Consider the following 144179-nt stretch of genomic DNA (forward strand, 5'->3'; position numbering starts at 1 on the left):
CCAGCACCTTGCTGAATCTATGCCACAAGTAATTAATGCACCTCTAAAGGCAAAAGGACCCAACCCTGTATGAGTAAGGTGTCCCTAATATAGTGTCCAGTGTGTGAACATTTGAAAGTATAGTTTCATCTTTAAAATGAATTAAACCTTTGCACATCCAGGAGTACTTGTTTATAAAAGACCCAAGTTCCACCTTTAACTAGACGTGGAGCTTATTTACACAGACACTACATTATTAAATGTTGGTATGTTGTTTTCAAGGGGTACAGCAATTCAAACAGGTTGAAATAAAAAGTAGTCATCTGCTTTGAAATTACACATATACATTATATTAGTAAAACCGCTTTGTTGAGAGTTGATAAAATTAATACCAAAGATAAGCAGTTCATCTCAATTCAGACTTTAATCCAGCCACAATCTCTAAAACAGGGGTGCTCAATCCCAGTCCTCGAGAGCTACTGTCCTGCAGCTTTTAGATGCATCCTTGTTCCGACACAGCTGAATCAAATGAATGGCTTGTTATCAGGCCTTTTCCAAACTTGATGGCATGCTGAAGAGGTAATCAAACATTTGATTCAGCTGTGTTGGAGTAGGGATGCATCTAAAAGCTGCAGGACAGTAGCTCTCGAGGACTGGGATTGAGCACCCCTGCTCTAAAACAATCCTTTTAAAAACTCCATCAAAAGGACAGAAAAAGGTGAAAAGTTTCCTTAGAATTGTAATTCATTTCATATTTTATTGAACATGGTTTAGGAAAAGTTTCCAGAACAAGCTCACACAAATATCTCAATAGCCAACATCAAAATCTGACCAACTGAGCTTTGGACAGTTGTAGACGAGGACAGTCAGAAAAAAAGGAGAAAAAAAAAAAAAAAAACCACACTAGCTGGAACAAAGTGATGAAACTGGTGGAAACCGACAGAAAAAAAAAACTAGAAACATAAAGATGAAATGACAGAACCACACAATTCAAACGAACACAGAAACAGAAATGTTACATGTAATAAAAACAACAGAGGACACAAATCTGTACACCTATTCTATAAAGAAGTGTTTTTAAATAGCTCGCAGAGCCTCGGTGAAGATGACGGTGGCAGAACACAAATAAAGACGAATATTTCAAACTGAAAGCTAACTTGGTTGCTAAAGAGCTACATGTTGTAACACGGTGCCCTCGATTCAGAAAATGAAACTATGTTCATATGGAGTAAACAATGATAATGAAACACAAAAAACCCCAAAACAAAACTTTAAAAGTGCATCACTCTTTTTATATTCTTCATCAACACAACTACTTATGATCACAGTTATTTCACTATTTGGTGTATTCACACGGAAATCATTTTCTAGCGCTGTTTTTGTCATCTTTGTTGGTAGAGCTTATTTTAAGTACACTTTAATATGACATTGATTAAAACTTTCTATCACCTGTACAGTCCACCACCTCGAGACAAACAACAGCAAAGACCGAGACAAAAGTCGGTTTGTGCAGCTTTAGTGTTCTTGCTCAACGCTACCCCCGCATTTCAATTTGTGCCTCTTGTAGGAGCAGAGGCACTGTTATTGCTATTTAAAAAAAACAAAAAAGAAAATCTAAACTCACAGCACACACATATTTGTAATCAAGATTAAAGCTATGCTCGCTAAGTCTGAAGTTAACCACAAAGGCCAAACCACTCGCTTCAAATGCCCTCAGTTTGCAAATCCTCGAGTTAGCAGTAAACTCCACGCAGCTCCGTGACAACTCAGCGCACAGATCTGCTGATTTAAATTTAGTCACAAACTCACGTGGATGGCCTCGACATCTACTGTGAAACCAGGAGTGAAACTTTTAAAGCTAAATTAGAAAAATACATCTGAAATTTATCAGCTTTGAGAAGTGGGGCAGTTTTCCCCAATGCAAATGTCACAAACGCAAATGTCATAGCTGTTGTTTCAATTCTTGAGCAAAGACGCCCCCCCCCCCCCAAAAAAAGAGTGTTTTCTGAGGTTAAGTGACTGTGACCACAGACAACCTAAAAATGCATCTGCAACAGTAACTGCCATTTCAGTAGTACTCTACTACTCCTGTAGTATGAAATGAACGATGTATGAAGCCATATTCAGGTTTTATATGAGTAACTCCACCAATAAGCGGGACAGCACAGTTATAATAAATACTTCTGGATCTTTGCGGTGTACTTACAGGGCATAGGAGAAGTATTAGAATGGGGGAAAATAAGACAGTTCAAACCATTTTTTAAAAAGTCTTAGTATATAGCTATATTATACCTCCATAGTTGTTGTTTCAGGGGTTGAAGCAGCACCACAAATCACTATAAATTCAAAGGCAAATTCTGCATTAGAGGCCGACTGATATATCAGCTATTTGCCGATTTGTCAGTATTGGCATTTAGAATGACCTATAAATGAGAATGAAATGCAGAACACAGAAACACAAGGAATATTCTGATTGTTGATGTTACGCTTTGTCCACTTCCCTGTTGGCTACACTGTGTTTGAAACACAACAGAAACACAACCAGATGCTCTGAGCATAGTCAGGCAGAGCGTAAACGAGTAGATAAATAAATACATGTAACAAATGTTAAGGAAATGTGTTTATGTGCCCAAAAAGAAAATTAAAAGGTCACTGTGTCAAATTTAGGCCAGTATATCAGTCTTAGAAATCCTATATCAGTCTGGCTCTGTATCTCTGTATCGAATGTATGTTCATTTATCTCCAAAATGCCAAAAGCTAAGCTTGTGGCCTGAAAATGGTAACGTGGATATTACTGTGGGAATTATAAAAGGATGCGATTTAACTTTGACTTGCTGTGGTTTTGTGCTGAGGAGGCTTTGGAGTATTTGGAAAACAAACAGGAATGTGGCAGAAAAACATACATTAATCATGTTAGGTAGTACCTCAACCTATCAGAGCAAGCCTTTCATATCGAAAGGTACCATCTGGGTCAATAACCCTTCCAACAATAGCACATCCAAAGAAACTGCAGAATGACATTTTCAGAAAGAGCTGCTGCAAACTGCAACCTGAAGGCTGGATCAGAAAACCCTGGACTGGGAAGAAGCTGTGGACCAAAACCAAGCTAAACTTCAGGGTTTGAGAGGCAGTGGGAGGAACACCAACCAGCTGCAGGGTGACTACAATGCCACACAGGCAATCGTGTGTACTTAAACGCGAAGTCCAGCCGACCTTGATCCTGCTGAACGGAGGGGCTGAAGGAGGTTGGTCAGATGACGGGCTAGGCTGATGTCAAACTGGATTTCCTAATTAATGTGATAGGAAAAAGGGGTCCCTCTAACGATCGTGTCATTTGTACACCTCAGTGGGGAAATTGTTCAGCTGTGCTCAGAAGACGTCAGGGCACATATCCCAGTTCCCTTGCTCCTTAGCTTCCCAGTAACCCCCCTTGTAGATGTGCAACGTTTCTCCGGACACAGGATCATCCATCTTCTCAAACCACAGTGCTTGGTAGGTGTCTGGATGGCCACCTATTGAAAAAGAAAAGAACGTTTCAATTTAGAAGCTACAGTAAAGGTTAACCCGCCCCCACTCAGCCAGGATTACATATCATGCTTAAATTAAGCCGATATGCATTCAGAGTTCTGCCCATGAGAAACAAATAAATGTTAGCATTACCTTGATCTTCAGATGCATCCTATACAAACAAAATGCAGGGGGCTCTTTCTGTATAACCACTTGGAGAGGACCAGGCTCACAAATAACACACTAGCTGCTTCAGAGTCAGAGGATGCTGGTCAATCACAGACAAACTGCCACTCTACAATGTTGTGAGGCCTCTACAGCTGTATACAGCTACTCTAAGAGGATCTAAGAGATGGGACAACAGTCGAAATGAATGTTACTTGCTTTTGGCTGGAGCTCCATAAGGGCCTTCCCTGCCTTCCACTAAGAGAGCAAATTGTAAAGAGGAAAATGGTGGAAGTTGGATGTTTTTCTGGTCATTAGGATTCAACTACATTACTAGAAAATGTGATATACTGGTGCTATGCATTAAATCATGATCAGAATACTTGCTTATATAAGGGAAGAGTGACGGTCCATAAGGGGCTATTAAAAGAAAAAGAAAAACAAAAAAAGGATGATTCTTCTTTGGAAGTTGAGACATAACAGAACTGCTGTGATTTGAAAATGACAGTGAGTGAAAACAAAATGGACTACTTGCATGCAACAGGTGTATGAGGGGGGGAATCCTCAGTGTCAGCTGAGCAAAACCCAGCACAAACATAAAGACACATCCAAAATCCACATAAAAAAGATTTCTTCAAATTTTAAAAGTGCCATGTGTCGCATCTAAGGCATTATTTTCTGCTCAAAAATTTAACAAAAGCCCAACAGACTAATCGTAACAAAGAAATAAGTTGATTTGTGTAATAAACTGATTGTGCTTTAAGAACTGATAGGTCATTTAGATTTGACCTGATTAGGTGGTTCTATAGAGGGTTAGATTATAGATCTTCTCTTTGCTGGTCTAAAATGTGAACATGAGTTAACAATGAGTGAAAATCTCTTTACACTTATAGTTTTGTTCATTATAACCAGGAAGTGAAAATCACTGGAACATCCAAAATGACACATATGAGCTGTGAAGTCACTGATAGCAGCAAACGCACCCAGCAACCACCCCGTGGACATAAACGGTACTTGCTCAGTAAAAAAGCCACACAAAGCACCTTTAAAAGTACACTTTGTATAAAACTGTAAAATGATACTTGCTTTCATCAGAAATCTCACTTGAAGCAGGAGCAGGCTCTTTTGCATCAGCTAAATGAAACAGAAAGGAACGGGGGAGGGGGGGGGACGACGACATATTAATATAAATAAGCTGTTATTAAGAGAGGAGGATGCTGAGCACCTTAATACTGAACGCACAAACATTTCGTGTGTGCACTTTTGATTGTGCGGTCTGAAGTTCACACCAAAGGTGAGAAGAGACTAAGCTGAGTACTTGCTTTTCAAAGGCGAGTCATTGATCGAAGCCTCAGTGACAGCTTAGCATTAAGAGAGGAGGGGGGGTAAAAAAAAAGGAAAGACAAGAAACACCAAGACAGACAAAAATGGATAAAAGATGAATGGACACAACATCAGACAGAAATATAAGACAAATACAAACAAAACAAAAAAAAAAAATCAAACCCATGCTAAACACAAACTCGCTCTCCGTCGTCCTACCTTCCTCAGGTGAGCTGGCTGCTTTCACAGCTTCTCTCTCTCTTTCTCGACGGGTGCTGCGTTGTTTTTCTTCTAGACGCTGTTTCTCTGCGTTGGCCTCGTCCCAGTGGCCTTCCTCCATTAACCGCTGGTCAGGTCGCCGCCGACTGTCTGTTGGCGCAACTCCCTCTTCGGGTTCATTGAGAGTCAGAGCCAAAGAGGAGAAGTAGTACATGTTCTCTGCTCCCTCCCTGCAAATTCAACAATATAAAAACATTAAAAGTAAAGAGCAGCAGTATTTACAACAGCTCCGCTCCAAATGTTTGAGAACACGTTCACACTTCTGAACGTCGCCAGGCTTTAAGACTAAAACACTTACGGTAACGGGTTCTTTCTCCAGATTTCTTTGGCTTTGAGTGTCTGATAGACAGTCCTCTGTTTGCCTTCAGTGCCATTTTCACCTTTACTGCTCTGCATAATTTTGGAAAACTCCATTTTCTCATCCCACGTTCCTGACAGGACATAATGCGCTTTTCCATCCTTATCTGTTACTACTCCTGTTACCTAGAAGGAGACATTAATTAATTAAGATATGTTAATTGCAGGCTGTAGAGGAGAGAAAATAATAAAACCATTGCCATTAAAGGCTTCCTATAAGTTTCCTGGGAAAATGACGGCTCATATGCAGAAGGAAAGAGGATGAGGATGACTCAACAGAATCAACTTATGTACTAGTGGATGTAATAACATCATCTTGAAAGGAAAATACTGCCTGAGGAAACCTCACTCAAATTATCTTATTTAAACAAACACAAAAAAAGAAAAAGGAAAAAAAGGAGCCAACCTTTCTCGGTACATCTCTGGAGAAATAACTGTAGGGAGCGAACTTGAGGTGGCAGCGATCTCCTGTCTTGTGGTTCACCACATCTATCTCTCCCGACTGGCACAGGACAAAAGAAAGAAAGAAAATGTTCTGCGTGTTTTGTTCTCTAGCAGATTAAAATCAAAACATCATATGAAAACATCTAATGTTTTCATAATGTTTAAGCTAAAACATTTTGGCATTACCTGATCGATCCACAATTTCCCAACAATAATGTTGTGAACTGTTGTGGTCACTTTTTTCCAAGAATAGTGATTGTTGCTCTTTTCAAATATACACTGAATAGAACCTGGAGAGAGAAAAGGGAATGATGTTGCAAGTGATGGAAACGTATCCCATATATCCCATGAACTAAAGTGAAAAAATGAAATTCTACACTGAAATAGTGAATTACAGTAGTGTAAGACAGACGGTGTTCACTGGATAAAAACATCAGGCTTAGCAGGTGTATTGTTCTCGCATGCTGTGTCTTTGTTTGCAGCTATACAAACACACACACGCACTCACCCAAAGGCATGATAGAGAGATATTTCCCTCTAAACTTGCTGGCTAGTGTTATCTCCTGTCTGAGGGTCCAGCCCTTTTCAGAGAAGGCGTGGTGGGCTGCGGCAGGTGGGTGGTGACTGACCTAAGAAGAGGTAACAAAGAGAGAGAAGAGTCAGGAAGCTTAACATATGGTCACTGTAGTTATACAATGGCTTTGAGTGCATTAAGAAAACAAACATGACTAGGACAAAATACTACATGAGTAAATAAAGCATGTTTGCAATGGAAACAGGTAAAACCTGAATCAAAACGATTATAATTTGTGAAAAAACAATGCAATGTAGACCATTTCTGTGTTTTACAATGTGTGTTTGTTTTTTTTTAACTACCTGTTCACAAAGAGAGCGATAACCGCACTCTCTGTGCCGATCGAGCTCAAAGGTTTCTCCGAGCAGAGGGTTGAAGGGCTTTCCTGTGCGGTGGACTGTGGTGGAGTAGGAAGACACTGTGAAGGCTGCCACATAACACATCTGCTCTAGAGAGCTATGACTCTTTGCAGCCTTATCAAGGAGTTCGTAGTACTCCAGGTCTTCAGACAGACGTTGCAACATTGACAGGGGCTCATTAAAATTCACCTAAAAATTCACAGAGACACATCTCATCACTTCTGATTATTTTTAAATGGAAAAGTCACATTGACGCTGTTGTGTGCACAGATTTCTTACAGGCATCGGTATTTTTGAGAGCTCCTTTCCAATACAATTCTTCATGATGCTCCACAGATTGAGGTAATAGTTTGGTTTGTCCGGGATACGAGTTCGCCTTTGCCTAACTGGCTCCAGCTCCAGCGGCTGTGGAGACTCTGGGTTTGATGCCAAAGAAAGTTCATCAAACTGATGGAAGATAAAGAAAATATCAGCAGGAGTTAGGTGGCTTTGATATGGTAATGCAGTTAATACAAAAATAATTAGATATAAAAATTTAACGCACATTTACCGACTGATCATCCGTCCCAGTCTCACTGCTGATCCCACTGATGTTGCTGCCAGATCTCCTGTAGAAGAGGATAAGAGTCAAGGATAAAACAAAACACATGTGGAGGAAAAGAAACGTCTGACAATAGAAAATATCAGTTTGTACCTGTGATATTTGGGGTCAGCGGGGACAGTAATAAACTCTGCTGGCTCCTCCATAGCATCAAAGAACTCATTGTCATCATCCTCGTCACTGGCATCGGCTTTCCCTGAAACACCCCCTGAAATGAAGAAAGAGTTGGAAGACTGAATAACTTAACGGTTCGACAGACCTCAGCAGATCGGTAACGAAGGTGGCAGAGTAAGAATTTCCGATGATGAAAAGACTCTCACCTTTGTTTCCTAAGGCAGGATTACTGAATGAAGGGGGGAGAACTGTTGCTCCTCTGAAAGCTCTTTCTAGGTGGTTGTGCTGTTTGGCTAGCTGCTCCAGAGTCTCCTCCAGACGTATCCTCTGTTCTCTTTCAGTCTGTAAGGCCTTCTGCCAGCGCTTACTGTGGCTCTGAGCCATGGAAAGGAAGTCTCTACATGCCTAGAGGATCACGCAAAAAAATAGACATCATCAGTAACACACTCAGGGGGAGAGCTGTTTGCTCAACTTTTGTTAACGCTTGATTGACTTACGTTGATCATGGCATTGGATGTGATTCGGAACAGCGTGGCTCTCTCTGTGACTTGTTTGACCTTTTCTCCCATGTCCACTGCGACACGAAGTCCTTCAAGTTCTGATAAAGACCTAAAATTGTGAAATAAAGATTTTAATGGGTAAGTGTAATTAAAAAAAAAAAAAAAAGATTAGTTAATGGATAATAGTCTGTTAGTAAGTACTACCTTTGGAGAGCAGACCCATGCTTGACAATGAGATCATTGCAGGTGGCAAGATCCTCCACTTTGCTGTTAAGTGTGCGTAATGTAGACTGGATTTCTGTGTTACGGCAGTCTCCACCCTGTCCTGAGTTTGGCGAGACTGCAGGGAAATCGTCACCTGAGTCATCTAAGGAAGAAAACAGAGAGTGTCATTAGTCAACACAAACACAATTCAGTGAAAGAGTTTGCTTCTGGGTGCTTTGTAAGCTTTCTCTATGGAGTCCCCTGCATTGTCCTCTGGTAAGAGTCCCTCTTACCAGATTCCGCCTGCATTTGGACAGCCTTCGCCTTTGCAAGTTCCAAAGCAGTGATCCATCGCTGGCGCTCTACTTCGGAGCTGGCCTTCAGGTGATAGGTCTGTGCCCCTCCATTAGAAATCACAAAATTGCACGAATCTTCCACAGCAATGTTGGCTGTGGCCAAGTTAATGGTGCCTCTGCATGTGTGACCCATCTCAGCCTGAGTCCTGAAGACAGAGACGACAACAGCAGTCAAATCTGCAGTTTGCAAATCACTTACATTTATAGATGTGTACTGCTCAGATGGCTTTGTGGTGTTATTGTGGTTCTGTTGCTGTCCTGTAAAAAGGCCTTTATTACAAGGCATACTTATAATAAAATTTTAATGCATGGATCCTCTTTAAGCTATACTTTTGCAATTTCTTTTTGAGCTTGGAATAGAGTAAATTCATTGCAAATTATTATAGCTTCAGTATTCTTCATATAACTTACCTGTAGTAAGAGAGCAAGCCATTGCTGAGAACAAACCAGCGTCTTTGGTAACCTTTTATGTAGTTTGTCCATTTGAAGAGCCAACCCTTGTATGTGTCTCCAGGGGTCGGAGTAGGGGACTTTGGCTCTGACATCACAACAGCCTGTGCTTTCACTGAGTGATGTTACAGGCTGTGGAGAGAAAAACATTTACAGGTGCATTACTGTAAAGTTTGTGTCATGCACATCACATTTGATACATGATGTGCATGATACAAGCTCACTATAAAGACATCACACTTACAGTAAATCAAGACACATTGTAACTACATCCTAAAGTTTATACCATCTTATAACCATATAATTCATCAATCTTTGGCTATATAAGACACAATGCGTTACGGGTAACGGAAGCAGATTCAACCTGCGCCACTAAGATCGGCTGCAATCACTTATGTTTATGTTTACCGAGTCATCAGAATTAAACCTACATAGCCACGCTTGTCAAAGGTAAAAAAAAATATGACTCAACACTGGCACTAGCTCTGGCTCCGTGAAACTTTTAGGCTTGTCGTGGCACCTTCCAGTGAAAACAAAACGAGCTGAGGGACGCTGACACGACTCCAATAACCTGCTTCGCTACAGTTTTATCGCGTTTGAAGGAAACTAATAAACATCCAGAAAACACAGCTCAGCGCCGATAACAGTGAGCTCAACCGTTCCCTTGGTCTCATAGGATTACATGGAAGTGTCAAATTAACAGCATGGATACTGATAGTCAACTTACCCCGAATACCACATCAAAGCTACTTAAAACTCTGCCCGCTGTCACTAAGCTTGCGGTTAGCTAAACAACAGGAAGCTTTGGAAAAGCTGACACGCCGCAGACGTTGACAATTATCGTTTTAAACCGTGCAGCCCTCTCACTATGCATCCATCCGATGCATAACTTAATGTAATATAGCTGCAAGACTCACCGATGGGCGGGCATATCGAGCTTGATGATGCGACGTTAGCTCGCTAGTTTTTGCTTCGCTAACCACTTTGCTACAGGTTGTGCAACAAAATAGGGTTCGACCAGCATCTAAACCGTGCGCTTTAGTTCCGCCAGTCAATCTAAACACCTCTCGGCAGTTGATGTAAATGGTTGTACGCCCTGTGAAGATCCAGATATTGTTTTCTTATTTTCAATGTAATACAATCCATCAAGCCTTTATTTGTCACATGCAATGTTACACATACATGTTACCTGCAGTGAAAATGAAAAAAAAAAAAAAAAAACGACTCAAAGTTATTTGGTAAGACTCTATAGTTGAAAATTAACCATCCCATAAATTATCTTCACTACTTAATAACTTAAAAAACAACAACAAAACGGTTTGCTGACGTTTTTGATCATGAGAAAAACCTTTATTTATCCCTTGTTTGAAAAATAATTTTATCACATAATGCAAAAAATTATTACTATTATACTATAATGTCTGTATCTATGTATACTATCTTTGCTATTGTAGAATTCTCCCATACGTTTCAGTTCAGGGGTCTTTGTCTCTCTAATAATGTCTGTGGTTCTCCACAGACAAAAAAGAAGCAGGCTATATCAGTGTAAAGAAAACATGCTTAATGCCCATACTCATTCTCATACTAATTCAAAGAAGGTATGCATATTTATAAATACCTTTACATCTGAATCAACTGGCTATGCCCCATTAGTATTGTTCTGGTTTACAGTGTAAAGCAATATGAATGGTATTATGCATGTAAAATAAGTTCATTTATCTACTTTTCCTTTAAAAAAAAATCCAAACTACATTGTTGTATGTATAGCATGACTTTCAGCCCAGTTTATATGAGAACTTACAGATTATGTATTAACGTATAACTAAGAGTTTGGTCCTCCAGGTTGGAGCCTTTTTTGCTTTCAGAACTACTTTAATTCTTTGTAGCATAGATTGAGCAAAGTGCTTAAAACATTCCTCAGAGTTTGGTCCATATTGACATGACCGCATCTTCATTGCTGCAGATCCACTTTGTGAATCTCCTACTACACCACTATTCCAAAGATGTGATCTTGCATCTAGATCACAGTAGATTAGCATTTTCTGAAGTACTCATGCCAGCCCGTCTTGTACCAACACCAGTGCCACTGAAATCACCCTTCATCCTTATTCTGGTGCTCATTTTCAAATTCAGGAAGTTATCTTAAGTATGTCTACACCATCTGATTGGTTTATTAGACATTTTTATTAACAAGTATTTGAAAAGAAGTGGCCAGTGAGTTTATATTGTTATATTTTGGGTAATTAGTCAATGTGTGCACCCATAATGCACTTATGTTTGCATTAATTCCTGTCATGTAGTTTCCATTAAAAATATTGAAATTAAATGCACCTGCTATATTTGCCAGGGCACAATTACAGACCCTACTCAAACAGCTTTCATGAAACTAAAAGGCATTTTAAACACACAGTGCTCAATTCAATATATCCAGGTTTTTATATAGCACTAGTTGACAGGTACAGTAATCTTTTTTGTGGTAAAGTAAATAACCTACAATATTAGAGAAATAATTTTGTTTTTATGACTTAATATAGCTGTGATCTGAATTAATCATGTAAATTCCAAACACAAGGAAAAACCAAACACTTCCTCTGAATTGTACTGATTTTATTGAACAATTCTTCAACACAACAATGCAGCTTCTATAAACTAGGACATTAAATCGTAGACATTAATTAAAAGATGTGTATGTGTGTGGTGTATTTTATCTATGTACTTGAATGTTTCTACGTTAATTATACACAATTATAATACACTTATTTCATGCTTATTTAGTAATGGTGTTTGCATTCATACTCTTTCCACTCCCACTAAGCACAATATATGGCGTTTTCTGGGATTTTTGCTTCTCCTGCAGTAAAGCCACAGTTCCCAGAGGAGTATCGCTGCTGCTCATCTTCTTCAGCAACGCCTCTTCCTCCAGCTTTTTCATCCTCCTCTCGGTCTTCATTTTTCCAGACCCCTTTCCATGGAATCGATGGGAGAGCTGCCTAAAAGCTTCTTTTGGAGTGAGTTTCCGCCCAGACTCGTCCACGTACTCAATCTTGACGTCAGGCTTGTAGCCATCCTTCTCCTTGAAGTCTTGCGTGAAGCCTCTGTATTCTTCCCTGCGGCTGTACTTGTCATCAAAGCCCATCTTGTCCTCGATGCAGTAGTCGCCATTGGGCAGGGCACCCTTTGGCGCTTTGACACGTGCTACTTTCTGCATTTGAGTCTCCAACAGACCCTTATTTTTGCACAGCAACAGGGCAGCAGCGAGGCCGGAGTTGACGATGGGCTCCTCGTCCAAAATGGTGGCAGAGGCTGTGGCGAAATCTGGTTGTTTTTGTTCCTCATCCAGGTTAACTGTGCTCCATCCAACATTCTCATCCATGTCAGAGTCTGAACCTCCAGCATCATCTTTTTCCTCCTCCTGTTCAAAGTCCATAATGTCTTCCTGGTCCTCTCTGTTGCCTGACAGTCCGTATGTTGGGATATCACCCAGGGTTCTGCAAAACTCTGAGGTAGCATTGAAAACAATGTTGTTCTTCTTTTCAGGATCGTCTTCATTGTCATCTTTAACAAGCTTCTTAACCTGCTCTGCCACCTTCGCCCCAGAGTCTTTCAGGAGCTGCATTTGCTTCAGCTTCCTCTGCTTCTCCAACTGCTTCTGCAGCTCCTGCTCTGCCTCATCCTCCTCAATTACAGCTGGCTCAGGAGGGGTAAATTCCTCATCGTCGCTTATGTCCATTTCTGCCATCCTGATGTCGTCAGACAGTAGGGGGATTTCATGCGTCACCACCTTCTCCTCTTTCTTTACTTCTTGGTCTTCATCATCCTCCTGTTTGCGGCCTCGGCCACGTGTCCTGGAGCCAAAGTCAGAGCTGCGGGTGTCATCGAGGTGAAGGTCATCTGCAGTGGATGTCTTCTCCTTCTTCCTGATCTTCTTCACTCTACGTTTTGTCTTTTTAAAGCCCACCATTTCCTGTGGTGTGTAGTACTCCGAGGCGATAGAGAGCGCAGGCATTTCCAAGGACTGGGCCTGATTTCGCAGCATTTCTTTCATGGCCTGGAGCTCGCGCTCTCGCTCTCCATCTGCAAAACCACCTGTATTCAACCGGAAGCTCTTTTTCTTCTCACCTTCAATTTCCTCATCATACTTTGACAGAACAGAGCGAGATTTAAATGAAACCATGTCGTCAACGCTCTCCTCTTCTTCGTAAGGTTTGTAATCTGGCTTTTTCTTTTTTAATTCCACATTCTTTTCTGCCTTTTCCTTGTCCACCAGTCCCACATTTACCAGCACATCTTCCTCCTCTTCCAAAACACCTTTGTCTTCAAGGGTCAGGATGACAGTCTGGCCCTCAGAGAAAGACTCTACTTTGTGCTGCACTATGAGTCCCTTTAAATCTCGAGATGTGTACGCATCCTGTTTAATCTGAGCAAATTCCTCCTCTACCAGATTGCTGACACCAAACTCTTCATCCATCTCTTCCAGAAGTTTGGCTCTTTTTTCTGCCATTTCTTTTTCTTTTGCCAGCTTTCTGCTTCTCTCGACCCAGGAGGATGTGTCATCCAGCCAGTCATCCTCAGCTAGGGTTTTGACTTTCCCCAGTTTCAGATTGAGTTTGCGTTTTTCCTTCAAAGCTGCAAGCTTCTCTCTCATCTCTTTCTGCTGCTGGATGACCACGGGGTTGATGGTCTCTGCAACCATGGGTTCCTCTTTGGTCCCAAGCTCTTTCTTGTTCTCATTCAGTTCCAGAGGCTTCAGACCCAACTTTGCCCTGAGTTTGTTTGTTTCCTCGATGCTGAGAGATGCATCTCCGCTCGCAGATTGAGGCTGCACTTCAGTATTGCTTTCCTCATATCCCGCATCTACTTTCTCCTTCTTCACTCGTGGTTCCCCGCTGCTCCTTTCACCCTTCCCACGGCTCTCCCGTCTGCCTCTTTCCCTGGACCTGGAGCGCTTTCTTTTCTCCTTGTCTCGGTCCGAAGTGTCTCTGTCGCGCTCCTTGTGGCGATGTTTCTTATGTTCACGACGGCGCTCCTCTGTGTCCTTATCGCGGCTCTTTTCCTTATGTTTCTTAGACGAACCCATCGTTTATCTGAAAATTACAACAACAACAATTAAAAATGCAAGCAGTGAAAAATAAAACCGCTAGCTTTGACAATTTTAAGATTTGATTGATGACGGGAAAGCGGTTAGCTTTCCCTTGCTAACTAGCTTACATAAGCTATGAAAACTAAGTCATTAACCGAAGCCACAACTTACGTAGTTCGAAGGCAAAGATTGAAATTTGCGTTCAAAATCCAATCTCGGTAAGGGACTAGAATGGTCGGCTGTATGTTTTCTTCAGGCCAGTGTAAATAACCTCACACCACGTTCGTGTAAGTTTAAGAACAAAAAACAGCGTACGACAGTGTTGCTGTTTCCTGAAAACGCACTTCCTGCGATCGTCAGCCAGAGGCTGACGCCGCCTGCCGTGCGGGAGTGTATATGTTATGTCACGCTAGGGATGCGTCCATTAGTTGGTGCGTCTCGGAAACGTTGCTAATAATTAAATGGATTTCACCGGACGAAGAGAGAATCTGTGAAGCTCTTTCTGGCGTATATGAAGAACAACGACGGGCAACAACATCTCTGTCCGTTTCTGGCTCTGAACGGTGACACCACCGTTTCTTATCTTGGAACGTAAGCTAGCTACCTTAGCAAGTGCAGTCCTAACAAAATGACCAAAAGCCATCACTTAACATGATACGTTTTGGTACAGCTACGTTGATGCTAATGTGCGGTGGCACAGAAGTTATTCAGACCTTAAGTTATCCACATAAATGACCGAATTTGCAGCTTTTAAGTGTATTTCAGCTGTCGTTACGCGAGATATTTGTGAGACCGAACTTTTACCTATACATTTAAAGTTAGCTGCACTGCGAGCAGCTGCTACGGCGAGCCTGGGAGCTGGTTAGTACTAGCCAGCTCCATCGGCAAGCTTGACAACTTTAGCCACTCGCTAGCAACACTAGTTTTCTCATTCTTTTGTAGACCAGCGTAAACGTTAAACACCGGGTTAGCTGGTACGGGTTAGTCGGGGTTGCCATGGCGATTGCGGGACGGAACTAGGTCACAAGTGTTGTGCTAGTGAAGTTTAGCAAATATGATGTGTACGCTGATACTAGGGTTTGTGTTTATAGCCAACACCAGCTGCTGCAATACTCGTCGCTGGACTTCTTGTTGGTAATATTATAAATTCTCCTGCGGAGTACAGGAATGAAGCTCGCGCTAGAAGCCGCCGCGCGCTGGGGGGAGTATGTCATAGCTTAGCTTTCCCCGGGAATCCGAGCGGGCCACATACAATAACCAAACGGTAGCTAGCGCTCAGAGACAGGGTACCGAAACAGACGGCACGTTTATGTGATCAGCGCAGAGGTACTGATGCTTTCGAGCTTTAAAATAAAGCCGCTAATTAAACTCTGTTGGTAAGAACTGATGCATATTTAGCTTTACCGTTAACTGTGACTGTCCATCATGTGAAGCGTTGATGAAGTTTTATTCAGAGCCTGTTTAATCAACCGTACGTTGTTATTAATAGCTAAATACGATTAGCCAAGTGACCTTAGTCATAAAGTTAAATTATGAACAAGGTCAAGTTCGTTTTAATGAGATGCGTAATGCCCTGTCTGTCATTGAAGAAATTGATTTAATTCAGTCCGTGGTTCAGTGTGGTGTCTTTCTGTTGTGGATTCCAGCAAGCTTTTAAGAAGCGTTTGCTTAACCACACGGGGTGTCATTTTGATATAGTTGTGTGTTACTTTTTTTGCTTACTTATTTTGAGTGCTTTTTCTGTGCTGACCAGTATGACAATTTTTGTGAATTTCAGCAAGCTGTAGGAGGGTAGCATGGCAACTGGAGGTACACCTTTTGATGACAGTGCAGAAGAGCTGCACAACTGGACTGTAAGCAATTGCAGTCTTGAAGATAGGCTGAACAACATGGTAAGGGCTGGCCCAATGCTGAATGTCAGAATGGTCGAAGCCCCATAATTTCATTGTACATGTACAATGACAATAAAGGACTTTTCTCTTTTTGAAGTACAGCTCATTATCTTTTTTTTCTACCAAGTGATATAAACGCTATGGTAACTCCCATTTATAGCCGTCTATCCTACTTTCTTTTGTATGCTATTTACACTGTGTATTTTAGTTTAGTTTTGATAGTATTATGTAATTAATTGTCAATCAATTTCCCTACGGGATTAATAAAGCTTCTCTCATTCTGATTCTGATCAGTTTCATGTCCATTTTGGAACTATGTTAAACTGCACTCTCCTTTAAAATAAATACATTTCATTGATTTTACCTTGAATAATAATTAACCTCAAATGTTGTTTTTTGTGTGTGCTTTCCTAAGGATTGGGGTGTACAGCAGAAGAAAGCCAACCGATCATCAGAGAAAAACAAGAAAAAGCTGTCAGCTGCGGTGGTGGAAAGCCGCCTCACTAATGATATTTCGCCAGAGTCCACTCCTGGGGCAGGTCGCAGGAGAGCACGCACTCCTCATTCCTTCCCCCATATGAAGTACACGACCCAAATGTCTGTACCGGACCAGGCTGAACTAGACAAACTCCGGCAGAGGATCAATTTTACAGACCTGGATGAGGTAAAATGCTTTGCTTTTTGTTAATGGGTATTACTGTGAGACAGTGAGAACAGGATAAGAAAATACAAAACAAATAAAATAAACAACTCCATATGTGGCGCTAGTCTCGTCAGCAGAGAGCTGGGAGAAGGCTGTGAGAGATAAAACAATCTAAAACAATATGTCCCAAAACAGTATGTCTTTGCTGAGAAAGTCTAAAAAGATAATTCTAAACTAATCTAACCATAGACAAAAGGGCATGCTTGCACATTTAAAAGAAGGTAAAGAAACATAGAAACATTTTTCCTGTAACAGATAGATTACTAAAAAGTGGCTTGCATGACTTACTGTTAGTGATATGACACCTATGTCCCGTCTCAGGTGGTGGTGTTGTATAAAAATGTTGACTGGCTTCATTTGTTGCTTTTGATTTCTGTTCAAAGAGCTGTTGTGCAGTAACACAATACAGAATTTATAATCTGACAGTGTTTCCTGTGACTGGATGAATATGGCTGCTGTCTTTTAGGAAAAACAATTACAGGAATGCACATGCATGCCACAGGAATCGAGTAAGGCTTACAAGTCATACTGGCTCATGAGAGCAGGTTGCAGACATATCATTGGTATAAATTTCAACTGGGAAATGACACAAAAAAATGTTATAGCTTGGCTACCAGAGTCAGGGACAGTTTATTTTTCAGCTTCGGGTGTCCCAGCCTTCGCATTTCTTTGTTTCACTTAAAAAATTTGGTTGCTTTTGTTGCCGGTTGGGAACAAAAATATTCAGTAGTCAGATTCATTAAAACATCAGGTTTATTAACTAATTTATATGGTAATGATCTCAGAAGTCCCAGTATCTGTCAGGCTACACTTATCATACCGTCAAACTAAAAAGTTAGTGATTAAATCTGCTGTGGCACTTCAGCAGTCGCTGCGGGAAGTGATAGCAGAATATTTTTCATAGTTTGATACAGAGTTGTTTGACTGACCTTGTTCTGTTGCACCAGTGTGGGTGGCAGAATGACAGAGCGGCACACAAGCGTGGGAGATGAATTTGGGGATTATAAATGGAGAAAGCAAAAGAGAAGATTGTTAATATATAACTATTTGTTTGGCTCTTCATTAGTGGAGAAAGCTAGAAGTTGAGGAGAGTGTTTAAAAAAAAAAAAAAAAAAAAAAAAAAAAGGCAGTTAGATAAATATATAAATAAAATTACATACCTTTACAATATTCATTTATCCTTTGTCAGATGTTTGCTTTAAAGAAACAAAATTCTGAACATTTACTTCACTTGCAGTTTGTGAAATAAAAAAATAAAAAATACCCAAAACTTTGAGTGGTGATTTGTCTGATTTGTGATGACTTTTCTTACTCAGAGGAGCATCGGCAGTGACTCCCAGGGGCGCGTCACAGCTGCCAACAACCAGCGCCAGTTAGCTGTCGAGAACAAGAAGCCCTATAACTTCCTACCTCTGCATGTAAACACTAACAAAAGCAAGGAGCTGCTCCCCCCCTCCTCCTCTGCCCCGGCTACTCCAGTGATCACCAAGGAAACTAAGAAGCAGAGCCAAGGACTCAGAGACACATTAACTCCTGTCGTTCCTACGAAGGAACCTCCGAGGCTCGGTCATGGCAGCACAGACAGATTGCCCTCGTCGCACAGGGAACATGGCAGAGGAGAGCCGAGAATAGACAGCAGCCAGGTAATGTTTTGTTGTTACTAATTTGATCTGTTGTTTGATGTCCGCTTGATGTCTTGGAGTTTTGATGATTGAGTGGAGAGCAGTTTGCAGACATATCAATCCATTAAGTAGATAGGAATTTTAATGATTGAAAACTCTGACCAGCCTATGGTGCTATGAGGAAAATAAGACTTTTTAAAGCAGTTAGAGGAGATCTATTTGGGAACTTGAATCTTTAACAGTGTGTTAAACATGTTTGCACATCATTGAAACCTTGTATTGATCAAAACAGGACAAAAATGACATGTGAAGTATTGAAACTGCTAACTTGCTTGTTATTTTTAAATGCAACACTATGTTTGAAGTGGATGCAACCAATATCATTTGAATAATTCATAAGTTGGAAAAACTTCAGCAAAAAAAACTTTGGAACATCTAAAAATAAGTTAATATCAGTTTGCAGTGGCTGAGTGGATGCTTAGTTGCTATGAATGCCTACTTTAAAAGTTTAAGAATGTTACTCAATGTAAAATTGCAAAAAAGGGGTTATATTGTTATCTGTGGTATATAATATTAACATTCAGATGCTGCAAAGAAATGTTTGCAAGCAAGGAACAAGGTCTAAAACCAGCTACACGTGGTGAATAGCAATTATAGTTAGTTTATGGGGCAGGTACAAGACCTCCAGCAAAGACAGAGTGTGGACTGTTGAAGTGTTGCAGGTAAATGGCACTTACCAAAAACACACACATTTATGTTTATAGTTAATTTGACTGAGATGCAATGAAAATCTTTGATCTTTTCTTGATATTTATATTTTATGCAAGTGAAATAACCTATCCATACATATATGTGTCGTCGTCCGTGTGTTACTGCACTCAACTCTGAGAAACGAGAACTAGGATGAAAGTGAGGGAGAGCCAGTGCAGCTGAAACGAGGCTGTATTTAGGGCACTTTATAAATATGCCACCCTCTGTGCCCAGTGTTTCCGCCCAACCCCCTTTCTTGCCCTTGTTTAGCCCAGTCTGAGCCTTCCTTACAGATGCTTGCTCACCTATCCTACGGTCTTTCTCAGTCTACTCTTTATTTTCAATCTGAAACCCACACCCTTACACCACCCTCCTCTTTTTCTTTGGTCTCAGGTGGTGAGCAAATTGGTACAGATCCGCGAGTATATCAGTAAGGCCAGCTCCATGCGGGATGACCTGGTGGAAAAAAATGACGTGCCGGCCAACGTGGAGCGTCTTTCTCATCTCATCGACCACCTCAAGGAGCAGGAGAAGTCCTATTTACGGTTCCTGCAGAAAATGCTGGTAAATTTGATATTTGTTTCTCCAGCTCCACCCGAATATCTTTTAGAATCTGCTTCATGCTTTTAACATCATTTGGAAATTATTATTTTTATTTATTTATTTATTTATTTTCTTTTACAAATTTGGCTTCTTCATAACTACAGTAGTTTGTTGTCTTTGGGCTATTCCACACGCTATTTAATAAATAGTTTAATCATATTTTAAGCTATAATATGCTATAAAAACTGTAACTACCATTTTTTATTGTTCTGTGATTTTTTTTTTTTATTATTAATTTTTTGTGTAGTTTTATTTAATATTTTCTCTGAGAAATTAAAATTTCTAGAAAGATACATTTTAGTCTTAAGCCTTGTAGTCTACCAATTAATTATCATCACCATCTATTGCAGTCGAGAGGGAGTATATAGGCATGCCAGTTCTTGATTTTATCCTTTTTTACAATCACTGATTGTTCTCTCTGCTGCTTTTATAGGCACAGGAGAATGAGGAAGATGATGTGGGGACGCTGGACTCTGCAGTTGGCTCAGGTTCAGTGGCAGAGAGCACTTCTCTTAACACAGAAGTTCGATCTTCAGATGCTTCAAATGCAACAGTATGTACAGCTGTTATATACATATGTGCAGTACGTACACACTCTGTTTTGTCTTTGAGTTCTGTGATGAGAAAATGGAAACTAAACATTTTGTCCCTCCTCTGGCTTTTATCTTGTCTTATTTATTTCTTCTAACCTTCTTGTTCAGTAGCAGTACAGTATTGTTAACATGGCTTTTGGTAAAATAATGCTGACTGTCTGTGGGTTTGCATTGTTAGGGAGGAAGGCCAGAAGCCATGCGTGCTGACCAGAAAGAAGAATTGGAGAATCTGCGTAAGCAGCACGAGTTGCTGAAGAAGATGCTGGAGCAGCAGGAGCAGCTCAGGGCCCTGCAGGGCCGACAGGAAGCTCTAATGGCCATGCAGTACAGTGCAGAGCAGGCACTCGCTGTGATTGAAGACACTGGTGAGATATACAGTAAAAAGTGACAGGCATAATCACTGTGTACAGACTATTAGTGTGTAGGGTTAGAATGATCATTCACATCACATCGTTGTGTAAATTGGTCTTAGAGGAAAAATTTAAAACGATTTGTCTCACAAACGGTCGGTTATGCATTCCTGACATCTTAGATGGAATATTCTCAGGAAATATTTATTCAGCAGAGCTAATGTATTTACAAACATTAATCAGTATTCTCTGGTAAAGGTGTTAAGAGTTGAAATTTATATTCAGTGACTGACACAAATAAATCTGTTTTTTTTTTTTTTTCTTTTTTTTTTTTTTCTTAATTTCTTTGTTGTTATTAGTTGTCACAGAAACCACAGGCAGCGTTTCTGGTCTGAGCATCACCTCAGAACTCAATGATGAGTTAAACGATTTGATCCAGCGGTTCCACAACCAGCTTCATGACTCTCAGGTATGGTAGAAACTGTAAATTTACTCTCTCATGTCCATAAATCATATAATTTTATCCCCTCTGTTTGAGCCATCAGTCTACAGACTTTAGATTTACATTAGATTCATATCAGTTCCATCAGAGCCAGTCATGTCAGACTATTTGTTTAGTACGGTCTGGGAGTAAATCTGTAATGCTGGTGTGAATGGCGTTAGTCTGCCACTCATTTGACAACCCATGTCAAATCTTGAAAAATCCTCCCTGTAGACTAAAGCGGTGCCAGATAACCGGCGTCAGGCAGAGAGTCTTTCCCTCTCCAGAGAGGTGTGCTGGTCTAGGACTCCGCAGCCTGTTGGTCCCCCTCAACACAGGCCGCTCCTCCACTCTGCCTCTGGCCCACACACTGGTCTAGACACTGGAGCAACAGCTGCCAGCGCCAAACTCACCAAACTCCAGGAACTTCAAGACAAAAAGCAGACCATGGACAAGATCCTGCAGGAGCTGCATTCACTCAGAGACCAGACACTCAATAATAACTCACGTATGAGTATTTTTAAGGCATTCTTTTCAACCATTACATGGCTTTTATTCTTCTAAAGTTGTTGATGAATTGCGTGTGGATTCACTTAGGTCGCGGCTTGTCAGCACAGTACAGTCTGAGTATGGGGGGATCTTCAGAGTTTCCATCCACTCTGACCTCTGGGGCCTCAGCCTCAACTTCCTTTCATCCTTCAATTACACAACAGCAGGACAGCTCCAACTCAGCAGATAAGCTCAGGTGCGTACGCAAACAAAGACACAGCTTGAATAGGCAGGTCAAATATCAACAGCAGGTTGCTGTACAGGGAGTGGGGATATAGTATAACATTGACGTCACAAAACCTTCCACACGGCCTCCTGTTGACAAGTTTCATCCTTTTCTAAAGTGCTCTTGAACAAGACACTAGACCTCCTCGTTTATGGCAGTCTTTATTTTCTTTTTTCTATACTTTAGCCTTTGAAAAGGAAGAGAAATGTGAAAATATTTTCCTGGCCTGTCACTTAATTTTTAATGATTAAACCTAGCATATACTCACATTTCATTCACTTCCTGCAGGAAGCTGAAGGAGGTCCACAAGCGCTTGAATGAACTGCGAGAGTTGGTCCAGTACTACGAGCAGACTTCTGATATGATGGTAGACGCAGTAAATGAAAACGTGAAAGATGACGATGATGAGGAGGAGGACGAGGAAGATGAGACGGAGGATGGCTCGATGTTTGAGGCCATGTTTGACTCGGAGCAGGAGAACCGCCAGCCTGTAACTAACATCAGGTGGGTAACTTAATGAATAAAATGTTTTTTGAATTTCTTAATCTTTGTTAACAAGTTCAGTATCTTTTGTTAAAATGGTTATTATTGTCACTGGTTCCAAGTTGCAATATGATAGCATTAGTAATTAGGTGATTGTGTGTAAGTAATTCTACACCGCAACGGTCACTGCACCTTATCTGTTTAGGAACCCACAGCGCGGTGGGAACTGGGCAGACCTGAACAGCCTGACCAACGGGCGCAGCCCCAGGAGTGGCGCCACAAACAACCGGGACGGCAGGCTCAACACTGAATGTGAGATCAACAACCGGTCAGCAGCAAACCTTCGAAGCCTCAACATCCCCTCAGCTATAGGTACACACTGCACAGACTGACACACACTTGATGGTGTTAGTGTTATTTTATAAATAAGAATATGTGAGTTGAATAACAGAGTTAGTCATAATAGGCTTATATAAGCTTATACTGCACTTAATTTTTTAATTTTAGTTTCAGTCCAAGACGGTGTAGTTGGAGTACGGCACCTGAATTACATAACAAATTGAGCTAGCCAGTAGGGAAAATATGACATGGGAAGGACTTGCGGGGCTATCTACCATTTGGGGTTTAAACTTTCAAAATAAAAGCAACAAGGTTGACTGCTGCTAAACTGCTGTAGAAAAAATTGTAAAAATTGCTCACCAACCATTCTCTCAGACTGTAGTACAGTCTGAGAGTAAGTTTGTAATGCTGGTGTGAAAGTCTGCCGCTTGTTTGACAACCCATGTCAAATCTTGTCAAATCCTTCCTGTAGACTAAAGCGGTGCCAGATAACCGGCGTCAGGCTGCAGAAAAATTTGTAAAAATTAGGCACCAAGCATTCGTGAGAGTCTTTAACCCTCTCAGGCTCAAATTAAACTTTTTGTTGCTAATGCACAACCAAGTCCTGCAGTGGTACTTCTGAGTAAAAAAAAAAACAACTCATAAAATATGTATGTGGGGTAATCAGGTTGTTAGTTTTTAACTGTTGCAAATCAGCAACGCCTGCCTCGAGAGGGTTAAAATACCTGGTGGCATGTCCAAATAAAATCCTATGTATGAGAAACTCATTATATGTGTTGTCTTCTGCTGTGTTTTGACCATTGTATAAAATAATGTTAACCTTCATTTTTTTATTTCTTTGACTTGAACAGCCACTTAAAGTCAAAGTCAGACCAATGTTTTGTCTTGTTTTTCTGTGATCTGTAAGTGATACTCCTGTAACTTTGCTTTGATTTAGACTGCCAGTACAACAGAGACATCCCCTATAATTTGTTGAAGGATGAAGATGGTCTTGATAATGAGCGAGGGGCGCAGGCTGTGGCTCCAGACAGCGAGGCATCGGAGTCTAGTCGGAGGAGCAGCCTTGGGAATGAAGCTGGTTTTGGTCAGAAGGTCCATCGACAGACTGCGAAGCAAAAACTGTGGCAGCTGCAGGAGCTGGTGGCCATGGTTCAAGTGAGAAAGATGAGAGAACAATGCTCAAAGTTCTGTGGTCATGAGTTGGGTGTAGCTTAACAAAGTAAAAAGATTTTTTTAAAATCCAAACTACCTGTAAACAGCAAAGACACTCCAGATTAAACTGTCATTAAATAAACCCAGCAACAACCACTGTAAACCATCATGAGGCTCTGATTCTGTAAATGTGTGTAAAATTAATCATTTTATCCCACTACTGAGGAATCTGTTGCTTACATGCACTTTATTGGTACTTATGGGACTTATGTTTAGGTTCACTATTGAAATACGAAGCGACTTAACAGATTACAGAGTGTTCCAAGCTTTAAATGCTAACCCTACCAGCTGTAGCTGAACCACTGATACTGTGCCAAAGCTTTTAGGTGGAATTCAGTAAGAGTACTTAGACATGAGTAGACATGTAGAAATGTTTTGGATTTTTGGAGACAAATTCAACAACCATTACTTTTACTTATGTTTTAAATAAACATAAGACATTAGTTTGTTGGAATATGAGAAAACAAAAATGAAAAAACAAACACACCTGCAACTGCAAGAAAAATAGGAAAAGACTCTTAAAGACGCTTAAAGCAGTCAGTTGAACTGTTCCCTTAGATCATAAACGACTGACTATTTTAGTGAAGAAGCACTGACCCAATCTGTGTGTATCCAGAGTGATGACACAGATGGAACAACAGCTAATGAGGATGAAGCTTTACGCCAGCAGCCAAATAACACCAGGGCTTCTGTGCCGGGGACATTAGGAGCAGGATCAAAACAGAGTCCCAGAGAAATGACCCTCTCCAGCAAAGCCAGGTACAGAACTGTAAAAATATTCTTTTTGAAAACCCTTTATTTGACTTTGAAGTTGCATCACATCAGTCCCACCCTATTCTTCTGACAGAGAAAAGCTGTATGAGGAGAAGCTACGTCAGCAGAAGCAGGAGCTGAAGATGCTTCACGAAGAGCGTCAGAAGCTCATTGAAATCCAAGGCAAGATCCAGGACTTGCAGTGGGCTTGCCCTGACCTTCAGGTACTTGACTCATATTAATACACATACATGCAGCTATATGTAGGACTGGTGGCAAAGGGAACAGTCTCAGTGTATAAAAACTGACATGTTAATGCTTTAAGAATGTAGTAAGTAATGCTTTTTATTTCTGATTCTTAGTACTTGAAATTGAATTTTGTGGATTCAGTTCATGTCCACCTGTGTTGTTGTTTACACACAAGTGACTGGAGGCAGCTCAGTTATGGCAAAGCCAACCAATGGCACAAACAAACTTGAAATTTCTAAAAATAACTCACTAAGAAAAATGTACATAACATAAGGTTAGTAGATAAAGTTTGTAACATTAAAACATTGATCTCTTGTTTATACTCATACTTCAGAAGTCTTTTTTTTTTTTTTTGCTTTGTTATATGACAAATTGAATTTTAATCCAGTGTAACTGTAACCACAGATTTTATTCCAACACAGTTGGCCATGTCATGTTGCCATTGTGCTTAGAAGTCAGGTGTTACGAGCTGTTTTCAGATGTAAACAGTATTTCTGCTGGTTTTCCTTCCAGTCATCTGTGTCCAGCACGGTGAGTCAGCAGGGTTTGCTGAGGAAGGTTCCACTTGCAGTTTCCACTCCTGCAACCGCCCCGGCTCCTCCATCGTCTGGAGCCAAAACAAACTCAGCCGTACTCAAAGCCACAGCCCCAGAAGCAGCTACTTCTTCAGTCACTGACAATGAGGTGACAGACTCCACCATAGACGACAAAACACCTGCTAGCTAACTATTTAAACCAACTCTTGTGATATATCAAACACACTTTACACTTTGAGAATAATCCACATCCACTGATCGTTTCTGTTCTTGCTTTGAAATGGCAGCTTTGGTCAGAAATGCGTCGCCATCAAATTTTGCGCGAAGAACTGAGACAGCGAAGAAAGCACTTAGAGTCATTGATGGCTGAACACCAGAGGCGTAGTGGTCTTGGAGACTCTGCCTGCCAGATTGAAGATCAAGAGGGCATCGCTACACCCTCACAGCCTGTCAGCAGGGATGAAAGGTAGGAGAGATTCTGTTCTAGGGGTCTGTCTCATGAGATAATAATTTTTTTGAAGATGAATAGCAGCGAAAGTGTGTAACGCATGCTCTCTTTTTCGGATGCAGAGCATTTCCTCTGCTAGGTTGTCATTTGTCATTGTTTCACAAACGTTTTGAACCATTGTTCATGATTTGTTATTAGAACAATGGCCACCTGGGGTTCCTCTCCATGCCACCTGGATGATGACGATGATGACGACGATGATGATGAGGAGGAGGAATATCGCTCTGAGATGGGCGCAGAGGAAGAAGAAGAGCAGGAAGAATGTACAGATAGCACCTCTGATGATGACATTCATCTCTACTCACCAAGCAGGAACCTGTGCTCCTACAGTAACAGGAAGAATCAAGGAAGGTCAGACAAAGTGGCAAAGGAAGGATTTATGTCACTGTGTAGTGATCAATAATTTACATGCTTTTTTTTTTGTGTCTGCAGCAATCTGAAGCCTCCGGCAGCCTTTTCCAGTGACAGTGGTGGGCTTCTTCATAACAAGACTAAGGCCAAGCAGCAGTCAAGAAGTTTGAACCAGTCTGGAAGCCAGCAGGGGGGCACACGGCGACAAGAAAACCTGCGCTGGGCCTCGGAGCTCTCCTTCACAGAGGGCTCGTATCACTGGCAGGAACAGGTCAGCCAGCTACAGAGACAGTTGGACTACAGCACCAGCATGTGTCAGACACTCCTGCAGGACCAGCAGGTTAGTGCACTCGGCACATACATGCACAGATGCTGAAATGCTCTTTGGTTGAAGTTTGTGTCCAGTGTTTGGATTAAAACCGCTGTCAACAAGTGAAAAGCATTCTTTTTGTGTCTCACCTGTTTCCACAGACACTATCATACATGCTACAAACTCTGCTGACAGGTCAGTACAGCATGTTGCCCAACAACCTGTCATCACCACAGGTTCAGCTCATCATGCACCAGTTACACCAGTGCTACACCCAGCTGGCCTGGCAACAGAACAATATCCAGAGGTGATAACAGCAACTTCAATATGTATTTTTCACTTTATGTCTATGAAGTACAGAAACTACATGATGTCACTTTTCTTTCAGACTAAAGCAGGTCCTCAATGACCTTCTTCATCAGCAGCAGCCTATGCCTTCCTCTTCATCAGCAGGTTGGCAAACCCAGAAGCAGGGATCATCCCAGGAATCCAGCTCCGGCCCTCCAGCCTCTCCTGGTTTCTTCCTCCCCTTCTCCTCTACCCTGCATCCTTCAGCCAACAACATGACATCCCCATTTCCTCCCAGTATGATATGAAAATTTATCAGCTTTTGAGTTTAATTCTCTAAATAATTTTTGAATTTTTGTGTAATAGAAACGACAGAGAGGGCAAATATTTTTGAGTCTGAAAAGAGAGGAAGTTTGCAAGCAAGCAAGGAAGCAATTTATTTATATAGCACTTTCAGAACAACTCCCAGCTGAACACAAAGTGCTGTACACTTGACATGCCAGAAATGATACACTTAACAAGTAAAAAATAAATAAATAAAAATAAGATGATAATTAAAATGACATTTAAAATAATAAAATTAGCACAAATAGCAAAAAAATAAAATAGTATAAAATGATAATTAGAATTACATTTAAAACAATAAAATCAGGGTCATACTGTGTCATATGCCAAGGAGGAAAAATGTGTTTCAAGACTTGTTTTTAAAGTGGACAGTGAAGGGGCCAAGTTTGCATAAGGATTTTCACTTTTTAACCAGAATTATTGATTATGATGTACTATAAAAGCCAAATTTTACACTTGGCCAGAAATCCTATTTTCCACTCTAAAATTAAAAGTATAACCTCCAGTGACTGCTCTGGCATAAACACTATTGAAAAAATGTTATTATTGGTGTGAATTACACATTTTCAATCGGTGCATTTGATTTAGAAATGGTTAATATATTCAAAGGGGACCTTCAGTAGGTGTGAAATGTAAAAAAATCTCACTGTCTGACTTAATTGCCATCTTAATCTAAGTTGTTTTTTTTTTTTTTTTCTGTCTGAAGGCTTTAATTTATATCCCCTGTTCCCTGGTTCCATGAGTGACTTTCCTCAAGGTGCAGTAGGTCAGGCTACTCCTGAACATCAGAAGCAGCAGTCAGATCCCAACACTTCAATCAAAACAGAATACTTGAGTTTCCCTCCACCGCTGCAGCGTTCTCCTCTTAACACTTCTACAGAGAGAGGGTATGTCAATCAATGTTGCCTGAAAACTCATTTGTGTTTCTTTATGGAACATTATTATCAATACCTTCTTTTTTTCCCTGCCTTAGGGCGGCAGGTTGGCTTAACACCTCCTACTCAAACAATATCACTCGCCATCAACTGTCTAACGCTGAGGCCCGAGAGTCTCCCTCCTCCTCTCCCATTTTTGCCAACCACCAATCAAGACATCGTGACTTTGACAAGGGGTCGCAGGAAAGCTTAAGCAGCATGCCCGAGCCGGTCGATCCCACCACCATAACAAAGACTTTTAAAACCGGGCGCAAGGCCTCCGCACAAGCCAACCTGGCCTCCCGAAGCAAGACTCCCAAAAGCCGCCGCAGGAGGAGCAAAGGGCAGGGCAAGAACAGTGAAGGTATTAAAAGTGGAATGCTGCACCCTGCTGAGAGGCCAATTGAATATTTTATGCAGGAAGCTCCTTTTAAAAGCTGTTGAATTCAGTTCCATTGTATTGTGAGTTTATCTTCAGGGGCATTTTTCTGCATTTCCTTACCTAAGTGTCAAATTATTGATATGAGAAACATTATCAGTATGTGTCTTTTCATTTGTTGGTGGCTCCCTCAGGTCATGAGAGCGACAGTGTTGGCAGCACTGCAGACTCTGTCCAGGAGAGGGCAGACACGTGCCACCAGAAGGAGCACAATCAGAGTCTTTTAGACAAACTTACTCAAGAAAAGCTGGACAGCAAGGCTAAGCTTGGGAGCAAACGGAACGACCTCTCCTCTGGTATGGCTGAAGCTGCTTGTAGTAAAATCAATGCACCCTCCTTTTCCTCTGTTATTTCTGTGTGTGTGTGTGTGTGTGTGTGTGTTTTCTTTTATTTATGATCCACATTATTTTATTGTAGAATGTTTATTCTTTCTCTTTCATAATAACACCCTGTCTTTTTATTTTAATATATATGTAATTGACTTGGCACATTCTTCATGACCACAGATTTCATTTTAATTTTGGGTTAATTTCCTTTTTTTTTTTTTTTTTTTTTTTGTCAATTTTAATTTATCTTACTCACAGCCTATGCTTGGAGAACACCCTTCCTCTCTAACAGAATTGCATGCACTGAAGCACCAGGTAAAGTCACCATGCAGATCTTAGCATTACTTAACTATCCCATGCATGGGCTTTTTTGTTTTCTTCTCCTTTTTGGCTTAACTAAACATGTGTGCAGGATAAATCTTTAGCTGTGAAAATAGTCAGTAGTTTTTTGTATGGTATTTTCTGTTGTTTGTGGCAGTTTGCAAATATCTGTCTGTAATGGTGTCACATCTTTAAATTTCAGATGCAAGCAGTGACTTCTCACTGTTTGAAACGCTGAGGGAGACCATTTACTCTGAAGTAGCTACTTTGATATCCCAGAATGAGTCCCGGCCACACTTTCTCATTGAGCTCTTCCACGAACTGCAGCTGCTCAACACGGACTACTTGCGCCAGAGGGCACTGTATTCCCTACAGGTAGGCTCAAAATTTTCACAACATGTTCAACTGCTGTTTAAATCCAATGTCCTGGGTTCACATAATAAGACTTTTGGGTGATTTTTATTTTTTTTATTTTTTATTTTTTTCCCATCTGGCTGGAAAGAGGATTCGGTGTGAGAATGTGGCACTGAACATCTGTAAATACAGTCTGTCAAGTATTAAAGATAACTTTGATCACTGACTTGATTTTTACAATCGTCTGAAAATATCTGGGAACACCTCTTTGAAAGAGGTTTGAAAGTATCTCTGCTTTTTGTTGAGACTAGAGCTACAGCTGACGATGGCTACAGATCATCCATCCATCCATCCGCTTCCGCTTCTCCTTTTCAGGGTCGCGGGGGGCACTGGAGCCTATCCCAGCTGTCATAGGGCGAGAGGCAGGGTACACCCTGGACAGGTCGCCAGTCTGTCGCAGGGCTAACACACAAGGACAGACAACCATTCGCACTCACATTCACTCGCACATTCACACCTAGTGACAATTTGGATTATCCAATTAACCTATCCCCACAACCTGCATGTCTTTGGACGGTGGGAGGAAGCCGGAGTACCCGGAGGGAACCCACGCAGACACGGGGAGAACATGCAAACTCCACACAGAAAGACCCCGGCCTGATGTTGGAATTGAACTCAGGACCTTCTTGCTGTGCGGCAACAGTGCTAACCACAGTGCCAGCGTGCTGCCTGGCTACAGATCATTTAAAAAACAAAAAACAAAAAAACTAATTTTGAAAAAACATGGCTACAGATCATATTTTTCAAAATTAGTTTTTTTTTTTTTTTTAAATTTTAATCATGTGATTTTGGCTTCTGATGATTATGAAACTGAAATAATGGAAATAAAACTTTTTTTTCACTGTAATAATTCATGTATAGTGAGTCTAGGCTGTCAGTCTGTGGTTGACCTTAGCTGTCAGCATGTGTCCAAGTCTATTTACTCTAGAGGAGGCTGTAAAACTTGTTGTGAAAGGAGTCTGATATGAGTTGATGAGCCAGTGAAGCTCACTTCTGTCAGATAAGTGATGCTGAGGCGATTTGTTGAGGAGATCCTGAACTTTTCTGTAAGTAAGCATTGCTGTTTTGATGCAGTAAGCCTGTGTTAGCTGCTGGTAGCCAGGGTTAGTGAAATTTTCTTTGAAGAGGAACTAACATTGTTTGACTTTGTGGCCAGTCTCTAGCCACATGCATAAAAGGAAGTTAAGTTCAAGAGTTGCATGAAGTTGGTTAAATGTATCCTGTCAATTGAGCAAGATTACAGTATTAACTCAAATAAAGGTGAGGGGTGAATATTTTTTATTTTTACTGGAATTTGGGCTGTCTTCCTCTCTTTTTCCTGACTGCTGTCTAGTTCAGCGCTGTAGCTCTTTGCCATGGCAGGTACAGTGACATATGCACACAAAACAGTAGCAATGGTGGACAAGATAAAGAAATCATGCCGGGTGGGATGTTAACTTAGGGTTGTGTGTGTGTGTGTGTGTTTGTTAGTGCTTCAGTTTTTGTTTTTGCTGATGGGCTTCCTTTTTCATGGACTCTCTCTAGCTTGTGTCTTTGGATGCACTGTAATGTTTATATGTCTGTGACATGACATGGGCAGATAGAGACACTGAAACACTTGATCTAACAGTTATGATACCCTCTCTGTGTGTTTCTTACAGGACATAGTAAGCAGGCATCTAGCCGAGAGGAGTGCAACCGAAGACCAGATGCCCCGTCTTGGTCCTGCAGTTTGGGCTGCCGGCTCTCAGTCTGAGCTCACACCCAGCGAGAGCCTGACTACCAGTGATGCAGTAAGAGAAACATTATTGCTTCCCAGCATGGCATTCTCACACTTTTTTTTTCTTCCATTTTCTCTTGCTTCCATGTCGCTTTGGTCCTTCTGAAGCCTTTCATCCCTCATTGTCATCCTTCCCCTTCGCTTTCTTTCTTACATTTCATTATACCTTTCTTTAATTTCTCTCTCGGCCTCATCTCCTTTCATCCCACCTCGTCTTGTCTCCTTTCATCATTCCATGTCCCTCTTTATTTTCTGACTTTAATTTTCCCTCCCCGATCTTCATTGTCTTTGAGTTTAACTTGACGGCACGCGTCAGAAGTATTTTTTCAAAAAAGGAAAAAGAGAAAGGAAAAAAATGACCCTGTTCTGCCTGTGCGTCTGTTGCCAGATCAGACATGTGGTCTTTGTTCTTCTCCAGGGTCCCCAGAGTTGTACTAATTGGGAGCCAAGGCTTTTGTCTGTCTAAATAATGGCTTCGTTCAGGAGTGATGGATGAAATGTCTAATTTTCCATGCTAAAAAAATGGCGACCACAGTGTATGTGCCTCAAATCTGAATTATTTTTTCAGGAGGTGGTGGAGAAAAATCTGAGGATCACGCAAGACACAATGAAGAAGAGGGATGATGCAGAATCTGTGGACAACGACAGCACCATGTCAACCTCCTCCAACCTGGAACCTTTTGCTAATGATGACCTGGGTATATATAAATGTATTTGGGGAAAATTTCTTTTTTTAAAGTTCCACTTGGAAGTATTCATCTGAAACGTTTTTCCTTCTGCCTTGAACTACAAATCTGGTACCTCCTCTTGCTTTTTTTCCCCGCTGGGCTTGTTAGTGCTGGTTTTGGTAAACCAATCAGTTTACACGTCAGGATCAATAAGTAAACAACAGGACTTTTTGGCAATGTAAAACTTTGACTTGTTGGCCTGCTATCATAACTTGAGAGCAAGGCTGCCATACATTGTTTGATCCCATGGTGTAAACCTGTTTACAGATACAAAACAATCTATTATTCAGTTCTTTTTCTCTTGCTTCACTGATTGTAAAATGTTTGGTGTGTCCCCCCCCCTTTTTTTTCCTCCTTTCCCTCTCCTTTCTGTGCGGCTCTGACAGGCAACACGGTGATTCATTTAGATAAAGCTCTGGCAAGGATTAGGGAATATGAGCGCATGAAGCTTAAAGCTGAGTTTAACCCCTGCAGCGCCAGCACTGCAGGTGCAAGCACTGCAGGTGCAGGCACTTCTGACGTCTCAAATGCTGAACGTCCTTCTGCTAACCCTGCTGAGCACCTCGAAGGTACCTAATCACAAGACCCTGCATGTTGTCAACGAAGGCCTGTGGCTGGCTGATTGTGGTCTTTCTTATGGCTGTTTATTATAAATAGATGGCGTTTTGAATTAATATATATATTTCTCTGTGATCAGGAGCTGCAGGAGGCGAAGTGCACTGCCCTCAGATCGACACCCAGCAGTTGGATCGTCAGATCAAAGCCATCATGACAGAAGTCATTCCCTTCCTTAAGGTAGGATAAACCACAGACAGTGAATAGAGTTTGCTAATATTCAAGTGACGTGAATTTTCTGTGCTTAACAGAAGCAAAACACATTGTGGTTTATTAGTAATTGCTTATTAAACTTTCAACTAAATGTGTATTGAACAAATTAGCCTTTAAGTGGCACCTATTAACCTTTTCAATATTTTCTGTCCTATATACTTTTGAAATGTCAGATGATTATGTTAAACTCTTCCCAGTTTTCAAAAATGTACATGGTTGCAAGAAAGAAGCTCTAAACCCTCAGTTTCAGATTTTCTTGTTTTTCCAGTCTTTAATAAGGTGTGTCTTTCAGGTGTATAGCATTGAGCACAGAGGTTGAACTGAGGGTTTGCACCAAATATAAGAGAAACAGGGATTAATTTCAAATGACTCATGCGAAGTCCAAGAATAAAATGTGGAGTTGGAAATGAGAATGATAGCTGTCCACACACTGCTCTAATGTGCGTTCGGTTGTCAGTAAAGTTCGCGCTTCTGAGCAGTTACTGAAGACTAAAATGACTCGTCACTGTCCGTCTTTCTTCTCACAGGAGAACATGGACGAGGTGTGCTCCGTCCAGCTCTTGACTTCTGTCCGGCGCATGGTCCTCACTCTCACCCAGCAAAACGACGAGAGCAAAGAGTTTGTCCGTTTTTTCCACAGACAGCTGGGAGGCATACTGCAGGTAGGACCGATGCCAGCCTTGCTCTAAATTTGCCTCAACAAGCGCAGTTGGATCACATGAAAAGTTGCCTGTCTGACGGTTCACTCTTTGTTTTTCTTCCAGGACTCTCTCAGTAAATTTGTCGGCCGTACTCTGAAGGATTGCGGGGAGGACCTGCTCGTGGAGATTTCAGAGATCCTCTTCAATGAACTGGCCTTCTTCAGGCTCATGCAGGATTTGGACAACAGCAGCGGCACCGCTTTGGCAGCCAAACACAAACATAAGAACAGGGCTGAGCAGCATAGTAAAGCCAAACACAGTCAGAAGGTTACATCTTTTGTTTTCTTTCTCCAAGCATTTGTAATGCAATGTTAGCTTGAATGATCCTAATTTTAATGCTGTGTTTATTTATTCCTCCGTATTAGAATAATACAGCCGGTGGCGGCAATAAATCTCTTTCTCCAGCATACACAGATGAAGACAAGGTAGGTAATCTTCACACCGATGACTGTTTTATTGGGTGAAACTGTCAGTAATTAATCTTTGTAACAACAATGTCTCTCACTGTCTTCCAGGACCAAGATGAGGCTGAGCAGGGAGGTGCCTCTGCTTCCCAGGAGCTTTACCTGCAGACGCAGATGAAGAACAGTAGGAGCAGTGAGGCTTCGGAGGCTGAAGAGGATAATGAGGATGAAGAAGGTGGACGGGAAGTGCCTCTGTCAATCAGTGAGTGAAAAGTGGAGTAAGAAAAGGCGGTTCTTGTGAATAACTTTAGGTCCTCAGGCTAAAAATGTTCAGTGAACAGAATTCAGCCCTTTGCTTTAATTTGCAAACAGCAAATTATGTTACTTGTCAGGCAGGTTGTTTCTGAGGTGATAAGAGTCTAAATATTTAAAAATGCAAACAAAAAAAACATTCAAATTATGATCCTGTGATTTGAAATCGTTGATAACCACTCTGATAGGAACTTTACATTAAAGGTTTCTTTCAGCCTCACTTTCTTGCTCTTTACTCGGTTTTGTAGTATTTATGACACAAAATTGGCAACTTTTTCTCGTGATGTCTGATCACGCCTCAGTTTTGACTTAATAACTGCAGCCCTCGAACTGTGACGGCCTGAGTTATCCCCGCATGACCCAACGATGCTCCGAAAATCTTCTTGTCGTGTTAAATGGTAAATGGCCTGTATTTATATAGCGCTTTACTAGTCCCTAAGGACCCCAAAGCGCTTTACATATCCAGTCATCCACCCATTCACGCACACATTCACACACACTGGTGATGGCAAGCTACATTGTAGCCACAGCCACCCTGGGGCGCACTGACAGAGGCGAGGCTGCCGGACACTGGCGCCACCGGGCCCTCTGACCACCACCAGTAGGCAACGGGTGAAGTGTCTTGCCCAAGGACACAACGACCGAGACTGTCCAAGCCGGGGCTCGAACCGGCAACCTTCCGATTACAAGGCGAACTCCCAACTCTTGAGCCACGATCGCCCGTTAAGAAAGTTCCGCTTTCTTCTCCTTCTTTTCTTCCACCCCACAGGTGGAGTTTGAGGTCAGGTAACTGACCACAAGAGTCAGCACTTCTTGGTCTTCTTTGATCTTCAAGTAGTAGTTTACCTTTTAGGTGTATGTGTACTCATTATCATGCAGTGTGGTACAAACCAGAGGGGGAGCACATCTCTGGAAAATTGAGTGTCTCTGCTCGCTGGCTGAAGTGGAGTCGTTTCAGTGCAGCTGTCTAATTCTGATGCCGTGTTTTCTGCAATTACAAAGCTGCTCAATAAACACCATTATTCTAAAAAACTTTAATCGCAGCCACGTCTCTAACAGGTAAACAGAGGCTGCATGTTAAATGAGCTGCTGTTTAGTAGATCTGAAAGGCTGCTTCAGTAAAAGGTATACAAGTTGAAAGATATCTGACCCTGAGTACAGAATAATAAAAGGTATCTGCAGTGTGATTGGTGCCCTTGAAATGGTGCAAATATTTCAATTACTCTTTATCTGTAATCATAATTTATTGCGTTTAAATGTTTTTGAATCTTCAAATGTTCTTACAGTTTTAAACCCAAAGGTCATTATCTTTTTTCTTTTTAAAGGTTTTTTAAGCACATACTTTTGGGATTTTACGCCTTTATTCAAGAACAAACAGTAAAAACGACCTGGAAAATGGCCAACCAGCTGGGAATCAAAACAGAGAATCGCTGCTCACTTAAACCTGCACCCCGACCACTTTGCCGTTTCATTTTCACTTTTTTTTTTGCTTTTCAGGTCTCTCCAAAGCAGAGACGCAGGCGCTGACTAACTATGGCAGTGGGGAGGATGAGAACGAAGAGGAGGAAATCGAGGAGTTTGAAGCAGGACCTGTAGACGTCCAAACATCCTTACAGGCTTCTGCAGACGGACAGGCGGAGCAGGAGAGCACAGCCACGGTCAGCCATGGAGATGTGTGCAACAGCTGTAGCTTACATTATTAAGCAGCTTCTTCTTAGTCTGACTGTGTAATTGTGTTGTACTCCAGGGTACAGCAGCCAGCGAAGCCGAAGAGATAAGAACTGAACAGAGGAGCTCGGAGAATGACGACGGTGAGGCCTTTTCTACGTATTCAGCAGCGGAATTCGATCCCGGCCAGTGCGCGATAGTAAACTTGTCAGGAATATTTTGGGGCTCTCTTTGCACACTCACAAACTTTGTCTTGCAGAAATCGTGAGGTCAGTTGAGACTGTGGATTCTGGAGTGGAGGAGCATGAGAGGGTGGAGTGCCAGAGCCCCGAGGAGGAGAGCAAAGCTGGGGCTTCTGCTGTTGCCTCAGAGAGGGAGTCCACCATGTACCAAGGTCAGGATGTCACCAAGGAGGCAACGACCACAAGCAGCCCAGACACAGACTCGCCCGTCATGATCAGCGTGGATGCAAGTCCAAATATGACCTATATGTGACTTTTTTCCCCTTCCTGTTGTAGAAATAATGTCAAACCTTAATTTGCTGCTTTTTTTTTTTTTCTGGGTCTATGCTCAGGAGGTGGGATCTGGTAACGCGAGCCAAAAGTCTGATGAGGACGACTTTGTTAAGGTGGACGACTTACCGCTACAGCTCACAGTCATGTGTGAGGTGCGTAAAGACTAACAGTAAAAAAACAAAAACGCTCAGTTAAAATGCAAACTGCAAGCATTTTAAAAGCCGAGGCATGACCCCCACCCCCGTGGCAAAAGGTGTCTGATTGTACAATGTGTCTGTGTGCTGTAAACATCAGGAGGAGCTGCAGAAGAGGATCGTGGAGGAGCAGCAGAATAACAACCTGTCGGTAGAGATCCTCAACGGGAACACTGAATTGCTGACTGGGCTGGTGGGAAACGCGCAGGCACTGAAGGAACCAGGTATGGATTACAGTCTCTGTCAGTCAAGATCGCAGTTTTGTTTGTGCGGATGTCACACATTTCGCCAAAAGCAAAGCCGCCGTCTCTCGGCAGACATCCACAGACCCGAGCAGCTTTTAAGTCGATACATAAACAAACTGTGAAGCTTTTTTTTGTGACAGCAAATTGTACCCTTTTTTTTTTTTGCTCTTTTATTTTTCAGAAACCGCTGCTGCCCAGGATGCTTAAAGAATTATACAGATGTTTTGTTTGTTTGTTTTTTAGCAACACTATACTTTAAAACCCTAAAACCTGTTCTGGTTGTAGGATTGTTAACTCTTAATCTGATAGTTTAAAGTTGCAAATCATTTGCGACTCTCTAACAAACACATGTGCAACAGATAATACTAAGACTTGTACTCCTATACAACAACACTTTTGGGTTAATTTTATCCCTGAATATTTAATGTGATTTATGGATAATCTGGAGCGGAGAATTTTCTTCTATGCTCTGGATCACAACAGTTAATCCTCTGCTTGAATCGCTATAGTGCTGATGCTCCTGTTCAGATCCGCCTTAGATTTTTATTTTTTCTCCCATGGTTCTGGGATCAGTTCGATATCAGTTGTGATGTTTTGGTTTTTTTTGTTTGTTTTGGTTTTTTTAATGTTTTATTTGTCTTGCTCTGGCCTTACTGTTACTGTACATCTCACCTTTTCTGAAGTTGGTTCCTATTTACAAAGAGATGACAGCTGACTTCAGCTAAATGTTTCTTTAGCTTGAACACACCTTTAAGCTCCAACTCAGCTTCTGTCCCTTCACACTCCTCTTTATATACTGTTTCAGTTAATGGTTAGTCTTTCCATGTATTTAAAATGTTGGCTACAGTAATGAGTTTTAATTAATAAAATGCTGGAACTTTCAAACATGGTTTTGTCATGTGGTTACTACATATATCATAACGATAAATCTCCATTACTGCTCATTGATTGTTTGCTCTTCTTCTTGATACCACTAAATTTGAATGAACTGTCACCTACATAGTTTACTGAACAAATATAATTATATCTAAAAATATGTATGTATATATCGCTTTATAAAGTGGTCGGTGAATGTAGGTAAATATAAGGTATGCCACTTCAACTGGTTAGTAACATATCTACTTAGCCGACTAAAAAACATGAAGTGGATTTATTGGAGGAAAAAAAAAAAATAGATCAAAGGCACAGTTCACCCAGTCATACAGAAATATTGTTTCTCTGGCCTGTTTTAGTTTATTCGTGCAGATTGTTTGAGCATGAATTGTCCAGTTCAGGATGTCTGCCTTCTCTGAAATACTGAGCTGTATTATTCTGCAGGAGGTGGTCTGCATCTATGGATGGAAGGCTTGTGCTCATGAAAGTGTGACAGGATGTAATAATATAATGAGCTGAGCTGTTGCCCATCTAGTCTTTTATTTTTCCTGGTTGGTGGATTTAGACAAGACAAAACAGTCCTGCCTGAAATGGCTTTTTTTTTAATTTTTAAATTTGGTTTGTTGCATTAAGAACTAAGGGCCCTCTAATTCAGTTATAGTCAGAAGCAACGTTTATAGCCAGTATCTCCAAGAGTGGGAAGTTAACATCAAAACCATTTCGATGGATAAGTAGCACTAGAGGTTGGACTGTCCTTTAAATTAAAAGCAGAGCATTCATTATTAGAATTCTTTTAATAGTCATAATTTAAAACAGTGAAAAAGGAAGTAGTTCAGTACCGATGCACATTTGTCATTGTCAGTGTGTAACATGTCAGTCATGTGGTGGCAGATCATTAAGTTCCTCTAACTTAACTGTTATTGACATATTTGACAAGAGTGAGCTGGAATTGACACATTTAACAAATAAACTGACATTTTGGTTGTGTCACACACACACACACACACACACACACACACACACACACAGATCAACTTATAGACTTGTCCTAAAATACAAATAATTACAGTGGAAAAACAAAATGAGGCACGTTTCTCTTTTATATTAGAAGAGGAAAAAAAGGATTTGGGATTCTCAGAGTTGAAAGTATTACTAAACTGCTTGCAAAACAAATGCTGGAGTGACATGAAACTGGATCAGGTGACTGGTTGCTGTACAAAAGCTTAGTTTTATCCAAAGGATCAGTTGAGTGTCTCTGTGCCAGGAAGCACTTCCAAACTGATCAGGATTCAGTGTCTAGAGGATCACCACGGCATGCATGGGTTTGGGCAGTCCCTGATGTAGGACTCCAGCTTGCCTTCAGAGACCTGCATCAGTGTCGTGTATGTGGTCAACTGGAAAGAAAGTAAATCGAGGAGGAGAAAGTAGTTACAGCCGATCAAAGTACAGTAGTCTTTAATTTTATAAGTCCTGGCAATCATAAAATGCTCACCTTATTCAGCACTGGTTTGGTTGACAGCACATCATACATTGTCTTCACTGAGATGTTCTATTTAAATAAAACAAAAGAAATGATCAAAAGGTGATAAGAGACTCAGACCTAAAGCCAGGTTTCTGACAGAATTCTGTCAGTTCTGGACAGGAAGTGGGCGTCTTCAGTACTCACAGCCTGTGTGGTCTGATTCATGCACTTCATGCCTGGAGTCCTGCGGTCATCCAGGAAGAAAGGGTCCTTCCAGTGGTCGTAGTTTGTCTCCAGGACGTACCACCGGCCCAGCTTCAGATCAATCCTGAGGAACAAGTTGGTCAAACTTCAGTGTGTGACGTGCAATAACAGCAAGTAACTGGACTGTTTACCATCTGACCTCAGCTGCTAGTTAAGCAACAAATCATGAGAGCATGAGGAAAGCAGCATCACTGACTCATGATCCAGTACTTTTGCTGTGTGTTGGATTTTAGCGCCTTAAGCCGTGTACAAACAGGAAGCGATACGCTTGTCACGCATTGCTTTAAAGCTGCCAGCCCATTGCTTGCAGATCAGGATCTGGGTACCTCAGTGACCCTCTAATGTATTTATCAGTTATATCGATCAATGGTATTATCAATTCTTACTGGTAGTCTCTTTAGTCGCTTGCCTGAAGGTTTACAAGTAACCAAAATAATCACTTTCTATGGTCTCTAGCTACCAAATCGCCACAGATCTACACTGAGATTTTTGCAGGACCTCATGAGGGTGATCTATCATCCCTTTATCCAAGAATACAAGGTTCTGTGTTGTTCAACACACATTTAATATTAAGTGGCCTTGATCTAGGCAGCAGTACTTACTCCAAGATATCAATGCTGAGCAGCCTAGACCTGGTGATGATGCAGCCCTGTCCTGTGCTGTTTCCTCCAAGGATGAAATAGGCTGGAGCGAGCAGCTTGGTCTGAGCCAGACGACTTTTAGCTTCCTCGTAGCTGGAGAGGGAAAAAATAAAAATAAAAATATTGTTCGCAGAAACCGATTCACCAAAGAAACTACAATGCGCTTTAACTCAGTTCTTATGTTGTAGTGAAACTTTCTTTCCAATGAAAGAATTTTATTTTCTAATCATTTTAATATGATTTCTTTCAATGATTTATAATCTGATATTCTTATGCTTTATTTTTCAAAAACTCAAAAGGAGAGATCATCGCTAAAAAACAAAAAACAAACAAACTAATTTATTACTAACAATGCCATCGAAATCCCTAAGATGTATCAAACAGTGGATGCACTGCGTACCAAATAACAGCAAAACTTAATCTTCTACTTAAATCTACTTTTGTCTTGTTATAGTCGGGCACTGCAGCGTTTCACTGCCTCCCACTTCTACACATTAACACGAAAAGGCACACTGTCACACTGTCTTGGTGCTCATTAGTGGCCAAAAAACTGCTTTAAGTATCAAAGAATACCTGGTTGCATTTTCTAGGACTGATCGAGTGAGAAAGCTCATCCACATCCCATCTCTTTGTCCCAAGATCCACTCCAGGATTCCTGCATGAGAGCAGATCAACACGTTGACAAACAATGACAAAACATCTGATCTTGAGCACGTGTAGAACCCCAAAAGCTCACCAATGTATCCTCCGTCGAGGCTGAAGCGCTCGTTCATAGTCAGGGTGAAGATGTTCTGCAAGAGAAACTTTCCTTTTAATCTTCTGTACTTCCACAACTACAAAGAGCATAGGCAACTCTGCTGCCTTAAATAATGTTTTATGCCGATTGAGTCCTCAGATGTGCTACTAAATGACTCACAGGCTTGATGCCGGTGAGCATGCCAACATAACCGGCAAAGTTTGTCGACTTGAAGACTGTCTGGTTGTTTCTCTTGAAGTCGAGGTTGACCACGAGAGGCTTCAGCTTCTCGCTAATGATCCACGACTTGTTCTTCACGTCCCAGCTTTGAAGAAGAACACACTTTTAACCTGTCTGAGGCAAGACTTGGCTTAAAATTTGAAACCTGTGAAACTGATAAACTTACCCCATAAATAGACCAAAGTCTAAGTTTCTGCCATGAATGAGGTTACCTGAAAAAAGCCAAAGCCCAACAGTGTATCAGTTAATTATTAAAAAAAATAAAAATCACTTCACTGACTCCAAAAATCAGCCCACTTACCCTTTTCGTCTTCTGCAACAATCGACGTGCACACGGTGAACACCTCGTAGAAGATGTTAAACAAGACGACTTCACCTAAGAATGACGAAAACAGAGATTATTTGGATTTCCTTTTTCGCTTACTAGAGAGTTGACTACTTTACTTCAATTCATTTATTTACCAAGAGGAGCCCCTGAAGCAGCTGCGATTCCTCTGATTTCTTCATTGAACGGGCTTGGAAGTGTGTCCACCATTAAAGGCTGTGAAACATTGCAAAGGATTCAATCAGAAACACTTGAGATGAAGTTTAAAAAAAAAAAAAAAAGTATATATCAAGGAAGTGGGAGAAGAGAAGACAGCACTCACCAGTGCAATGTCGACCATCTCTATCAGCTTTCCGCTCGGCACTAAAGCGTCAGCCAGCTCTTTGATGGCTTCTATCATGTTGACCAGCTGAAGAGAATAAGATCACGATTTTAATGCGCTTTTTTTTCTGGGACTTGGAGCATTATTGCGAAGTGTTTTCCAATGACTCTTACATCTGTTTTTTTGTCAGTAATCACAGCCGACCATCTCTTGCTGGGCGGTAAGTCGAGGTCCACTGTGTACCAGCTCACGGCTCCTTTGAACCTGATTAGAAAGCAAAAGATTTAAAAACGACACTACTCCCCTGCTTTTAGTGGTAAGCCTCCATTCACAGCATTATTGTTCATTGCAGCTAAGTGAGTTCTAATACATTACTGACTTGGTTAAGAAATAATAAAGTGAGTGCAAAACTAGTCGAAGATATGATGACATAAATGATAAATGGCTGGATAAAACTACTTCTTTCGGTTAGAAAGAAGTAGTTTTTTTGCCCCGTCTCCCTCCCCTCACTCCCTCCCTCACTAATGGAAGATGGCCTCCCCTCCCTGAGCCTGGTTCTGCCAAAGGTTTCTTCCTGTTAAAATGGAGTTTTTCCTTCCCACTTTCATTAAGTGCTTGCCTAAAGGTTGATTGTTAGAATTAAAGCACCTTTAGGTGACTGCAGTTGTGACTTGGCGCTGCATAAATATTAGTGAATTGAATTGTCTTTTTAAATTCCTGGGTGGGGGAGTGCAGACATCTAAGGGGGTCCTCATCAAAACTTGTTAAGCCTGATTGCTGAAGAATGGTGGCAAAGAATAAATCTTACACTTCCCTTATAGCCGAGAGATCTTTAAAACTCTGTGGATAAAGTTTAAAAGGTGAAGTATCCGATGCATATGTGTTGTCCTGATCCCTGCTATCTATATTCATTATTGGCAGTTTTAGCTTTAGTGTACAGTTAAGACACACACACAAAAAGGGAAGAAAGCTCGCCCAGAGCTCACTTAGGGCCAATGGCAGTAATAAAATTGCATAAAGAAATAATACAAAGTATTGTCAACGGATACATGTGCGGCTAACAAATTTACGAGGAGTAAGTGAAAGCAGCAGAGCTCATTACGAAGCAGGGCTGTTATCAAACACAGCAGTGACTCAGCTACCAGGCGAATCACGGAGTTTCTGTAACAACTCTAAAACATTAACATGACAGCTACACAATAATGTGACATACGTGGGGCCTTTCGGTGGATACATGTCCGTCCGACAGTCTTCTGTGTACTGCAAACACACGAAAGTAACAGCAGTAAATAAGCGGGAGAGAAGGTCACTGTCTCTTATGGTTCAAACATCACTGAAAACAATGCAGTCAGACAACAGTCGAGCTTTGATAACACGGCGTGTTAGTGTGGTTAGAGAAATCTTGCTTACCGGAGGCACAAACTGTGTCCATACGACACAGAACGAAGCCGCTAAAACGAGAAGCACACCGGGACCCATTTCAGAAGATCTCCCTCAAACCGCTTTCTAATGTCCAGCTCGGTTTGTTGTTTCGTTAAGTTTACTGCGGAAGTTCCTGCTGTTTATCCCATGACGGCGAACTGACTTTTGCACAGCCGAGGGGAAACAGGAAGAGCTCGAGAATGTATTAAACGCCCTTTCCATTAATAAATGCAGGGAAACACGCATCCCACACGTCTTCTGAGTGGATAAAACAGCACAATTAAAATGGCTTTTGGTTGCCAAGCGAGAGACGTGAACAAAGCAATTACAGAATAATTAAAGTGTTATAAAACACCCCCCAGATGACAGGACAATGGTTGTTTCCATACGGAAGCGAAAAAGGACACCCGTGATGATTTGCATTTATCTTTCTCATGTGACAGCCAGTTATACACTAATATATATGTATATATTAAAAAAATCCCATTACTTTCCTGATTACTTATTTTCAAAAGTATTTAGTTACTTTATTACTTTGTTACTTTCTAAAAACATGATGCACAACCTGAAAACGTTATATAGCAATAGACCTTTCAGCCCAATTCTATTTTTTCCTGCATAATCCATTATATACAATTAAATCAAATGAAAAAGTTTTTTTAAAACTTGTTTTATTAGTTTGAATCTTTTAACTTTTTTGCATCAAGTAAAAATGAAATTATATGAAACATTCTCTGACTTGAAGAAATGTTTTTAACATTTAAACCTATTTTCTCCATATTCCAGCATACAAAATAAAATATTTTTACATAGCAAAACATAAAGTCAAAGATTCAGGACCACTAAGTACTGTTGCTCTTAAGTCTATTTTCACCTGCAATAGTAATCCCTTACTTTTACAAATTACTTGGAAAAAGTAATCAGATTACAGTAACTGGTCATAAGTGGCTGTCACATGAGAAAAATAAATGCAAATCATCACGTGTCCTTTTTCACTTCCGTATAAAAACAACCCTTGACCACGTATATGTATGTATACATATGTGTATATATATATATATCTAGCTATACATATATATATGGTCATGTCCTATTTATAAGAAAATTACCTTATGTGGCTTCTTCAACATTTAGTTACTTCATTGCCAGTGTAAACAGGAATCAAAGACGTTTGACAAGCCTGTATTTTTCCTTTGAGGCAGAGCTCTTGTGGTCAGTGTGCATTTTCTGTAAAGGTTGTGCAACAGTGGAGCTCTATACAAACTAATATTAGACAGCAGACCATCTACAGCTTTTAAACACAGTTTAAAAGATGTTTGATTGATAATCACTTTTGTCTCCATTGATTTTATCCTTCTATGGTTTGTTTTTTTATGTCTGTTATTTCACTTTCTTTTCATTTTTGTAATGCTGACAGTTTTTTTTCTAAAGGTTCTTTATAATTCTGACTGTGAAATGAATACACATCCTAAAACAGTGAGATCACCAGCACTGCCCTGATACAAAAGAAGTATTTTGTAACTGATTGTATTCATTTTATAACTCATTCTAGACTAGGTTTCATTCACACAGATATTTTGCAGGTGAAAACGTGTAATATCTATGCCCCCATAATCCTGTGCCCAGTGTGCCCATTTAGTAATGCATCAATAGGCCAAAAGGATAAATGCCTGCAGTGGAGGGTAAAACACATGCTGAGTTGTGTAAGTGAATTCACTACCTCTTTTGAGTTGCATTCATGTACCCTTATTGCATAAAATCATTGCAAATACTGAAGCACACAGAGTACTGTCAAACTAAGTTATAGATTAACGAATTAGGTATTGCTGCCTTTCATTAAAGCTTAGTTAAACATCAGCCTGTAGTTAATTTCCCACTAAATAATCTTCATAGTTCACATATCAAATACCACTATACAGGCCATTTGATTCCTATCAAAGGTTGCAAAAGCATTCCACAAACATTAGACACAATTTTTCTCCAGAGCAAAGCAAAGCAAAGAATCTCACAAAGATGAACATGGCTGTAAAAAAGGACACAAAACAAAATAAAGTTTAAAAGTTTATTCAAAATACATAAAACACTCACAGTCATAATCCGATGTCATATGATCAAATCTATAAAATGCATTCATTTACAAAGGCATGACAGCAATCCACATTCTTCACTTGCAGTACCTGTCTGCTTTCATTTTGCTTCGCCTGCAATAAAATAAAAAAAAAGGACATCTTATATTCAGGGTTAATCAGTGCAAATAATACGTGTATTAATTCCATGATTAGAATAACTTGAATTTAAAAACTGCTCTAAATGGTAACTACAGAGAACTGATTTGTGTAAGACTTTATATACTATAAGAGTAGATAAAGATTATGCCAACACAACAGGATAAAACCTCCGAAAATTTCACTGTGTAAAAAAACTAAATCAGAAAAGAAACAAAAATATATATACCCTTCAGTTTTTTTCTAAACCCTTGAATCCCACTTGAATTTTTCAACTGAGATTTTTTCCAAAGCAAATCTTCATTTAGAGATGTAAAACTGCTATCAGCTTTATCTTTGAAAGGGAATCACAAACAGAAGTGAAGTGCAGGAATAAAGTGGATTTTGAATGCACACATGCTGATCTTGAATGCCACCTTTTCATTGCTTTGTATTACATAGTGTGTGAACACACAGGCCTCTGCAGTACCTGAGTGCTTTCTTTTTACACAAAACACTCCTCTGGCACTTTGAATTTAATAACTTCAGGTAGAAACACTCATTTGGGAAAGAAGATCCCTTAACAGAGAGCGCTCATTAAAAGAAGCGTAAGTGGCTGACAGTAAGGATATAATACACTTATTTTCACACCTGTCGAGCAAAGCTTCGTGAAATTTTCCATCCGTCCTGGCTTTCTTTAGGACAGTGGCGTCGCCCTCATTAACCCTGAGCCTTCGATCTTGAAAACTCTGAAACTTCTTCCTGTAAGACACACACACACACACACACACACACACACACACACACACACACACACACACACACACACACACACAGAAATGTTCAATGACATCAAGGCTTCATAAGCAGCTAAAACCTTAAAAAATAATTCCAAATAATGCTCTCAAGTATTATCTAAATGTTGACAGTGGCACCTAAACAGCAAAAGGCTGAGTGGTTAAGCCTACCAGCTGCCACCAGCGACCACACATACAGTGCTCTTATTTAAATACTCAGCTGCCGGAAGCGTTGAAGTGGGTAGTTGGATTTCGCCTTTAATTAATACATGTTGCTGTGCATCTGAATAAGCTTCACCTGAATATCATAAAGTCCCTGGAAAAAAGCTTAAAATAATCCCTCATTTTAATATAAGCCACCTTAACAACATACTTAAATATCTCAGACAAAACCTTCATAAACAAGCGCGGCAGTGTGTCGGAAAACTCTCCGATATTTACTTTCTCTCCCATTCTGCCTGCATTTTGCCGTTCCCAAGGCACACTCCATCCTGAGAAGCATTTCAGATGCTAAACACTACATCAAGACACAGGCTCAAGGGCAGCCATTATCAACATGTCAGCAAGATGAGTCCATTTCCCCCGCATTCATCTAAAACAAATAATAGTGGCCAACGAAAGCCAAAGCATGCCAAGTAAAAAAACTAACAAAAACACAGCTTCAGACATATTGCCCGGAACTTAATAGGCCACAGACAGGCTGTATATAAAACACTTGAAGCATTGGAAGCGAAAATGCGCCGCTGCCTGCCTTCTCATCACGCTTTTACAGCAGACCATCAATTGTGCCTTTAAAGGCATTGGATTGATGAGGCAGATCCTTTAGGCGTGATCTTCTTCACACCCAGGCAAGTGTTTTTGCTGTTCAAATCTTGTCAGTAGAGACTGACACTTTAAGATAATTGTGAGGATAAAGAAATTACTGTTTGTTTTCTTTTATTTTCCTCCCTGGTTTTGGGGAGGCAGATGGTGCTCGGTTGAAACTGTAAAATGTCAAATTATTGCAAAATATTAAATTTAATTACTGATAGGAAGCATCAAGTGCTTGTAAGACAAATTCTATTAGCAGTATGAATTTTTTACAAAGAAAGTGTATCAAAGCAGAGTTTATGATTTACAGAAAATGGGACGGAAAAAGGTGATGATCATTTTGAAGCTGATGGTTGGTCCAGGATCGGGTTGTCTAGGCAACCCTCTGAATGTATTTACTACTCTGCCATATGGCAATCACCAGTATCCTGTGCTAAAGTTTATCTTGAGAGCTCCTAACGTCTGGTTGCTAGTGTGTTTCCACAGTAGTGACATCATCACCAAGCCGAAGGCAGTGGTTTTCTATGATCTCTGATCGTGACCTCGACACGAATCGTTTCCTGTGTGGATGCAGAGATTAACCCAACGGGCATTAAGCTTTGGCCTTTTCTAACATAACGATTTTAAATTGGGCATTTTTCAGTCTTCTAACCTCTGAAACCGAAGCATCATGTGTAGATGCAGCTCACTGTTTGGAACATCGAGAAGTTGTGACCAGCAGTGTGGTCGGGGTTCAGATGATTTACTTACGCTGAAATATTACAAATGATATGTCATATAAAAGAAGTGTTATCCCTCTTTTCCACTAGTACCTACTCGGCTCAATCTGGTTTTGGTTGTTTTCCATTACAACTGAGAGCCACCTCAATGTGTGTCAGGTCGCCGTAGCAACATGGCCAAAAGTCTTTTGATGTCATTTGTATGCGACACAAACACAACAAAACAATGAAGAACGTTGAGGCGATGGTACATCTGCTGCTCCGTCTACAGCTTTTAGTCAGACTCAAAGACACGGTGTTGGTTTTCATGCTGCTGTTTCCCTTGTTGTTGGGTTTCAAAAAGTTGCTTTCACAACAGTGATGCCACTGGCTGGCCAATCAGTGGCATGCGACTCCACTCACTTGGAAACCCAGTAAAGTAGGTACTAAAAAAGTACCTGGTACCTCTTAATGAATGCCTTTAAATGTAATGTTTTTATGATGTTGTAAACACTGGAGGTTAAACGTTGTTTTTTGAGCAGCTTATCGATGAGACCTCATACTGACTGATACCTATAGCTTTGCTATAGACACAGTATTTCCCTGTCAGATATCCCTCTTTTCCTATCATTTTAACCATCTTGCAACGCCTCACATAAGCACATCAGCTTATCTGTGTTTCACTGCTTGCTACAAGCCTTTTTTTTTTTTTTTTAAGTAGTGGGCCGTGGTACATGCAGCCGCTTTTTCTGGTTATGGACGTCAATAAATTACAACGTCCTCTTTTTCACAGGCCTATTTTGAAAGAGAACAGAAACGTCTAGTTAAACTTCACATTAAAGGAGAACAAAAGCATCTACTGAACTTAGCAAAGAATAACAGGTAATTATAACATTTACTTATTCTAACTTACGATAACCTTTCTAACGGAGAAGATTCCAAAGAAAATATAAGAGAACTTAACATTTTTCCTTCATTAGTCTTTGTTTGGGCTGCTTACACATTTCATAAGCACCGCTTATAAACAGCAGAGGTTACGTACACATAATTGATCTCGCAGGACTTCACGTTGCCCCTGTCCTCATCTGCAATGTCATCTTTACGCTTGACCTCTCGTTCTGCACAAGTTCGGATCTGTTCTTTGTCCAGTGGGAAAAAAACAAAAAACAAAGAGAAAGAAGAAAGAAAGAGGGAGAGAGAAAGAGAGGAGCAGGAGGGAAGTGGTGCGTTACATATCAATACCTTGAACTCCATGAAGTGAGGTCACAACATTTCCCCCTTCCCACTTAACAGTCAGACCCCTACAGAGATTGCATGCTTAAAATCAAAGGATTAACGTGCAACCTTGTGGAAGAACACTATTTACACATCACCTTCACCATCTCGCCATCCCCTGCTGTCTTGCTCTTGGCCACAATGTCCCCGTTGTCACTGTAGGAAATGAAACAGCTATTTGCTGCCAGGAAAGCGATTTTACCCTGAAGCAGAACAAAAAGAAAACACAGGAGATGGGGAGAGGGGTGGGGTCGGGTAGATTAGATAGAATTGCAGTGGGATTGGTTGTTGTGACAGGCATGAAAGGTTGCCCAATATTTGATGTAAAAGAGTTTCAAGGTTGTGCTGGGCAGCTTGTTTATAGTTTCAACAAAGCATGAAGGCAAGCAGCACGCTGCAGTGATAAGGTAGATGCTTTCTGCATAATGAGCTAGTTGCTCATAACTTCAGGTAAATGCCATCTCCCATGGGCTTAATGTCAGTCGAGAGGCGTGTTGTATGAATCAGGGCTCTTTGGGGCTGGTTAAACCAAAACAAAACAAAGAAACTAAAACATAAGCGATCCTTTTACACGATGTGACACAACCACAAAATATGCATGTTGTGTTTCAAATACAAATATTTACAAATTTCAAGAATATAAAGTTCTTATTAAAACATTTATCATTCTTCTGCAAGTTTGAAGGTATCCAAAACATATGAAAAAAAGAGAAAACCCAAGTAAATATATTCAAATGTCTTATCAGACCACTAATTGTTTAGTCAATTATCTTACTTGTGTCGGTGCGATCAGTAGAGCAACTTAGTGTTCACAGCATTATCTGATGCTTTAATTTTTATCTTTATTTAGCCTGTTATCTTTGTTTAGATTTCTATCTTCACATGCACATGTTCTCTGCACTTCACTGCACAGTGGTGCTGCTGCTAGCGGGCTAGTAAATGCACTGATTAAATTTGTGCGACTGCCAAATCATCTCTTCAGAGTATAAAGTCAGACAGTAAAGGGACTAAAAGGCTGCACACCAATTAAAAGTAAGACGCCAGGGTCCCTCCAGTGTTTGTTGGCAGCCACTTTGATAATGAAGGCAATTAGAAACTATGACATAATCATTATTTTTCTTATTTTAATCCAGTGCCTTTAGCAGTTAAATCTGGCTGGTGTACTCTATCGAGAAGGGTTCGATAAACCCAGTGCAACCATTTACTAGATTTAGTGGAGTGATAGCTTCATTAGCAGAGAATAAAGTATCTAAGGTTTTCTATTCTATGTTTCGGCAGCCTGGCCATCCATATCTATGTGAACCTCGTTCCTCTGAAAACACTGTCCCTTTTATTAAAAAGAGTCTCTTCTAACACGGCAATGAAAAAATAGGAAGTCGGAGAGCATTCAGCCACAAAAGGCAAACAATTGTACAAGTGAAATTGCTTGACGACAACTTGCTAGGGACATTTATTGTATTATATAGCGACGGGTTGGTTTTCGGTTGGATCATCACAAGCTTCCAGGTGGATGTAAATGATACACAAAGGAAGAGGAGGGGTAGTGTGGGTGCTGCACCTGCTTGTTTTGGCCTATTATGCTGATGCTGTAGTGTGAGATCAAGCAACTCTAATTTTCAAAATAAATGTCAGATGTTCAGTCGCGACTTGCAATAATACAAACTGGGTAACTGTGCCAACAGCAAAAACAAAAAGAAAACTAAACAAAAACAAACAAAGGCCGTATCAACTTACTGCTAATGCAATGTGAACGTTCCTGGCAGCTGCAGCATTTAATTGGTGGGTTGAGTTATATTTTGACATAATCACAGAAAATTCAGTAGGTTTCAGGATTTATCACTGTATGGCTGTAGTATTCAGCATGTTTTATATAAGTACAAGATAAAAAAACAATGAGCAGAAGCCACAGCGAGCTGCATTCAGCACGCTGCACACCTCTTCATGAGGTAACAAACTTCTTTCACAGCCCTGCTGCTGGCAGACTCAAATATGCGCAGCATGAGTCTGCCAGAATAACTGAAATTGACATTAATAATAAAATCAATAGTTTTGTGACCTGTGGGATTAAGCCACATTTTCTGTCACCACCAGAAACTACTCAAGCTACCAATCTGGAATCTTGAAAAGATGCGTTTGTTTTCTGCAAAAAAACTCACTGGACTAGAAAGAAACTCAAACAGCAGCTCTGCATGTCATTATTGAACTGGTGGCATACATCGATTAGAAGATTTACTCACATCCTGGAAGACTGGTTCCCATTGTTCCCTGGAGCCAATGGCATCAGAGCGCCCCATCACCACACCCTCAGAGCTGATGCCGAGGTACTTTCCATATCCAGACTTCAAGGCTATCCTGCGACAGCAAAAAAGAAAAAAACCCTAAACAGATTTGTAAAAAAGGCTAATCTAATATTCAAAACACGTTCGCCACAGAATATGTGTTTCTCTGTGAAAAGAATAGTTCAATAACATTAGTGTATGAATCTGAGATCTATCACTGAAACTAATGCATAAGAAATAGCTCTGTAACAGGCAGCGTATCTTCAAGGATTGATCGCCCATGGGCTGGTAAATTACTTGTGTACATCTTGACAATAGAAACAGATCCTTAATATAAAATGCAGAAATGGGGTAATAAATCTGCTGGTGAGAAGATGAAAAAACAATGTGCAGTTTATCTTTGTATACTCACCGTGTGTCTGAGAGCTTGATGGCAGTAAACTGTTCGGGAGGATCTGGTCCTTCATCATCTGAAACACAAAGCAACATTTGCCTTTTAAAGATTTTACAGGTGTCAGTGGCCCTCTTCAGATTGTTTAAGTGTTATATTATTGCTCTCATTATAATCTTGGCTTTTTTCCATTTTTTGAACCCTATACATAGTTTGTCCTAATTCAATATTTAGAGTTTGAACCTTTGAATCTTTGAACCCGCTTCGTATTTTACTTATGTATGTTTTTCATAAATGATGCAGACCCTCTGGTTATGTAGTGCTGTGCTGATCTGGGTGCCTGAGATGAGGCTACTTTCTGACATTTACAATCAGTCAGAGCTTTGAGGAATTCACAGTCCATCATTCAGGTCAACGCCGAGCAGACTCTGAGATGTTAAAGAATGCATTAATGAATAACAGACACTGATTATGTTTGGAATATGTCTGACTGTGACCCAGTGGGGTGGCTAAAAGAACATCCGCATGTTTCCGCTGACCTGTAGGTGACTGAACATTTCTAAAAGGCTGTAACATCCACAGTGTGGCATCAGTGTAGAAATCTCAGTAAAGACGATGAAATCTTTCATCTCCCTCTCGGTGCTCTAGCTTGTGCCCTCTTTTATCTACTGGAAATTGGTGTTTGCGCATGCAGAGGATGAGGACCCACTAAGGGAATTGGGATGTTTCAATCTTCCAGCCATTTTCACAGGTTCTCAATAAATGTGGTCTGAATTAATTGTTAGTAGGGTCTCTGTTCTGGGAGGACTGTGTCAATGAAAAGCGCTTCCTCAGAAGTGCCTGAAGGCAGAAATGGGTGAAAACTCAGAGTTGGCTCTACCCTCCTCCTCAAGTCAACCCCTGTTCAGCCTTTTCAGTCTGGTGTCTGGATTTACTGCGTAAGTAATTACTGCTTTGTGGACTGAAGGCGAATCCAGGAGCCTACGGTAAACCTCACCCCAGATTAGGTTTTTGCTTCTCAAGTTTGCACGAGCATGGAATAAGTAAAAAGCTGCAGACTTTACATCTTCATTTAAAACGACAAAATGAAAAGCAGAACCACTTATATCCTACTGTACACAGTGACCCCCCCTCCGTATAATCCTGCTCTTCAATTATCCTTGCCCATAATCAACATCATGTAGATAAGTATACACATAAAATAGTCTGAAAGTGTTGCAAACAAGAAAATGTTCTGTTTATAAAATTACAGACAATTGAGAAAAAAAAAATCCTCGAGTTAATTATTGTGATTACTATTATGACTGTCAAAGAAAAGCATCCTGAGCTGATACGGAGCTCTTTTGGACTACTGCAGCACTACTGATATATTATGAAACAACAAGCCTAAAAATAACTACAGGGAGTGCAGAATTATTAGGCAAGTTGTATTTTTGAGGAATAATTGTATTATTGAACAACATCCATGTTCTCAATGAACCCAAAAAACTCATTAATATCAAAGCTGAATGTTTTTGGAAGTAGTTTGTTTTTAGTTTTAGCTATTTTAGGGGGATATCTGTGTGTGCAGGTGACTATTACTGTGCATAATTATTAGGCAACTTAACAAAAAACAAATAAATACCCATTTCAATTATTTATTTTCACCAGTGAAACCAATATAACATCTCTACATTCACAAATATACATTTCTGACATTCAAAAACAAAACAAAAACAAATCAGCGACCAATATAGCCACCTTTCTTTGCAAGGACACTCAAAAGCCTGCCATCCATGGATTCTGTCAGTGTTTTGATCTGTTCACCATCAACATTGCGTGCAGCAGCAACCACAGCCTCCCAGACACTGTTCAGAGAGGTGTACTGTTTTCCCTCCTTGTAAATCTCACATTTGATGATGGACCACAGGTTCTCAATGGGGTTCAGATCAGGTGAACAAGGAGGCCATGTCATTAGTTTTTCTTCTTTTATACCCTTTCTTGCCAGCCACGCCGTGGAGTACTTGGACGCGTGTGATGGAGCATTGTCCTGCATGAAAATCATGTTTTTCTTGAAGGATGCAGACTTCTTCCTGTACCACTGCTTGAAGAAGGTGTCTTCCAGAAACTGGCAGTAGGACTGGGAGTTGAGCTTGACTCCATCCTCAACCCGAAAAGGCCCCACAAGCTCATCTTTGATGATACCAGCCCAAACCAGTACTCCACCTCCACCTTGCTGGCGTCTGAGTCGGACTGGAGCTCTCTGCCCTTTACCAATCCAGCCACGGGCCCATCCATCTGGCCCATCAAGACTCACTCTCATTTCATCAGTCCATAAAACCTTAGAAAAACCAGTCTTGAGATATTTCTTGGCCCAGTCTTGACGTTTCAGCTTGTGTGTCTTGTTCAGTGGCGGTCGTCTTTCAGCCTTTCTTACCTTGGCCATGTCTCTGAGTATTGCACACCTTGTGCTTTTGGGCACTCCAGTGATGTTGCAGCTCTGAAATATGGCCAAACTGGTGGAAAGTGGCATCTTGGCAGCTGCACGCTTGACTTTTCTCAGTTCATGGGCAGTTATTTGGCGCCTTGGTTTTTCCACACGCTTCTTGCGACCCTGTTGACTATTTTGAATGAAACGCTTGATTGTTCGATGATCACGCTTCAAAGCTTTGCAATTTTGAGACTGCTGCATCCCTCTGCAAGATATCTCACTATTTTTGACTTTTCTGAGCCTGTAAAGTCCTTCTTTTGACCCATTTTGCCAAAGGAAAGGACGTTGCCTAATAATTATGCACACCTGATATAGGGTGTTGATGTCATTAGACCACACCCCTTCTCATTACAGCGATGCACATCACCTAATATGCTTAATTGGTAGTAGGCTTTCGAGCCTATACAGCTTGGAGTAAGACAACATGCATGAAGAGGATGAAGTGGACAAAATACTCATTTACCTAATAATTCTGCACTCCCTGTATGCGCTTTCTTTCTGACACAGAACAATATGATCACTGTTTAATCTGTTAGTACAGAAGTTCCCAAAGTGTGGGGCCCGCCCCCTAGGGGGGCCGCAGAGCCATTGCAGGGGGGGTGCAGTATGAAGAAAAAAAAAAAAAAAAAAAAGAACGCTTGGACACTGCTAGCATAATGGACAGTTTTTTTGACGGGGCTTCCTTCCACACAAACGCAAAGCAGGAGATGAAGCATCGCCAAATATGTTTCCAAACCAACTTCCTTCCAAACCAAAGACCAGAAAATATGGTGAAGCATATCTTCCCTTTGGCTTCACCTGCACAAGTGCCGAGGTAGATCTCCGCGACAGAAGTGGTTTTCCCTGCATCGAAAGCAGCGCTGGGCTGTTCAAATCACAGACAAACAGTATCATTCTTGATTTTTAGTTCACAAGCACTTGTTGTAATGACTAACTACTCCTGACATTTTGGGGATGTTAGCTCTTTATACAGTAAAGTTACAGTGGGATACAAATAATATCAGGCTGATCCTGCCACGATTTGTTCCCTCGGTTCAAATCACGGACAAACAGTATCCCACAGTTATTTTTTTAAACCCATTTTGCACAGAGAGGCATTTTTTGAAAAAATTTATTGATAGCAATGTTGAATATTATTACACAGGAAAAAAACAACTACACGTAAAATAATTACACCGTGATGCCTCTGCCTTTGTAAATAGAGGGACAGTAACTGCGAGTATTTTGTCTCTATCTGCCATTCTGCAATTCATGTCATGTAAACAATAATGTGGAGCACAGCGTGATGTGAAAAAAGGAACATACCTTTGACGTTGCGAGAGGAACTCCGTATTCCTCGTCCACACGTAAACGCAAAACAGGAGTTTTAAAAAAATCTCAGTTTTCGGTGATTCAAAACGCCGTTTCCGTGTGGACGAAAGGTCAGAACGCACAGAAACAGCTGCGTTTTCAAAAATACCCGTGTAGGTGTGCACGTAGCGTAAAAGAGTTAGTAGTTTATTTTATTACTACCTGTAGTTTATTGCAGTTTACTTGTATTTGCTTAATTGTTTACTAAATGTTTGAGAATTGAGACATTTTTCTTGTAAAACAAAGGGGGCCTAGCAAAAAAAAGGTTGGGAACCACTGTGTTAGTAGATGTACAATTATCATCCGATCATATAAGACCTCAGAGAGAGGGCGATGCAAATTTTTGTGTTAGGAGTAGGGCTGGACGATATGAGGAAAATCTAATATCACGACATTTTTTGGCTATATCACAATGGTTGATCTGATATCCTCGTGTTGGTGTTGTTCCCAGATCATCATACTAAATGTTGTTCCAGGATCAACGTTGCAAGTGACCAATCAGAATATTGTGACGTCATACTTTTGCAACTTCGGGAAAAAGCGGCGTAAAACAAAAAACTGTTCTAAAGCTGCGTGAAACCGCCTCTGTCCGCCGATCAACGGACCATGACCCTAACCCTAACCCTAACCCTTTAATAAACAGTAAGCAGAATTGATATTGTCCTTGCAACATTGGAATTTCATAAATGCACGAATGGCTTGGCGCGCAAAAGAATAACGTCACAACAATGTGATTGGTCACTTGCAATGTTGAACCTGGAACAACACCAACATGAGGATATCAGATCATCCATATCACAATACACGGTATACAAATGTTATTTTCAACCATATAGTGCCATAGAATTTAGAAGACAAAATAAACTGAGACTGAATGACTACAGACCTGTCGCCTTGACGTCTGTGGTCATGAACTCCTTCGAACGACTGGTGTTAGCCCATCTGAAAAACATTACAGGCCACCAGCTGGACCCTCTGCAGTTTGCCTACCGGGCAAACGGGTCGGTGGATGATGCAGTAAACATGGGGCTGCATTACATCCTGGAACACCTCAACCGCCCGGGAACTTATGCCAGGGTCCTGTTTGTGGACTTTAGTTCGGCTTTTAACACCATTGTGCCTGAACTTCTCCCCTCCAAACTCTCCCAGCTCAGCGTGTCACCAGCTACCTGTCAGTGGATCACCAGCTTCCTGACAGATAGAAAGCAACAAGTGAGGCTGGGGGAGATCACCTCTGAAACTCAGTCCCTCAGTATTGGTGCCCATCAAGGATGTGTCCTCTCACCACTGCTGTTCTCCCTCTACACTAACGACTGCACCTCCAAGAACTCGGCTGTTAAACTCCTAAAGTTTGCAGATGACACCACTGTCATTGGCCTCATTCAGGATGGTGATGAGTCTGCATACTGGCAGGAAGTTGAGCAGCTGGCACTCTGGTGCAGTCAGCACAATCTGGAGCTGAACACTCTTAAAACTGTAGAGATGACAGTGGACTTCAGGAGACATCCCTCAACTCTGCTCCCCCTCACCATATCAGACAGCCCTGTGTCGACTGTGAAGACCTTCAAGTTCCTGGGTACCACCATCTCCCAGGACCTGAAGTGGGAGACCAACATCAACTCCATCCTCAAAAAGACCCAGCAGAGGATGTACTTCCTGAGACAACTGGGGAAGTACAGTCTTCCACAGGAGCTGCTGATCCAGTTCTACACTGAGGTCATTGAGTCTGTCCTGTGCTCCTCCATCACAGTCTGGTATGGTGCAGCCACTAAACAGGACAGGAACAGACTGCAGCAGACTGTACGGGCAGCAGAAAGGATCATCGGCGCCCCCTTGTCCTCCATCCAGGATCTGTACCTCTCAAGAACCAGGAAACGGGCAGGGAAAATCATCGCAGACCCCTCACACCCTGGTCACAGACTTTTTGATCTGCTGCCCTCTGGCAGACGGTACAGAAGCCTGCAGACCAGGACCACCCGACACAGGAACAGTTTCTTTCCCCTTGCCATCTCCCTCCTAAACAGTTGACCTGTCACACTGCTCCCACTGCCAGACTGCAACTGCACCTTATGTACATTCTGTAGTATTCATTCCATTTCTGATTCTGAAAACAAATGAAATTAAGAATGTGCTCCTTCATGCTTCTAACATATAAAATTTTACAATAAACCTCAAATTACAGAAACAAAAGCGTAAACAGTGACTATAAAAACAACTGACGAGGAATAGTCACAGGTATCACAGCTGATTTATTTAACATTTTCTTTGATGTGTGGGGAGACGTGGACATGCCAAGATTAAACAGTCTCATTTTGCAGTGGAAGACTTTTCAGCTGGTGGAATAAATTCATGGTACTGCTACCTTTTGCAGCAATAGTTTTATGGCATGCTTTGTTAATGACTGCATTCTGTCTGTGGTGGGGATGGATTTGTGGCATAATTTGCATAGTTCTGTTTTCTGGTCCATGTGAGACACTTCATAACCAAACCATGTCCATGAACAGAGGTAGCCCCTTGTTTAGAAATAAGGTCCTCGATTTGTTTTGACTGGTCCTTCTGTTTGGAGCTACCTGGTTCTGCTTCATCCCCAGTAGCCATGCTGGTATTCTCTGTGCCTGCATCCATGTAGTGACCATCCAAACGATGAAAAAAATATCGCTGTATACAGTGTATTTTGCCACACCACGAAACAAATGATAGATATAATATGAAACGTGTTTCATATTATGTTTTAATTACGTCATCAGTTATATTTCGTCATATCGCACAGCCCTAGTTAGGGGTGATGACAGCTCAACTCCACCACGAACATGCAAAGTCAGGAGGTCATATACCATAAATTCAGCGACAGGCTCAGGCTCCCAGTGCAAAGTTCTACTTTAATGACCACATCTGAGGTGCAAATGACCTGAGCTGAGGGGCCTGCCATCACATGTAATCACCTCAAACTCAACTCACCACATTCCGCTTTGTTTGTCCCTTTCCCCAAAGTAAGGAAGGCAAAGGGAATGGACAAAACTTGAATAGGGTGAAACTTCTGGTTCGGACTTCGTACAGTCCCATAAAAAACAAAACAAGACCCAAAACAAAATAAAAAAATAGACACCAGTGAAACCTAAATCACAGTTCCTAGGAGCTGATCTTACAGTTAAATCTACAATAGATCACTTTTTTTCCTTTAGTGACTCAACAGGAACTGTTGTGCCACATCACATAACTTTCCTGTTTTACTCCTAATATAAAAACAACACTGAACACAGCAGGCAGAGTGATGAACACAAAATAAATAACTATGAGCACAAACTAGAAGAATCATGTCATTAAAAATTAAATCCTAGATTCACACACTCCTTTTTATAAAAAGAGGAGAATGGAAAGGAGTATCCATGTACATATTCTTTTGTTTATATTAGCATTACCTTAGTGGATCATACTTGATCTACTTGCTAACCTTTCGGTTGTATTAGTTGGCATGCGTTTGGACTGCCAATCATTAGCAACATGGCTAACTGTAATAATAAGCTGCTGTACAGGATTACAAAAGCCTAAGAATATGCTTTTAAACAATGATAATAACATTTCAATAGCATGCTATGGTCATATGAAAACACAAAGCTGGATAACAGTAGGTAGATGTTGTTGCTTACTGACTGAGAAGAAATAATTCCAGCTTGCTGCTTATTTTAAACCACATTAAATTCCAAACCCTCATCCATAATTGCTTAGTACAGGCAGCCTACTGCTAGCCTAGCGCTATCCACTAAGGACTTCCAAGTTTCTTTGCACAATCTGAGTTCAGATTTCATGATAATGTCTGATGTCGCTTAAAACAAACAAATAATAAAAAAAAAAATCTTGAATGAAATTTAGCTCTATGCTGTATAGATACAGCACAGGACACAGACTTCAAATAGTTTTACACTATTTATCAGCTAATAACTTCGACTGTCTCTAGAATAAGCCATGAGCTGCAGAAATAGCTGAACCTTTGAAAAAAACAGAGTTAAATTTTGATGTAACCCCAGTCTCTCCTCTTACCTCTGTGTGGTGAACCAAGTGTGAAGAGACCGGTATCCAGGGCATGGATGTATGACTTGTTCTGCATCTCTATGGCAACTGTTCCTGTAATTTCTCCAAAGCTGCTTACAGACCACCAGCCACCTAGTGAGAAAAAAAGGTCCATGTCAGAGCTTAAATAATGCACGGCACTACTGTGAATTTAAGAGACATTAACAGTAGGGAAGAATATATTCCTTCAGTCATGAATGTATCAAGAATGTTGATGTTTGAATGAGTTTGAACAGACCCCTCTAATTTATTCGTTTTTATATCTGAAAGATCTTAGCTGTTTGTATGCTCAAAGAACACTTACTGCTTAATGGACAAAATACTAATGTAAAATACAGAAGATATACATACCAACAATATCAAGCCTTTCCTCTTCATCTGTGGCTTTTCTTTTCTTATCTTTGTTTTTCTTCTTTTTCCTGTGACATTAATATCAAGATGGAAAAGATCAGCTTCTTAATGAGCACTAGTTAATAGACAAATTAATGTGGGTATATTTTACCCTGCTTGCTAGCTACAAAGTTATATATATATATATATATATATATATATATATATTCCTATGTAAAGAAAATGTTTGTGTCAAGTAAATAGGCAGACTGCTTTAATTTAGTATTTTATTACTTTTTTCACACAAAAAAAATCAAAAATGTCTTAAATTGTACAGTAGCTAAATTTAATTATAAAATAGACCTTGCAATATCCAAGCATTTTCCTTGAAATGCAACTTCCACTCTCTTGGAATAATACCAAATAATATATACTAAATACTAAGCAACACCAAATGAATATTATCATTTATTACTTAATATGGATAAAGGGTTTCAGGACTTCTGTTTCTCCATAAAAGTATTCAGCTCCAGTGAATTTTAACCCAAACTATAGCTTGGAGCTTTCATTTTATGAAGTTATTTATGTTCCTTATAATAAATATGATTTTTTTGCAAACCACATGCTGCATAATGTGGGTTTTTTTTTTCTTTGTAGTTCTTTCTCTCTCACTTACACTTTCTTTAACATTGCTAACAGATTAGTTTATGTTACTCCAGTTAACTTATGCTTTAGGTAAAGCCTTCAGGTTGGTGGTTTAACATCACGCTTTATCTTTAAATCTTTCTGTTTATTTTGACTGGTAATTATTTCACTTGCAAAGCCCTTTTTTCAAAAACGTTCCTGTCCAACCTTAAAGACTGTAGATATGTTGGTTAACTACGGGCTAAGAGGTAAGTTTCTTCTTTGTAGCATTACTGTTAGCCTAGCCTAGCGTATTAATTAAAGCTAGCAGAGAAAAGAGCACATAATAAGCCCCGAAAAGTAGTTGAGGTGGCATCGGGTAATGCCACAAAGCAAAAATAGCCCTTACCCTTTATTATGACCTTTTAAAACCAGTTTGGTAGATTTTACGTGTGCGTATTCCGCCATGTCTTTAGCTAATGTTAACAGGTAACACAACAAACAAACGCCGTTTCCCGTTCAGAAAAGTACGGTGGCTGCGAAGTAACATTCTGAACCTGACCGTTCAGCTCACATTTCATTCATTTGTAAATCCAAATGAATGAAACATTGCTACCTGCTACTGTAGTAAATAAATACAACTAATCAAAAGTACACGAATACTAATCATAGAAAAACAAATAAAGTTAAGTACTCTATAGAACAAGGTAGAGTGTCGTCAGAATATAATGTGCAATTAGTACAGCAAATAGCATACTGTTGTAATGGTATGACATTCAAAATTTTTGAATGTTAGTATATAAAATTACATTATTTCACATGAAATATTTTTTTTATTCTGTGCTACATTTGCAAATATACAAATTAGTACAGAAGCATTTTGACAGATAATCACAGTTCAGTAATCAGTCAGAGTAAACTACTTTAGAAACATCATAAAATAACATAATCAAATCTCTCCCAGACTCAAACCACACTAAATAAACTTTGCTCTTTGTCCTTTATTAGGTCATAAATATTTTTTATATGCCATATAATTTTATATACAGTCAGGATCTGAAAAAGTGGCATTTATCTCTTTTTTTTAAAACAAACAAACAAACAAACAAACAAACAAACAAACAAACAAACACACACACACACACACACACACACACACACACACACACACACACACACACACACACAAAATGTAAAATGGTCTCTGAGTCAAACCCATAAGACCCTTCTCACAAATTCCTAAAAAGACACCAATCAGGGTAGGTGAAGGAGGCGTGGTTGACTGGGTTAGTGCTGCTGACCTCTGGCAGATGTCCTTATGTAACCGTGTATGCTAATGATGCCTCATTAGCAGGAATGACCATGACAGGAAGTAATAAATCATTTGTGGATACTGTCAAGAATTAATGCAATAAAACTCTGCTAGTAAGAACTCGGTAAAAAAAAAAAAAAAAGAGGAAATAACTACACGCAACTTCTGCAACCATCTTAACTCGCACAAAACTTGTTGACTGATGCAATAGTGAGATGGCTGTAATGCCTCAGTGAAACTCCTTGTGTTGCTGTGCTTGAGGAAAAGTTGATTTTGAGTGTGGAAGATTAATCTGTTTAGCAAAGTCCTGTAAGCTTGAGGGAAGTTGGAAAGTAGGGTTTTCAGAAATCATGAATCAACATTTTACCAAGAACTGAATCCCAGTTGTACTGCTTCTGTCATTTGTCAAATTCAGTAATACTCTGACATCAATCCCTGCTGCTGATGGGATTAAACAGTCATAAGTTGTACTGAGAGAGCTGAGTGATTAAGCTTAGAGTCCTTAAAATGAAGTAAATAAGGACGATGTCAAATGAAATGGTAACACACTAACTGATACTTTAGGACCCGAGCATGAAAGTAACAATAACATCCAGTTGCAGCATGTTGCTGCAACACAAATGTCCCACATATTAATACATAAGAAGATATGTGGGTGGGTTTTTTGTTTTTTTTTTGTTTTTTGGATAAAAAAAGAAATCACTGTAAAGCTTGATAAGAGTTTAATATTAAGAAAATCATTTTGGTTACCAGATTGAAGAACATTCTGGTGGTCATTTTTTAAAGATACATGAATTATCATGTTTTCCATATCAACAGACCATCAAGCTTTTAGTTAGGATTGTTTTTTAATATTTAGGGCAGAGATTTTACTGAGATCTTATTTTTTGGTGAGTATTTGGATTGTCTTGGAGGGCAAGAACAAAAATGTGGTTATGAAAGAAGAGTCCCCCGTTTCCTGACCCGGAAGCAGCGAGAGAGCCACTTCTGTAAGACTTTGAGTCATGGAGGGTAAGGTTTAGACTCTTGCCTGTGCATAAACGCCAAACAGCTTTTCAGACCTTTTCTGGCCTTCTTGGAGTGTTTTGGTGAATTTCCTAGAAGGGGCTCTGCCTGAGGACTCCATAGCTCCTTGGAGACTTCAGCACTCACATGAACATGTGAAAATCGTCGTTATAATATAGGATCAAACGAATCAGTCACAGTCATACAATCTAAGACTGGTCCGCAACCATCTGGAAACCTCCGATCATGAGCATTCCCCAACTAGTTGTGGGTGGCCACTGGAGGTTGATGGCAGTTGCTGGGAAAATGACTGCTCGTTTCCAAATCATGCAGGTTGCAGGCCAGTGGTCATATAAAAAAGATTATTTTGCTTCTTAGTTGGCAAGACTTCATCTAGTGCGCAGTGTCCACCCTTGCCCAGCCATAGACACTTCCCTGCTTTAAAGGTTGTTTAAAGCAAAATCCATGTTCCAATTCTGTAATTGCCTCTCAAGTATGGCTTTTAGCTGTTAGTAGAGAAGACTGGCATTTTAACTCTGAACAAGTGGAAGTCTAAGTGCACTTGGTTTTCATTCAAAACATTTAATTGACTAAACATAAATTGGCTTATACCACAAAACAGTCACAGAAAATGTAGGATTGCGGTCACAGAGTAGCTGATTAAAGATTTTTTGCTGCAGACCACACTTGTTTGCAACCAAACTTTGTCCCCCCAAAAAATCTTAATCAATATTATCAAAAGGCTCATTGGTCACCCATCTGTTGTCTGTATATTTATTGCTTCAGACATACATGACAATATCATGGCTTGGAAGTTGATGGCATGCTTTGCTATCAACAAGACAAGATTGAAAATCCTCAAACTCCTGAATATGTACAGTAAGATGATGCAACTAATTTAAAGATAAACTTTACAACAAACATCAGTCTAAATCTTTGATGTTCATCTGGTGAAGGATGACTTAATTCAGACACATTTCTGTGTCCTTATGTGTCTTTCGTGTCCTTGTTAAAGGGCCTTTTGTCTAACAAGTCTGCTTGCTCCATTAGCTGCCTTTCAACTGTGAAAAGACACATTCATCATCCTTTATGCACTGTACAAAACTAACACTGCTGACATGGACATTTACTTTTTATTTAAGGCTACCTATTTTATTCTGTTTAGTTAATTAGTTAATGGTTTAGCACTTTGATCTAAACAGAAAGTGGAAGTAGTCTTGTGAAAATTTGCACGAATATGTTCACTATGAGAACCTGATTGCATGAATAGATTTTCACCCCAGTGATGCAGTTAATGTGAATACCTAATCAGTCAATCACATGGCAGCAAATCGGTGTATTTAGGCATGTAGACATGGTCAGGATGACCTGCTGAAGTTCAAACCGAGCAGCACAATGGGGGAAGAAAGGCGATTTAAATAAACGTGCCATAGTTGTTGGTGTCAGATGGTTCGAGTACTTCAGAAACTGCTGATCTGCTGATAATTTCTCACACTACCATCTCTAGACTTTATACAGAGTCATCTAAAAAAAGAAAGGAAAAAATATCCTGTGAGCAGCAGTTCTCTGAGTTACTGTTCCCTACCCTGCTGGTAGGAAGGCAAAAGTAACTTAAGTAACTACTTGCTAACACCAAAGTATGCAGAAGCATCTCTGATCATGCAACAGAGCAGCAGAAGACCACACCCTGTGCCACTCCTGTCAGCTAAGAACAGGCAATTAGGCTATAGTTCACATGGGCTAAACAACACTGGACAATAGAAGACAGGAAAAATGTTGCCTGGTCTGATGAGTCTTCATGTCTCCTGTGACATTTAGATGGTATGGTCATAATTTGGCATAACCAGCATGCAAACATGGATCCATCCTGCCTTGTATGAATGGTCCAGGCTGCTTGTGGTGTAATGGTGTAAGGGATATTTTCTGGGCATGCTTTGGGCCCAACTGAGCATCATTTAAAACACCACTGGCTACCTGAGTAATGTTCATCCTTTAATAACGACAGTGAACCCATCCTCCGAGGACAACACACCAAGTTGCAAGGCTCAGAGGATCTCAAACTGGTGTCTTGAACACTGTACTCAGGGCTGGATTAATCATTCTGGACACATCTGCAGGGGCTTACCACAGTTGGGGTCCCATCCATTAGTCTATTTAATTTAATTTAAACATTTTTGACAAATGAAAAAAGGCAAATCTATTTACTCTCACATCAATTATTTTTTAAGCACTCATTCAGTTGTGGGACTGTGAAAAAGCACAACAGATGGAGTGGAGTGGTACTGGCAAGCACCACTGAAAGGAAGGAAAGGAGGACGTAGAGACAGGGATGAGACAAGAACGTGTGTGTGTGTGTGTGTGTGAACTTAAATGAGATATATTATTATTCCTTTACAAAGACTTTTTCCATTTCATATTTGACAATTTAAAGATTTTAGTGGAACAGTGCACTGCCTTGACCACTTTTTTTCAGTAAGTTAAAGTGCGCCATAAAAAGTCTCTATAAAACCATTCTGTTTACACATACTTGTATGAGATGTATGACTACTGAGAAAAGAAAAGCCTGACCATAAAAACAACCAAACCAAACATTTGTGCCCAGAGGTCTGTAAACCGATAATCCAGGCATGGCCTCCACAGTCACACATGTGCAGACATTTGCATCGTGTACGTGTAGCAGACAAATCTGCAGCAACTATGTGATGCTATCATGTCAATATGGACTAAAATCTCTGAGGAATGTTTTCAGCACCTTGTTGGAGGCCACGAAGAATGAATGCAGTTCTGAAGGCAAGGGGCTCCAACCTATGGAACTCCAAAGTGTTCAAAATTAAATAAATAAATAGGTCAAGATGAAATAAATAACTATGTGAATAAATAAGACACAGATATGTAATGTGAGAATGATATTGTGAAATAATGGAACACATTTTGAAAACAATGCTCATTATTGTGAAACATATTACATTCTGCTATATATATTTTCTTATTATTGTGAAATATTATTTCATGGTCATTATTTTTCACAATAACAGAGATTATTCCTGAGGCATTTTATTTATTTCCAGCCGTTTATATTCCAAAATGACCTTTTTTCAAAGTCAGTCTTTATTTCAAAATCCCGTTTTTCCCGATGGTCTATTTATTTCATAATGCGACTTTTCAGCAGAATGACTTTGTCTGTCAATCAAGAAAGACAGGGCGGAGCCAGTTGTGTGATTGGTTGCTCCTTTACTCAGACATAAGTAATAGCACATGAATTGTCGATTTAGGTTTAATGGTGCAATGCATCTCCTATGCAGCTGGCGGCAGTATGCAGCTCAAAATAAACTTAAGGCACCGACAAACGCAAAACACTGGGCGCGAATAACGTTACAGGTGTATCAATTCTTGTGAAGGGCATGGCTGCAGGAAACAAGTCCGTTTCTGAGTTACTCAGAGCACTTGCTAACCGCTTAGATTGAACGTCTTCACCTCAGTCTGCGTATTGCAGCAGTGTACTGGAGATGAAGTGGTCCCTGGTCCAAGTTCTCATCACAACCGCACAGTGTTAACGTTAGCAAATGCTAACGCTATCACAGCTAGCTCCACTCCACGAAACGCTGTTCAGGGTAAGTAACGATATGTTATTATTGCTTGGTTAGTCTGTCTGTCTGGCAAAAATGAGCTTTTTAATCAGTTTAGTCACAGATTTTTTTTTAATACTGTTTTTTATCATAGCAAAGAATTCTATAAATTAGGTAAGAGAAAATAATTGTCTTCTGGGTTAATGTCTGTATTACTATTTACATTGTTGTAGGTAATAGTTATTCATGACTGTTTTAAAGTGGCTTATCTTCTGTGCTAATATGGAAGACAAGTAATCTATGTGAAAGAAAAGAAAGCAATTTTAGTTCAACGTAGTGATTTTGTAAGTGGGTATAATTTGAAAATGCTTTTACTAGTACAGTGGATGTTCTTTAAATATTTAACATTTAAAGTGTGTGTCACTTTACAGACTCCAACTTCAGTTTTGGTTTGGTCTCACCGTTATAGGTCATAACACAAACAAGTCGTCAAGTCAAGCAGCTGAGGAAAGGGCTTAAGGAAACCATGGTATGGCCGCTTCTGACAGAAAGATCAGACATCATTCCTCCTTTCTTACCAAGGGAATCAGAGACTGCTCCCTGTTGTGAGGTAAGGTCAGGTCACATCTTTTAACATCTGAATAGTAAAGCTATTTGGTTAATTTATGAAGGATGAACATTAATTGTTGACACAAAACACCAATATACTGTTTTGTATGCGTGGGTTAGTTGAACAGCTGGGTTACATTTAATAAAAATACACCTAATGTTGGTGATGCTCTTAAGACTACAAGATAAGTAAAGCTATAAAATGACTGTGGCCTGCCACAGAAGATGAAGATGAGGAAGAAGAGGAATGCTCTCGAGGATAAATGCAGAGTGGCAGGTTACCTTCGGTCCTTCATTGAAAATGGTAAGTCTGCTGCGATAGGTATTTTGCCATTGGTTTTCTCTGATTATACTTTGGTAAATTACATACAGTCCAGTGATCTTGGGTCATTAACAAAGTACACTATAGTAGAGCTGGGCGATATGAGATTTTTTCATATCACGATATTTATTTTTATTTATTTTTTTATAAAAAGGACAAGAGCGGTGAGGTCTATCGCAATAGTTTAATTTTTCTATTGAGAAAAAGTTATTTCGCAATACATATCGTTATCGTTCTATCGCCCAGCTCTACGCTATAGTATAATTTTGTTTTGTTATTTGCTCCATGCAATACATAAGAGTGGTGGCATTATCAGTTGCACTAGAATTGTATGTAGACTACTTTTAGCTTTGTTAACATAAAAATATCTATAAAAGCTACAACAGCAATTTGAGTGGGGCAAAAATGTCTGGTGCCCTGTATGTAAGTGGTCATCTTTTATGGTATTTCTCCATAAAAGATTCAAAATAATGAATATAGGATGTCATTATAGTTTAAAACAATCTTCTGTTGCAGCATCTTGTGCACAACAAAAAGCCCTCATCAAGTTTTGGACAGGATGGGAAGTCTTGCCGAGAAATGACTGTGGAAGTGGTCAACAGCAATCTTCCAAAGTCTTCCACCGGTTTTGAAGTACTACGTCTTCCTGCACACTACTGTACCTATGAGTCATTTCTAATGGACATTCAGGTGTGTCTCAACTCTACTGACTCAGGTTTTGGTCTGGTTTACGATTGATTCCATAACCACATGGTAAAATTAGACCATTTCTTCTTTCTTGCATCACATTACTGTACTCGGTGTTCAAAGAAACGGACAATCTAGTGAGTTCTAGTTCTTTTTAATACACTTGACAGTGAAAAATACAGAGTACAGGTGTGCATTTATGGCTTTTTTAATATAAACTGATGAAGAGTTCAGATATCAAAATCAGTTGTTCACTGTACATTATAAATTACACAATATGTTTTGTTTATACTCGCTACTGATACAAAAAAAATTTCTAGAAAAAATTATTTGAATTAAGATGTTACACTACTCTACTGTGTTCATTGTATTAAATCTGCTCAGAGTTGACATGTACTGTATATCCAACCAAGAAATGAATATCATTAAAGTGACAGCTGTATAAAACAAATCCTGTTTTATTGAAAATGAAATTGGTTATGCTGTTTTGAGTCAGTATTAGCTACAAAGCTGTAGAAATTTAAAAAAAAAAAAATCCTCCTGACATAAACTGATTAAATGTAATAATGTCTTTCTACAAGTGATTTTGAAGTATTGGTAGCACAGCAGGGTCTTGTTCATTCAGTGCATCTGGGAGCTGAATCTCAGGAATGGTGATCTCATTTGATGGGCAGCGATTATGTTGTCCTGTCCAGTCCACACCATAATCCTCATCAACCTGAAAGAGCATGCACATGTTTTAAATCTAAACTGAAGAGGTGTTTCCTGCAGCTGTTCCTAGATGGACTTATTGAGTCTGCCAGGGCCTATGTGAGTTGCTTAGGCATTGGCTACCAACTAATTATTCATTCACCCATTCTAGGTCAGGATTGGTTCTCTTCAGGTATAACAAATTTAACTTTGTTTAAAGTATTGCCATCTATACCTGACAGGTGGGATAAAAGAGAATGGCTTGGGAGGCGCACAGCAAATCTCAAAGTTTTCCAATTAATGCTGAAAGAACCAAGGATGTAAATGTATTCTTGTTTTAGCTTTACCGAAGACACCAGAGAAAGTATGATATCTATAATGCTGCTGAAATAGACAAAACCATTTCAATAAACTCGCTATTTAACATCAACCTTGTTATGCGTTATCAGAGAACAATCAACTGCAAACAGCAATGAAACATTCAACTATGTACTATTTAAAGCACTAATGACCCTGTTGTCTAACAAGATGTGATAAGTAAGTAGACTGTGGAAAGCTGGTGGGTCTACTCTCTGTGTAAAAGGTTCCTACAGGCTCCACTGACCCCAGTCTCCGAGTTAACACACTAACAGCTAACACTGCTAAACGTGTCTCAACGCCGAGATGGCGCCGATAGCTTTAGCCGTAGCTGCCCCACTTAGTTTAGACAGTAACAAAAAAAAGTAAGCGATAATAATTCATTGTCAAACGTCATAATTAAGGTCAACACCTAAACAATGCTGTGTACAGAATCACACAGGTGCTCAATTACAGCATAAACTTACCTTAGACCATCCTCCGTCATTTTCCTCCTAATTGTGCTCGGAGACACAGAAAATGTATCGGCAATTACCCCGATGGTTATCCCGGACAGCACTAAAGTCCTGAGTGCTGCACCGGGATTTCTAGACGTGGACGGCCAACATTTGAAGACTGTTCTTCCTCGGCGTATTCCAAACGAACACGGTGCTGAATTGATCTTAAACCTTTGACAATGCTGTCATCGATGCGAACATCTTGAAGAGCAATTATCATCCCAAGCATTTCAGAAACATCTAAACGACTCAAAACAGTATCTACAGGTAAATGATCCCTCTCTATCTGATTTGCTTAAATGAGCAGAACTGGCTGAAGTTCACACCAGTCCGCCATCCTCCGTGACTTTTGACCTAGCACGCTGTTGCTAGCTGCAGTAGCCGTCCGCGGAGCCGGTATCCAGGAAAACTAGTCGATGGTAAACGATAAGCCAATAGGTGCAAAGGTCCAGCCCACTTACATTGATTGACAGACAAAGTCATTCTGCTGAAAAGTCGCATTATGAAATAAATAGACCATCGGGGAAAACGGGATTTTGAAATAAAGACTGACTTTGAAAAAAGGTCATTTTGGACTAAAAACGGCTGGAAATAAATAAAATGCCTCAGGAATAATCTCTGTTATTGTGAAAAATAATGACCATGAAATAATATTTCACAATAATAAGTAAATTTATATAGCAGAATGCAATATATTTCACAATAATGAGCATTTTTTTCAAAATGTGTTCCATTATTTCACAATATCATTCTCACATTACATATCTGTGTCTTATTTATTCACATAGTTATTTATTTCATCTTGACCTATTTATTTATTTAATTTTGAACACTTTGGAGTTCCATACCAACCTAGTCTCAGCAAGGTGTATACCTAATACTAGGTTGGAGCCCATTGCCTTCAGAACTGCATTCATTCTTCGTGGCCTGACAACATATATTAATCATCTCCAGATGATGAATCCCAATTACAGCATCACAGATCCAATTTATATAAGCGAAGGATAATAATGAAATTTAAAGCCTTAAATATGCACTGAGACTCTGGTGAATAATGATATGATGATTTTATCACATAACAAACAGATGTACTGAACAAATTTTTACATTTGCTTTTTTTAAGGATTGCAGTCCAGATGTTTACCAAGCAGTACAGATGATGAATTAATTTGCTATTTATGGTGATTTTCATCAGAAATGCATTCATTAATTACTCACATTTATTACCAGTATACTTATATATAAAAATAATCTTAATATGGGAAGAACTGGCACAAAATGTGCTTTAGATATTGTTGGTGTCCCCCACATTTTCTCAGCTACAAAGGCATATATATATATATAATGTGGACATCAGGCACCATTGCTTGGCATCACATATAAACAAGTGCCTTATTTCAATTCTTCTTCCACCTTTTCTCATTCTTCTCATGTATAACCTTTGCTCGGTTTCCCTTCTTTTCCCCCTTTCAGCTGTTTTTCTCCCAAAACTTATGAAGTCACTCCTACCTTCCACCTCACCTCTGTCACTCCCTTCCCCTGATCCCCCTCCTCTCGTCCTACATCTGCCACATTTAATCCTCCAGCGGGGGATTCAGGTGATAGAAGGTTAAGTTGCTGACAGTGTGTAGTAGGTGTTTTCATAAGTGGCAGCGTGCTGTTACATCGCACTGTGGCCGCACTCTCACTCCGTCAATGTCACCGCTCCTTCACGACGCGTTTCCTCGGCGCGTGTTTGTGCAGACTGCCAGAGTTTATGATGTGGACGACATCTGAGGGAGAGAGACGGATGAGGATGTGTCAAGTGGCTCGGTGGCCCGAGGCTGCTTAGTTAAAAATGTTGTAATGGTGTAATTTTCTGAGAGTGACTCCAGGGAGGAGAGCGATGTGCTAGACAGGGGGAGAATTTAAACGTATGGCCTCTTTAAGCCATTTAATGCATACTTATTGTGACTCTATATTTCACTGAAATTGATGACAGCATTTTGGTAGGATGCGAAAAAGGACATAAAGGTCGATGTCAGACTGTAATTAATGACAGTTTTTAAACCGCATACATCATCCCTTTACAGCAGTTTTTTTAATAAAATATCAATACAGCCAGGCTTTACTTGACTAAAATTACCTGTCACGTGGTAATTATGGGATGGAATGCCATGTCTCAAGTTGTGATTGAACACAGAGTGAGAAGGAAATTAGCCTAACATGCATATTTATTCTCGTATTACCAAATGAAGGATGCAAAAAAAGCCCATTTATCAACAAAAGACACACAATTAAAAAGATTAACTCACACAGTGGAGGGAAGGCTATTTATCCTCACATGAATTCAGCGCCTGCCTTAATACTTTTCATGCTGGACTGGCCTGTGGTATTACTTGACTTCATGGGGCTTTGGGTCTGGAAATTGACTACAGTCTACAGTCATTTAGAGGTCTTATGGCAATTTCGCTGGAGGTTATGGAAGAGAGGAGTTCAGCGAATGGATAAACACCTGTGACATTTCCTTTCAGCGGAATGTTCAAGGTAACTGTTTCCACACTGGGTATTTTTTTCTTTTTTGCTCCTCTATTGCTAGATTTTTAACGCCTCCTCTGAGTGGAAATCCGTCTATGTTATGCCGTTTCGTTTCTTTAATCCTCAATACACACATTTGCTTTTGCCGGGACTTAATTTAGCACGTAGGGGCTTCGGGACATGATTAAATCACAGTACGCTTAAACAGCGCCAAAAGCGGCTTTGAATGTCAATTTTGTCAACATAAATGTACTCTAAACACGATGGTGAATATTAAATTATGCAGAGTTTGATCTTTGGGAAGACAAAAGTCTGTAAGACATAAACAATCCTGTTATCAGTGACCTCTTAAAAACATATGCTGCTCTTCAAGGTTATAGAGGGGGGAAAGAGATAGGTGCTTTTTACAGCCTCTTGGTCTTGAGAAATGCTTTCAGTGTTCCTTTAAAAAAAAAAAAAAAAAAAAAAAGCTCTGACGTCTAATTATAAACTTCCAGAAAAAGCCACTGAAAATAAACTTCTTGGTTAAATGTTTTTCTTTCTTTCCTTCCAGAAATAACACTGCAGAACTGTCAGTGACAGCTCCTTTTTTTGTTGCTCTGAATGGTTAGCTGTCCACGGCCCTGCTCTACTGGCTCACGCCTTCTTATTCTTGCTTCACAGAGCCACATATCCATGTTTCACTCCTTCTGTCACCATCACCGCTGCCACCTCCCCTCCCCAGCTTTCCCCGCTCTGTGCTCACCGTCTACACATCCTTTCAACCTCATCTTCACACACCTTGAGATTGCCTTCCATCAGCTGTGAATGTTAAAAGAGACTAATTTATGACCTAACCCGGGTCCCTCTGCATCAGCACCGAGGAAAGGCAGTCGGTCCGGGCTGCAAGAATGACTCATCTGCTCTCGTTGTTCTGAGTGCTGTCACTAGGTGGCAGCATACACACATGCACCCAGCGCCTCTCTCTCTCTTCCACACACACAATACTGTTTGCCTCATTTGACAATGAGAATTTCAGGCAGCATCCCATAATGAATCAAAATGAGATATTTTTGAGTAATATATATATGTATGATTGTGGTGAATAGAAAAGGCATTGTTTAAGACACACCCCACAAAGTATGTTGAGCTTTTAGCTAAAAATCAGTTATCAAGAATTAGTCTAAGAACAATCCATTTGCAGAGGGTGTAAAGAAAAAAAAGCAAAAGGATAGTGCTCATTAAAGTATGCTATCGCATGCTGGAGTTTTGGGGAGTTTAGCGCACAAGAATCCAGCTGCATGATAGCAAATAAATTGCCTTATTTACACTCTCCACGGGTGGTATATTCTCTCCGCCTAATTATTCCACTGCTCTTAAACTAATTGCCCCCCCCTTGCTATGAAATAAACTGTGCCAAAGATTTTTGGAGCACTTGAACAGAACGTGAATGTTGTTTCATGTCACATGTTTCACCTCCAGCCTGGTGCTCTCCTCAGTCACATTTGCCACATTACTCACTGAGAGGCTTTTTGACTCGAAGCTGCACAACCACAGAGCATGGCTGCATAATTCACAGCCTTGTGTATTTTTAAACTCATCCTTACATTCATAATGCAGAGAAATTTGAATCATGTGACAGTGACACGCTGTTAATCTTTTAGCCTCCGTATCGTGTCTGTGTAGGCTTTGAATCACTGCTAGTTAACGAATACATGGGACACACACACACACACACACACACACACACACACACACACACACACACACACACACACACACACTTCTAACGAAAAGAACACTGGCTTACATTCATGGAGACTTACTCCAACCCTAACCATGACTACTACTTTCCTAATACCCAGATTGGTCTACAGTAATATGTCCCATAATACAATACAAAGTCAGATTTATAAACCTCTGTTCGTTTCCTTCTAAATCTCCACAGGCACAGATGGCCTTGCTCCCTCTCTTGTCTTTCTAACCGAAAGGACTTACTCGATTTGACATCACCTGCTACCAGCTGGCACGTATCCTTTCACCAGCTTTGAATCTGGTCCACCACCCCCCAAACAGGCCAGTGCAGAGGAAATGTGATTTTCATCATCCCGCGCAATTAGCGAGATTTAAAGACGTTTTGTGTCACTGATTGAAAACACCTTCCATTGTTGCTGTAAACAGCGCACAGCGGAGTGAAATCAGGTCGGACATGAATCACCGGCTAGATCTGAACCAGGTTTGAACCCGCGGTCTCACAAGCATATGGTAATCAGGCAGTAATGAACTGTTGTCTGCGGTGTGCGCTGCGAGGTATTCATCCTAACATATTGTAACCGGTCTGTTCGTACCGTGGTGGCATTTGTACTTCACGACACACGTGCACACGCACGTCCCACTCTGCCCCGCTCTCTGGACAGTGAATTATAATTGTAACAAATCGAGCTGAATCGCGCAGGAAAGGGCAGGGTGGCTGTGTCAGCTTGCATCACTCTTTGGAAATGTCACCATTCGTGAGTAAATCTGTCTCAGAGTCACCGCAGAACTTCTTGTAAGTCTCGTAGCCTCACAGTAATATTTTAAACTCACGTGATTTATTTAAACACTCGCGGCGTGTCTGAGGGAAAATCATAAGCAGTGTGAATACAGTTTTGATTTAGAGACGTTAATATAGTAACCGTTTCCCGACACAGTGTCCCCTGGAGCAAGGATGAGGGATTTATGGCCATCACTGGAGTTGAATGACATTCACATATTTAAAGAAGCTGAAAATAACACTTGAAACCAAAACAAAAAGTGAATGTCATATTTATCATTTTAAATGCAGCTGTGAGAACAACTGTGTATTTATTGCTATGATTATTTATTTAATTATTGTTAGAGAAACCAGTGTGATCTAATGCCAGGCAAAACAACTATAGCTGAGGGAAGCTCATGGTTAGGAGACAGGATGTAAATCTCAGCCTGTAATGTAAGCACCTTCTTTTACCACCCATTATTTCACGATGCCTTTAGTTTTCCCTTAGAGTGTGTGAATGCCACACTGCATCCTGCATTGTCGCTGAATATTACCAGTGAAAGTGAGTTGCTGATGCAAATTAGCTGCATAATAACACATTGTCATGTAAGGGATTCAAGCCGCCATTAAAAGGGAATTCGAGAGCATTCATTCAGAGACACCTATTTCCGAACTGTGCACATTCAGAAATGTCAGAACAGGTGAAGCTGGCGGTGGTTTGCATCTTACTCATTCCCCGCAGTTTCCTTTTAATGCATTATATCAGTCACATAAGTGCCTTTTATAGAAGGAATTTGTGCCATATAAATGAACTTGGCAAGCCTCTCCTTACTTTAGAGACTCGGTCTTTAATCATGAATTAAGCTCGAAGCGTTCTTTGGTTAAATCAAGGCTCCTGCGTGTTTGTTAAAGAGGACTGAAGTATTGGGCAATGTGATGTTGATCCCTGCAATCAAACCCACTGCTGTTAGAAAATAATCAGCTACACGGACACAGTTCAAGTGGAAAATCAATGTGAAATTCCTTGCTGATTTCTTGAACTTATTAACCACGACTCTGTGTGCCAGCCGATGAGTGCTCACCGTGATAAAGACTCAAATCACTGCAAGAATGAAATATTACTTTTTGTTTTGTGTGCTTCTCCAGTACAGCAGTATTTTGAAAATCGTGATGCATGCTTTCCTGTGTGCTTTCTGCTGCAGTTTGCTTAGCTCTGTGCTACAGTACGGCTCAATAAAGAGCTGACATACTGATACTGTATTGGCAACCAGTCTTTTTCTTGTTGCCCCATCTTAATACCATAGAAATTGTGTTAGGATTATGCATAAAGCGCTTTTTAGACACAGATTTGCATGTTTGGATTAGTAAAGCCTTGTAATGGAGGCTTGCAGAAAGCTACCATCTTGTTCTGACACATATTGAAACAGTGCGAGGCTGCTTTTCCTTTTAACTACCAGACGTATTCATCTGTCCGTCTGCCAACTCAGATAATTTCTGAGGAGAATTTTGTTCACTTGCTTATAAACACAGGAAGGCGAGGGAAGAGTCTCCCATTTTTAATTATCAACCTCGGTAACCAATCTCCTTGCCTCTACAATATCTTTTGAACAACCACTACATCAAATGGGCTCATTTGCATTTGAGGCGTTGAGAAAATTGAGCGAGCGATGCATGATATTCTGTATGTATGCACCCTTTAGTGACACCCAACCAGATTTCAATATACTGCAAACACAAAATTTACACAAATATATGGAAGAAAATACAAATCGCGTTGATTATCTCGTGTGTTAAAATCAGCTTGCCACAGACTTGACAGAGGAAAGACAGGCTTCCTGTTAGGATTAAGTTTTGCATTTAAACAGTTTTTTTTTTCAGCCACTGGAAGGCACAGCTGTCAAAGTCACAGATCCCAGCGACACCAAATGGAAAGTTCCAGGATTTCTCATCGCTGCACCTTCTTTCCCTCAATCCATCTCACTTAGATTTAGCCGAGATAATGTGATGTGCCTTTAACCATAACTCATGCCTGAATCCAGCCGCTAAGGCACAAATTATATGTACAATAGATATAACCAAAAGTTAATGACGTATGAGAATATCAGCCAGGCTTGTGTTTATTGCAGTTAGTGAAAGAAGCATTTCTGCTTTTGACATCAGTGCATATTGCCTGCTGACAAAGCCCTAATGTGCCTGTTATCTGTCAGAAAAGAATTAAAAATAAAACAAGGCGACCATTAGCTTAGCAGAGATTTTTATAACATATACTACACATTTTTATATCCATGTATCATGATTCAAATGACCAAGGCTGACATCTGATGCAACTGCAGGTAACATAAGCTGCAGGTGCTGAACTGTGAACCTGAAACAGTGGTAGCAGGTATGAAGAGTGGCCGCTCACTAAAAAATGAGAGGTTACATCTGGAAAGTTTTGCGTTCTGTTGGCAGATACACCAACTGACTCTTTTTGGACACAATGTGCACATACTCATGATACTGTTGTTATGGTTATGGTGTGTATACTATTCACACTTCCGGCATGCAGTGAGTAATATTAACATTCATTTGTCCACAGCTCACTGTCCACTTCAGAAATCTTTCACATTTCTTCCGCTTCTTAGCTCTCTCTCACTCTTTTTTGTTTTTGTCTCCACTTACTGAAGGACAGGACAACTCCGCAATGCCACACTTCCCTCATTAGCTGTTTGCTAGCCTTGTCTGTGTGGTTTTTCCACTCATGCCACCTGTTGAAGATTAATTTAAACATACAGAAAAAGCCTCCATAAGAATTAAGAGGGCAAGAACCAACCAGGTGCTGCAAATCAAATGGAACTGATTAATTGAGCAGTGTGAGCACCTTTGTCAAAGCAGAAATGTTGCCAGTCAGTAAGTTCATGACAGTACAGTTAGATAAAGACTGTACATATGGCTTGTTTGTTGCCGTATCCAGGCCATGTTCTTCTCTCTAAGAAGAACATGACAGCCTGGGTTAGGTTTGCAAAAAACAAGAACACAACACTGGAAAAGACTTCTGGAACAATGTCTTTTAGACAGACAGGACTAAAGTGGGGATGTGTGGTCATAATAAACAATGTTATACGCATACCAACTATTAGGCACGGTGGTGGACGGGTGATGGCAGTTACCAGACCTGGGCACCTTGCAGTCATTGAGTTGACCATGAAACCTCTGAATATTAAAGTATTTTCGAGTCAAATGTGAGGCCGTGTGTCTGACAGCCAAACGGTCAAAACTGATTCATGCAAGAGGACAATGATCCCAAGCACACCAGCGGTGGGACTTTAAGAGAGCTGTGTGTAAATAAATGGATGCAAACCTCAGTGAATGGAAGCAGCGCTGTAAAAACGAGTGAGTCAAAATTGCTCCACAACAAGAAATGTATTAGTGTTTTTATAAGGCACTCATTCAGTGGAATGATGAGGTATACCTAGCTACTCATAGGTTTGCATAGAGGCCTATGAAAACCTGAATATCCACAAAACTGAACAAAAAGCATCTAAAGCGACACATGGAGTTAAGCTGAACTTTACTGTCTGGTCACAGCTTCCTGCAGTCTAATTTTTAATATTGATTTATTGTTAAAAAAAGACAATCTAAATTGCAGCTTTAACTTATAGGATATATCCCACACCGGGGTAAAAGTGTGAGATAGATAAGATGTTCTCCATGAGGCAACTGTGCTAAAGTCCCTCTGATGCTGGTCAAGACACTACAGTAACCACTTTAAGACACCACATATTGATGTCTTCATTTTAATAAATGTAAATAATAAATTATATGTCAAAGATGACAGGATAGGTTGGTGTAGCGTTTGTAGTTGTCAAAAACATAACTCCAATCCTCCGTGCCCATCAAAAAAAGTTTCATAGAGAAATGACCCAGAGGTGTTGTTTCCAGCCTGAAGAGAGACTTGCAAATTCAAATGTAGTTTGGATGTGTGATTCCTACTGTGGTTCAGAGCATCTCTGTGGGTGCCAGACACAGCACATTTGTATTCCTCTCAGCAAAACAAATGCAGTGATGGCTGTGGGAATTTTGGTGCTGTGTGTAACCTCGGAAAACATGAATAATGCGTCTACCGCTTTTAGGAGAAGAGACGAAACAACCAGAAGCTTTATGATCGTAAACGATATTCAAATAGAAATAATAATGAATATTTTAATGAGCATTAAAAGTACACACTGATATACGGGAACACATACATACACAATTATTTCATCATGAATCCCCTGCTATTTCATGCTATTACAAAATCTAAATACCACGAGTTTCTTCATTCAGCCAATAAACAGATACATATTAAAAAGCCAACAGAGTGAATAAAATGAGCTCTGAGAGTTTCCCACGGAACAATTAACCTTCCCGACAGGTGGTGTGATATTACCGTATGAGCTATAGTCGCTTTGCTAACATTCACAACAATGGCAGAACATCTAAGCATGTGCACATTAGATGAGTAGTGGGGAGCAATAACAGGTTGACAGAAAGCAGAGGTGCTCACAGCCATATGGTTCCGTTTACACGAATCCCCTCAGCAGCGTGATGTCATTATACAGCAGCATCACGGAGGAAGCAGGTTCACTCTGAAAGAGTCGTGCCTGAACCTCTATTCATCGATTCTTGAAGCGCGTTCGCAGTATTGGCAGGTAAGACAAATCCAAGCCAAATTAGTTTATCAACTCATTGATGGTTTAGGCGAGAAACCAAACCACACACACATACACGCAGAAGCTGAACACATCCATCAGAAACCCAACACTTCGACCTGGTCTTCTCCCCTGGCAGCAGCAGCATGGGTTATTTAGACAAACCAATATAAGCCTCCATACATACACATTCATGAATATTCTGGTCAGGTCCGAACCAGTGGACAGTCAGGACCTTGCTCAGAGGACGCCCAGGAGGTCACAGAGGAGCCAATCAAGTCTTAGCGTGAGGGTCACCGGTGATTATGATGCAGGGGCATAGTTCTCATTACAATCCGCTAAGGCGAGACAGCATGACATGGGCCACAGCTTGGTTACTCATTCCTTACAGTTTCCTGCTCTTTATGCCTTGAAACCTGGTTTAAAAAGAAAAAAATATCACAATGTAGGAAAGTGTAGCCAAGCAGGCGTTAAAATGAAATGGGTCACGCCTGGGAATGATTTCCTTTCTTTTTTTTCTTGCATAAGTGATTTCAAAGCACTCCCTTTAACTCTATCAGAACTAAACAACAGTGAGGAGTCACAAATGAATCTATCAATCCATTTTTGTAAACATTTTTTAAGTATAGATAGTGATTCAAGAAGTTAGGAGCTGTTTACAGTCTCTTTTTTTTAACTGAGTAAACACAAATAAACATTTTTACGATTTTATGCATATTATGGCAAATAAAAAAAGAAAGATAAAATACAAATTAAAAAGTGGTGATTTGGACAGAGTCAGGTTATTTTTCGCCCCAGTTTCTCCAGCAAGCAGCAAACTCCTGGGAAGAAGAAGAATGAAGCTTAAATGGCAAAAAACTGCAGTTCCTCAAATGTCTACCTGAGGCTGGCTCCAAAAGTGAGTGAATCCCCAAAGACCCAGTGTTAAAATGCCCACCTATACAGAAAAAATAAATGACACATAATAATAAATGGCACTTTCCCTGCTGGGACTGCTGTAGAGGGAGAAATGTATTTTTATAAGTACCAATTCCTATTGTATTAATGCTTAAATGCACCAATTATTATGTATGGGTGGTTTTACAGAGAGCTGGCTGATAGAGCTGGCTGAGTAATATTTCTGCTCATTCGAGTCTCTAAACTGCATCTTTTCAACTGTGTTTGTGGCATTGGTGCTTTTTGAAAGTTTTTTTTTTTTTAAACATGGTTCACTGTGTCATTAATGCTGACAACCTACTCAGGAAGATGCTGTATTTGAATGTTCCTAAGCATTGCTTAGCAGATATCTGTGCCTGTCTAATGCATCCATACAGTTGATGGATCCAGCCGGCTAACCAAAGTCACTAGCACTGGCTGAAGATTCGAACCTGCCAACCCAGTTTGGCTACTTTTTAGGATATTGTCCATCATGATGTTGCAATTACACATGCAAACAGTGGAGATTCACATTCGACACTGGATTTGTTCCAGTGTTCGTGTGGTCTGAGCAGGATGGTGTCCACCTTGCATCGAGCTCGTAATGCAGCTGAACAGTTGGGAAACAGTGCACATGTATTGTACAACTATATCTTGATGAGGAAAAAAAAAAAGAGTTTGTCTTTTTGTCCAGACTTTTTTGAAGAGTTTTTATTCAGCATGATTTATGTTACGGTGAAGTTTTCATCTGTTAGTGACCATGAAAATTACAATTATGCCTCCATCTCCATTATTTAGATAATCTGGTCTTGTTTCAAGATAGCTGCTTATTTTGTTACAAGACTTGCTGCTAGACAGGCTTTAGCTACATTTGTCTCTTACACACAATCAGTGATTTTTTTTTTCAAATTTTCATCCTAAGCCAAGTTATTCCTTGCTGTAACCTTCAAAACAAAAGTGGTATTATCGTCTGCATTTTAGACGTGTGACAATCATGGCAACAATGTAGAATTAATAAAATCCCAGTCACATAGAGACTGGTTTTAGACCATCATGCTAAAGCCCCAATCATGCAGACCTAGAGACTGATACTTCTTTTGCTCATTGACTGTCATCATTGCTGAGCGATGCAATCTCTTCAACTGCTGAACATTTGCTGTCTACCTGTTTTACTTTGCTTCTACCTTCTTTTTTTTGTATGTCTAAATAACTGAATAATTTTTGACATTTATCACAACAAAATATTCTGTTCAAGTGTCAAAATAAACACCAACTAAACCATTAACAAGCATTAGATCAATGCCAGCACAGCCAATACATTTATCAGCGAATTTTCAAAGTACATATCATCAGTTCTGTCATCATGTGATAAAAAGCTGGAAAATTTCTCACATTACTGATCATATTGCTCCTGTTAGAACTATAAATGCACGTTCCACGTAAAGCTTCCTGGAGAAAAACAGCGACAAGGTAACGATGTACAAATAATTAGTCACCAGAGATGGGCAGTAACATGTTACTTGTAACGCGTTACTGTAATCTGATTACTTTTTTCAAGTAACGAGTAAAGTAAGGGATTACTGTTGCAAAAACGGTAATTACTGCGTTACTAAAACCGTGATTTTTTGCGAGAATCTCTCACGACAGTGACGGACGCGAGTGCGCCGTTAGTGACAACAGCTGTGTGCAGATCAACAATGGATCATATATCGATTGTGGGAGAGAGTATGAGCGTGCAGCGTTTAAAGCGTGGAAGTACTGACCTTACTTTGAGTTTGATTCCATAAAAAGTGACAAAAACATTATTGTCCGTTGTGCGTGGGAAGAAAACTTCTTTTTACAGCGAAAAAACCCCCAAAACTTCTAAGCAAGCACCGAGTAGCTACGACGTAATGGGAAATTCACAGAGAAACTCGCGGATTCTTCCACTGACCGCGGCACACCTGCACCAGGGTAAACCTCCGCCTACCCCACTCCTGCTTTACGGGTGAAAATAGAGCAACAGGACCGCTGAGTCTTTGACTTTATTTATTTTCTGCTGTGTTTTACTTGCATCTATTTGAAAGAGTGAGTGTAAACACAAAAAAAATTATTTTATTTTATGTGCTGGAATGTGCACAAAATAAGTTTAAATGTTAAACTAATTTATTCAAGTCAGAGAATGTTGCAGATAATTAAATTTTTGCTTGATGCATAAAGTTAAAAGATTAAAATTAATAAAACAAGTTAAAAAAAGAGACTTTTCCATTTGATTACATTTTGTATGATGGATTATGCAGAAAAAGTAGAATTGGGCTGAAAGATCTATCGCTTTATCACCTATTCAGGTTGTAAATCATGTTTTTAAAAGTAACTAAGTAATTAATTACTTTTGAAAATAAGCAATCAGTAAAGTAACAGATTACTTTTTTGGGGAAGTAATCAGTAATTAGTTACTGATTACTTTTTTCAAGTAACTTGACCAACACTGTTAGTCACACACTTGAGAAAAGAGAAAATAGCTTTGAAATCTATAAAAAGACACTTAATTTTTATAATAATAAAATAGCCATACAATCCTACATCTCTCTAACTGATTAACATTAATCAGTCTAATAATGGTTTTCTATTTTTACCTATACTTAATCCCTCCAAAACTGTACCAAATGAATTTCTTTAAAGAAAAAAAATGTAATGAAATTGCATTCCTCTTCCGGAAAAGAGTTTCTAGTATTGGAGAAAATATATATTTTTGTAATTTATCTAGCTAATCACAATCTTATCAAATGACTGCCATGACCTCAGTGTCAGCCTTCTCAGCTGTGAATTCTAAAGACTTTATTCATCATATAAAGAGTAGGTTCAATATCACCTGCCCTATAACTATAAGCTTTATTAAAAAGGAAAGTTTTAAATCTACAAGTAAGGAAATCCCTGAAAGTTTCACCTGAATGTAGTATTTTCTGAAAAGGCTACATCACTCTCTGTATTGACCTGGGAGCCCATAATTACTTTTTATTAGTTCATAAAGCTCTCAGTGGTTTGGCCCTTCAGTGCATTACTGATAGGCTCAGTATCTATAATCCAACTAGAACTCTCATCAGATGCAGCTCTTTTAACTGTCTCCAGAATTAGGTCTAAAGTGTGCTGAGGGTGCTTTCAGTTACTGCTGTCCTGTTTTTTGGTACAAGCTGCCTGCTGACCTGAGATCAATTACATATGAAATCTAAAAAAACTCAAAACTGTTTCATTCTCACAGAAATACACAGACATGTGTATGTCAACTTGTGTGTCTGTGTGTTCTACCTCTTTGTAATCTTTTTTTTTTTTTTGCTGTATTCATTATAAAGTCATTGTAAAATAATTTATTTATTTCTGTGTTAGGCACATTGAGTTTGAGTATAATGAATTGTGCTGTATGAATAAAATTGCCACAGAGATTGGTGTGTGACCCCCTGGTATTGCTAGGAAAAGAAATTTACATTTCCCAAGCGGTTGGATAAAACCTCCTTGTGATTGTTTGGGTTGCTAGCATGCATCAGTCATTCATAGCTTACATGGAGGTCACTGACTTGTCTGCAAGGTACTCTCATAAAGTGCCAGGTGCTCTCTGAGCTTTAGTGAAACTGTGAAAAGCATGAAACAAAGCAGAAATAGAAACTGTTGCCTGCTGAGGCATAGCTTTAATTTGGAAGGTGAACCTTCTTCACCTCCAGTTTACTCAAACTTCTGCAAGTGTCAAGTAGTAGTTACTATTTGCAAACATGAACAACTACAAGCAACAGGGATGTTTCATATTTTACTGCCTTTACTTAAATCGCATCCTGATTTTTAAACTCTATCTCGGACTTTGTCTCAGAGAGGAGACACATATATTTTAGTCAGAACATTTATCGTTTGTCGGCACCTCTCTCATCCATTACCAAGCGCAAAATAGCTCATTTATCATTTGTGAATGAATTAGCAACCAGGCTCCAGATGTCCTCTGCCTCTTCATGTCTTGTCTTGACTCCCACCTGTCTCTCTTGAACCTTCTCAGTATGCTAGCGGTGCTGCACTGACTGGCAAGGCATTAGATGTACACAGATGAAGGATGGGAGAAGGAAGAAAGAAGACAACAAGACGGTGACTGTGTAAGTAAGGAGAGAAGACAGAGATTAAGTATAAAAGTGTTTGGAGTAAAGCACTCGAGAGAGATGGCTGAGGACAGACGGAGCTGAGAGACATCGAGTCTGAGGGAGGAGGAGAAGAAAAGAAAGTTTTACATAAGTAAGTGAATGAATAAGAGCATGTGCACTCAAGTGTGCATGAAGTATCTCCCCTGTTCTCTCCATTGTTTGGTATTATCCTTCAAAGAGCCAGTTAGACTTCCAGCCAGTCTTTTATCAACACGAGGCTGGACTGCACCTTTCACTTGAAGAACCAAAGTTAGGTCAAAAGTAACTGCGACCGCGTCCACTCAAGAAGCTAAAAATCAAACCAGTACAATGTAATAAATCTGAGCCGTAACCTACTGAAAATAATCCTTACAAATAAATATACATTTATCTTCATTATTTAACTTTAAATTCTTTTTTTCTTTTTTAAGGATTTGTTTCAGTATTGATATATTTCTGGCCACGACAAAGCTATCCATCTTTCTGGGTAAGATGAAGGTACTCAGGAGGCTAACTGTTATACATGTAGGTTCAGAAGTTTTTGGACAACAATGCAATCTTTCTAACTGCCTCTATACACAGTGGATTTTAAAACAAACAGCAAGTCTAAACCCTTAGATTTAATTCAAGGGGTTTAAAAAAGGTATACCAGAATACTGCAAGAATAGCTTTTAATATCCATCCATCCATCTTCTACTTATCTGGGACCAGGTTGCAGGGATAGCAGCCCAAGCAGAGAAACCCAGACCTCCCTCTCCCTAGCCACCTCTTCCAGTTTATCCAAGGGAACACCTTGGATAACATTCCCAGGCTAGCCAAGAGATATAATCTCCCCAGAGTGTCCTGGACCTACTCCTAGGTCTTTGCCTGGCAGGACTTAACTCGAACACCTTGCTTGAGGAGACATCGAGGAGAAGTGTTAGTCAGACAGGCAAACCACCTCAACTGTCTCCTTTCCCTGCCAACATAACAATCAAAGAAAGGATTTGTTGCCCGGACACTGAACTGTGTGCTGTTGGACTCAGGCCGTATTATTTACCCAGGGAATTCTCTCACGTCATCTTGGTGGCTGTCTATGTTCCCCCCTCTGCTAACCCCACAGCTGCATGTGACACTATCCACTCTGCCATAGCTCGGCTACAGACTCAGCACCCGAGTGCCTTTATTGTGATCTCGGGTGACTTCAACCATGTATCACTGGACAATACACTACCAACATTCAAACAATATGTGGACTGTCCCACCAAAGGAGAGAAAACTTTAGACTTACTGTATGCTAACGTCAAGGATGCATACAGCTCCTCCTCCCTCCCCCCACTTGGTAGGCCAGATCATAACCTGATTCACCTCACCCCCCGCTATGTGCCAATTGTGAGGAGGGAACCTGTGACCACCAGGACTGTTAGGAGGTGGTCAGAGGAGGCAATAGCGGAACTACAGGGCTGTTTCGAGGTGACCGACTGGGAAACACTCTGTGAGCCTCACGCCGAGGACATCAATGGGCTTACTGAGTGTATCACAGGCTACATAACTTTCTGCACCGTCTCCATTGTTCCAGCTCAGACTGTTCATTGTTACCCAAATAACAAGCCGTGGGTGACTAAGGACATCAAAGCCCTCCTCAACAACAAGAAGAGGGCTTTCAGAGGGGGCAACAAAGAGGAGGTGAGGAAGATCCAGGTGTTACTAAAGGACAAGATCAGAGAGGCTAAGGACAATTACAGGAGGAAGCTGGAGTGGAAACTCCAGCAGAACAGCATGAGAGAGGTGTGGAGGGGCATGAAGACCATCACTGGATTCAGGCCAACCAACAGCAGGGGAGCTGAGGGAGGTGAGAATAGAGCCAATGAGTTGAATCTGTTTTTCAATAGATTCGACACCACAGTGTCTGCTCCCACCCCCACAACCTCACCTGCAGTCAGCCTGGAATCCAGAGCCACACCACTGTGCCAGCCTCTCTCTTCACATGTTGCCTCCTGTGAGATTCCTGACACCCCTCCCCCACCCATCACCTTCACTCAATACCAGGTTGAGATGCAAATGAGGAGACTTCACTCAGGCAAGTCTGCTGGACCAGACGGAGTGAGTCCCCTTGTCCTCAAGGCCTGTGCCCCCCAGCTGTGTGGAGTCTTTCATAAACTGTTTATGCTGAGTCTGAGTCTGCAGAGGGTCCCGGTGATGTGGAAGACATCATGCCTCGTCCCTGTACCAAAGACGCCTCGTCCCAGTGGCCCCCAGGATTACAGGCCCGTGGCACTGACCTCCCACATCATGAAGACCCTGGAAAGGCTCATCCTGGACCAGCTGCGACCCATAGTAAGACCACATCTGGATCCCCTTCAGTTTGCTTATCAGCCTCGTCTCGGAACAGAGGACGCCATCATCTACCTGCTCAATCGTGTCTACACCCATCTGGACCAGCCGGCGAGCACTGTGAGGGTCATGTTTTTTGACTTTTCCAGTGCTTTCAACACCATCAGGCCGACCCTCCTGGGTGATAAGTTAGCAGCGATGCAGGTGGATGCTTCTCTGGTGTCCTGGATTGTTGATTACCTGACAGGAAGACCACAATATGTACGTCTCCCACAGTGTGTGTCTGACAAGGTGATTAGCAACACAGGGGCACCACAGGGGACTGTCCTCTCCCCCTTCCTCTTCACCCTCTACACCACAGACTTCAGCCACTGCACAGAGACCTGCCATCTTCAGAAGTTTTCTGATGACTCTGTGGTGGTTGGATGCATCAGCAGGGATGATGAGACAGAGTACCGGGCTGTGGTCGACTCCTTTGTCACGTGGTGTGAGCAGAATCATCTGCAGCTCAACGTGGCAAAGACCAAGGAACTGATCGTGGACTTCAGGAAGACCAGGAAACACTTGACCCCTGTTTCAATCCAGGGGGTCAGTGTTGACATTGTGGAGGACTATAAATACCTTGGAGTACACATTGACAATAAACTGGACTGGGCTAAAAACACCACAGCACTTTACAGGAAGGGCCAGAGTCGTCTCTATTTTTTGAGGCGACTGAGGTCCTTCAACATCTGCCAGAAAATGCTGAGGATTTTCTATGAGTCTGTGGTGGCCAGTGCGATCCTCTATGCTGTTGCATGCTGGGGGAGCAGGCTGAGGGTCGCAGATGCCAACAGACTTAATAAACTGATCCGTAAGGCCAGCAATGTTGTGGGGATGGAGCTGGACTCCCTCAAGGTGGTGTCGGAGAGGCGGATGCTGTCCAAGATAAAGACAATGTTGGATAACACCTCCCACCCACTCCATGACATGTTGGTCAGTCACAGGAGCTCGTTCAGTGAGAGACTGAGATTACCGAAAAGCACCACTGAACGACACAGGAAATCATTCCTGCCTGTGGCCATCTCCCTGTACAACGCATCCACTTAACACACTGTTTGCTGCTACAGCTACACATGTTTCTTTTCCAACTATTTATTTATAAGTGACTTATGTATGTATGTATGTATATATATGTATATATTGTACTATTCTTAGTTAGCGTATTGTCTGTCTTGTCTTAATGTTGGTTTAAAATGGAGCACTGTAACAAAAAGTAATTTCCCCCAGGGATCAATAAAGTATTCTGATTCTGATTCTGATTCATTGCGGAGGAGTAGTGGGTCTATTGTGAGCCTCTTTCGAATAGCTGAACTCCTCACCCTGTCTCTAAGGGAGAGCCCAGCTACCCTTTAGAGAAAGCTCATTTCTGTTGCTTGTATCCACCGTCTTGTTCCTTTGGTCACTGTCAAAACTTGGGTAGTGACCAAAAGACCAAGTATCTAGGAAAGATTGACAGCTTTCCTAGATACTTGGTCTCCTCCTTTTGGGGCAGCAACTTGTCCCTGACCTGGACCGTTTTCTGTCTGAGGACCACAACCTCAGACTTGGAGGTGGTAATTCTCATACCTGCTTCTTCAAACTGCAACCTGCTCCAATGTGAGCTGGAGGCCACCACCTGATGAAGATAACAGCACCACCTCATCTGCAAAAAGTAGAGATACGATTCTGATTTCACCAAGGTGGAAGCCTTCAACCATTTGGCTACACCTACGGTCCCACTATGTCCACAGTTGAAGTCAGCAGTGCCCCCCACACACAATGCACTGTGTGAATAGGGCACTACTTTCTCCTCCTTAGTAGCCCGATGGTTTGCCAGAATCACTTCAAGGCAGTCCAAGTCTTTTTCCATGGTTGGCACCCCTTGCAATGCCGTTGAAGTTCTGAACTGTGAAGCGCTGTCTAAGCAGAGAGTGCAACCCTGTGCATGTCTCAATTCATGCTGCTTTTTTTTTTCTCTATCTCTTTCATTGATTTATTTTGGTTTCTCAGCCTTCACTTCCACTGACATCTCTTAAGGCCCCATTCCACACTTTTGTCTGCTTAATTTGTTATGGAATAATTAAGGACATGGCCTCACCTACAAAAGAAATGATCGGTTGATTATTTTTGAAAATTGGGATACTTTTGTTAAACCCCTTGAATTAAAGCTAGAAGTCTGCACTTTAATCAGATCTTGATTGCTTGATTTTAAAATCCAAAGAACTTGGGTAGAGGCAAAATTACAAAAAAGTGTAACTTTCCTCACAGAACCAAAACACCAAATCGGGACTTAAAAATGACAAAATCTCTATTTCGGTATCACCTCAGTGATTGCTTTCACATGAACGCTGTTGACATTTTAATAAAAAGTAATGACAAGTGTAACTTTGTCAGGATAGGAAACCATGAAATATTTAAAGTTGTGTGTAAACATTAAAATGTGAAAACTTTCAGCTGAAAATATATTTAGCTTTTCATCTAAAGCACAAGGGGAAAAAAACCCCCATATAAGTATTTGAGGCACTTGGTTGAGTGTAAGGCCAGGATGGAGAGTATGAACTAGTAAACAACACAAAGCGAGAATGTTTGAATGTATCATTCCTTTAGGCAAACGCTGAAGTTGTGTTAAATTACCTCCTCCTACAGATACACACTTGAACACACTCCACAGTCAGAGAGAAAACTATGTGTTGCAGGTGTACCTATTAGGGAGCAACACTAACTGAACAAGCACTTCATTTTGAGTGTTCCTAGGGGACCGAATAAGACTGGCATTGTTAAGAGATGCAGCATAATTGATGACTGCTAAGAGTTTGTTGTGGTGTTCTGTGATGTGACTGTACCTGTATCAAAATGCTATGACAGTCGACTCCCTGTAGAGAAAGGCCACTCAGTATTTCTCTCAACAAAACAAAACCTCGCTTTGTTATTTTCCTTCCCTGCTGGCTGAATTTACCAAAGAAAACATTCCCTTGTCTGTGTTTTCTTTTTTCTCTGATACCTATTCTCTAGACAGAATAGAAAATGCCAATGGGGGAATATCGAGCCTGATAACAGACTATGACAGTGCTGCCTTAGCGAGGTGTGAGTGACAGTAGAGAGGAGGCGAGTGTGTAGGAGGTAGATTTAATCATGCTGTGAATCTGGTATGCAGAACAATCATACAGAAACAGAGTGAATAAATCTAAGTCTTTGATGGGGCCAAATCATCTCAAAACATTTGCTCTGCGGGTTTTGCAGAGATGCTAAAGAGGGCCAGACCTAAAGGAGTGAGACAACGCATAACCGCTGAGTGTGGGAGAAGCAAGGGCAAGGAGGTGATGAAGACGAGCGCTGCCTGTAGTGGGATTGAGTTTACGTCCGTCTTTTGTACTTCTTCATAATTTGATATGTTACCATAGGCTAACAGGCCCCGTGCACCCAAAGAATTAGCCAGTCTCTCAGAGCTTTTCAGAAAGTGTGAAAATAACTGGATGACACATAAAAAAGCATCCATCATGGCTCATTATTTGATCACTCAGTCCATCTGCTCATGCCCTGTAGACAGCTGACTGATATAATTAATAGTCATTAAGTCCATCCACAGAAAATGACTGAGAGGATGAGGCACAAAGAAATGCCGAGTTTATTCTAGTACAAAGCAGATAAGTGTACCCGCCCCTGTAAATGTTATTTGCTTAAACCATTTATTCTTGGCAGAGGTCTCTCTGCAGGGAAAAAAAGAAGTTATCCCTCTTGGGTTTTTACCTTGAGGGAAGCATTCGCAACTAGCATCACCAATGCCAGATCACTAACTGAACAACTTTGGGCAAGTGCTAAAAAGCTCCAAATCCGCAGAGGCCATGCTGTGGGAATAAAGGAATATTTTTGTAATTTTGTATTTTTTTTCAAAGAGTCCCTTGGAGAGTTTTGTTTTTCTCGGTCAATGTGTAGCTATCCCATCCAACTTCTTTTTTTTGAGAGGCTTGTGTAACGTTATTTGAAACAGAGACCAAAGGTAAAAAAAATAAAACGTAAAAATAAAAAAAATCTATATATATAAATAGATATAGATATAGATAAAAAAAATACATGTATATTCCTTCTTGTAATCAATCCAGGCAGTGCACAGGTTGGTCAGCCTAGTCTTGCAGTCTCGGCTGACTGCTCGGCCTACCAGTAGCTGGTGTTTTGTGCCTCTGGTACTCTTGCCCATCCCTTTCTGTGCCCCGCTCGTGTATTGACCCATGTGCCTGTTCATCTTAGCCCCTATGATGCCCAGTGTTGGTCAAGTTACTTGAAAAAAGTAATCAGTAACTAATTACTGATTACTTCCCCCAAAAAGTAATCCCGTTACTTTACTGATTACTTATTTTCAAAAGTAATTAATTACTTAGTTACTTAGTTACTTTTTAAAAACACTATTTACAACCTGAAGAGGTGATAAAGCGATAGATCTTTCAGCCCAATTCTACTTTTTCTGCATAATCCATCATACAAAATGTAATCAAATGGAAAAGTCTCTTTTTAAAACTTGTTTTATCAGTTTTAATCTTTTAACTTTATGCATCAAGCAAAAATTTAATTATATGCACCATTCTCTGACTTGAAGAAATTAGTTTAACATTTAAACCTATTTTCTGCACATTCCAGCACATAAAATAAAATAATTTTTTTTGTGTTTACACTCACTCTTTCAAATAGATGCAAGTAAAACACAGCAGAAAATAAATAAAGTCAAAGACTAGCGGTCCTGTTGCTCTATTTTCACCTGTAAAGCAGGAGTTGTCACAATACGGCTGTGTGCAGGCAAGAGTAGGACCAAACAAAATAAACTCAAACTTAAAACGCTGGGTCAAAAGACCCAGGATCATGACAGGAGCGGGGTTAGGCGGAGGTTTACCCTGATGCAGGTGTGCCGCAGCGGTCAGTGGAAGAATCTGCGAGTTTCTCTGTGAGTTTCCCATTCCGTCATTGCGCACGAGCTTGTTTAGGGTTTTTTTCGGTGTAAAAAGAAATTTTCTTCCCACGCACAACGGATGTTAATGTTTTTGTCACTTTTTATGGACTCAAACTTAAAATAAGGTCATTACTTCCACGCTTTAAACGCTGCATGCTCATACTCTCTCCCGCACTTGATATATGATCCATTGTTGATCTGCACACAGCTGTTGTCACTAACGTCGCACTCGCTTACGTCACTGTCATGAGACATTCTCGCAAAAAAAAATCACGGTTTTAGTAACGCAGTAACGCAGCCTTCCTACGGAAAAGTAATGGTAATCTAATTACCGTTTTTGCAACAGTAATCCCTTACTTTACTCGTTACTTGAAAAAAGTAATGAGATTACAGTAACGCGTTACTGCCCATCTCTGATGATGCCTGATAGGAGCTTCCACGTGGTGCTGAGGCAGGTTATTGGTCGGTAGTTGGACAGGACCGGTCCCTTCTGGGGGTCCCTGAGGATCAGGACTGTCCAGCCTTTGGCTTTGGTTAGCCATTCTGGGTGTCTCTCGTCAACTAGCAGCTGGTTCTTTTGTGCTGCCAGGCGCTTGTGGAGTGCAGTCAGCTTCTTCAGCCAGCAAGCGTGAACCATGTGTGAGTACAAGAAAACAATTATTAGAATACAATGTGTTAAATTTGCTTAGATGAGACGGTCCAGCAGTAGATCAGAGGAATAGGGAAGGATTTGTCTGTGTTTTAGTTTGGCTTAGCTGTAGGCCTGATAGTGTGTGTAATTGTTTAGAGGGAAAGGAATTTATTGACACTGGGGGTCTGCTGTCATGAAATGAGACAGGAAGCTACAGTAGGGAATGCGATGCTGATGCTTTAACCTGAATTTAATAAACGCTCATAATTGTTATAAACTTAGAAGTAGGTTTACAGGAGACTCTCCACCCTAAATGTAAATGTAAGACAACAAGAGGCCAATGGTCCAGTGGATGCAGAGTGGGGGTCTCAGTGTTTGTAATATGTTAACTCTGTTTTGTATGTTGTCTAAAGGAATTTGGTGTAGATTGAGTGAGGAGATTACTTTTATGACCGGCAGGAAGTCACGTACACAGAGACACACACACACAGTGCTTTACGACGCACCCACACCTACATGCACACTCACTCACGTGCACTCACACAGACACTGTCCATATGTACATAGCGCTGCAGAACTGTACCCCCCCCCCCCAGCATGTTTACACTGAGTAGGAGATGCTCTGTATCTCATTGTACGACTGTATAGTGACAATAAAGTCATTCTATTCTATACACACGTGTGCGCGCACACAGGCACTCACGTGCTCGTGCATACACACACAGACACAGAGTTTGCAGTACACCATCGGGGTTTTAGGATGGGGTCGCTTCTATAAAGATGACTGAAACAAACAAAGGAGTGGAAGATCTGGAGAGGGACACCGGCCTTGCACATCTCCCCTTCTAGAAGATGCATGCTTAACAAGATGAATAAAGGTTTTTGTGAAAATGACTACTGAGTCCGGTGCCGTCTCTGGATGCCCGAGGAATAAAAAAGGGTGAAACTGATTTTGTAACACATTTCAGGGCCTGGTGCTGTCCAATTCTTCATACTGGAGACCCTTTCTTGGATGTCTGCCACTGTGATGCTTACTCGATCTATCTATCAATCTATATACAGACTGTCTATTGTAAAAATCTGTCAGCTTACAACCTGAAGCGATAGTACATAAAGTATTATGTAAGCTCTCAGTTTTATACTTAATTTCATAGAAAATTCTGTGTTTTCTTTTAATTTTGCTGTCATATGACATGAACAAAAGACAACCCACATTACATTACCTAATGGAGGTGAGAATGAGCAACATTACAGGTTTAGGAAAGTCTTGACTTTATTACTCCACCTGGCAAAACCAGGTGAGATAAACAAGCTGCAGGTGTGGAAGCAATGGGTACAGATTCTCATCCCTCATCACACCCAACTGGAACAAAGCTACTTCGGGCTAATCCCCTGTTCACAAAGGGACAGTAGGATAGTAGAGGTGGGCGGATTGATCCAAATATTGATAGTATCAATACCAATGCTAATATTGGATCAGTATTCGATCAATACTAAGGCAATTGGACTTTAGCAGATTTTATTTATTTATTTATTTTTACTGGATGCCCTTCCTCATACAACCTCAAAGCATTTTGTGTCTCTTCTCAGATTTGAATGAGATCTTTTGCTTGTTACACTATTATGTAAATCACTACACTATGGAGTCACTAACTGCACCATATTAACAAACTGCCAAATAAATCAAACCTAAAGCACCGGGCAGGTATTTTGGCATAAAAGAAAACACACTCAGTAGGTGACACGTTTGCAAATGTATGACACAGCCTTTAACCTGCCATCTCTCTAGTACAAAGACTGTGTGATGTCTGATTGTGGGAATTTCCACCAAATTTGCACTAATGTGACAAAAGCGCAGGTAATAGTCCTGTCAGTTCACAGCTAGCAAGTGGTTGTCCTATTTCCTGTCTGCTGCCTGTTTTACTCATGCAGCACCCTCATCTAAAGGAAACAAAGCCTTTCCTGAAGTGAAAATATGGCTAATATGAACTATCTCTTACTACAAGCTAGAAAGAACAACTTCTGACCTTTTCTGATCCTGATTCTTCAGGCCTCGTTTGATGCCTCCCCCCCATAGCAACTGTTAACCTTATTTAAATAATAAAAATAAAAACATTTTGCGGAATAGAAAAATTGTTTGTTTATCATGAACATGACCACAGCCCTTTCTTACATGAAAATAAAAAAATATGAAGCATGAAAAACACACACACACACACACACACACACACACACACACACACACACACACACACACACACACACACACACACACACTCTAACTCTGCAGCTCATGACAGAAAGTCAAACACAGTCCAAGTGGAAAGAGATTATGGCAGTTACAATATGATCTAAACAAATGGACCAAAACAGAATGTAATGACTTCCAGTGCACAGAGTAAGATTAATGGAGTAGTTTAGAGAAGTGAAGTGACTAATCTCCACACACAGCAGTATTTCTCTTAATTGAAATAGGTGTTCATAAAAAAAAAAGAAGAAGAGCACATTCAGTAGCTTAATGATAGGCAAAAGAGCGATAATTAGTGGCACACAGCACATGCCACTCTGATTTATCACCAGAATCTGTTCACCCTTTGACATCTGTATGTATGACAGGTTTAACAGCGTCCTGTTGTGGATGTAAAACAATTTGATCCTTATTCCACGCGCATCCAAGTTTATTCTAGTATTTTGCATTTAATTAATTTCAGAAGGATCTCATTGATTGCTTTTATGTTTGACAACAGACTTTTAAGAAAGACAGAAATATTGCATTGTAACATTGTTTTACTGGTAGTGTGTTCTCCCAGACAAGATTAAAGGCTGCAGAAATAAATCCACCGGTACATGCGCCTTCAAATCACCAAATAAACAAACACAAATTATTGGCTAATTTGTTATTTTAAGTTATTTTGTTTTGTGCTTTGCAAAGTAATAATTATGGTTTATTAATTAGTTTGTCAAATTTTTTGAATTAAGTGTGATTTGTTTATTTTTATTGAGCTGATTTATTGCACAATTGAAATAGACACTCACCGGACACTTCTTAGGCAGTAGTGGTAATGGTCCCTTTTAATGGTCCCTTTATGAGCACAAGGTACCATCTTCTGATGGCTGCTTCCAGCATTATAACAGGGCATGTCACAAAGCATAGATCATCTAAAACTGGTTTCTTGGACATGACAGTGAGTTCAGTGTACTCAGATTGCCTTCACAGTCAAAAGATCTCAGTCCAGTAGAGCACCCTTGGGATTTGGTGGAACAAAGATAGTCATCTGCAGCAACTGTGCAATGCTATCATGTCACTTTACACCAAAATACACCAGTTTGTATTCCTATAGGGCACAGTTAGCCACTGTGCCCTGTAGGAACCCTGTACTTATTAAACAGTATAACTTCTTTCACCATTCGTCCCATGCTCCACTTCATATAAGTTTAAGAACTAGTAGGAACACCAAGTAAATCGCATGTACTGATTCATTCATTCATTCAAAAAAAAAATAAAATAAAATTACAATGTAGGTTCAAGGAAAATACTGTGAGTAGATGCTGGGAAATTAAGCTATAAATGGTATGTTGTATCACCCTAAAATATTTAGTAGTGATACATCTCGTTTGAAATACTTTGTTAACAAAGGTTATATTCCCTGTTAGAAGTTTTCTCTTCCTGTTTAGAGATCTCTCTAAAGGGTTATGCTAAATGGAGCCTTTTTTGGAGCGTCCTGAGCTGATCCCTTGGCTGACCTCTGGGTCTCTGCTCATGCGTATCTCATTTGTGTCCATGAAAGCCCCAAAGGCCTATTGGGGCTCTTTTATCTAATTTAGCAAGATAAGACTGAATTCTGGTTGTTCCTTTTTAGACTAAAGGTGAAAGAGTTGTGCTCACTTCATCTGGAAGGGGCAGGCGGGCTGAAGAAATGATGATGACCACAAATACTCTCTGTTGAAGGGCAGCTTTCAGAACTGGATGATTATTAGTCCTGCCAATATGTCTATTCAGGCTTTTCTACCTTGGTACCAAGATGTAATAAATGTTACTGCTTAGACATCTGACTCTCCTGAAATGAAAGTGAAAACCTGGTCTCAAAAAGATTTTCCAAAGTAATGTGCTTTGGTGGTATTAATACAGACCTAATTGGAACAGGCTAAAACTGGAGGATGCCCTCAGTGGGCTCAGTGGGAGCTACAGCTTTCATGTTTCATCTTAGCCACTTGATGTTTATATTTCATCATTCAAATTCTTTATCATAGATATCCAGAAAATACCAACTAGGTGTTTTAACTGCTCTGTATATTCCCACAGCTCTCTCTAACATGAGTCCTGTTTGTAAAATATGCTGGGTGACAGATTTGCTCACAACTCCCTGCCTTTGTCTGAGTGTGTAGGTTGTGCAGCAGGACCCCTGATGGTTGATGAGTTCAGTCGTTGCTTCAAAGACCCGTCTTACCTCTGAGCAGATTGCTATCACAGCCTGCCGCAGTGAAAAATGTCACCTCAGTTGTCTCATAGGATGTTACCCATTTCCACAGTCATTGATTTTGTAAATGAAACTATTGGAATACATCTCAGTGACAGAATCAAACAGAGCTAATAGTAAATACAAAACATCTTGCCAAGGACAAGAAGCAATATTGCGCAGTGTGTGAAACAAACATGCACAGGTAAGTCTGTGTTACAAAAAAAATCACAATTCTTCATGATAGTGTACAAAAACTACAATAAAGGTTGACTATAACGGGCATCCAAACTAATGCGGTTGGCCCCACAAATGTGCATCCAAGTGGTTTTCTTATCCATTTTCTCATTCACACATTATTTACCATCCCATCGGTCTCATTTGCATTATAATGATTAGACTGTGTGCATGCAAAATAGCTTTTTAAAAATGGTTTAATAGTTCTAAATATATTCATGAGATTCCCGGGAGAGTTGTGCAGACCTGTCAGAGTGGAAAGCCATTGGTAGCACCAATAAAATGACTGCAAAAACCTTCCCACAGTGTAAACCTAAAGAATACACCATTCAGTCAATGTTATAATGATACTATAACACAGAGCTGTGCAGTTTCAGTATGTCCACACTCATATCAGATACAAAAAACCCCACAGAGGTTTCTGTGCTGAGTGCTGTACTTGTACGTTTATTCATACGGCCAAGTTTACATGAAACTATTCAATTCAATTCAATTCAATTTTATTTATATAGCGCCAAATCACAACATAAGTCGCCTCAAGGCGCTTCATAGATACAGAGAAAAACCCAACAATCATATGACCCCCTATGAGCAAGCACTTTGGCAACAGTGGGAAGGAAAAACTCCCTTTTAACAGGAAGAAACCTCCGGCAGAACCAGGCTCAGGGAGGGGCGGCCATCTGCTGCGACCGGTTGGGGTGAGAGAAGGAAGACAGGATAAAAGACATGCTGTGGAAGAGAGACAGAGGTTAATAACAGATATGATTCAATGCAGAGAGGTCTGTTAATACATAGTGAGCGAGAAAGGTGACTGGAAAGGAAAAACTCAATGCATCATGGGAATCCCCCAGCAGCCTACGTCTATTGCAGCATAACTAAGGGAGGATTCAGGGTCACCTGGTCCAGCCCTAACTATATGCTTTAGCAAAAAGGAAAGTTTTAAGCCTAATCTTAAAAGTAGAGATAGTGTCTGTCTCCCGAATCCAAACTGGAAGCTGGTTCCACAGAAGAGGAGCCTGAAAACTGAAGGCTCTCCCTCCCATTCTACTTTAAATACTCTAGGAACAACAAGTAGGCCTGCAGAGCGAGAGCGAAGTGCTCTAATAGGGTGATATGGTACTACAAGGTCCTTAAGATAAGATGGGGCCTGATTATTTAAGACCTTGTATGTGAGGAGCAGGATTTTGAATTCAATTCTGGATTTAACAGGAAGCCAATGAAGGGAAGCCAAAACAGGAGAAATATGCTCTCTCTTTCTAGTCCCTGTCAGGACTCTTGCTGCAGCATTTTGGATTAGCTGAAGGCTTTTCAGTGAGTTTTTTGGACATCCTGATAATAATGAATTACAGTAGTCCAGCCTGGAAGTAATAAATGCATGAACTAGTTTTTCAGCGTCACTCTGAGACAGGATATTTCTAATTTTAGAGATGTTGCGCAAATGGAAGAAATACTACTAACTACAAAATACTATGGCACAGTTCTGGTCGAATATTTAAGTGCATAGTTTCAACCAATTCAGGGTTGCAGGGTGCTGGAGCCTATCCCATCTGTCATAGGGCGAAAGGCAGGGTATACCCTGGACAGGTTGCCAGTCTATCGCAGGGCTAACACATAGACATAGACAACCATTCACACTCACATTCATACGTATGGGCAATTTAGACTTTCCACTTAATCTATCCCCACTAACTGCATGTCTTTGGACTGTGGGAGGAAGCCGGTGTACCCGGAGAGAACTTAAGCAAACACAGGGATAACATGCAAACTCCACACAGAAAGACCCTGATGGTGGAACTGGACTCAGGACCTTCTTGCAGTGAGGCAACGGGGCTAACCACTGTGCCACCGTGCTGCCCGTATAGTTTTTTTAATGAATTTAAAAACAAGAATAGGGTGCACAAGTTTGAATTTATTTTGGGTTTTCTCTAATTCATGTGGGGCTTAAAGCATACATATAGTGTTCTTTAGGAAGTTGCACCTTGATTCTTTTCAGTAGCCATCAACAAATGTCTGGTATAATTTTGGGATATTTTACTGCTCTTCTTGGCCGAATTAGCAAAGTTGATTTAAAATGGTTGGTTTTCCTTTCATTAAGTTGACTTTTAAGCAAAGTCCGCAGATTTTCAATAGAGCTCAGCAGTTATAGAAGCTTAATGTTAGCCTGCTGTATCCATTCCATAACTAGTTCTGATATTAATTTACAATCATTGTCATGTAAGAATATCCTATCGTGTCAACAATCTAGCTGTTGATTTGAGGGGAAGTTTAAGATTTGGAGATGGTCCTCCTCTTTCATTGTTCCATCCACTTTGTGCAACTGGCAGCAAAACAGCCCCAAGCATGATGCTACCACCACCATGCTTGACAGTCGGTACAGTGTTCTCCGGTTTGAAAGCCTCATCTTTACTCCTTCAAACATACCTCTTATCACTGTGCCCAATAGCTCGATCTTGGTGTCATCTGACCGTAACACTGGGCAGCTGCAAATTTCAGTTAAACTTCAAGGACTCAATTTGGGAGCAGTAGCAATTTAAAACTGGCTGATCTGTGGACAGCGACACTGGTGTTCCAGCAGTTTCCACTCCATAGCAGGCTTGAGCCTTAGTGGTTCCTGGTTTGTTCCTGAATATCTTAACCAATTTCGTTTCATCTAAGGGTGACAGTCTTCTTCCAGACCTTGGCAAAGTGGTGATATCCAAATAATTTGTATTTGTGTACAACCGTTTGAACTTGTGTACAATTATTAAAGATGTATGCTGTACAATCATTCCACCATGGAAAAAGGATAGTTAAAAAACACACTGAATTACCATAACATTCATACCCAATTTTAGTGTATGTTGACCAGACCACAAATATGTTAACCCACTTTCTAGTATAGCATATATTTATAGTGTAAAATACTGAAAGATCAGCATGTCCCTCAGTTGTTATATAGATTCCAGAGAAGCTGTTACGTCTTCAATCCAGTCTATATTAATTTGTTTCATCATTAAACAAGAAGAGATGAGCTGGACCTGGGGCCTGCTTATAATGACATAAAGCTTTGATCATACCATTGTCTTCCATTAGGTAGGCTGTAAAGCTTTCAGAGAGGAATAACAGAACACTAACCAGATGCCAAGGTCGGACAATAGAGAGCACTGACGTGGCCGGTGTACCTTATCATATGTTAACAATGTCCTTTATGTAACCTAAATGATTCCCTAAATGATTTCTCTGACCTACATACTTCATGTGGTTCCTTATTTTGTGCCTGTATTTATGTTTTCCTCCTGGAAACATCTTTTTTGCGAGACATAAGCTTGAAGACAATGAGCTGGTTCACGTTTTGGGGGGAATTTCAATTAGTGAACTATGGTGCTTTGAGCAGAATGCTAAGATAACCATGCTAACTTAGCCCATTAGTATGGTTAAAAGACTAAAGGAGACATTTCCTGATCTGACACCAGTGAGACGAACTATATCACAGATGTTAAGATAGTTAAAGATAGTTACAGTAGCTCTGCTCCTCTGCCCATATCATGATTACTTTGAAGTTTCATTATTTTTGAGTCACTTGCTGAAATAATTGACTCCAAGTCTTTAATTCCATCATGTTGACACAGGTATAATTTCACCATGTTCATTTCCACATTTAAGTTTAGTATGTTAAAATTTGATAGTAAATGCTAAGCATGAATATAAAGCTGGGGCTTATGAAAATGTTGCTGTTTTTTAAAAAAAATGTCCAGAGATTTGGTCACAAATCGGATTATTAATCAGAGTTTGACCCGGTGATATCACTAGATTAAGAGGCAGAGGCTTTAAGCTGCTATTTTTAATAGCAATACAGTAGCTGGCATTCATCATGGATTTCAAAAACCACAGAAAAGACGTTAAAACAATCAAACAGTTCTGAAGCATTTATGACAAGTGTCGGACAGATCTGGCCTCATGATTTCAGTGTATATGGTTCTGATAATGCCCTTTCATGTTAGATGAATATGACTAACTATTTTTTTTATCATTTCTTTTTCTTTTCTTTCTTTCTTTCTTTCTTTTTTAACCTGCAGCTGCAACCAGCTCTTCTTTGAAGAGTTTCAAGTGAGCTGCTGTAATTCCAAAGTCCCTTCAAAGTCATGCACTCCAAGGAAGAAGCAGCAAAACTTTAGCATGGTGTTCAACTTGAGCTGAGCTGGAAGTTAAGTGGAGCATACAATCTGCTTCAAAAACGGCCTGAAGAGGTATGAATTAAAGGAGAGGGACAGAGGACGAGAGCGGTGGTATTTAATTCACCCGGCACTTCTTAATTGGATTTTTCTTTGATGTCCAATACCAGTCACCATGGGATGGGAAGAATGGGCTTCTCTTAAGGGAGATTTATTTTATAGGCGGTTAAGTGTTCCATATTTCCTTATTAACTGGAGACTGGAAGTGCAATTACTTCAAGAGACAACATTGAAAACATCTGAAGTCTTTGGTCTTTACACCATATTTGAGCACGTCTCTTTTTTCAGGCTTTATGCAATATTTGGCTATCTAATTTTCAAGTGGCTTGGAACAGTAAGTGGGGCTGCAGAGAATATTATCTGTCAACTGTGAGGATATCACTGGAGATATGGTGCCTGTGTCAGCTCTTGCAAAAACAATTTGTTTGACTGAGATTCTCAAATCCCACTTACTGCTTAGCTACTCCAGAAATGTTTGGCAGGATTGTAAAACCCAGAGAAATGTTGATGGCAATGCTGAAACCAATTAATTTACCATTCAGGTCTTCAGCAGTTTGTCCCTGACTTGTTAATAAAAAGAGACAACACGTTTTAAAGTGCTGATAAATTTATCAGCTGGGCAAATGGCACATCTAGGGTATGTGCGTTACAATACTGGATCATGGGAAATGTATTATCGTAAACTACACGATACCAGGAATTGTGGTGTTTTGTTTAAGGAATTTTCATAATGCTGCTTATAAAAATAGTCCTTTTTCCTGTTTTTATTCCTCCTTCATGAACAGATTCGGTGATTATTAAGCTAGTCAGTACATGTAAAAGTGCAAAGGAAATCATCCTAAAGCCTAATAAAAATAATAAGGGTATTGTATGCACATTTATGATGAATTTAGTGTTTTTTGGCTGATTTGTGCACACAAAGCAGTAGCATACCCAGAGAACCAACGCAACACATTACTGTTTCTCTTCTATGAAGCATGACGCGCGCTGTATCTGTCACTCACCTCGAGAGATGGTCACAGATTCTAACTCGTCTCACGAGGGAGACATTTTTAAAACACTGTGGTAGTCGGTGTGGTTTTAGTTCAGCTGCAGGAAAAAAAAAGGTGATGCACACTGGCTCAGGGAGCAGTGCCAGGTGGAGTTGATTGGCACAGCTGGTGTGCACTGGTTAATCAGCTTCTCCTTTCTTATGCAGAAGCATGCTGGGACCTGGTGGCCACACACATGCACACACACTCTTTAGCTGCACCAGCAGCAACTGTAATGCTGTCTGTGGGCCACATTTGCAAATAAGGTTCTTTTGTTGTCATCATAGGTGTTTTATAGCACTATTCAATCACAGCATTTTTGACTTACCAACCGTGTGTATGAGTGTGTGCTTTGGGGGGGTGCGGGAGTTGGAGGATAAATATTAAGGCAGCATGGTTAACAAACAGCAGCATCTGTTACACATTTGAATGTTTCTTTCCAACCATGAAAAGGTCGACAGTGAGCTAGGATCTATTTTTCGTGGAGTAAGTCATCATTTGGCCTCAGATTTAGACCAATAACATTTTAGTGATCTGTAATTGACTCATTTGACTAACCTAACCAAAAGATGTGTCTGTGTGTGTGTGTATTTATATCCTTGTGGGGACATGTCATTGACATAATGCTTTCCCTAGCCGCTTACCCTAACCATCAAAAATGAATGCCTAACCCTGACCCTGACCCTTACCCTAAACCTAACCATAACCTAAGTGTAACCCTGACAATAAAACCACATTTTGAATCTCAAAAATGCTTTCAAATTCTTGGGTACCAGGAATTTGGTCCCCACAAGGGTTATTGGTCCCCAAAAGTATACCAAACTTCTAATTTTTGTTCCCCCGAAAGTGTTAGTACACGTACATGTGTGTGTTTATGTGTGTGTGTAATATGTACACTTTAGAAATGTACTGGGTTACGTTGCCATGGGAACTTATGCTGTAACCCATTCTAGATTCGATTCATACAGACCAATATATTCTCTGGAAAAAACCCCATCCCCATTCTTGGAAGATCCCTACACCTCTGTGTGCGGATAGCAGGAGGTGTACAGTTTCTTTTAAAGCTTTTATTCCCTTTTTTCTATCTTGATTTGAAACTATTTTAATACAATTTTGTTGTTCTATGAGCATTATGAATTTAAAACAAAGCAGCTATTTGTACTTGCTGGCCTCATATCAAATTTGCATGTTGACAGCCTATTATTTTTTTTAATATGAATTCTTGCTTAGAGCAATTAGAGCAGTTATATGGGCAGAAATCTGTGCCATCAGAAACTGAATTTGAATGAGTTCAATTTGAATTTGAATTGCTCAGATTGAATCTGAATTGTAACTTGAATAAATGCTTTTGAAAACTGAATTTGAATTAGTCTAATTTGAAATTGAATTTATGGTTTGAAAATGATCATCACTAAATTGAAATTGAATTTTATATTTTGAAAATGAATTGATTTGCTTTGAAACTGCATTTTATCCTTTAAAAATTCAGCTCTCGAATAATTTCAGATTCACTTCTCACCATTCAGTTTCAGTTCTACAATTCAATTTCAGTTCCAAAATTCAGTTTTTTGGAACTTACATCCGGTTCCGGTTCAAGCTCAGATTAATAGAACTACGTTTTACTAGCGGACCGAAAGTGTTACTGATTACTGATGGGAATCTACGGCGTCTTGAGCTGAATTAAGACTCCAGAAGTCATTCGTCATGTCGAATGACCAGCGGATAGACTCTCAGGTTGGTAATAAATGTATTACATGTATAAGAACAAGCCTCAAGTTAACAAATGATAGCCGTATAGTAACTTTTATGCTTATTGCAGCTGCTAGCTAAAAACGCTAATTTAGCGTAGTTTGCCCTGGATTCAGCTTTGACAAACAAATATGATCGACTGTTTCTAGTAGAATTCCAAAGTTGTCATCTTGGACCCTGTCAGAGTACCCCCTCTGTATGCTTGCAGAGACCCCTACAGTAGGGAAACATGCAAAACGGTGCCCAAACCTTTGTATTTTAGCTTTATTTATGTCTTACACAGCATCCCAACTCTTTAGCTAACTTAATAACTTTAGCTAAAGTGAATAGTTAGTCTAATTCATTAGTGCAGCATTACTGGGTCACCTCTGTTTGAGGTATAATATGATATACAACTATCAGTGTTTAACTACCATAATAATTCTTAGGGTACTGAGTGCATGCTTAATTAGATTTTTTTTTTTTAAAGCATACTGCTCCATTACTATGTTTGACAGGCTGAAGTTGTCGGGTCACCTCCTAAATCGACCATCTTTTACAGGTGTTTTGTGCCAGAAATGGAGTGTCCACTGAAGACTGAAGATACTGAATCTCTACGCCTTGCCATTGATCCCTCTTGTGCCTTCATCTAGACAAGAGACATTAACTTAACCACTCTCATATGATCTGTACCTACATCACCTTCCCTGACAGTCGTAGCTTGGCTCATCTGAGGGTGAAATTATAAGAATGTGTTATTTTGCAAAGTGCTCTCTAGGGTTCCTAAATAAAATATGGCATTGAGGTCATTTCTTTTGAATTAATCCCTTCTTCTGAAATATAAGAACCTCTCCTGGTTTTAATGGCACTTTGGATTTCCTTACTTTCTGTTCCACTTCCAAACCCAAATAGATGCGACAAGCTGACACAGTAACATGGAAGAGGGAAAGAAGTTGGAAAGGACTACTACAAATAAACCCAATGCCTAACAATGAAAAATATAAAATAAGAACAATAATAATAATAAAGATAAAAGATGAAGTAACAAGTTTTTAGTTTTGTTTATTCCAAATGATCATCCAGATGTCTGTGACATGTGATGACAAACACCATAATGGAAGGCCTTAGTCATCACATGCTTAAACTCATCATATATTTTTGCATATGCTGAACAGGCAGTCAGACATGCTGTAACTGTGGGGTAGAAAACTGCATGAACACTATACGGCAGGGGTCTCAAACTCCAGTCCTCGAGGGCATGGAAAAGTTGCATGACACTGGCCCTTGAGGACTGGAGTTTGAGACCCCTGTCATATGGAATTTGACAGGTGTGGTTGAACTGCATGAAGACTCTGAAGTTTCTCTTCTCTTCTGGCAGGACAGGAATGTGGCCTTGTCCTGTGAGCCACTGTAAGGATGTACTTAGAGTGGAAATGGACTGTCACCGGCCTCAGGCTCTTCACCCTTTTCAAAGACAAAGCAGTCATTTAGATAAAATATTAGATATTGTTTACCTGTAAATGCACAAAGTAAATTTTGAAATGTAATTATTGTCAAGAGTGAACAAGCACTGATAATGTAATCTACAGCTGTGGCCAAACGTTTAGAGAATGAGAAGTGTTGTTTGCTTATTTACAAAGTTTGCTGTTTCAGTGATAGTTGAATATCACATTATATCACTTCAAACAGAGGTGATCCAGTAATGCTGCACTAATGAATTAGACTAACTATTCACGTTAGCTAAAGTTATTAAGTTAGCTAAAGAGTTGGGATGCTGTGTAAGACATAAATAAAGCTAAAATACAAAGGTTTGGGCACCGTTTTGCATGTTTCCCTACTGTAGGGGTCTCTGCAAGCATACAGAGGGGGTACTCTGACAGGGTCCAAGATGACAACTTTGGAATTCTACTAGAAACAGTCGATCATGTTTGTTTGTCAAAGCTGAATTCAGGGCAAACTACGCTAAATTAGCGTTTTTAGCTAACAGCTACAATAAGCATAAAAGTTACTATACGGCTATCATTTGTTAACATGACACATGTTCTTATACATGTAATACATTTATTACCAACCTGAGAGTTTATCCGCTGGTCATTCGACATGACGAATGACTTCTGAAGTCTTAATTCAGCTCAAGACGCTGTAGATTCCCGTCAGTAACACTTTCGGTCCGCTAGTAAAACTTAGTTCTATTAATCTGCGCTTGAACCGGAACCGGATGTAAGTTCCAAAAAACTGAATTTTGGAACTGAAATTGAATTGTAGAACTGAAACTGAATGGTGAGAAGTGAAACTGAAATTATTCGAGAGCTGAATTTTTAAAGGATAAAATGCAGTTTCAAAGCAAATCAATTCATTTTCAAAATATAAAATACAATTTCAATTTAGTGATGATCATTTTCAAACCATAAATTTAATTTCAAATTAGACTAATTCAAATTCAGTTTTCAAAAGCATTTATTCAAGTTACAATTCAGATTCAATCTGAGCAATTCAAATTCAAATTTAACTTATTCAAATTCAGTTTCTGATGGCACAGATTTCTGCCCATACAGTTACTTGCTCTGTGACCAATAAGAACCACCCAGGCTGTAGCTAGAAAAAAAAGTTCTTTTAGACAATCATTTAATGAAATTCTTCATTATAACCCATCAGATTCCACTGTGTATTAATAAGAAAGTTGTGATACTGAGTCTGTGTTTTTGCTGGCTTTCTCTCCTGGCTTCAAATAGGTCAAACTTTATTCATAAAGTACATTTTGCCTGGACTTACTGATCCTCACACGTATGTAGAGCACACTTAATGCTAAATACTGTACAGCACTTTTCCTCTCACACACACTCCCGCTGTTACTTGTTTGCAGCAGCTGTGTAGCTTATGTATTATGTGTTTAACCTCTTCACATTTTTCTAATATTACAGTTTTACCTTTGTAAAGTCACTGTATCCATGTTTGTGATTGGTCAGATACTGGCGATGGATCCCTTTCATATGTACAGTGCAAGGGAAACCTTAGTTTAACTAAGCTGGTAATCAGCTTCATATGACCCTTTATCCTGAAGGCAGATGTTAGGATAAGTGATTCCAGATAATAGGAGTTGGAGAAGTGTTCTTCTACCTTCTTTTTGGCTTTTTTGATACCCTTCTTTAGATTAGCCCTGGCTGTACTGTAGGCGTGTGCATCTCCTGACCTAAAGGCAGTGTTGCGGGCCTTCAGGAGGAGACAAACATCCCGGTTCATCCAAGGCTTCTGGTTGGGGTACATGGTGATCCGTTTGTGGTTTTGGAGATGTAATCCAGTACAGATGAGGCGTACCTGTCCAGGTCTGTGTGGGTGAACATATTCCAGTCTATGTTTTTAAATCTGTCCTGGAGCACTGCGTCTGTCCCCTCTGGCCACGCTTTAATTGTCCTCACAGCAGGTTTCACATGTTGGATGAGTGGTGAATACCGAGGTGTGAGAGATGGTCCGATTGTCCAACGTGGGGGAGGGGTGTTGCTTTGTAGGCTCCAGACAGGTAGACAGGTAAAGTCAGAAGAACGAAGATAACAAATAAAATGAACTACAGAGTTAAAATCTCAGTTACAAGGGGAAAAAAGGGCTTCCACTCGAATCAAAACATGTGACTAAATAATTAAAACCCGGGAGTGAATTCTATCTTTTGAAGCAAATACATGTTTATTATTAATTCTGTATATTTTCTCATCCTGTCTCCTGCTGACATAAGCAATGATTTCTCTTTGGAGACTGAATTTGGAAGTAAATCTTACTCATACTGTAGGTCAAATTTTGTGAATGAAAGTGCCCAGGCCACACTTAAAGTATGACATAGGAGGTCCACATTTGGATAATATAACACAATGCTGTCATTGCCACAACATTGTTGAGATAAGAGACAATACATTAAACCCACAATGCCAATATGTCATATGCTGTGGGAGTGTCTGGTCGGGTGTGGTCCAGGTTCCTGTTGTCCGTTCCCTGGGGTGGAGTTGGCCAGCTCATCACCTGCTTACAATTTCCGGGGCTCCATCTAGAGGGTTTTTAAGCCAGCACTGCCTGCTACTCCTCGCCAGTTCGTCCTGCTACCACCCGTGGTAAACTTGACCTCCTCTGTGCTCAGACTCTGTGTGCCTCGATCGTGGGTTAATGTGTCCTCCGTCTCCTGTATTCTCCAGATTCATCACCCGTCGTACTCACCAGCAGTGCTGGTGCTGTTTCCGTCCCGTTCTCCCGTCTGCCCAGAACCCGAGGACCACACACTCATCTTCTCCTCAGCCTGCCCTCCAGCCCGTACTTCAACCTCCCTGGACACCTTGGAACCTGGACCAGCCTCCCCACACTCTCAACCATCCCTAGAACGCTCCCACGGCAACTCCTTCCCCGCCTAATAGCCGGTATTTTCAAATAAGCCCAAAGACTCTCCACTAGTACCACTCACCTCTGCCCTTTACTTGTTTCCCATTCAGTAAAACCCTTCTCCTGTGTTTGCAGAAGTTCCCGCCCGTGTTCTCCCTGTGTTCTACGTCCGTTTTTCCGCCCTCGGGCCTCCCTCAGTTCCTGCGAATGATTTCTGTTAGACCCAGTCTTGTTTAACTTCCTTTTCCTTTCAATAAATTGTACATAGTTCGAGCAATTGAATCTGCTCTTGAGTCCACTGCATCCTTGTTTGTGACACAATAGGTTTGTTAGCCCACAAACAGCACTGGGGAGACACCTACCCCCTTGTGACATATGATCATATCATATCTTGACCTCGCTACACATAAAAAGCTCTCCAGAGTGAAGTTTGATGTCCTGCAACGAGGGAATATCTGGGTTTTGATATTAAATCAGCTCTAGGAGCGATAATGATATCAGGCAATGAGCCAAACAGAACCATGAGTCACCATGTGGAGTCAGCAAGACCTTACTCTATGTTTTAATGTTTTAATAAATGTGCCACAAGTTCAGAAACAATCATTTAGTAGCTGTATACACCAGTCTGTATACTCTCCTTAAGGGATTTACATAAAAATAAAATGGTTCAAAAGTATTATGAGAATAACTGGGCTGAAGTCGGCTTTTGAAAACATCCCGACATCTTGTAAGGTCTCAGCAGCCGGTGTTATAACCTCAATTAATGGTAATCCTTTTCTTGAAAAGTGCTGCTTGTTGTTGACGCGCACACTATGGCACCTCTCCTTCGACGTTAGTACAGCAAAGCTCACAACGAGTCACCAAAAATCCCAAAATGCACAAAGTGTACCAGTCTTTGCAAAACAGGCAGGAGACAAAACTGAAACTTCTTCGATTGACAACTTGGGGTTTTTAGGCTGCTGCCCAAGACAAATCCCAACTTCTCTGTCAGAGATCCAGTTCTCCTTATCAAAGTCTATATCAGCAGTTTGTGCAATCCCATTCCCCCACACTACCTTTGAGTCCCTTTACCAGAATTTCAGTCGTATTTCATTTATATCTTTTTAACTGAAGCAAAGTTTGTGCAATCCATGTGCTGATCTCTAAAGTCTGTCAAGTGCTGGCTTTCCTGGAAAGGAAATAAGGAGTACTGAAAGCTTAAAAAGAAGATAAGCTGCCAAAATGGATAGGATTCTGGATGAATATGTTCAGAGTCCTGCTGGTATCATCCTTTGCCTTTTGTTGTCAGTTACATTAAATATGGTTAAAAAAAGTGTTCATGAATAGTGCTGACAAAGTTTTTCTTCTGTTTAATGTTAGTTTAAATATGCAGCATTAATCATAATGTATGAAGTTTTGATTTTCTGTTTTTCTTAAACCGACTGATGTTTTAAATAACATACAGTCAACATAACACACATCCAGCTTCAGACAGCGTCGCCTGTCTTTTTTAACTATGCAAGATAAACCCTTGTGGAAACACTCAGTTCTCTGGGACAAATAGTGTAGTTTTAACTAAATGTAAGAAATAACACCCATTATTGACTGGGAATGTTTTTAGAAGGTTAATCAATAAGACTTTGGTGTCTTTTAGTATCACAATATGCATGGTATGTATATTGCCACAAATACTACTACTACTGGTGCAATAATAGTACTGTAATAACGTCATGTCTTGGTGTGGAGGTATTTTGCATAGTACCTAATATATCCTTAGAACACTCCCTACATTTGCTGTTTCATAACCTGAGCAGTGAAGTGATGAGCTACACTTTGGAAGAAAGTAAGCCTGACATTTTGTGAAATAAGCCTCTTGATAGAGTGCTCCGCACTGAGCTGCCTGCCATGGGATTTAAGAAGTTTTAAACTAATACTCTGTCATATATTTCCCACGTCTCACAGTTTTTTCCAGAATGTCTTATATAACACTTAGCATGCACTCGAATTAGTTTTGTTTCTTTATAGTTTGTCCAAGAGTCTTCATTTTGCTATATGCTAACAAGTATTTTAGCAAGGCTTGAGCGTAGGTGGTGATTGCGCCATAGAAATGTTTTGCCAGATGTATTACCTGTTTGTTTAGCAACCTACAGTTTCAGATGAGCAACAGACTAGAAAGGGAAAAAATGACAAAATCTGTTCAGAGAGAGAGAACATGAGCGAGAACATGTCACAGTATTGGGTCTGTCGTAGCAGATGCCAACGAGACCGGATTTTGCATGATGAGCCAGACAGACAAACAGATGGACAAATGGACAGATGGAGCGACAAGGTGAAAACACACAAACACGTGCAGTCATGTGTCTCTATCTGAACTTTGTGTAAACCACTAGACCATAAAGCCACTAGTGTGCAATACCCAGAGAAATTGCCCCCAAAATCATCATATCTCAGACTCTACAGGACTGAGTTAGTATGTTAAATGTTGATGTTCGTGACAGTGCAATTAGAAAAAGACTAAACAAGGGTGGCTGATTTTGGAACAGTTTTCAGAAGGAAACCTCTTCTCTCTAAAGAAAACCTGGCAGCATGGCTTAGGTTTGCACAAGATGAGACCAAACTGGAGATATCTGGCACCAATACACAACACAAACAAGCTCGAGTAAGGTGGTGGACGGTCAATGACTTTGGCTTGTTTTGCAGTCACTTTAACCTATTTCTTTTTTTTGGATACAATTAGGACACATTTAATGTCATATTTACAGTAATACTTACTTGTTTAATGGTTTAGGAGCGGTGATCCCAATAACTTATTTTTATCTTCCTAAATGAGATATCATGTGGCTCAACAATCCTGCACCTGGGCACCTTGCTGCCATTGCAGTCAAACTATTTTAGAGTCAAATGTGAAGCCATGTGTCCAACAGCTAAAGCTTGGCAGAATTTGGGTCTTGCAGCCGGACAATGATCCCTAACACAGCAGGAAATCTACAACAGAATGAGTGAAAAAGAAAAGAATTAAAGTGCTGCAGTGACCCAGTCAAAGTCTAAACCTCAACCTGATTGAAATGCTGAGGTGGGACCTTAAGAGAGCTGTGTACAATCATGTGCTGCAATCTAAAATAATTATTAGAAAATGCAGTCACAGTCATTTGCATTATTAGAGCTACTGCCTCGTATCCTCTTATATTGTGCTGGAGTTGTACGGTTAGTTTGCCTTATCCCAGCAGCAGCTGTTGCCTCACTGCTGTGATATGTATAATAACTGTCAAACACTCTGCTGTCTCTACATTTAAATATATTACACATAAAAATGTTGTAAAATCTGTACAACTAGGAAGAAACCTGTTCAACCTGGTAGCTTGTTATATTCATATCACTCGTTCATGAAGCTGTTATTATGTTGTACTAAGTACAAGACTACATTGGGAATAGACATGAAAAGGTAAAACTAGTATCAGCATTTTTAGCTGGAACTATAGACTTTAAATGAGTATTTTGCAAACACCATTTAAAGTCTGAGTAATTGTTAATCATTTTTGCTCCGCTGCCTGTATAAGTAATGTAGACAGCAATAGTGTTATTAGATCTCTGAACTATAGTATTGTACACTGCATAGCCTTATCTATGATAAATACATTATTAGTGTTGGATTAAAGCTCGGCCAGTTTCAGTGTCGTAAACTTTTATTCACAGTGACTGTCACACGCGGGATGAAGCAGGGCATTTGTCAGTTTTCCAGCTGGAATCAAAAAAGAAAAAAAGAAATTGTGAGAAGCAATCAAAGGAGCAATCAGATGATAAACACAGTAAGTGTGTTCGGGCAGAAAATAAGCTATCAACGTGTCCTGCTTTCCACTAAACAAAGAGTAGCAGCTGTCTCCACAATCTTGGGGTTCAACAGCTTTTTGCTACCTTTGCCTCCGAGGGCAAGAGGTAGCCACGGTACCAGTTCGGCAGCTGACAGATATTACTCATCGACGCACCGGTGATCATTTTCCAAATGCAAATATTTTATTGCAAGAAAATAAGGGTGAAATCGTCAACTAATAGCCGATGATTTCATGACTGCATTTTGGCAAGTGTGTTCCCTTTCTTGTTCTCTTGTTTGCCTGCATGTAAACAAAGGTCAGCGTCTACCAATCCTGCATATTCATACATGGACATCTCTTTAAAGAAATTAGTGTCTCGGCAACTGCAATCTAGATCAACAAGACAGGCTAAAGTGTTTGAAGTCCCACAGCGAGTGAGAATGCAATAACTAGCAACCACGAAACAACTGCAATTTAATCCCATTGGACAATTTTCCACGTCAAAGTCAAAGTATTTGTTTTTGCCACTGACAGGTTTAGATTGTTATTCAAAGGGTCTAACGTTATGGAAAGGATCTCCACAGAGAAATTTCACTCAAAGAGCAATCTCGTGGGAGATGAGTTGTTGCAGGGAAAACAACAGCGGAAACAGTTTGAGAGGGCTGTCTGGGGAAGAGTGCAGTAAAGGTACAGAGTTTGAGTAAAGGGCAGCTTACTGTTGTCTGAAAGGTTAAAAAATATATAAAAAAACAAAAAGCCTCATTGTGGTGGGCCAACACCTTTCATTAGACATTCAGTGTTCTTTATTTCCTGTAATTTGTCATTACAGTGATATGCCTATCTAATAAGAAGCTCAGAACTGCTGTAGATTTGAGTTTGTTAGATAAAATGAAATGTTACGCACTTTGCACGCAGCTTTCTTCAGAAGCAGAAAGCTTGGTTTCAATCTGTCATTTTAATGTCATGAAAAATCTGAAACCTTCAAACATCTGCAACACTGTAAAAAATAAATGAATGCCTAAAAAGAAATAAAAAAAAACACAGAGAGATGTTTTTACAGACCCCGATGTGAAACATCCATTAGCACAACTCATCATACTTGAATTATTCAGTGACTCTAAATGACTTGAAAATAATCTGCTATTATCTATGTCCTCTGCTATATTGCTGGATGCAGCTAAAAGGCATCATTTATTACACCTCATTAAGTACTTCGAACACAAAAGGACATTAAGCTCACCCTAATTCACTTATATTATTCTGTTCCATTGTTAGAAAATTACATTATTTTCCAGTCTTTCTGTTAAAATGCATACACTATTATATATTGTACATATATTTATTAGTTTCAGGTTGGCCATTCTTGTATTTTGCTCGTTTGTGTTGTTGTGTTTGCACATCTCTGTTGCTTGTGGGGCTCGCACACAAGAATTTCACTCGCATGTGCTGTGCCAGTGTGCCTGCACATGTGATGTGACAATAAAAGTGATTTGATTTGATTTGATTTAAAAACCCGAGTTCCCCCTCCACCTCCAACTTCTCATGAAATGCTGTGAAGAGCAGTCCTGCCATGATTCCTGGCACTGAAACCTTGCGCTTAGGTCCTGTAAAAGATTGCACTGCTTCCCACTCGTTTCCTTTCATAGCGAAAATATGTGTTTTGTTGTTTGTGTCAGCAATCTTGCCGCCACTTTACAATGTCTGAGGCCAATTTTCAGGAATTAGTGTTTTCACTAATGAAAGTGAAACACCCCAAAGTAGGCCCTTTGTCCAGACTGGAGTGTTTTGATGGGAGCGTCCGCATAATGTGGCTGATTGAATTTTTGCGGCCTTAGATTTCTCATGTGCACACACAAAGAGACGTAATTAAAATGTTTTCAGCAGATGATGGTGAGTGTCACAATCTTTTACCTTGACAAGCTCCTCACTTCCACAGCACTGAATTTGGCATTACTGATTGTAGAGGATGAGCGTCAATCTTATTTTTTCATCAAATTCACTGAATGTTGAATTGAAATGTTCTATTTACCTGTCATCTGTTGCTCATATCTTATTTGCATATTATTAAAGGAAAACTCCCCCCACTTCTTTCAATATCTGATCCGCTTGTTTTGTTTTGTTTTTCACATTTTCTTCAAAGAAAAGAAAAAGAAAGTAAGCCCATGCAGCGAGCAGTGCTCTCTCTGCAGTCTTGATGGATTGCTACAGTAAAGATGACTATATTGCTGTGATCATTCATCTTGCCAAATGTGACACATCAGCACAACAGGGTATAACTCAAGTTACATCACCTGCTGTTGACAAAAGACTTGACTTTACCCAAGGGCAAACAGACTATTATCAGCTCCGAGAGCCCAAACATCCACCAATTAAGACACAATAGCTTAAAGCAATGCAGTCATACGCAGCCTAATTTAATGTCTTCATTTTGAAACTGGGGTTGACATTTAAAGGTTGCTGTTAATTTCACCCACTGTTTAAATCTGTATCCTAAATGGGTAACACATCCCAGGGAATACATATTAATCAAAACACCTTTGTTGAGAAGAGATTGCCGCCCATGGCCAAAACAAGCCAGCAGTGATTCTCAGCAGGATGTTGACTGATATTACTGGTGGAAAATTGAGAGCTTTATGCTCCCAGCCCAAAGTCAACACTGTTTCTTCTATTTACATTTTAATCATGTATGTAAAAATGTAGATGATTTACCAATTCTAGGATTTAAGTCAAGGATTTAAGTTTTATGTGTTTTAAATAAACATCTAATTTAACTGTATATTTATGAGCACTGAAACTTGAAACTAGCACCAAGGCTGCTGGTGCTATTCAACTAACATGCTGACTGTCCAGTGATGTGTTGTCTGTAACTCTTTAAAATGAGGAATGAGGAGAGGACTGATGATTCTGGGCAGACAGAGATGCACATTGATGTGAAACAGACACATTTCTCATGACTCTGTGCACTCCTATCAAAAATGAAATACACGTTTTAAGAAGGAATTAGGAAGGTCAGTATAGCAGTCAGGTGATGCTAATCAAATACGCTTGTTTTAGCGATCACCAGCAAGTGTGAGCACCTCTGTAAAAGTAGAAATTTTGGGAGTTTTTGGTGGTCTGGAGCATTTGGGTGTGTTTTAACACAATGCCACAGCTGTCCTAGGACTGAATGGCCCAGCAGATTCATCCCCGTGCTCAGAAAAACTGCCAAAACTCAAGAGCTACATCTCAGACTCTTGCTAAATGTTAAAGTTCTTGAGAGAAAAACAAAATTAGAAAAACACTAAACATGTGGGGCTTGTCTGGAAGAAATGCCAGGAGAAAGTCTCCCCTCTCTAAACAGAACATGGCAGCACAGCTTGGACTGTACATTTGAGCAAACTAAAAAACTTCTGGAACAATCTCCTTTGCACATAGGACACCACAATAGAGACCTTTGTTTGGTGAAAACCAAACGCAGCATATCAGCACAAACACCTCATACCCATTTAGCATTTGATGTAATATTTATAACAGTTACTTGCTTATGGATTGGAACTCATTTTAATGTGTCTGAGTTGGAAATCCTGTGGCCCAATAATCACTGTTTATATTTTCTTTGGCTCTAAAACAATAACCTGACCTTGTCCTCTGCTCCTAGAAGACTTGAGTACAAACATATGTTTAAATGTTGCTGAGGTAAATGGTATTCTGGTTAATTTCGGTAAGTATGTATGTGTAGAGGAAAGCTGCTCTTTGTCATCAACTGTGATCATGAGTTTTACAGACAGAATTTGTGGGTGCAGTAATGGGCTTTGGGGTGTGGGGGTCCCAGGATCACACCTTTTCCTTTTTGCAAATGATGAGATCTCTTTGCTCAAGTGATGACCTTCAACTCATACAGTGATGGTTTGCAGCTGTGAAGTGGCTGGGATGAGAGTAATCAGCTCCAGTGTGTGTGTGTGTGTGTGTGAATGATACAGATGCTATACTGGTCTGTCATACAAAAACGTATGTGAGACACCTGCTGCTGCCTATCTTGGCCAGGTCTCCCTTGAAAAAGAGGTTTTTAATCTCAATGGGATCTTCCTGGTTAAATAAAGGTTAATAAATAAATAAATAAATAAAGAGAAAGCTTGGGATTAAGGCAAGCTATGAATTTACAGATTGACTACTGTGGAGAGTGACTGAAAAAGATGTGTCCTCCACTATTATGCAAGTGGAGGACATATGCTGAGAAGGGTGGCTTAGTTGATCATTGATAACAGGGTTGAAGTGCTCAGTAATTTAGGAGGGCTCAAACTGGAACTCCTGCTACTCAACTTTTAAAGGAGGAACTTTTTAATGCTTTAATCCTCCTCTGAGATGAGGTGTTCTGGGCATTTCAAACAAAGAAGAGATATTGAAGCAGACTCATGATATGGTGACTCTGTCCCAGCTTGGAAACTCTGCAATGTCCCCTCAGTAGAGCTTGAGGGAGTATATAAGAAGAGTGAGGACTGCTGCATCTGAGATAAATGGATGGATTGCATCATCTGAATGCTCTGCTATTCAGGTGTTTCTGTGACTTGTACCATCAATTCATGCAGCCATTCATTTTCTTCTGCTTATCCAATTCAAAAGTGCAGGGGGACTGGAGCCTATCCCAGCAGGCACAGGATGAGAGGCAGTATGCATCTTGGACAGGTTGCCAATCCATCACAGGGCTATGTTGTATGCGATTTCTTATTCAGATGATCTTAATAATAGCTGGGACATTTCGAGGTAGGTATGTATCACTGCATTCAGTATACTTGCAAATGCCTGAAAAACTGCTCACAAAACTGTCCATTTTATCAGTATCATCGTCATATATTTTGCAATCTACATGCGAATGAACTTGAAGCTCGTGCACTTACTCACATGCTGTCAGTCTGATCGATGTCTCCGTGCTAACAATGCTCTCATTGTTTTGTGCGTGAATGCTGCCGTTCTTCGCTTGTTGGGATTCAGAGCACATCTTTCAAATGTGGTAGCTGGGTGTGATTCATATCATGCTTTCCGCAGCAGGAAACAGTCCCTTGTATCAGCCATCAGCATGTAAACACAATTTTATTTCTTATCGAGGGTAACTTCTTTGGCAATCAGTGTAATTCTGGCTATATCTGTAGTTCTGTATATGTGTGTGTGTGTGTGGTTTGATAACATTAGACTGCCAAGGGTAAATCTGTGGTGTTGTGTATGCCTGCAGAGCTCAGATTAAACTTGAATTATCAGTGTAGGGACTGCCTGCTGCTTCCTCCTCCTCAATCATAGGGGTTCATCTCTTGGTTGTTATTGCTGTTTTACTCTGTCGAGAAGAAACTGCAGCAGTCAATCTAGTTTCTTTATACAACTAAGAAACATATCACTCTCTATACAGACTTGGTATGTAAGCTATTGTGCCGATCAGCTCATTGGTTCTGTTGTCGTTTGACCCTTGTACCTGTACACAGTTATCTGAATTATCACAATACAGACTGAATGACCAAGCTTGATACTATTCGCAAGAGCTTAATCCATCTGCCATCCACTGCCTACATTTTCACTCCAAACTTCTGAAATGTCAGAAAAGTGTTTTAATTTTCCAAAACTTGGAAAAAGATGTGAACTGTGAAACTGTAATTATGAAAACTTCCTAAAAATATATCCTTTACAGCTTTGTAAATTAGTGGTGCTGTAGCATCCAGTGGTTTTTTTTTCCTCAACTCTGCCTGATTAGAAAATGATCACCCCTTCCAGGCCATGACAGCAGTGCCATTCTAGTGTATAATTAAAATGGCATCCACCTCTGACTGGGCTATATATTTAGTTAGCCTGCTTTTGTTTGAAGAGTTGAGCTTAAACTCTTCCTCAGAACTCAATGTACTGAAACTTGTGTATACTGGTTATACACACCCTCTGGGCTCTATCCTGGCCATTTGTGGCCACTTCACTTTTCTTTTTTCAACCATTTCCGTTCTGTTAATGCAAATGGAATGAAACTTCCCTAAGGTGTGTATTTTTTTCAGATTTTTTAATTTTCAACACCAGCTCCTTAATAATATCAATAATATTCACTATACACCAAATTGTTCCTCTTGACTCTATCGTGGCCATTTTTGGCCAAGCAAGCGATTTCATGTAATATTCCGAGTTCCTAGTAGCGGCCTTTGATGGCTTACCACACTCCAATGGACCAAAATAATGAAACAATTTTGACATAGGTTTGATCTTAAGGATCTAATAGTTTGTGTTTGTGCATGACATTGCAGCACAAACATGTATTTGCAAGATGGACTGGAATAAATAATGACGCATCAAACATTACATAGGCTGCAGTGAATTTCTGTGGATGCAGGTTATTGAGCTTTGAGGTTCCCAGTCAAACGTAGCTTTGAAGCACATGTTAAAAGCACTTTTACTCTTGTCTTTTTCATAAAAAGATACCATGCCCAAAATATTAACTCTAGAAACAACAAAAAAAACCAAACCCCAATCACAGGACATTTTGCAGAGTTCCAACCTGCAGCTGCAGCACAAACAACAACAAACACTGTTTGTAAACGTGTCCTGGAGTTTATGCAGGTGCAGACAGAGCTACTGCTGTAAGTCAGCCTAACAGCTTCCAGATCATTTATTCTGACTATATGGCAAGAAGGTCATCACTGCTTCAAGCACTGTCTATATGATCTGGACAGAGAGCAAAGACAGCAAGCAGTCCTCTGCCCTTGAAGAAAAGACATCTGCCCAAGATGAAGAAACTTCCTCTCCAGAAGATGAGGGGACAATCTCCAAAGAGGCTGACTGCATCACCACTGATGATGAGTACTAGCCAGGGCCTGAATCCTCTTCTTTGGGGGAGGATTGGGGTTGGGGGGGCATGGAGGTGGAGGCCGAGCAGCTGATGGAAAAGAACAAAGGAGCATTTTCTGAGACCGAGGAGCCGGCGACTGATTGGATCCCTCATGAAAGGAAAACCATGTGGGTCCCACCACTGAAGAGAGACTGCTCTACAATCCAGTACCCACTGGTATCATACCAGGGGTCACCCTGTATGCAGTTCCCTGCATCAGCAGCCTGAGATCTACTTTTGACTTTTTTATAACAACGGAGATCTTTTAGCTGCTGTGCACCCTTACAAACCTGCACGGGAGGCGAAGGTGTGAGGATTAGAGGATTATAGATGAAGTGGAGATGTGAGCCTAAACCAGAATAAAGCAATACATAGCATGTTGGATGACAACACTGGAAGTTCTCAGGAAGTACGTAGTATACGTATATATATATATATATATATATATATATATATATATATATATATATATATATATATATATATTTTTTTTTTTTTTGACGACCCTAAATGGAAGTAGAAAACTGTATTCCCTCAAAGAAAAATTCAAATTTGTGCATAGTGTGGGACAAGTAGTAATAAGTAATAGTGATCCCTGCACCAACTCATTACAAATGTATCCTTTTAGCCGCTAACGGCCCACCTATGTTCAGCACCTAAAGTTCAAAATCTGTCTGAGGTAGTGTACAGATGTGGACAAAGACTTTTTTGCTCTTGTTATTTCAAATTCTCATGAGCCGCGCTGAGGTTGCATTGATCCATTTTGTCCACCTTTCAGTCCCTATTTTCCAAGTTGTAAGGATGACATTCCCTGCTTGACTTTGTAGTCTTTCCGAGTAGAGATGTGCTGTCACTAAGAACGAGTCCAATTTAAATCGTTCAAACACAAAAAACAAAACAAAACAAAAAACGGAGACATGGCCAATAATTCAGAGGTCTGGCAAAAATGCTTTACACTTCTCTGTGTGAACACATTAGCTCTGTTTTGAGGTACTGTGACAACCAGACAGCTTAGCCGAAACACTGTCTAAAGATGTCTTGTAGTTAATCTTTTCCTCTGCTCAGCGAGACTTAAGACTGGAGCATCAGAAGCAATAATTTTACATCCTCACCTGGCACCTCATTCTGCTGTATTTCACGGATGACAAAATATTGTATAAATAGCTTATGAGATTTGACATGAGGGATCAGTTTCCATTAATGTATCAAGAAGTTGTTAAAGTTTGTAGAGAGTGTGTTTGTTTCACAAACAAAATAGCTTTCGGTTTATTCCTCTGCTGTGCTTCTCTCCTAAGTGTGCTCTCAGGGGAGGAAACATATATATTACATGAAATCTGACCTTGCCTTACTGTCAGGCCTTGCTTTTCAAGCTCCAGCTTCAGAGTGCGTGACAGTCTATAGGTGAATGTCTGTGATGAGCGCTGAGGCAAGAAATCAATGTGTGAAAAATGAAACTGTAATTAGCGTATCAGTCATGCCTTAAATGATACGTGAATGACATGTTGGTGGCCAGGTGGGTTCTACACTGCTAAAAATAAACATTAGTCCCTCAATATTAATGAGCAGCACGTGTTTTCAAGACTATGACCGCATAGCAACTATTCTGTTAGAAAAACAACCAAGGCTTTGATTGATAGCATGTGAGACATGTTAGTTATATTAGGTGTAATCACTATCTAACCTTTTGTGAATATTTGATAAGTACTGAGTTCGTGCAAAGGTGGTCCGCCCTTAGTTGCTGAGATTCTCCCAGAGGACTGAGACTAGGATGCTAACAGCAGGCAGTCCATGTCTGAGCTGATGAAGTCAGACACTCCCTGGGGCTGGATTTTAACCAGAATACACGGGCACACTGCATTTTGTCATAACCAGAAATAGAAACAGAAGCCTGCTGATACTTTAAAAAACAAAAAACCAAAGATCAAGCATTATGATTATTCTAGAGTGACTCATCGAGCAACAAACAAAACAGGCAGTGTTAATGCATTTATCTAAATGTATTCTCTATTATTCTGTCAGTTTCTCGGGCATCTCTGCCTAAGAAGGAAGTGCAGTCACTTTGTGCAAAACGTAATGTATTGTAATTTATTCAAGAAAAAGTTAATAGATTAAAATGTTTATTCTAAAGAGATGGTGCCAAATCAAATCCCCTTTTGAGATACTTTACTGTGTTCGGCGCTCTGTATGCTATATGTTTGAGCGTACAATTCAAATGTAAAAAAAGAAAGAAAAAATGGCACCGTGTAAATTTGAAGTGTTTTCATCAGGATTCAAACACCTTTCTCTGTGCGGATGATTTATTAAATCCACAGTATTCTTCAGAATTCAGCTTCAGAATTATGTAAGGCCCATTTCCCACTGGAAATTACACTACTTATAGTTGCATGCAAACAGTTCATGTCAGAGTTGTGATATTCCAGCCACATTATTAACAAATGATAACTGCTGGACCCAGAAATTTGCCAGTGTGCTCCTAATGTCAGTCCCAAGCCCAGATAAAGGGGAAGTGTTGTACCAGGAAGGACATCCATGTAAAATCTTGAGCAAATCAAACATGCGTTTCAAAAATGAGATATCTATAACAGATTGTTAACCAGAATCGGGTTAAAAACGACTGCCTCTGGTGCTGGCAGCCAACAGGATGCCAGTGAAAATGGTGTTTCTGTTGTTCAAAGAAATGAGAAAAGGAAAGGTGGGAGGCATGTTTGAAGGCAGTGAGAGAGAAGGACAGGTGGAAGTGTAGAGGTAAGATTAAGGACACTAACTATATTGTGTGTGCAGGACACCAGGTGTAAGAGAAGCAAGAGCAGGAATACTGCAGATGGATTCTGACTGTTGGTGTAGATATGAAGTGCAGTAGGAGTAATCTTGAAGGAAGAGTATGTGAATAGGGTTGTGGAGGGAAAGAGAGTGTCATATATGATCAGATAATGTTGAATGTTGTCAGTGTGTATGCCCCACACGTTGCATTTCAATTTGAAATGCAGATGGAAGGGAAAATTATGGAAATCCATGTGGTAAACATACACTTTAAGAGGCAGGAGGAACATTGTGTGATGTGTGAGTGGAGTGGAAGAAGGTGCACCCACGTGGACTGTACTGTATGTTATGCACAAGGTGCAGTTTGAGAGCAATGGGAGTCTGCCATGTGATGTGAGGGGAGAATATAGCTAGGCAGCATCAGATGGTCGTCTGTAGGATGACTCTGGACATCAAGAAGGAAGGATTAGGATAGCTCAGCAAGGATTAAATGGTGGAAGTCGAAGGAGGAAGAATGTTGCTGAGAGTTCAGGGAGGAGTTGAGACAGGCTTTGGCTGGAAGGAAAAGTTACCAGATGACTGGGAAAGCACAGTTATAGCACTGATTGGAGCTGCCAAGAAGCAGTTTGGTGTATCCTCTGGACAGAGGAAAGAAGGTGATAAGACTTGATGGTGGAATAAGAAAATACAGGAAAGTGTTCAAAGGAAGAGGTTAGCAAAGAAAAAGTGGAATAGTCAGGAAGATGAAAGTAAGTAGACAGGAATACTTGGAGACTAGATGTATGGCAAAGAGAGGTGGAAAGAGCAAAGGAAACGGCTTAAAGTGAGCTGTATGGGAGGCTGGACACTAAGAAGGAGAAAAGGACTTGTGTCGGTTGACATATATATATGTATAATATATGTGTGTGTGTGTGTGTTTGTGTGTGTGTGTACTACATATCAAACTGGAAATCATGTGCAGTATGTGCAGTAGGTGATTAATGATGAAAATGTGCCAACGAGTGCATTCATCAGTACTTTGAGGAGTTGATGAAAGTAGAAAATGAGAGAGAAAGAGACAGAGCAGGATGGATGGAGGAACGTTACGAAATTGTGAAATGCAGAGGAGGAGGAAAGTGAGGGCACTACAGATTTGATGTTTGATTTGGGAGTGCTGATGGAGAAGTATAGAGAAGGTCAGAAAGAGTTGCATTATGTCTTTGTGGCTCTAGAGAAAGCATATGATAGAGTACTGAGAGAGGCTGTGGTGCTATTTGAGGAATTACGGTTAAGTCATTGTAATCTTTAGTGAGAGTAGAGAGCAGGTCTAAGAGAGCCTGGAGAGGTGGAGGTATGCTCTAGAGAGAAGACGAATGTAAGAGAGAGCATATTTCTCCTGTTTTGGCTTCCTTTCATTGGCTTCCTGTTAAATCCAGAATTGAATTCAAAATCCTGCTCCTCACATACAAGGTCTTAAATAATCAGGCCCCATCTTATCTTAATGACCTTGTAGTACCATATCACCCTATTAGAGCACTTCACTCTCGCTCTGCAGGCCTACTTGTTGTTCCTAGAGTATTTAAAGTAGAATGGGAGGCAGAGCCTTCAGTTTTCAGGCCCCTCTTCTGTGGAACCAGCTTCCAGTTTGGATTCGGGAGACAGACACTATCTCTACTTTTAAGATTAGGCTTAAAACTTTCCTTTTTGCTAAAGCATATAGTTAGGGCTGGACCAGGTGACCCTGAATCCTCCCTTAGTTATGCTGCAATAGACGTAGGCTGCCGGGGGATTCCCATGATGCATTGAGTTTTTCCTTTCCAGTCACCTTTCTCGCTCACTATGTATTAACAGACCTCTCTGCATTGAATCATATCTGTTATTAACCTCTGTCTCTCTTCCACAGCATGTCTTTTATCCTGTCTTCCTTCTCTCACCCCAACCGGTCGCAGCAGATGGCCCCGCCCCTCCCTGAGCCTGGTTCTGCCGGAGGTTTCTTCCTGTTAAAAGGGAGTTTTTCCTTCCCACTGTCGCCAAAGTGCTTGCTCATAGGGGGTCATATGATTGTTGGGTTTTTCTCTGTATCTATGAAGCGCCTTGAGGTGACTTTTGTTGTGATTTGGCGCTATATAAATAAAATTGAATTGAATTAAGTCAGTGGAAAAACAGTCAGAATACATGTGTGTGAATGAGAGCGAAAGGTGAACATGCAAGGACAGGAAATACTGAAGGTAGATGACCTTCAATACTTTGGGTCAACAATTTAAACAATGGACAGTGAAGAAGAGTGTGCAAGCAGGGTGGAGCAAGTGGAGAAGAGTGTCAGGAGTGATTTGTGACAGAAGGATAGCAGCGAGAGTGGAGAAGGTTTACAAGATGGCACTGAGACCTGCTGTGATGTATGGTTTAGAGACAAATGACGAGCAGGATGAGCTGCAGCTGGCAGATGTTAAGGTTTTCATTGAGAGTAATCAGACCCAGGTTAGAAATGAGTACATCAGAGGAACAGTCTATTGAGCAGTTTGGAGACAAATTTAGAGAGACAAGGTTGAGATGGTTTATGTGCAGAAGAAGTATGGTGCTATGGACAAAGCATGATGAATATAGAGCTGCCCAGCAGGAGGACCAAATAAGATACTTTGATGGATAAATGCATTGAATAGAATAGAATAGAATAGAATAGAATTCAACTTTATTGTCATTGCACATGTGCTGGCAGAACTGAAATTTAGATATCCTATTTTTACAGTAACTGGCCAAATGATTTTGATAGTGACTCATCTCAGCTCAGGGATCCGGGAGGCATCCAAGCTTTAGGAAACCCTGGGGCAAACCTCAAAACAAACTGGAGGAATGATATATTGCATCTGCCATAATAGAGCCTCAGGATGCCCTTTTACTGCTGTTGTACTTTCTCCTTTGTTCATGTGATGCTACTTTTAAGTGCAATCTAGCTCCAGCCCCTCCGTTCGTTCCTTTATAATTCGGTGTCTTGCTGCTGCAACACACATAACCTCTTCTCATCTGATTGCTTTTCCAGCTACAAACCACCCTTAATTATAATGTAGCCGAGGTCAGACATTAGATCAGTTACTAGTCAAAGTCCTACACATAAAATAGACTTAAATTAGTGCCACATAATATATAATTAGAGCATAATTACTAGGTGGGTTGCAGTATTTTACTGTGACCTGATTTATATTTTGTTGGTATCCTATAGCAACGTGTCATATCCATATTTGTATAGAAATACTTTTTCAGATCTCCAGTTAAACCAATATTTCTATTGAGCGATGGCCATTTTGAACTTCTTGATGAAATAATGACATGGTCTTGTACTGGTCAGTGGTTTGCTTGTTTTAAGGATGGGCTGGACCTGCCTGGGCTCAGGTGGAGTTTCCTGTTCCCATTCTTCAGCCGTCTGATCTCATCAGACTCATCACCTACCTGAATTTAACGACCAGCTTCAGCATCCACACTAATGACCTTCTCCCAGTGCTAACATCCTCGTTCTCATTGTTTTCTAGAGACTTCTGTACAGTTGTAAAGCACACATCTTGCAAGACACATCCGCAGTGGCTTCCCCCGTCGTGTCTATTTCATTCTCTCCACAGTTGCCCTCCTGAGCTGCCTGAACAGTTTGGCCTAAACCAAATAAAACTTTTGAGCAGTAAACGGTTAAGTTACTAAATTGCGCTGTTGCCGTTTATGACCTTGCCAAATAATAGCTAACTTGTTGAATTTATTCTATTGGAATAAAGTGAAAGCCATATGAGAGCTGTATGATTGCAGCAGAGCTGGGAGTATTTCCCAGCAAATACACAGTATCAGGTTAGCCTGTCCCCCTTACAGAACTTAAAATATCTGCACAGAGTGACTCACATTTATCACCAACACTTATGCTCGCCTACTGGAGAAATTCCTCAATACACAGCTGGCATGCAGATATTTTCATTTGTATGTGCATGTAATAGTGTTGCAGTGGCATGCATTTTGATAGGTATGGCACAAAGCTCGTTTATGTGTAATGAGTTCATATATTACTTCCCAGTTTAATAGAATTATACATTCACTTACTTGACTATGCCTACCATACAGTCCTTTGAGATGATAAGTGCTGGAGGAAATCAGCACATTGTCACATGGGCTGATGTTTTATTGTTAAAGCTATGAATTATTCATGCATCCTCACCAAGTTTCAAATAGAGACACGAATTGTGTTTTTACTGACAGACAAACAGGGACAGATCCTTTTCTCAAAAGCACACAAATGCCAGTGTAATATAGATCATTTATCTGTTAATTTATGTGCAGGTTTCTTCCCAATTACGTATTCATAGAATCTTGGGGCAGAGTATGCACCTGTGAGAGAAATTTGTATTGATTCTTAAATATATAAATTTTCATTCAGATGAGTGGAACGTGAAGTTTCTGTTGAAAGACTTGCAGTTATGAATTCTAATTGTGCTCGATTCATTCTTGCACGGAGGCTTTCTGTTACGCTGGGAGACACTTTCCTCTTGTGTTGACCACGGTGTGAAATATCCGTTTAGAGGTAAAAATCCGACTTGAGTCATTTTACTGTGCTGAAGGCTCTTCAGTGAAGAATTTAACTTCTGACATGCAGGGACCAGCTTTCACAATTTTCAGTTGGTTAAATCCTCTGTTCTCTAACACATACAGTGTGCAGTTTTATACACAGTCCTACATTTTCAGAGGGTTCAAATCAATCCCGTCCCGTCCTTCTGGTACAAGTTAATCTTGGTTTCATCTGTCCAAAAATCATTTTCAGGACTGTTCAGATTATTTTAAATGTTTTCTAACAAAGTCTAATTGGCCTTCTTGTTCTTGAAGGTAACCAGTGGTTTAACCTTGTTACCTCTTTGTTTCCATTAATTGAACTATATAACGAAATGAACAGTAAATATACACAATACCAATGCTGGTTTTAGTATTGATACTACAGTGATAGGAGGAAAACTTTGTTTTCAAGCCTTTAAGCTCAGTATGCAACTTAACTGTACTGTGTTAAATAAATTATTTTTTTGGGAAATGACAGTGCGCCCCAGGGTGGCAGTGGCTACAATGTAGCTTGCCATCACCAGTGTGTGAATTTGTGTGTGAATGGGTGGATGACTGGTTGTGTAAAGCGCTTTGGGGTCCTTAGGGACTAGTAAAGCGCTATACAAATACAGGCCAAAAAAAATTCTGTCTCTCAGATGGAGAGCTGGGCTTGCTCTGTGCTCACTCCCTTCTGTTGCTGGGCTCCTGCTGTCACACCTGTTGCCACTTACTCATCAGCCACAGTAATTAAGGACATCGGCTTGAGCACCTACTCTCTGCCAGATTGCTGCTGTCCTTGTGGTGGTAATTATACCTTTTTTTGTTTTAATTTTTGGATTCTTTACTCTCTGTACTTGTTCATCTGCATCTATCTTTTTTTTTTCTTTTTTTTTTTGCCTGTCCCGTTTGGCTCTTTTGCCATCAGAATTGTTGTCTAAAGGCAAAGAAAGATGCCCAACGGATTTACTTTACCAAATTGACCATCCCAGCCTTGCCGTAATGGTCCATTTGATTCACCTTTTATTGTTTATTTTATTTTCACTTACTGAATACGGGACAGACTTGACTGAGGGAAAGAAGGGGAGAAAGAAAGAGGGAAAGAGAAACAGCTGAGAAGAGGGATGGGGGAGAAGGGCAAAAAACAAAAACCAACAGAATGGGCAGAAAAAAAAATGCATATATCGATCACCTGGATCACCTGCTGAGAAAGAAAAAAGAAAACAAACAGAAGAGAACAAGAGTAATAGAATAAACAGCATCACAATGATATATGGGAATATGACAGTAAATACTAAATATTAAACATTATTGTGCAGCACATAAGATCAACAGAACACAGTGTGCTTTGAGGTAGGAGCCAGAAAGGGTGTAGTTTGTGGGTGTGATCACCCGTGTGTACACCTGTGAGCATGGACGCGCTTGTTTTTTTTAAAAGGTTCCTTCATGTAATGATCTGCTAGAGGGTGGGTGGCATGAAGCAGGTATGGAGGAGATCAAAACTCCAGACATCCAGAGGCCCCCAGAACACAAGAGACCAAGGAAGACCAACAGAGGGGCAGCCGCGCCACTGTCCCAGAAAGAGCTGAGGAGAGTCCCAGATGAGGGCTCACTCAGCAGCCGCGGAGCAGAAGCCAGGGGGGGTTGCAGTGACGCGCCCGTGAGCTCCACCGGCAGCCAGCTGCGCCTGAGTGACCGAGCCCCAGGCCGAGAGGCCGGGGGCACCCCACCTCCGAAGTGGCCCGAGCGAGCCCCAGGCTCCAGGCCCCGATAAGCGGCCGCCAAGGAGTGAGCCGGTGTGTACCTGGATGCCCATCCCCGGACACAAGGAACCACCAACGCGCCGATGTCTGAGGGAGTCCGCCACTGGCAGGGGAAGTGGTGGTAGGGGGAGATAGGCCTCCAAACCTTGGAGGGCCTGATATGTCCCCAGAGAGGTGGCGTCTGACACCCAACCTGACATATAGACACAGACATACAGGCACACACAAATACAAACATCCATTCCCACCCTCATGCTCTCATATGCACTTACTCCACACTCAACCAACGTGGAGACAGACATAAAGAGACGCTGTACACACGATCACACTCCCCAAGCATACTCTACAAACCGGGTCTAGGTACCCTTGCCCCTGGAGAGGGGAACTGCACCCAGACCCAGGTGGTGTTACCCTTTTCCCTGCGGTGGGGGGAGGCAGACCGCCCCGACTCCACAGCAGCAGGGAGGCCCCACACTCCAGACCGCAGTCGGACGGCCAACTCCTCCTCCTAGCCCCCCTGCTCCAGCAGGTCGCAGAGAATGGGGGTGAGAGAAGACTCCAAACCTCCCTCCACCCGCTCATTGTAGTGTTGATGCATGTGTGTTCTAAGGTGCATTTAAAACCCAGGAGGGCATGGAGTTACCTGCCAGAGAGCAGCAGGTAAGCGCATGGTCCCTCCTGCTGTCTACGTGTATTTAACATTGAGAGGTGGGCAACGACGCCAGGGGTGGGGTGTACACCCTGATGGTAATTTGGATTCCGTGTATCGTGCACACCCCCAAGATCCTATATGTATGTGTAATGAGAGTGTGAGTAATGTGAATGTCTAAGTTGTGGGATAAAATTGAGGCAGAGGCAGCCAGAAGGGGACAGAGGGGGGGGGGTAGCCTCCTCTGCACCCTGGTGACATACCCCTACTCCAAGGTCCTGCATGTGTGGGTGGTTGTGGTGGAGCGGGAAGGGGGAGGCAGCTGGAGATGGGGAGGGAAGGAAGGGAGGGGCAAGTGACCCCTCCCTGGGGCCAGCTCCCCCGCTGACCCCAGTAGGCACCCCCATACTCCGCGACCCACCAGGGAAAGGGGGCCCAGGCCCATCCAGACCGGGGTCCAGTGCAGCAGCGCCTCCCGGCCCCACAGAGCCCGGGACAGTCCACCCAACCCCACCACAGAGAAAACTGCACCCACCCCACCATCCACTCATCTTCCAGACTACATAAGACAATAAACACCCAGGCTGAGATCTTCCTCCACCTCTCCTGTATCTCCCCCTCCTGCAGAGGGAGCTCCTGAAGAGAGGAAAGTTCCTGCAAGATGTGACAATCTCCCCCACCAGTTGAAGAGCCCCCCAGGTGGCTCGATGCACCGGCGGCACCTGATGCCGTCATTCACCTCCTACATCGTTCCCTCGCTCACCTGGAGACCGCTGGAAGCACTGTGAGAATCATGTTCTTTGATTTCTCCAGTGCCTTCAACACTATTCTTCCCTCGGTTCTGAAGGACAAGCTGGAGAACTCTGGAGTGGACCATCACCTCACTACCTGGATTTTGGACTACCTCACCGACCGACCACAGTATGTGAGGACTCAGGGCTGTGTGTCGGACAGGGTCGTCTGCAGTACGGGGGCCCCACAGGGAACGGTTCTGGCTCCGTTCCTCTTCACCATCTACACTGCAGACTTCTCCCACAATTCCACCCAGTGCTTCCTGCAGAAGTTCTCTGATGACTCTGCAATAGTCGGCCTCATCACTGATGGGGACGACAAGGAGTACAGAGGACTGACTCAAGACTTTGTGGACTGGTGCCAGCTGAACTACCTCCAGATCAACGCCAGTAAAACCAAGGAGCTGGTGGTAGACTTCCGCAGGCACAAGCATTCTCCACTGCAACCACTGAACATCCAGGGTATGGACATTGAGGCTGTGGACAGCTACAGGTACCTTGGTGTTCATCTGAACAACAGACTGGACTGGACTCATAACTCAGACGCCCTCTACAGGAAAGGGCAGAGCAGGCTGAATTTCCCACGTGTGGGACTAATAAAGGTTATCTTATCTTATCTTATCTTATCTTATCCAGGGCTGGGCCCCATGCACCCACCCGCCCACAACCCCGGCAACACACCAACCAGGACCCAAGCCCCCAAGGCCCGGCCCGGGCCCCAGCCCATCTGCATCTATCTACTCGTAACCACTCACCTGACTTTCAAGCTGGTCATTGTCTGCAACAGAGAAAATTCTTCTCCAACTACTTACCTGGACTCCAAAGTTTGTATTACCTGTGAAGGACGATAGTTCCACTTACCTGTCTGCCCACTGTTCACCACACACTCACCTGCTTAGCGCCTGGAACCCCTGTGGCTTGCCTTCTTACCCCCCTTGGTGCCTGTAGAACTATAATTTAACACTGCAGTGTAATATATTGACTGATGGAGAATCCCCTAACGTTTACTAACCTCTGTTCTCCTCTTTGGCAGAATTTCTTACCTGCTCCAGTCCTACTTACCTGTCCGTACACCTGTCGTTGAGCTTTGGCTCTGTGAAAAGATCCTTTTGTGTTTGCAATAAACAATCTGAAAGCTTGCCATCCATCTCTTGGTCCATCTGACAGTTTTGTTTTATAAATAGAATATATATTTTATGTAGCTGGAAGTAGTCTATTAGAACTAACTGTCCATCCACACATCCATTCTCTTCCGCTTATCCTTTTCAGGGTGGGGATATGCTGGAGCCTATCTCTGCTGTCTTAGTACCCTGCCTTTCACAAGGCAGGGTACACCCTGGACAGGTCGCCCGTCTGTCACAGGGTTCTATTAGATCTAATATTTAGATTTTGTTTGATTAAGACAAAAACTTTAAAAACAATGTCCTGCTGTTGCCTTCCCAGATAGCAAGGAAACATTGAAACAATGTTGAGTCAATATCAGGCTGTGTCATTGAATCAACGTTGAAGTGTGACGTTGACCTAACGTCACTCTTGCACCCTTTTTTAATGTTGAAACAACGTCAGGTTTTGATGTTGAATCAATGTTGAAACCTGACATTGATTCAACGTTATATTTTCTAATACTGCTGACATTGAAACAATGTCAGATTCTGATATTGAAACACTGTTGAGCTATGGTGTTGATTTTCCACCTCTTTCGCACAGTTGCTTTTTATTAAAACAACAGTTAAATCATGACTGGAAATCTACCTTTCTTTATAGGTATTTTAACCAATACTAAACTACTGCATGTTTCCATCAATACTTAAACCACCTAAACACATAATTGTACTTATTCCTCAAATTGGACAACCTTTATCGAAAAAAAACAAATGTCTCACAATGTATCATGTCAATATTAATATCCTAAAATAAGAAAGCATTGCATGTGATGTAACAGAGAAAAAAAAAATAGGTCAGTAGGCCATGTTTCGTTTGCTAAATACTTTCTTAAAAGACAGTTTCCTATTTACATTTACATGTTTCACAGAAGTTTGTAATTTTTTACTCCGGGATAAGGATGCATGATGTGCGTCCTGCACCACCCAAACGATCTGGGGCGTATCGGAGCCATTTCTGCACTGCTTGTGCAAAGACAAACTCGGACATAGAGTTTTCCCCTAACTGCTGCGTCAGGCCATCTAGGACAAAAATACACACACACACAAACAAAAAAAGTGAATTAGAGCACATGAATAAGCTCTTGTTAACTGTCTTCAGCGGGGAGAAAGTATGTAAACTCCTAGGCTGATAAACATGAAAGTCACCAGGCGTAAATCTGCAAACTGCCGCATTTGATTCCCAAAGAGCTATGAGCGGAAAAAGTGATAAGTCTTAGCATGGTGTGCCGTGTATCCTTTAAAACAAAATAAACATGGGGTCCTCAAGCTGTACAAACTACAACCCGTGGACTAAACAAGCCAAAGACCAAAGACTCCATCTCCAGATTAACCGGACATGAAAGTCTTGTTATTAAGAAAGACAAAGTAATATAGCAAAAAAACGGTAAAACTTACCAAATATGCATTTGCAGAGCGCTGTATCTTTAAATGACATTTTTTGCTTTGTCTGGTCCTTGGTTTTTTCCCTGCCCAGTTTAGTACTGAGTCCGCGGCGGACTCGCACCTCCAGTGTGGTCCCTCCAATCAAGGCAAAGCGTCTCACCTATAGACACATTTTAAGAGATGGAATTAGCGTGTCTCATGTCTTAAATGTGTATGCAAGTGCTTGTGTGTTTAATCAACAAGCCGTTGTTATGTATTTAAATCACATCTGACAGCTATTACACTTTATAGTTACAAAGTGTACATAACCTTTATATACTTACCATTGCCTTATTTGCCTCTTGTGATTGAAGAGCTGCCTCTGCATTGTTTAGCTCCTCAATGTTGTGCAAGGGCAAATCCAGAGGCAGTACCCCAGCATCTACCGATTCATTGCAGCAGGGATGGCGGATGGCTCTGACCTCCTCACGGAGTTCGTTAATAGCTCTCGTCAGGTCTGACAGCATAGTTAATAGCTTTTGTGAGGTCGCATCTGTTTAAAAAAACAATTCTAGAAAGATTAATGGCTTAAGCAGTGAGAGGCGAAAAACAAATAATAAAACGCAGTTTACGTGTGGACAAAAGGTGCAAACGCAAGGTAGGTGAGCGTGCAACGTAAAGTTAGGTGAGCGTGCTGAGTAAAGTTAGGTGAACAAACAAAGGAACCCTCAAAGCGTTAGGCTAGGTTATATAAGGGAATATAACGGAAAAGTACGAAACTAAAATGTTTTCTTTGTTGATAGACTTTGTTCGCAGTGCAATTTATTTGTTGCCGGATTGTAAGATGAAAGTAGACGCAATGTCGGGCTCCCACATTTTATCCGAAACTTTACATTAACAAGTTTGTTTTTTTTACTGTTATTCAAATGCAACCGTGGAAATAACGAATAGAACAAAAGTCATTCATTCTTACCTTATACTAATCGTGGCAGGCCAGTGCAGTGCATGAACTGATGCCTTCTCCGGTCAATTCCGCTGAGAGTAAATCTAATGTCCTGCTCTACTGTACAAGACAATGGTTACCTGGAGAGATGTAGCAATGTGAGAGGGGGTGCTATGGAATAGTTCAAGTGGTAGCAACTTTAATTTCCCGCTCAACCAAAAATCGATGGTTTTTCAATGTGATTGTTGTCACCTTGTCAACTATAAATAGATCAACAATCAACGATGACAGAACAACAGTGAATCAATGTTATTTCAATGTCAGTGTCAGGTTTCATCAGTATTTCAATGTTGACATTTCAATCCTGACGATTCTGATGGTTCAGAAAGAAAATCAACATCTGTTCAATGTCTCCTTGCTATCTGGGTTGGCTCCTGTTGTCACTAAAGATTGAGTACTTAATGTTTAACAGCACTTTAGCAGGAAGTTAAAAATGTCACAAAATCTCTGGAAAGTTTCAACAACACTGAAGTATCAAACAGTTATTGTAAAGGTTAACCCAACTGGCGCACATCCTAACATATGCTGTTTAGCTATTAGCTCTTACATTAGCAAACTGTTATCGTTAGCGTAGCGGCTAGGAGACTCCGGGGCGCGATGGACTATTGAGCCATGGAGAACCTGGTGGATTGGAGGCTGTGCAGAATAGTGGAGGAACCATAGCTGAGCTGACCAGAGAGTCCAGTGTGAAGAGCTAATCCGAGCAGATAAAGAGCGGACTCTGGAGCAGAGCAGCTAAATCAGGCCTGAAGAACAGAGCCAAGCCTGTAAAGAGCTACAGAGTGAGGCAGAGCAATGTGAATGCTGGATGAGAGACAGGCTGCAGGCAGATGTGGACAAGACAATAAACTTTTCTACTTTTCCAATGTTTTTTTTTTAAACAGTGTTTCTTATTAAATTGTAGCAAGCACTGAGGCCCGTTTTAAAATGTGTTCAGTGACTGGTTTAATCTTTCACTCTGAGCGTTGTTTTTTATATTTTCTTATCCAAAGTTGATCTGTAACTTTTCCATTATGCTCTTGTCTACAATAATGAAATTATTTAGATGTGTCAGGTAATGTTTGTTGTACCCTTTGTTTATCAGTAGATTTTAAAATATACCTTCAGGATCTGTATTTGTCACGGCTGGCGGCGTGAGCCGTGTGGTGTAGGAGGAAAAGGACCCAAAATGCAGGCAGTTGACTGGTGATGAGAATGAAGTTTTATTTGCAGAAGTGGAGCGACTGAACAGGTAGTGAGACAAGACGAATGACTGAAAAAACCTAGACTGGGAAAACTAAATAACAAACCTAAGCATGAAACGGGGAGCGGAGAATGCAGAGAGACGTAGTTACACCGAGAAACACAGACGATCCGACGATGAACAGAAGCCAACACACACTATAAATACACACTAGGTAATGAGGAGATGACATGCAGGGGTGGACACAGCTGATACTAATGGACATGATGAGAGGCAGACCTACAAAGTAAAACCGGAAACACCCAGACTGTTTTGCAACAAAAACACAGGGACCTGAACGGAGCACAGAGGGGAGACACAGGTAGGGATAATAAACACGACAACCAACCCAAAGAATTAATACAGAATCAGAATAAACACCAAACACAAGATGAACCCAAAAAGAAACACAAAACGCTGGGTCAACGACCCAGGATCATGACAGTACCCCCCCCCCCCCCCCCCCCCCCCCCTCAAGGGCGGGCCCCAGACTGCCCAACAGAAGCACAAAAAACGGCCAAAAACAGAAAACAACCCAACCAGGGCTGGCGGCGGGGGACCAGGAAGGAGGGACAGAGCCCAGAAAGACCCAGAAGGTCAAGTTCAGGGGGCTGACCCGGAGGCCGACAGCGCAGGAGGCCAAAACAGTTCAGTTCTGGGGGCCGACTGTGTGGACGGCAACTGCGGCGAAGGGCAAACAGTTCTGGGGGCCGGCCACGCGGAAGGCAGTGGCGGCGACGGAGCAGATCCGGGGGCCGGCCACGCGGAAGGCAGTGGCGGCGACAGAGCAGATCCGGGGGCCGGCCACGCGGAAGGCAGTGGCGGCGTTCAGGAGGGTGCTCAGGAGGGCGTCCACGGTGGCGGAGATGCCCAACAAGCGGCCTGGCAGATGACCGACGATGTGGAGGCGGTAATAGGGGACCTGAAGGCTGCGTGGCCCCTGCAGCCCCAGGCGAAGCGGAAGCGGAGGCTGAAGCAGAAGCCGGACCAGGCGACGCTGATGAGGATGATGAGGATGCGGAGGCTGAAGCAGAAGCCGGACCAGGCGAGGCTGAAGCAGAAGCCGGACCAGGCGAGGCTGATGAGGACGCTGGAGCCGGACCAGGCGACCCAGATAGCAAGGAGACATTGAACAGATGTTGATTTTCCATCTGAACCATCAGAATCGTCAGGATTGAAATGTCAACACAAAACCAATGTTGAAACAACATTGAAATACTGATGAAACCTGACACTGACATTGAAATAACATTGATTCACTGTTGTTCTGTCATCGTTGATTGTTGATCTATTTATAGTTGACAAGGTGACAACAATCACATTGAAAAACCATCGATTTATGGTTGAGCGGGAAATTAAAGCTGCTACCACTTGGACTATTCCGCAGCACCCCTATCACATTGGTACATCCCTCCAGGTAACCATTGTCTTGTACAGTAGAGCGGGACATTAGATTTACTCTCAGCGGAATTGACCGGAGAAGGTATCAGTTCATGCACTGCACTGGCCTGCACCACGATTAGTATAAGGTAAGAATGAATGACTTTTGTTCTATTCGTTATTTCCACGGTTGCATTTGAATAACAGTAAAAAAAACAAAACAAACTTGTTAATGTAAAGTTTTGGATAAAATGTGGGAGCCCGAAATTGTGTCTACTTTCATCTTACAATCCGGCAACAAATAAATTGCACTGCAAACAAAGTCTATCAACAAAGAAAACATTTCGTTTCATACTTTTCCATTATATTCCCTTATAAAGCTAGCTTTAACGCTTCGAGGGTTCCTTTGTTCTTGCCGTCACCTCGGCGCTTGACCCAGACTTTCGCTCTGTGGTTGCTTTTTAGCATAGTACTACAAAAAATTGTAAATCTGTGATATATGATTGATAAACGTAAAGGTAACTGTATAAATGTGTTCAATGACTTTGTTACTTTTAATGATTGGAGAGCACCCGCTTCGATTCGCACTCAATTCAAACTTTACGTTGCACGCTCACCTAACTTTACGCTGCACGCTCACCTAACTTGCGTTTGCACCTTTTGTCCACACGTAAACTGCGTTTAGCATTTACGTGTGGACGAGGAAGACGGAGAAAATGCAGCGTCAAAGGTGTGCGCCTATTTTGACGCCACACTGTGCGCCAAGTTTTTGTCTCGGTGCCATGAATTCCTACAATGGCAGACTTAGACAAAATACTGTTAATTTTATTATCTTCAGTGTTTAAATGCTTACATATACGGGTTTGCTTGTAATTGTTGCCTATATACATTTTAAGCTATTATTTATTATTTAGTTCAATCAATAGATCAAGTTTTGTAGTGACTATGAAATATATTGTAATTATCTGTTTCCTGTTTATCCTAGACAGGGCAAAAAAGGACTCCAAATTAAAAAAAAGATAAAAATGAAAGACTGGTGCATTGTGCAGTTTAGCACTGGTGGTACAGAAATAGTCCCTAGATCATGGATAAATGGGGAGAAATTGTCATGGCCTCCATATCCTCCGTGAGACACATTCAGGATCCACGACGCAGTAAAGAGGAGAGTTCATCCTGGTGCAACATGGCTCACCTATGCACCAGTCCGACTTCTAATAAGCCATGGTGGGTATCATCTGGATTGGTGTTGTATAAATGTAACAATAACAAGTTTTTCGTGTCCTAATTTATGTCTGGCCATACATTGTGTTTGTACTTCCAGACACGTTTCACGAAGCAGAACGCAGTCTTCAGAAATATCTAAGTGAACACTGTGATACGTCTGACCTTCAGTCCGAAGCTGAAACTCAGACCAGTCATAAAAGAAAGCACAAGTAAAACTTTTTTTATTTCACAAACATATCTTTGATTGCTAAGAATTTATGATCTTGTCTTTTATACATATCTGTGGTGCTTGCATACTGCAATATCACCACATAATATAGTCCAAAAAGTGGAAGCTTGTAAACTTTTTATAAATGCAAAGCCGTGTACACTTGTGCACTTCAAAAATTCCTTGTATACTGTACCTTCTTGCACAGCTCCGTTTCCTGTGTGTGTTGTTATAAATCAAACTGTAACTTTAGGAAAAAATATTCCAAAAGCACATTTGTAATTACTTATGACCGTTTTAAACTTTTTTTCTTTAGACCAAATCCCCTGTACACATATAGTGACTCAGAGGATGATCAGCCCACAAAAAAATGGTTTCCCCAGGCCCCTCGAGTGAAAATACCAGGTAATAAAATACTGTCTAGTGTCTTTGTACATATCTGTGTGTGACACAAGGAAACTTTTGATAAGTTGTCTGTATTCTTAAATACTTAAAATTTTTTTTAAATCTTTTTCTGTCAGACCTGACGAGAGCTGTTAACGAACTCCGTGAGGAGGTCAGAGCCATCCGCAATACCGGCTGCAATGAATCGGTAGATGCTGGGGTACTGCCTCTGGATTTGCCCTTGCACAACATTGAGGAGCTAAACAATGCAGAGCCAGCTCTTCAATCACAAGAGGCAAATAAGGCAATGGTAAGTATATAAAGGTTATGTACACTTTGTAACTATAAAGTGTAATAGCTGTCAGATGTGATTTAAATACATAACAACGGCTTGTTGATTAAACACACAAGCACTTGCATACACATTTAAGACATGAGACACGCTAATTCCATCTCTTAAAATGTGTCTATAGGTGAGACGCTTTGCCTTGATTGGAGCCTGACGCAGCAGTTAGGGGCAAACTATGTCCGAGTTTGTCTTTGCACAAGCAGTGCAGAAATGGCTCCGATACGCCCCAGATCATTTGGGTGGTGCAGGACGCACATCATGCAAAAAATTACAAACTTCTGTGAATCGTATAAACGTAAATAGGAAACTGTCTTTTAATAAAGTATTTAGCAAACGAAACATGCCTATTGACCTTTTTATGTTTATTTTTTTCTCTGTTACATCACATGCAATGCTTTCTTATTTTAGGATATTAATATTGACAAGGGTGTCCAATTTAAGGAATAAGTACAATTATGTTTTTAGGTGGTTGAAGTATTGATGGAAACATGCAGTAGTTTAGTATTGGTTAAAATACCTATAAAGAAAGGTAGATTTCCAGTCATGATTTAACTGTTGTTTTAATAAAAAGCAACTGTGCGAAAGAGGTGGAAAATCAACACCATAGCTCAACAGTGTTTCAATATCAGAATCTGACATTGTTTCAATGTCAGCAGTATTAGAAAATATAACGTTGAATCAACGTCAGGTTTCAACATTGATTCAACATCAAAACCTGACGTTGTTTCAACGTTAAAAAAGGGTGCAAGAGTGACGTTAGGTCAACGTCACACTTCAACGTTGATTCAATGACACAGCCTGATATTGACTCAACATTGTTTCAATGTTTCCTTGCTATCTGAAGACACGGAGGCTGGAGCCGGACCAGGCGATGCTGAAGACACGGAGGCTGGACCAGACGAGGATGAAGCAGTGGCTGGACCAGATGAGGATGAAGCAGTGGCTGGACCAGACGAGGATGAAGCAGTGGCTGGACCAGACGAGGAGGATGCTGAAGCAGATGCCGGACCAGGCGAAGCTGATGACACTGATGAGGAGGCCGGACCAGGCGGAGCTGATGAAGCTGAAGCTGGACCAGGCGACGGTGTGGGTGAAGACAGGGAGGCTGGACCAGGCGAGGATGATGAGGCTGCAGCTGGCGAGGATGATGAGGCTGCAGCTGGCGAGGATGATGAGGCTGCAGCTGCCAAGGATGATGAGGCTGCAGCTGGTGGCTGGACGGGCTCCTCGGGCCCTCCAGCTGACGAGGCAGGACGCTGGACGGGCCCCTCGGGCCCCCCAGCTGACGAGTCTTGGGGCTGGACGGGCTCCTCGGGCCCCCCAGCTGACGAGTCTTGGGGCTGGACGGGCTCCTCGGGCCCTCCAGCTGACGAGTCTTGGGGCTGGACGGGCTCCTCGGGCCCTCCAGCTGACGAGGCAGGACGCTGGACAGGCCCCTCGGGCCCCCCAGCAAAAACAGTCTCAGAACCAGTGGGCACCGGAGCCCCTGGCACACACAGAACAGAACCAGCAGGCCCACGGGCCTCTGGCAGGAACGCAACAGAACCAGCAGGCACACGGGCCTCTGGCAGGGACGCAACAGAACCAGCAGGCACACGGGCCTCTGGCAGGGACGCAACAGAACCAGCAGGCACACGGGCCTCTGGCAAACATATAGCAGACTGCAGCTGCACTGAGCAGTGACTCAGCTCACGCAGCGACAGTCCGGTGCAGTCCTCAGCTGGCTTCTTAACCTCCAGGGGTCCAGAGTCAGCTGGGGGCTGAAACCCAGCCTCTGGGGAGGCCCTGGAGTGTGTCTCAGTCTCAGAACTGGCCAGCTCTTGAGGAATGTTTCCATTGTTATTGGGTTTGTCTCTCTGCTTAGAGTAAGAAGTTGTTGAACTGTCCGTTATGGGTTGGCTTGCATGTACAGGAGGAGTAGGTGAAGGTGATGGCTGAACAGGTGGTGGAACTAATAGCTGACCTGCAACCTGAGCTGGTAACTGAGCTAAGGGCAAGTGAGCAGCTGATGCTGGAGACTGAGCTAACTGCTGTGCTAACAGTGGGAAAGGCGACTGCTCCTGAACGACCTGCCCTGGCTCCTTAACCTCCAGGGGTCCAGAATCAGCTGAGGAAGGTGGCTCAGCTTCTGGGGAGGCCCCGGAGGGGGTCGCAGTCCCTTGAAAAACAGGGCTAGCATCTCCAATCCTGGAGTCAGTATTAACCGTACCCTTTAAAGCATCCCTGGATTCAGAGGGTGCATGAAGAGAGCCCCTTAAATCCCTGGGACTGGAAAAAATGGTCTCCGAAACCACAGTCTTTAATTTTGCCGCTTCAGCATTAACTGAGACAGTGATATCTGATCCTGAGCCCATAGAAACTTTGGATTCAGTCTCTGGGGTAACACTTTGCAGTTCGGAGAAAGCAGAAAGACAGTCTTTACCACTCACCACAGCTGGCTGTGTCATAATCTCAGAGTCCAGCTGAGGAGAGGAGCGCTGGCGGCGCATATGCCGTTTCTTGCGGGAGGAGGATGCGGAGAAGACGACAGAGGAGGCTAGTGATGAAGGGGAAAAGGAAGCTGGCTCCTCATCGTCTGACCACATAGCCGCGAGGAAAGAGGCAGGTGTGTAGTGATCAGAGCGGGACGCGGAGGCTGAAGAATTCCTTGGCACCGGCACGGAAACAGCTCTCCGCGGTAAAGTCTGCTGCTGCGTTGCAGAGATCTCCATCGGCTGCGACTGCAGCGAGGCCTTCCGGGAATCGACGCGCTCTGACCGCTCCCGAGCCCGCCACGCCTCCTGGCCTCGGCTTAATTCTCCCATGAAATCTCCATAGCAGGAAAGCTCACGAAGGAAAGGATTTCCTTCGACGATCGCCTTAATAGCGTTTAGTCCAACAGAAATTGTCCGTGGCGCGGGTTATTCGGCTCATCAGACACTGTACGTGGAGAATATCTTCCTCACGGGCGGAGCCTGCGGGGTCCATAGTATGGTCGGATTGTGCTGTCACGGCTGGCGGCGTGAGCCGTGTGGTGTAGGAGGAAAAGGACCCAAAATGCAGGCAGTTGACTGGTGATGAGAATGAAGTTTTATTTGCAGAAGTGGAGCGACTGAACAGGTAGTGAGACAAGACGAATGACTGAAAAAACCTAGACTGGGAAAACTAAATAACAAACCTAAGCATGAAACGGGGAGCAGAGAATGCAGAGAGACGTAGTTACACCGAGAAACACAGACGATCCGACGATGAACAGAAGCCAACACACACTATAAATACACACTAGGTAATGAGGAGATGACATGCAGGGGTGGACACAGCTGATACTAATGGACATGATGAGAGGCAGACCTACAAAGTAAAACCGGAAACACCCAGACTGTTTTGCAACAAAAACACAGGGACCTGAACGGAGCACAGAGGGGAGACACAGGTAGGGATAATAAACACGACAACCAACCCAAAGAATTAATACAGAATCAGAATAAACACCAAACACAAGATGAACCCAAAAAGAAACACAAAACGCTGGGTCAACGACCCAGGATCATGACAGTATTGAAATTATTGAAGTTATTTGTAAAACGAATAAACTTTAATACTTATTTAGATAAATCTAACTTATATTTGGGAAAATTAGTTAAAAAATTAATGACTTTTTAGAGCTATTACTTACGTTGTTGCAGGATGGGGTAAGAAGCTTCTTTGTGGTATTGAAAATGGTGTGGAGTATTTTCGTGGTATAACATAAGATAAGATAAGATAACCTTTATTAGTCCTACACGTGGGAAATTTGTTTTGTCACAGCAGGAGGTGGACAGTGCAAAAGTTATATAGCAAAAATTAGAATACAATAAAATTAAAATACTCTACACAACTGTACAGAATAGAATAGAATAACATAAAATACTATATACAGTAGAATAAAATAGAATAAAATATACAATAGGATAAAAATAGAAGACAAATTCTATATACAACTGAGTAAAAACACAGCTTTGTCAGAAAAGAGTGTTGCACTTAGTCTTATTGCACGTGTGTGTGGGTTTGTGTGTGTTTTATCAGTTGAAGTCTGTATCACGTCTGAAATTCTGGTAATTTGACAACCCTACTGCCAATTATGACACACAAAGTACTTTTACTGCTTCTGCAAAACAGTAAAATAAGATAGATGAGATGTTTAAGCGTAGACAAACTGAAAGCACTTGCATCCACAGGCACAATGCTAATGAAATGAAGACCAGCAACAGACTTCTAATCTGAGCTTTATTTTTTAAACCTGCATGTATGTTTGTAAGCATCTTGCATAGCAAGACAAAGTATGCAGGCTACAGTTACTTGAAAAAAGTAATCAGTAACTAATTACGGATTACTTTCCCAAAAAAGTAATCCAGTTACTTTACTGATTACTTATTTTCAAAAGTAATTAATTACTTAGTTACTTTTTAAAAATACGATTTACAACCTGAATAGGTGATAAAGCGATAGATCTTTCAGCCCAGTTCTACTTTTTCTGCATAATCCATCATACAAAATGTAATCAAATGGAAAAGTTCCTTTTTAAAACTTGTTTTATTAATTTTAATCTTTTAACTTTATGCATCAGGCAAAAATTAAATTATATGCAACATTCACTGACTGGAAGAAATTTGTTTAATATTTAACCCACTCACTCTTTCAAATAGATGCAAGTCAAACACAGCAGAAAATAAATAAAGTCAAAGACTAGCGGTCTATTTGCTCTGTTTTCACCTGTAAAGCCGGTGCAGGTGTGCCGCAGCGGTCAGTTGAAGAATCTGCGAGTTTCTCTGTGAATTTCCCATTATGTCGTAGTGCGCTCGGTGCTTGCTCGGAAGTTTAGGGGTTTTTTTTTTCGCTGTAAAAAGAAGTTTTCTTCCCACGCACAACGGACACTAATGTTTTTGTCACTTTTTATGGAATCAAACTTAAAGTAAGGTCAGTACTTCCATGCTTTAAACACTGCATGCTCATAATCTCTCCGTACTCAATATATTATCCATTGTTGATCTGCACACAGCTGTTGTCACGAACTTGGCACTTACGTCACTGTCATGAGATATTCTTGCAAAAAAATCACGGTTTTAGTAACGCAGTAACGCAGCGTTCCTACGGGAAAGTAACGGTAATCTAATTACCGTTTTTGCAATAGTAATCCCTTACTTTACAAGTGGTTACAAGTAACGCGTTACTGCCCATCTCTGCTGACGACACACTAATCATAACATTTAAACACCCGTCGTGTTACCTGCTCCACTATGTCACATACACATACTCTTTTGGGAAAAAGTAGCACTGTGGCTGAGACTGCCAGTACAGTAGTTTCTGAAGTTGGAGGATTCAGTAGTTTCTGAGGCTTAAATTGGGAAGTGAAGCCTCACTTATGGTGGTTCAGTGTTTTCCCATCTGTGGAATGAGGTGCAACATCAGCACTAAGCTACCTTACTGCACACTCACAGATGATTTAACAGCCAACTCTTAAGCGCAGCCATGGATTAATAGAGTCTGACATAAAGCCTTTTCACTGGCTTTATCTGTTTCTTCTAAGCTTGGGGGAATTGAGCACTGGTTCTTTTCCCCCAGCGTGACACCAGCATCATCTGCACTGTTTCACAGTACTCTCTCTCTTTTTTTTTTTAACTTTACCATTTGTGCTGTGTTGGCAAGCATCTCCACTCACTATTGGCAATCATTCCCTTAAGATTTTTAGATCAAAGAAGTATTGGCTCTTCTGCTCAAATATTACCCCAAATCAGGGCCCAATTCTATGCAAAGCCTGCAGGGGTCATCTAAATTTGCAGAGGCCTGTCAGATACAAGTAAGTGGTGATGTTGTATTGGATTATGGGAGGTTTTGAAGGCTTACCTCAAAATCCAATGGTTTATAAATGTCTGCTTAAGATCACAGTTCAAAAAACAAAAACACCCCCCCCCCCCCCCCCCACACACACACACACACACACAAACAAATCTGGGGCTTTGGGGGGGGTTAGTTGGGACTTTTGTTTTTTAGACCCAGACTATTCTCCACGAGGTGACATGGAGGGAATGCACTTTCATTTTGTTCATTGAAACAACAAAATAGCTACTTAAAACAAAACAGCACTGCGAGACCCAAAAATTGAGAAGCAGACTGTTTTTTTTCAACTGTCAACTTATAAGTGGCCCCATGCTGGATCTCCCACTGGGATCTTACTTTTGAATAAAGCCATGTACTAATGGATGTAAGTTAACTGGGGTTTTCTTTTCCGAACACTGTTGGTTTCAACCTGCAGGTGACCTTC

The 144179-nt window shown here is 40.9% G+C and overlaps 6 protein-coding genes and 2 long non-coding RNA genes across 20 annotated transcripts; 3 read left to right on the top strand and 5 right to left on the bottom strand.

Moving 5' to 3' along the window:
* Positions 1-716: 716 nt before the first annotated feature.
* On the bottom strand, positions 717-10570 carry osbp (oxysterol binding protein). 6 transcript variants are annotated; one of them, XM_026171441.2, is made up of 21 exons: positions 10130-10570; positions 9174-9344; positions 8700-8908; positions 8407-8569; positions 8200-8311; positions 7909-8107; positions 7682-7796; positions 7532-7595; positions 7267-7434; positions 6931-7176; positions 6563-6683; positions 6241-6344; positions 6017-6112; positions 5552-5736; positions 5194-5423; positions 4974-5012; positions 4738-4785; positions 4187-4225; positions 4039-4071; positions 3871-3909; positions 717-3491 (listed from the first exon to the last, which is right to left on the bottom strand). In XM_026171441.2, exons 2-21 carry the CDS (start codon positions 9305-9307, stop codon positions 3349-3351), a joined length of 2487 nt encoding a protein of 828 aa, XP_026027226.1. In that variant the 5' UTR covers positions 9308-9344; positions 10130-10570; the 3' UTR covers positions 717-3348. The 6 variants fall into 6 exon arrangements, with proteins under 6 accessions (XP_026027226.1, XP_026027227.1, XP_026027228.1 ...); XM_026171442.2 differs by lacking the exon at positions 10130-10570 and adding an exon at positions 9940-10102; XM_026171443.2 differs by lacking the exon at positions 4974-5012 and having other exon boundaries at positions 10130-10569.
* Positions 10571-11804: 1234 nt separating this feature from the next.
* On the bottom strand, positions 11805-14647 carry sart1 (spliceosome associated factor 1, recruiter of U4/U6.U5 tri-snRNP). Its single transcript, XM_026171455.2, has 2 exons — positions 14464-14647; positions 11805-14296 (listed from the first exon to the last, which is right to left on the bottom strand). Exon 2 carries the CDS (start codon positions 14287-14289, stop codon positions 11980-11982), a length of 2310 nt encoding a protein of 769 aa, XP_026027240.2. The 5' UTR covers positions 14290-14296; positions 14464-14647; the 3' UTR covers positions 11805-11979.
* On the top strand, positions 14635-38088 carry pcm1 (pericentriolar material 1). 8 transcript variants are annotated; one of them, XM_026171447.2, is made up of 40 exons: positions 14635-14883; positions 16070-16184; positions 16600-16848; positions 18204-18530; positions 19653-19823; positions 20296-20415; positions 20634-20820; positions 21165-21274; positions 21521-21794; positions 21884-22031; positions 22350-22565; positions 22750-22916; positions 23821-24038; positions 24712-24854; positions 24943-25072; positions 25611-25781; positions 25921-26099; positions 26280-26492; positions 26574-26832; positions 26964-27109; positions 27191-27387; positions 28142-28322; positions 28409-28713; positions 28923-29084; positions 29373-29429; positions 29638-29810; positions 31490-31621; positions 32177-32306; positions 32723-32905; positions 33034-33131; positions 33692-33826; positions 33929-34132; positions 34231-34290; positions 34381-34531; positions 36079-36239; positions 36329-36392; positions 36509-36717; positions 36824-36916; positions 37059-37182; positions 37385-38088. In XM_026171447.2, the coding sequence occupies exons 2-40, from the start codon at positions 16089-16091 to the stop codon at positions 37408-37410; spliced, it is 6369 nt and encodes a 2122-aa protein (XP_026027232.2). In that variant the 5' UTR covers positions 14635-14883; positions 16070-16088; the 3' UTR covers positions 37411-38088. The 8 variants fall into 8 exon arrangements, with proteins under 8 accessions (XP_026027232.2, XP_026027238.2, XP_026027237.2 ...); XM_026171450.2 differs by having other exon boundaries at positions 14744-14855; XM_026171448.2 differs by lacking the exon at positions 14635-14883 and adding an exon at positions 15288-15426.
* Positions 38089-38851: 763 nt separating this feature from the next.
* Positions 38852-43658, bottom strand: asah1b (N-acylsphingosine amidohydrolase (acid ceramidase) 1b). Its single transcript, XM_026171456.2, has 14 exons — positions 43477-43658; positions 43280-43326; positions 42240-42330; positions 42067-42153; positions 41882-41960; positions 41721-41795; positions 41586-41631; positions 41360-41504; positions 41180-41234; positions 41017-41098; positions 40405-40536; positions 39743-39866; positions 39569-39625; positions 38852-39470 (listed from the first exon to the last, which is right to left on the bottom strand). The coding sequence occupies exons 1-14, from the start codon at positions 43543-43545 to the stop codon at positions 39381-39383; spliced, it is 1179 nt and encodes a 392-aa protein (XP_026027241.2). The 5' UTR covers positions 43546-43658; the 3' UTR covers positions 38852-39380.
* A 1878-nt stretch (positions 43659-45536) lies between these two features.
* On the bottom strand, positions 45537-61345 carry frg1 (FSHD region gene 1). The gene is made up of 9 exons (XM_026171457.2): positions 61194-61345; positions 60182-60249; positions 59801-59923; positions 51964-52021; positions 51510-51624; positions 49371-49475; positions 49040-49131; positions 46344-46454; positions 45537-45689 (listed from the first exon to the last, which is right to left on the bottom strand). Exons 1-9 carry the CDS (start codon positions 61250-61252, stop codon positions 45653-45655), a joined length of 768 nt encoding a protein of 255 aa, XP_026027242.1. The 5' UTR covers positions 61253-61345; the 3' UTR covers positions 45537-45652.
* A 4851-nt stretch (positions 61346-66196) lies between these two features.
* Positions 66197-68736, top strand: LOC113024399 (uncharacterized). The gene is made up of 4 exons (XR_003272652.2): positions 66197-66712; positions 67137-67277; positions 67499-67580; positions 68115-68736. It is a non-coding gene; the product is annotated as an uncharacterized LOC113024399 (long non-coding RNA).
* On the bottom strand, positions 68424-70670 carry LOC113024400 (uncharacterized). Its single transcript, XR_003272654.2, has 2 exons — positions 69800-70670; positions 68424-69003 (listed from the first exon to the last, which is right to left on the bottom strand). It is a non-coding gene; the product is annotated as an uncharacterized LOC113024400 (long non-coding RNA).
* A 53547-nt stretch (positions 70671-124217) lies between these two features.
* LOC113023314 (uncharacterized) lies at positions 124218-138294 on the top strand. The gene is made up of 7 exons (XM_080302220.1): positions 124218-124322; positions 132525-132644; positions 134833-135883; positions 136720-136958; positions 137483-137571; positions 137688-137860; positions 138024-138294. Exons 1-3 carry the CDS (start codon positions 124218-124220, stop codon positions 135484-135486), a joined length of 879 nt encoding a protein of 292 aa, XP_080158346.1. The 3' UTR covers positions 135487-135883; positions 136720-136958; positions 137483-137571; positions 137688-137860; positions 138024-138294.
* Positions 138295-144179: the final 5885 nt, after the last annotated feature.

The sequence above is a fragment of the Astatotilapia calliptera genome, chromosome 6 (genome assembly GCF_964374335.1).
Source record: "Astatotilapia calliptera chromosome 6, fAstCal68.1, whole genome shotgun sequence".
NCBI classification, from domain to species: Eukaryota; Metazoa; Chordata; class Actinopteri; order Cichliformes; family Cichlidae; genus Astatotilapia; species Astatotilapia calliptera.

Coding starts and splice junctions, on each gene's coding strand:
- osbp (XM_026171441.2), bottom strand. CDS start 9,307: ATGTCAGAGCCAAAGTCCCCTACTCCGACCCCTGGAGACACATACAAG. Junction 7,596..7,681: donor GCTGACCCCAAATATCACAG/GTACAAACTGAT, acceptor CCTCTTCTACAG/GAGATCTGGCAGCAACATCA. Junction 4,786..4,973: donor CAATGACTCGCCTTTGAAAA/GCAAGTACTCAG, acceptor TGTTTCATTTAG/CTGATGCAAAAGAGCCTGCT.
- sart1 (XM_026171455.2), bottom strand. CDS start 14,289: ATGGGTTCGTCTAAGAAACATAAGGAAAAGAGCCGCGATAAGGACACA.
- pcm1 (XM_026171447.2), top strand. CDS start 16,089: ATGGCAACTGGAGGTACACCTTTTGATGACAGTGCAGAAGAGCTGCAC. Junction 16,849..18,203: donor ATTTTACAGACCTGGATGAG/GTAAAATGCTTT, acceptor TTTCTTACTCAG/AGGAGCATCGGCAGTGACTC. Junction 20,416..20,633: donor CAGATGCTTCAAATGCAACA/GTATGTACAGCT, acceptor TTGCATTGTTAG/GGAGGAAGGCCAGAAGCCAT.
- asah1b (XM_026171456.2), bottom strand. CDS start 43,545: ATGGGTCCCGGTGTGCTTCTCGTTTTAGCGGCTTCGTTCTGTGTCGTA. Junction 42,154..42,239: donor TTACTGACAAAAAAACAGAT/GTAAGAGTCATT, acceptor TATTCTCTTCAG/CTGGTCAACATGATAGAAGC. Junction 39,626..39,742: donor TGAATCAGACCACACAGGCT/GTGAGTACTGAA, acceptor TTATTTAAATAG/AACATCTCAGTGAAGACAAT.
- frg1 (XM_026171457.2), bottom strand. CDS start 61,252: ATGGCGGAATACGCACACGTAAAATCTACCAAACTGGTTTTAAAAGGT. Junction 60,250..61,193: donor TTAAAAGGTCATAATAAAGG/GTAAGGGCTATT, acceptor TTAATGTCACAG/GAAAAAGAAGAAAAACAAAG. Junction 49,476..51,509: donor GGGAACCAGTCTTCCAGGAT/GTGAGTAAATCT, acceptor GTTCTGCTTCAG/GGTAAAATCGCTTTCCTGGC.
- LOC113023314 (XM_080302220.1), top strand. CDS start 124,218: ATGGCACTGAGACCTGCTGTGATGTATGGTTTAGAGACAAATGACGAG. Junction 124,323..132,524: donor TTGAGAGTAATCAGACCCAG/GTTAGAAATGAG, acceptor TGCATTGTTTAG/CTCCTCAATGTTGTGCAAGG. Junction 132,645..134,832: donor TCGTTAATAGCTCTCGTCAG/GTCTGACAGCAT, acceptor CCCCCCCTCAAG/GGCGGGCCCCAGACTGCCCA.